Source organism: Diabrotica undecimpunctata, chromosome 8, assembly GCF_040954645.1.
Source record: "Diabrotica undecimpunctata isolate CICGRU chromosome 8, icDiaUnde3, whole genome shotgun sequence".
In the NCBI taxonomy this organism is placed as follows: Eukaryota; Metazoa; Arthropoda; class Insecta; order Coleoptera; family Chrysomelidae; genus Diabrotica; species Diabrotica undecimpunctata.
The window spans coordinates 114,369,350-114,502,128 of NC_092810.1; the positions used below are offsets into that span (position 1 = coordinate 114,369,350).

At 33.1% G+C, this 132,779-nt stretch overlaps 1 protein-coding gene across 1 annotated transcript; it reads right to left on the bottom strand.

The window, feature by feature from the left end:
• Positions 1–14,013: 14,013 nt before the first annotated feature.
• LOC140447880 (cuticle protein-like) lies at positions 14,014–116,684 on the bottom strand. The gene is made up of 4 exons (XM_072540790.1): positions 116,625–116,684; positions 91,802–91,900; positions 83,992–84,325; positions 14,014–14,196 (listed from the first exon to the last, which is right to left on the bottom strand). The coding sequence occupies exons 1-4, from the start codon at positions 116,637–116,639 to the stop codon at positions 14,105–14,107; spliced, it is 540 nt and encodes a 179-aa protein (XP_072396891.1). The 5' UTR covers positions 116,640–116,684; the 3' UTR covers positions 14,014–14,104.
• Between the last annotated feature and the right edge of the window lie 16,095 nt (positions 116,685–132,779).

Consider the following 132,779-nt stretch of genomic DNA (forward strand, 5'->3'; position numbering starts at 1 on the left):
TATAACCTGTATTATCATTACCTACCTTTCCGTTGATGTCTCCAATGTCTATTTTTTATCTCTTTTATCTAGATATACTATTCACATTATCATATATTGCTTGGAGTTGCTCATAGAAATCTTTCTTTTCTTTCTCATTACTTATATTTGTGGGGGCATAAACGTTAGTTACTAATATGTTGTAGTATTTTACCTTGAATTTGCCCATATAATTCTTATAGATGTTGCCTTCCATTGTAATAGAACCATTTGAAATAGGAAAGGTAAAACTTCTTATTTTTTTATCACCTATTACAATTACAAAATTACCTAAAAGGTTTATGTGATACATCAAAATGTTTCTGTCATATCATACCATCATCAAACCATTTTCGATTTTTTTTTTTCATTTAAACCATTTCTTATCGTTGACTTAATTTAATTCAATTTGCAGTTTAACGCATTCTTCAGATATCTTGGCTAATTGTTATCTTTAAGTTTATATGATTTAATTCCGTGATTTTCAGTTTGTTCTTCATTTTCCTTTTTTTATTTTCTTCTCTTTTTCTTCACAATCAACAAGCAATGATGACTTCCTTACTCTGGCCTTCTCCTAACTCTCGCGTCTACCATGTTTTATCTATTTCATTTTTATAATATTATACTGGGTGTCCACAAACTCTCCTGACAAACGAAGACCGGCTACCATTCCCTAACGGGCAGAACATATTTTTGGAATCAACAGGCAGTGCACATGGTAAAAAATTCTATGCGCAGAAATAGATTTGATCAAATCATGAAATGTATACATTTTGCCGATAACAGCAGAATTGACATAACTGAGTCTGAATACTACGCCCTATTATAGAAACGGTGCAAATTAAATGTCTTGAGTACTTTCAATCAATTCAGCACATGAATTATGATGAATCAATGATCAAGTATTTTTTGTAAACAATTTATCAAAGGTAAGCCCATGCGCTTTGGCTATAAAGCTTGGTGTTTGAATTCTGAAGACAGCTTTTGGATTTATTTTCAGTTATATCAAGGTAAACAGATTTTCGTTGATAACAGTTATGTAAAAAAATTTGAAAGTTCAGCAGCTCCTTTAATTCAAAATGATTGATGATCTTTCAAATAAGATCCCAAATTATCATATATATATATTGACAATTTATTTACTAGTTTTAATTTACTTACAGAATTAAAACTAATTTACTGGAACAATAAGACACAATAGAGTTCTTAAGTGTTGTCCCTTACCGGACAACAAAATAATGGCTACTAAACCTAGAGGTTCTGTTGATTATATTATAATCTAAAATTGATGGACTTATCTTGGTCAAGTGAATGGATAATGTTGTAGTTACTGCTGCATCAACTTGCTACGACATCAGTTCTCAAAGTTTAGTCAAGAAATACTCTAAGCAACAGAAGAAAATTATTCAAGTACAAAGGCCTTTGCATATGGCAAAAGATAATACATTCATGGGTGGCACGGATAGAATGGATGAAGATGTGGCACGATACAGAATTGGCATCAGAAGTAAAAATTGGTATTGGCCTCTTTTTACTTGGCTTGTAGACGTATGCATTCATAACGCGTAGGTACTTTATAAGAAGTCCTCAAATGAAAGAAAGAAAACAGTAAATATAGTTTTGCAAACACGGATGTACCTATATATGGAAATATGTCTATTTATGACGAACATAGTCGTCCTGGTAAGCCTGCAGTAAGCAGGAATAGTCTGTTCATAAATAGAATGTCCGACAATCTACCATATGACAAAATTAATCATATTGTTGTTACAGTTTCTAATGGTAAAAGACTCGCTGGAGAAGGATGTTCATCCGTGATACGAACTCAGTGTAAAAACTGTGATTTAGGACTTTGCATTGAGTGTTTTGACATTTTTCATACACAGTAGTAAATATATAATGTATATATAGGTAAGCTCCCTGTGTGACCATATGGTTACAGCTTTTTTTCTTATGTTTATAAAAAAATATTAATAAAAACATATTTTTACGTTTATTTAGATTTATTCCATTGTCATCTGTAGTTATATTTATCAAAAAATATATTTATCGACATTCTGGTAGAAAATGGGTTAAACTATGATCAATATAAATAAAACGGAAGGCATGCTTAATGGGTATATAATATTGTAGGAATGGTGTGGGATTGTATTAAATGTCTTTTTAATGTCACTTTCACGATTCGAACTATTTCCCGGTTAATAAATATCTGCCCTTTATCTATTCATTTATATAAAAGCAATAAATAATGTAAAAACATGTTAAGTGGAATATATTAACACCGTTTATTGTGACAAAAGCAACACGCTTATTGAAGAAAAGTTCATATGGTGTTTCGGCAGGCCTAATAGCTTGTTAAAATAACTGATAATTTTTCATGACACCCGTAACGTGATCAGTTAATTTCAATTGTAGATTATGCGAACACGATGCTGAAATTCGCTTATTGAATGTAAATTTCCAGCAACCGTCTGTCAACGTAGTGATATATACCTACTTGACTCCATTCTTCCGCCCAAAAAAATGACCTTTTTTGCATAACTGAATATTTATTTAAATTTGGAAAGGAAACAATTCGGAGATTTCGTAATGGTTATAAGAAATCGATGCAAGAACGCCTCCAAAATTAATTTGTTTGCAACTTGAATTAGTTTAAATGCCTCGTGACATGTAGTTTTTAAAATAATTTTAACGTGGTGTAACACGTGGGACATAATTTTTTTAGTAGTTTGGTTTAAAATTTTTAACAATTTATTGTTTTTTCTATGTATCACATTGTAAAAAACATACATACTGCGACAATCATGGATTTTTGTCGAACGACGGATTTTAATATTAATTTGAAAATTTTATTTTGATTTTAGATTTTACCAAACGTCTATACTTTAGTTGAACGATTACCTGGACATGTACTAGTTCGCTACAGCGGTCAGATTTTAGGTCTCTACAGATAAGTGTAACAGGTAAATTCGCTCCGGCCATACGTCTCTTAGAAGCGGAGCACACTAGTTCGCTCCCAAGGTCAAAAAACCCTCTTAGTTACATACTAGTTCGCTCCGAAAACAATAACCTAGTTCGCTCCCGTGGTCAAGCGGATTAAGTATTTTTCTATTAAGTTCTAGAAAAATTAACACCAGGAAAATAGGTTCTGCGGCTTTTGTATTTTATGTTAGAAATTATATCAAATATTGGTAGTTACATATTTATATAAATACAGTGATAAGCGCGCTAATAACCGACAAAACACCGCAAACGATGGAAAACATATGAACTTGTAATATAAAAGAGATGAAACTAGTAGAGATAAGAAATTTAGCAATAGAAACCTATAAATGTACATTCTATTACGGATTCTACTATCTAGGATGTCAACTAAAACTGTCACTGTCACAGGGGTAGTTTCCAAACTCTTGCGTCTAAAGGTGGGAAACAATAAATGAATTGTAAATTTATAGGTTCTATAGCTAAATTTCCATCTCCACTAGTTTCATTTCTATTTATCTCACAACTTAATATGTTTTCCATCTTTTGCGTTATTTTGCCGGTTATTAGCGCGCCCATTACTGTTATGGATTTCGAAATATGTTTCTAAGAACTTCGTATTTTCATATAAGTGTCAATTTGAGTAGATTGATATAAGGTTAAATGCTCGAATAAATGAACTTTGATCAAATAAAAGACAGATATCGAGCACAGTTTTATTAATTTAATCTTGCCCAAGTACTTTCGCTCCCTAGAACATCTTCAGGGGCATTTCGTAAATTGCGGCCTATCCAACAAGAATAAAATGTTATAAACATAAAATTAAACATCACACTACACTACACAAGGACAAACACTTTAAATTTTTTTAAATAGGCGAAGCTACATTATGTATGGAAACCGAAGACAGAATGTCAAACCGAAGTAAAAGAAAACACTGTGCAGCTTGTTACAAAGAAACGAAGAAACAATGCAAGACTCAATATTCTTGTGAAAGGTGTAGCAAATTTTTATGTTTGAGTATCCAAACTAAAAAAATGTGCGAGGAATGTTTTAATAAATATTAATGAGATATATATTAAATCTGTAAATAAATATAATACACATATATATGTTGTTTTTTTCACTTATTCAATATATTTTTATTAATTCCATAAATAGTTTTGTTTTTTTTTTGTTTTTCTCCATATATGGACAATATTTCGCATTCAAAATCTGTTTAATTATTTACTTCCTTATAAAATACATTTATTTATGTTGTAACATTAAAATAATAAGAAAATATTTTATAAAATCCGCTAGTAATTAAATAGTTACTCATAGGTCCATTGGACCTACCCCGACTAACGGCGTTCGGGCAGGTCGCGCGCCTAATGAACGGTTAAACTCCGTGGACGTGAAAACCAATCAAAAACAACAATACTTATTAAAAAATAGTGCGGTACAAAAATTTATTGCTTTTTCTTGTGTATCCAAATAAACATTTAAGTAAATTAGAAGCAATTTATATGTTGATTAAATTTTTAAATACTGCATAAAATTTTTTACTAATCCCTTAACAGTTCACGGACCCGAAAATGGACACTATGTGCCGTTGGTATTCTTTTAACTTTCAAATAAGTTATTAATTGTTTAAAGACGGAGTGTCAAAAGTTGAACCTAAATTTTAGTCCAAGATTTTATATGCCGATTTCGAAGAATTAATCCATACAGCGGTAAGTGAAATATTTTCATCTCCGAAAATAAAAGGATGTAGATTTCATCTCAGACAATCATGGTGGAGAAAAAGTGAAAAAGTTGGACATGCTCAAAGGACAATGTCGTCGGGCCATACTTTAGATATATGTTTGGTGTACATTACCTAGATCCATTTTACGTCGATGAGTGTTTTGCTGTAGACTTTAGGTTAATGGTAACGCACAACATCAAGCCGTACACCAATTTGCTGACCACTTGGTACAAAACTATATTTATGAAGAGACAGACTTCCCTCCTGAGTTGTGGACGGGAAACAACCTGAGCATACAACCAATGCCTGTGAAAGTGTCCATTTTTAATTTAATTCGGTATTTTACAATCCGCGCCCAAAGACATTTCAATTTTTAGAAGTTTTAAAAGATATTCAAATTGACACTTATATAAAAATACCAAATTCTGTGAAACCAAAAAAAGTGTACCGAAAAGTACTTCTAGAGCGTCAAACATTTGTTCATCACAAAATTTGATTTTGTGAAATATATTTTATTTATATTTATAGCAAAATAAATTTCTTGTTTTATTTTATATTTAAGTTTTAATTATTTAATTTTGTTAAGGTAAAAGATATCCCGCATGGTTTTGCACTTATTGCTTTGCCCCGTATATTTTCAAATTAGCACAAATTATTTTATCAATTTTTAAAACAGAATTAATTAAAATAGCTAAGAACATTCCTAAACTAGATCAAAATTTCTAACATAATTTCTAAATCACTAACATTTTTTAAAATACGAACAAAAATGAAGCGAACATTATCTAAATAATCTAATTCCACTGTCTCATATACAAATATGTATCAACCAATATTTTTAATAATTTCTATATAAAAATACAAAAGTCATAGTACCAATTTTGCCAATAATAATTTTCCTAGAACTTAATAGACAAATATTTAATCCAATTATCCATGGGAGCGAACTCGTATAGGGTCTTCGGTCTAACATTTTAATATATGTATATTATATATTTAATAACGATTTCCGAAGTAGAAATTGAAACATTAATAATGTTATTTTAAACTTCAATTATGATTATTTCTATTAAAATAGAACTATAATTTAATTAGGGTAAACTACCCAGTTATTGTCACTTTAGGGAAAAAAGTTGTTTAAACATTAGATTTGCTAATATAGGTAACATCATATGGGATATTTTGAATTATTTTATAATTTACTATTATTACTGAACACAAATTAAATGTCATTTTATTATGAATATTGAGGAATATAATGCAAAAGTAGGGTATTTTAGACACTATACACATTTCCTAATTATTGGCAGTTATATTCTAGTTATTGGCATGTAGTAATTGGCAGCGTACTCAATCATTGGCACCCGGTAATTGGCATAATTTTTACATCAAAATATTGATTGAGCATTGAAAACAAAACTAACACATAAGTACTTACATACAAACAAAGTGTCATTTATTTATATATTCGTTAAAAACAAATTTTACAAAAACAATATTTTTTATACAAGTTGTTTAAGACAAGTTTTACAAACAAAAGATTCTTTATATAAATCAGATTTTTCAAGACATCTCTGTGAAATATTCTGAAACACTTCTGGCATTTAACTCCAAACCTAACCAGGGAAAAATTTCCAGTACGTGTAAAGCATAAAATATACCCTAATTCATAAAAATATTATTTTTAGGTGGTGAGCAGACTTCTGGAACTTCTGGATCAAATCCTAATACTGACAGATTTCTAATGTGCTTTTGAAATTGACCTATTTCCATATTTTTTTTATATATTTATATATTTTAAACATTTATATTTTTTTTCATGGGGCTGTCGATCATTTTCTTTATTTAAAAGCTTGTTTACTTTTAAGTCCTCTAAAATACTAGGTTTTAGCTGAAATAAAGATGTTTCTTTAAGTACCTTATTTTTTTAAAAGTTTAAATTCGTTTAAAAGTTTTTCCTTTCAAGGAATTTTCTTTACTTTTCCGAAATCGTTTTGCTTTATTTTCTAACTTTATTCGCTCCTTTTCACTTTTTTCGTGTTCCTTTTCCTGTGGTTCTCTTTTATAAACTGAAGAAGAAATTACAAAACTAGATCTTTGAGTATTACGTATTCCCTTACGTTCAGAGTCTTGACCCAAGGTAAACAATCTTCCATGTTACTGCTCTTATTTATAGAGTTTTGACTAGTGAAAGAAACTAAGTCAAAAGTTGAAATGGCAGCGGATCCTGTGATTGTTTCAGGCAGCTTCAAGTGGATTGTGAGTATTTTCTGAATAAAGTACTAAACTTTGTGCCACTTTTGTATTTTGTTCAGAAACTTCTTCCAAAAGAACAACAGGTACAGATTCTATATTGTAAGTTAAAGTCATCGCTGATTTCTCTTCTACTACAGACGTATCTTCTAAAAGCATTTCATCTATTACAATTTGTGAATTATCGCCTGTCTAAGGACAGAGACCACAAACTCTAAAACCACTTAAGATAGCCGATGGTTTAAAAGTATCTACCGCTTCTTTTAAAATTGGAGTAAAGTCACTCTTACTTAGTTGTTCAAATGGATTTTGTCTCTTCCAATTGAATAAAGCTCTTTTCCACGCATTTTTAAGTGCTTTATCCCTTTGGGGCCTAGTGGTTCGATGAAGATACCACAAATAAAATAATTTTTGTTAACGGCCTAGAAGTGATTGCTTGGAACCACACTGTCGGAGTGCATTTCTGTGTATATCCTCACTTCATACAAATCTTGCCGCCGTAATATTTTATTGTTCAGATACACTAATCAACAGTTGTTTTGTATAAGTCACGAGTGTTGTGAAGTGAAGAACGACAAACAACATATTTTATTTGAAATCAGCAATTTATTCGGTAAGTTTTTTCTTATTTCTGTTTGTTATGCGGTTCTTTTGTGATATTTGATAATTTGGTGTTTGTAAAACTTAGCATAAATTTACTATTTGCAAATAAAATGTGTGGTTCTCCTATGAAACCACCAGGTCAGTGGCATATGCCTACATCTCTGTTTTTGTTTTACTTTAGGTGTTGGTCATGGACATAAGGAAGTTGGCCTCAGACGAGGCATATGCTTTGATTGACGAAATACCATCAGATTTAGAGTCTGTCACTTCAGGGGCTCCATCTGAGGATGGTTTAGATGAGTTTGAGGATGACGAGTTTCATGTCATATAAAATAATAGCGACAGTGAGAATGACGAGAATGCTGACATTGAGGCAGCTCCAAATCAAAAATTCAAATGGACGAGTAATGCAAACTTTTTTACTACAACTGCACCCTTTTCCGAAAGTTTTGGACCCAGCATACCTGAGCAAATTGAAAATCCTACAGATACGTTTTTATGTCTATTTCTGAATGAATTAATTCAAACCATGGTTTTCCAAAAAAATCTGTATGCAACGCAGCAATTTGGTGAACGTATTATTCCCATGAATGTTGCCGAAATGAAGTATTTCCTTGGAATAAATTTGATGATCGGACTTACGAAGAAGCCTAGTTATAAAGACTATTGGTCATCTAAATTTCAAGTAAGGGATCACTTTATATCATCGGTCATGTCCAGGGATCGATTTTCATGGATGTTGAGAAATTTGCATATGAACGAAAATACAGTACAACCCCAGAAAGGTGACGAGGGCTATGGAGGATTGACAGGCTAACACATACTTTTGCAAACTGCTATAAATTTGGTGAAAATCAAAGTATCGATGAATCGATGGTCAAATATAAAGGGAGAATAGGTTTTCGTCAATATATGCCTCTCAAGCCAATAAAAAGGGGGTATAAAATTTGGATACGAGCAGATAGTTCTGGGTTTGTATCGCAGTTCCAGATTTATATTGAAAAAGTTGGCTCTGGCGAAGAAGGTTTAGGTTCCAGAGTAGTAAAATATTTAACCCGTCTACTTGTAGGCAAGCATCATAAAATATATTTTGATAATTTTTTAAATTCTATCCAGTTAGCCAGTGACCTTTTGAAAGATGGCATTTACTCATGTGGAACTATGGCAGAGAGGAACTACAAAAATGGCGAGAAGAACTTCAGAATGGAGGATCACTGAAGAAGGTCTAGTATATCTAAAGTGGATGGACAGCAAGCCAGTTCTATTTCTCAGTAACTTCCATAACCCAAATGATATCCAAACTGTTTCCAGAAAAAATAAAGATGGTACCTCTCAAGACATTGCTTGTCTTCAAATAGTCAAAGACTATAACAAGCATATGGGGTATGTCGACCAGTCAGATATGTATATTTCTTTATACAAAATAAATCGCAAGTCTAAGAAATGGTGGCATAGGTTGTTTTGGCATTTTCTGGATCTATCTGTAGTAAGTAGTTATATTTTATATGGAGACCGGGCAGAAAACGTAACAAGTTTTTCTCTGAAAGACTTTAGATTGGCTGTAGCGTTGGGATTAATTGGAGCACAACCAGATCCAGATAAAAAGGGCAGAAGGAGTTCTCAAGGTGTACCAAATAAATTTAAGACTATAGTTCCCCCTGAAATAAAATATGATAAATGTGCCCATCTTCCAATCCACGGAAATAAGGTTCGTTGTGCCCATTGCAGTACGCGTGCACAACCACATCGTTCTAGGTGGCATTGTTCTACATGTCGTGTTGGACTCTGTTTAAGTGAAAAAAGCAATTGTTTTTATAAATTTTATCAAAAGAATTGATTCTGATTTTGGTCTAGTTTCCTAGTGGTCACTTTATGGAACCACATGTTTTTGAAAAAACCAAATAAAAATAAATTTTTTTCTATAAAAATATCTCTTATTATGTGTACCGGTTCATAAATCAACCACAAAAATCAGTATTAAAAAGAAAAAATTAACTCCGGCCACAAAGGGTTAAAACTTGAGACGGCGGCGGGTTGAAGAATTCCAGTGGCATTTGGATAAAATGCCACAAAGATTATTTCGAATTCTGTACATAGTTGACTTAGTTGGTATATTAAATGTGTTTTATGCCCTTCTTCGAACATTATAATTGGTAATGTAACATTGTGTTCTACTAAATAAGGATATATTATCGTAGATATATAATCATGAAAAATATCTGCTTGCATCCAAACTTTTTCACTAGTAGCAATACCCCACCCATCTGGAACACCTTCCTCGAATCTTTTATAAGTATAAACGATCATCAGTGGCATTCTAACTCCAGCAGCATAAAATGTAAGCGTGACGGTAATATGTATTTGTTTTCGATGGACCTTGTTCTATCTGATAAACATTTTTGGCACCTTTTGATATAAACTTACAAAGAAATATAATGAGTGAAGCCGATCCCGCATAGCAATAAAGGCAACGAGAATAATGAATGTAATATTTGATATTCATTTATATATTCCAATATACAGTCCATTTCATTCATAGTATGAAAAAGATGAATTTAATTTTTTATTATAAAGTATGTTTATTTATAATATTTTAAAATAGTTAAATATTTATTGTTAAAATAACAATAACTGCAAATTATTAGATTAATGATTATAATTATTACAAACAAGAATGTAGGTTTATTATTGCTGTAAAACGTCTCAGCAGAACTGAATCTATAGTTTCGAATACTCTAAAAAGGTACCGCGAAACAGGAAATTTTGTACGAAGGCCTGGTCAAGGACGCCCGAGGTGCACAACCGCAATTAATGACCGTTTTGTGGTTCTTGATTCTACACGAAATCATTCATTGACATCGATGCACCTTAGAAATGAACTAATAAATGTTAGATAAGTTAATGTGAGTTAACAAATAGATAGATAGACGAAGATCAAAAGAAGCAAACTTAAAGGACAGAAGCCCCTCCAAAGTTCCACGTCTTCTCCAAAATCATAAAGCTCGTCGTTTGGAATTTGTAAGAACACATATTTAGTGAAATATCGACAAATGCAAAAACCCTTTTTTTACTGATGAGACCAGAATCCTATTATGGAAGCCAGATGGTCAAAACTACGTCTACAGAGGAGTTAGAGAACGATTCACTAGCTGCAGTCTCGCCCAGACCGTTAGTTTTGGAGTTGATGGCATAATTCTTTCGGAAGGTATTAGTTGTGAGGTACATACCGCATTTGTGGAAGTGATTAGACGGATGACTGGTGATTCTTACGTTTAAAACATCCTGCAAGATCATGTTTTGTCATATGTTGGTTACATTGGATATGAAATATTCACGTTAATGCACGATAATGCTCGACCACATGCTGCTGCTATAGTGAGTAATTATCTCGATGAGGTCCAAACTCGAAGATTGGATTGGCCACCGTTTAGCCCGGATTTAAATCCAATAGAGCACATGTTAGATTACCTAAAACGCAGTATACCACAAAGAAATCCCGTTCCAAATACGATAGAGCAGTTTTCGCTTGCTGCACGGGATGAATGAAATGCAATTTCCCAAGGATATGTCCAAAATTTACTTGCAAGCATGCTGAGAAAGATGCTAGCATAATAAGAGCTAGAGGGGGGAATATTCCTTACTGATCATGCACTTCTTTCAGTTAAAACGACTTGTTTAAGCACTTTAAATTATCATTTAAGTTTTGAGTAAAATAACCTTATTTACCTAATATAAATGATTTATTTTTTTCGCAATTTTCTCCGCATAAAAACTTAAAATTGTTCATTAAATATTGTCAAAATAAAATCTTTTTTACAATAAACGACTTGATTGACCAGAATTTATTTTGGAAAAACAAAAATTAGAAAATTCCAAAATATTCGATATTTTTGTCCATGAGTGTATATTACTATTAACGCCATATTTGATTTCCTTTAATTATTTTTTATCATAAAGTATGTTTATTTATAATATTTTAAAATAGTTAAATATTTATTGTTAAAATAACAATAACTGCAAATTATTAGATTAATAATTATAATTATTACAAACAAGAATGTAGGTTTATTATTGCTGTAAAATTTCCCAATATATCTGTCAGAGAATTGTACCACGTAGTAAGTACTGATTTTCTACGAATACCATTTCGATGTCTGGTGAACATTAATAAATTTTTTGTTAGTCATTATCCCATTTAGTCCTGAAACTTTTTTTTGTTTAAACCTGAATGTATACATTGAGTAGTTATTAAAAAGGCTTCAAAAGTCAGGGGAAAATAAACAAAAAAATATCCGACCTCCAGATTGGCCACAATTTGGTGTTCTTTTAAAAGGACAGTAGGACTATAAGTTACTTTAAATGAAAAATTTTTTTTTCCAAAAATATTTATTTAAAGATGTGAAGTAGTTATCAAAAAACAAATGAAATGGCGCAAATGGCATCTTCTGTAAAACATCGGCGTATTTGAGAACAACACTTGACCCTAAACCTAAACGACTATATTTTGGTGGTAGAGTTGAATATGCTCCCTGATATGGATTAAAATAAATTAAATATCCAAGTCTTTTTGCTCCAACCCAAAACTTGTAGCCTCAGCGAATGGGCTTTCCACGGATGAATTGTTTGCAACTATGGCGTCCAAAATAGGGCACCATAGCTTCATCTATACTGTGGTTTTCTTCTATTGGAGCATATTCGAAGAATTTTTTGTTCAGAGATTCGAAGATTGGCCTCATTTTAGAGAACTTATCTTGCTTATCCAGTTGGGTGTTATCATTGCAGTGAATGTTTGTCCTAATATATTGAAATCAATCTCTGGATATAGCTGAACAAACTACTTTATTATTTGTATCATCAGAATTTTGCAAATACATTTTTCTTCTAGCAACAGAGCAATAACCACTAAGCAGTAATATACCAATGAAGCAGAACATGTCATCCGTAGATATATCACCTACAGCATTTTTTTGTTGGGCATATGTATTCCTATATTCCGTAATTTGCTTAACTATATCAGCTATAAACAATTTAAATATCGTTGCTGGTGAACTCTGATTGTTTACGGATTGAATTGGAATCCATGTGGAGAAATTCGATTGTAAATCTCGTTTTGAGTACTTGAATTTTTTAAATTTCTTAGGTTTGTGTTCAACAAAGTCTGCTAATGACTTATCATCATCTGAATCAGATTGATTTAATAGATTGACTTGACACTCTGCCCTAAGTTGACATCCAGGTAAATTCTCAATATCAACATTATCTTCTTCTCCCGAATCCTCATCGGTAACGTCATCGTTAGTATTTTCAGGAGGTAAAATTGCAATGCTATCTGGAACGTCAATATCTTCTTTTTCTATTTCTTCAAGTAACTCCGCTAGCGTAAGGGGCTTTTTCCAGTACGAACGACTGAGAAAAATAAAAAAACATTTATTATTAATACAGAACACTATAGACGCTGATTGTCCTACTGGCCTTTTAAAAGAACATGATACTTTGAGCACGTGTTATGATATTATTACCGACAAAAATTCTTTTGTATATGCGTTAAATAACTATTTCATCTCTAAACTTTATATTCGACCGACATCACTAATTATAAACAAAACAGAAATAGCTTACCTAGCTTTATTTATTTCAAGTAGCTGAAATCACTCCTACATAAAAACTTCCTGACACACTGAAAATTATTTACTAAATGATTCATAATAAGATTCGATAGGTAATATGATAATTTAGGATTGTAAAATTATACGGCATCTACATTTGAAAAGTTTAAATTTGTAATGTACTAGAAGAAACCCTTTGGCCTTTATAAAGGACAGTAGGTTCAAATGGGTTAAATCGATTAACTTCACCCGTCAGAAAAGAAAATCGAACACAAGTTCCGTCAGACAATATACAAAAATATGTTTATGTTGCTGTTAATGAAAGTATCCTAAAAAAAATTAGCCGGTTATCTATGAATTTCGTCATAGTCGTTTTTACGATATGGTCGAGTCGTCAGACACGTTGAATGAACTTTATTTATTATTAGACAAATTTATTTTCGGGTTTTTTCTTATAATTTTTAGGCTAATTAATTAAAGAAAATTCGGTATGTCGTAAAATCGACATGTTGCGGGAAAATTATAGAAAAATGCCTCGGAACAAAAAAAGTCACGGAGGGAAAGTGTGTTAGACTCGATCTAATGAAGCGATACTCATTAGAGATAGTATCACAAACTTTTTTGCCGACGGACACTATAAGGTTTGTTTTTTCCATTTAAAATGATAATACTTCAGAACGGGTAATAACGTAACATACTTTACAGCTATTAGGGCTGAAATACTAAAAATAATTATTTTTGGCACTCTTTCGTTTCGATCCAAGCTGCTTTCGTTACTTTATTGTTTAATAATAAGTTGATTTCATTTTTATTACTAATTTATATTAATATACTAAATAAACTTAACAATATTTTGTAACTTAATAAACTTTAGAATAATTTAAGAATACTGGTTCAATAACACATTTCTTGGCTAATATAAATGCTCATCATGAACATCCTGAAGATATGGATTTATGTCATAACCATCTGCGTAGCCATAACCATCGTAGATATCATTCAATCCTAAAAAAAAAGAAATTAGTATTGTGTATTATTCGAGATTAAACAATTATTAAAAGACAATTATTATCTGAAAGATGTACGTAGCTTTACTTAGTTCAAACAAAGCAAATCAACTGCAGAATTATCTGTGTTAATCCAGCCGTCATAGATTTGACCTCTAAAAATCAAACGAACAACCTAAATTTTGCCAAGAATGTCAATTTTTGACCCCAAAAGTTGAAAAAAAAAAATAGTTACTCCTACTCCTGGCTACCCATAAAACTCCCCTCGTAGGGTAGGGGGCAATGGACTACATCGATTTAACAAGCATTTGTACGCCGGAGAAAAAAATGTTTAAAACAGAAAATGTAGCTGGGATAATTTTAAACAAAAATGATACTTGGCCCTTTTTGTGTAGAACAAACCGTTCTCTCATAAACAACGCTTGAAATGACCGATGATTTTAAATGTCAGTTGCGTGTACCAAATTAATTTTTTACTAAAATTGGTATCAACTTGGCAAAAAAAAATTTATTTAAAAATTCTTTATAAAAGGTATATAATTAAAACACCCTATTGGGCTACATTACAGAACGTTTTCGGAACTAATATTCCATCATCAGTGTATCCTAAAAGTATTTGACCACTTCAATTTAAGAAAACATGAAATTTAAAATTTTGACCAAGGTTAATACAAAATGTGGTTAATGCTTACTGACTAATTGATTACCCTTTAGACATTTTGTTTTAGGACTACCAACCTCCAGTGGAGTCTTAAGTTGCCATGTTATCAATTCCAATTGTAACTTAAACATCATAGCATATAAGATCAAATAATGTAAGTTAAATTCAAATTAAAAACATTTAACGAGTTTTTACCCAACTATTTAGTGGCTCAAAACATGTACACTTAGTAAGTATTAATATATTATTATTATATAACCTTTTATGTATTTTTAAAATTTATATATTTTTAAAATAAAGTAATTTTATTATTATTTTTAAACTAGTTGATCAAGAGTAGTAAATCGATGTAAAGAACCGCTATTTTGTGACGCTACCCGTGACGAACCTCTCTTGTGGCGCTAGTTCCGTTACGCTCTCCTCAGAATTTAACTGTAGAGAAAAAAGTAATGCCACGCCAGTATAGAAGCTGCGCTTCATAAGTGGTATTTTTAAATTTACTTAATAACCGTTGGGCTTAAGTATAAGTAACACTTATATGGAATGAAAGATAATTTAAATGTCTTCCAGTGTAAGGTATAGGGTATAAGATATAGGCTGTGCCATTTAAAATAAAAATAATATTCAATGTCACATGTAGCCGAAATTCAACTAAAATAATAAAACACCTGGTATATTGAAATGATAAAAATTTAAATTTTATTGATGGTTTAGTATCTTCACCTGGTATATCGCTGATGTTTATTGATATGTTGTATATAACCACGACATACTTAATTATAATTAATTGTTAAATCATAAAAATCAGAAAATATTTAAATATTTCAAAAATGAAAAGAGATAGGTATAGAATACCCAATATAGTTTAAAAGTTAAGTAAAGTTGACTTAAGTTGACCACCATAGATACGGTCACAGAAGTAACCTCTTTTGTTACGCAGGATACAAGAGATGGATGGAGGAGAGAATTAGGCGTTAGTGAGTACCTGGTCAACGTAATTGACAGATACTTTACTGACAGGTCTATAAGAGAAAAATATACCAGCATCAGTTTGTCGCAGGGTGTTCCGCAGGATTCAGTACTAGGTCCCATCCTGTGGAATGTCCTGTACGACGGGGTGTTGCTGCTACAGATGCACTCTTGTAGCTTATGCCGATGATCTCGCACTGGTTGCGAAGGCGACTCAGTCAGAAAAGGACATGGCTAATGCGGCTAACACAGCCCAGCGTCGCATTAGTAGGTGGATCAGAGAGAACGATCTACAGCTAGCACTTCAGAAACTCTTAGTTCTCAAAGGGACCCGGAAAAAATCCTATCTTCGATTTATAGTGAAAGGTGTGGAGGTTGCACCGGTTAAATCAATTAAGTATCTAAGAGTCTGTTTTTTGGAAGGACTAAAGTTCGAAGTACACATCCAAAAGACAGTAAAGAAGGCGAACCGAAATCTGGAGACATTGATATGGCTGATGCCATACATTGGAGGCCCAGGTAGCACCAAAAGAAAGGTGCTAAATGGAGTTTTCCAGTCGGTGGTAACCTACGCTGCCCCCGTGTGGTATAGCGTACTAAACACTGCGACATACGCTAAGCTAATGAAACATTCGCAAAGGCGAATGCTGCTTAGGGTATCTAGCGCATATAGGACAGTTTCAAATGAGGCTCTATCTGTCATTGGAGAGGTGATACCGATCGTTTTGTTGTATTAAGAGCATGCGAGGATGTATACGAGGAGGATGGAGGTAAATATAGATGAGAATGAGAGAGAAAAAACGATCGTAGAGTGGCAGAGAGAATGGGCCAATGATAGTGGAAAGTCAAGGTGGACGAAGGAGCTTATTCCCGATTTGAGACCGTGGTGAGAATGTAAGTTCAGGAAACTAGACTACTTCCTGACGCAGTTTCTGACCGGGCATGGTAGTTTTGGTACCTTCACAAATAAAATAGGTAAATTTTCCTCGGCAGACTGTACTGTTTGTGGGGTACCGGACGCTCCCGCCCACATTTTTAACTGCCAGAGATGGACAAATGAGAGGGTAAATTTCGAGAGGCGAATGGGTTTCGGGCTGGATGAAAGAAACATTGAAACATAATGTTGAGAGGAGAGAAAAGATGGAGAGAAAAAATGGAGAGAAGTACACTGTCTGATTTTTGTGGAGATAAAGAAAAAGGAGCAGGAGGACAGAGGAGGAAATTGAGACAGGGATATCAAATTTATGGTTAATATTATTTATTAGTTTATGGCCTAACATCTGAAACATTTTCTGATTTGCGGTAATAGGTATGGTTATTTATAAATTTTCAGTTTTTTATTTTAGTTGTTTATTGAGTGAAAAGACCACCTCTCTGGAACGGTGGTTAAGGTTTTAGCCATAACACGGTTAATCCGGCACTATCCTGGGGTCTTCTGGCCTAGTATCCTACTCGGCCGAAAGATGCCATGGTGTTTTGTTCCGTGGCGTAGATGTCCAAAAAAGATTTTCCCCACCGTTGCCTGTCAGAATTCAGTGGATACCTTCTTAGGATCTTACTGGAATCTGGCAATACGGTAATTTAAAAAAAAAGTAAAGTTGTCGTACTACAGCTTATCAGCTTAATAAAAACAGGATATTTCATTTGAAATAAGTACATTATAGTCGGGCAGATAGCCAAGCGGGCTAGGAGGCCGATTCTCATTCGCTTCACTGTCGAATGGTTCAGTGGATGTGGGTTCGAGTCCCAGCTCGGTGTACAGAAAAATAAAAAAGGCTAACGCAGCAGTTTAAAATTCAAGATGAATCTGCGGCTTAGACTAGGACTAGAATATGCTGGTGTCTGATCGGCCTATGGTGGAGCAGTACGGCAAGAGATAAGGGCTTGCGCCTTGGTGATACTCCTCCATAGATTCCTACCGGAAGGGCATGACGCCTAAATACCGGTGTATATATATATATATATATATATATATATATATATATATATATATATATATACATACATTATAGCTTGAATTTGCTAATAGAACAGTTTATTATTTTGCCTACCCTGTAAAAAATTTAAACGATTTCGGAGTGGACATCCAAACGTCAAATGTTATTTAAAAATGTAATTTTTATTGAAATAAGTTGTGACTTTACCCCATTTAAACATAATATTTGACATAATCTTCTTAAAAAACATAAACAATAATTATCCGCTTATTTTTCAATAACCACGAAATCGGAATCAGTATTAAAAGCTTTTCTATGCAACTGCCTACTTAGTATTTCACATCCAATAAAACTAACATTAAATCATACTTCAAAGTTAAGGTTAATTGAAAATATTGGAGAGGTATAATATCCTTTTCGCTGCCTGACATTTAAAGCTACTTAATAATCCAACCGGATTTATTTCAACGTAATCCATTGGAGAAAAAGTTATCTTTCGAACAGGATTTACAATATACCGTGCTTTTAAAAATACTAATATAATATTTCATTATTAATATGTTTTTAATTACTTAGAAAAAAAAAGAAAAAATAATATTAATAATAGTTTTAGATATTTAGTTTTAATTACCACCTATGAGGAGTGTCTGATATGATTGTCTTCATATTTTATAAATCAAGTTTATTCAAATGGAAATCTTTTACCATATTTCTTTTTTTTTTAATTGAAAAATTTACCCTATCTACCATGAAATGATTATCGAAAATAAAGAGTACGTTATTTGAATATATTAAATTTTATAATACGATTCTATATATTCTAGATAATTTGCAATATCAGCATAATTAAAGTCTTTAAACTAAAAGTTTTTTGATATTGTTCAGGATATTGAACCTGTTGCGCTCATTTACAAAAAGTGAACAGTCAATAAAAAAAATGTTTTACACTATTTTTTTCGTCATAAATTTTACATTTAGGAAAATTATTCTTACAGAGTAAGCCTCAAAGATATAATCCATCTTCTGTATAATAGAGAAGTTCTTCTTAATAATATATAAACTATCGAATACATCTACCGAAACAACAAAATGGAAGTCAGAAGAGATGGACAATTTACAGAACATATAGAAATAGGCAACGGAATAAGACAAGGGGATTCATTGAGCCCCATGCTCTTCAATTTGATCATGGATGAAATCATTAAAAGCGTTCACACACAAAGAGAATACAGAATGGGAAACAAATAAATAAAAATACTCTGTTACGCAGATGACGCAATATTGATAGCCCAAGGTGAAGATAGTCTGAAAAGATTTAACACAGATTTAAAATAAGAGCAAAAGAATTTAATATGACAATCTCATCTCAGAAAACTAAAACAATAGTAGTCAGCAAAGAACCAACCAGATGTAAAATAGAAATTTATGGCATCAGTATTGAACAAGTAATGGAAATAAAATACCTGAGAATTACACTGTTCGATTCGAACTCTCACCACTTAGGCTGGGGCAGCAGAGATAACAACGCTCGAGGTAAGTCTCTTTATGACTTAGAAAAGATTTGTATATGTTAAATAGAGGCGCCGAACCTACCTTTATTAGTGTTCGTAGCCAAACAGTCATAGATATTACGGTGGCAACAGCTGAAATATCGAATAAAATTCAGAAGTGGCAGGTATCGGAGGATACCTCTATGTCTGACCACCGCTGGCTAACCTATAATATTAGTCTGGAAAAAAGCCTTATCAAATCGCACGACCCTAGGAGGACGGATGTAGAACTCTACAACGGACTCTTAAAAGATCCTCTGCGGAATGAAATGGCTTTAACTTCAGGAACTAATACACAATTGGAAAGGTATACGGTATCTATCCAAAACAAAAATAAGCTATGCTTATACAAAGACATCTCCAATAAGGATGGTCCAGGAAAGTCGCAAAACCAACTCTTGGTGGTGCACTGAATTGGAATACCAGAAAGATAGCAAGAACAGCTTTTATTAGAGCAAAACGCACCAAACTTAAGGAGGATTAGGATTCTTATCAATCAAATCTCAGAGAGTTTAAAAAAGTCTGCAGACAACGACAAAGAGCTGCTTGGAGAACCTTCTGTGAGGAAATCGAAGATCTCCCGCAGGCTTCCAGGCTACAAATAGCGCTCTCAAAGGAGCCACATCGACATGTCGGCATATTAACGAAGGAAGATGAAAACCAAACTTGCAACCTTTGCGAAAGTGCTGAGGTCCTGATGAAAACCCAATTTTTTGGTTCTAGTGTCTCAACAGCACCAAACTGGATGGAAGAAGCAATCATACCCTCAATAAACCACTGGCATCTCGCCAGAACAATGATTAATGAGAAAAAGGTAAAATGGGTCATATTGTGCTTCACCCGTTTCAAATCACCAGGGCCTGACGGCATATATCCAGCCCTACGACGGTGTGGACTGAAGAAGAAGAAAAATATAGATTGATTAGATAATCATAATCAATCACAATCCATGTTCGATAATGTTCTTAATATATTTAGTCTTTTATTGCAGGATGCAACGAGTTGATCTAGGTGTTTTTTGTGTTTTTTCCAAGACAGCTTTTGCTCCAACCGCGTCCCCATAAATTTTACGTGCATTTTAAAAATGAGCTCTGAATTATTAAATTTTAATATTGGTTAACTGAAAGCATGTTTATTGGTCAAAACCATGTAGAATGTTTTAGATACCGAAAATTTAAATCCTGTTAGTATTCTAGTTGTTTTAGAAAATTTTATAAGGATTTCAATAGTAAAGACTAGTTTTATCGCTTGATATAAATAAATTATCTGCGTAAAGACAAGCTTTCAAAGGTATTTGTAAATTTTTATTTAAGTATATCATTTGTAGCAATTAACGAATAACATCGGCGAATCATGGAACCTTTAGGAGTCCGTTTTCGTCAATATGTTCTTTAGAGTGTAAACTTTAAATTCTTACTCGAAATGCTCTATGTATGCCATGAGAAGTTTTTAACCCTCCATCACTCGCACCGTTAAAAAAATCTAACATTTTTAAAATTTCGCCATTATTTTCTAAATATTGCTTCTTTTGGGTTCTGCAACCAGGAATACTCCTATGAAGACTCGTATAAGACTATGTTAAATAATGGTGGGAATACCTATTATAGCTAACAGCAGTTGTTGTTAGTTCAAATCCAGTGATCCTGAAGATGCCATGGAAGAAAACGGACAAGATGATGGTTATCCAAAATTTTATGGCAAAGATAAAACACCATGGTTGAAACATAAGAAACACATTCCCAAAGGTAAGACTAAAGCTTGTAATATTGTTACGAACTTACCTGTGGCAAAAGCAAAAGCAAAGGGCGCCAAAACCATACAAAAATGCTGTAAATTGTTTTTCTCGGATGCTATTATCATTAATACTGTAAAATATACAAATCAAAACCTTGATATGATGAGAGTGTTTTGTACTCGCCCTAGGGATTGTCCTGCTGTTGACTACGAGTAAATGCAAGCATTTATCGGACTTTTGTTTCTTGTTGGGGTAAAGAGAGCGCAACATTTAAATACTGACGAACTCTGGAAATTAGATGGCACAGCGCCAGATATGTTTGCAGCTACTATGTCCAAGAAAAGATTTCACCAAAGAATTAAGCTGTAAGATTTGACGACGCCACTATCTTGCACCTATTCAAAAAATATATGAAATGTTTGTCACTAACTGTTTATCTGCATACACTCTTGAATTCTATATGACCATAGATGACATGTTGGAAGCGTTCCGTGGTCGATGCAAATTTAGGCAGTATATTGCCAATAAGCCAGCGAAATACGGAATCAAGATCTATGCCTTGGTGAACGCTAGAACATTTTGCACACAAAATCTTCAAATTTACCCCGGAAAACAACCTGAAGGACCATATCAACTACCCAACGATGCATCTAATGGAGTAAAATGACTTATACGACCCATAAGTGGAACCGGTTGAAATGTAACTACGGATAATTACTTTTCCTCAGTACCCTTAGCCAACTCTTTATTAAACGATCATTGCTTGATAACGATAGGTACTTTGCGTAAAAACAAACAACAAATTCCCCCTGAGTTGACAAACGTAAAAGGAAGACCTTTATGTAGTAGCATGTTTGCATATGGTGACGATGGAAACAAGTGTGTACTTGTATCATATGTGACAAAAAAAAATAAGAATGTACTACTACTTTCAACACTACACAGCGATGGTTTAATTGATGAAAACACCAAAGAGTATACCATAAAGCCAGAGATTATTACTGATTACAACCTCACAAAAGGCGGAATAGATGTTGTTGATAAAATGAAGGCAGAATACTATGTGACTCGATTTAGCAATCGCTGGCCGTTGACTGTTTTTTGCAGCCTACTAAATATTTCAACTATAAACAGCCATATAATTTACAACAATAATACTAATATTGTAACATTTTGAAGAAACTACATTGCGGAGCTTGGCAAGCAACTTTTAATGTTCCATCTTCAAAGACGTTCCAATATCCCAAATCTGCCTTTTGCCTGAGTTGAGACTCGGGATCCGAAATATAACCGGAGAAAAGCCATCAGTTTCTCAAGGAGCAACTCCAACTATAAAACCAAGCTGTCCTTTTTGCAATGTAAATAAGAACAGGTTTACCCAACATTATTGTACTAACTGTAAGTTGCCAATATGTAAAGAGCACACTGGTTTAACAAATTTTACTTGCCACCACTGCCTAGAAGCGGAAGAAATCTAATTTTATGCGTAATGCGTATATTTTTTTTTGGAATAAATCCCCTTATTTGTTTTGTACCAGGGTAATGTGTATATTTTTTTAGTTTACCTAGTAGTTTTTTTTGCAGTTTTGTTTTAAAAAAATATAAGTTTATCGTTTTTTGTGAGTTAATAGCCAATAAACTTAAACAATAAGTACTAATGACTCATTTATTTGACCTATACCCATATGTTAGATAAAATCTAACACGCGACTGATAACGTAATTTTTTGAGGTGCGAGTGATGGAGTGTTAATAAATTCTAGACAGTTTTAAATGCTTTAAATGCTTTAAAAAATATTTACTGAATAACAGTCGGATTTGTGTATCGGAAACTTTTACATATAATGATATATAATTTAAATGTTTTACTTTTTAAGGTATATAATACCGGGTGTGCTATATAAAATATGGGTATTATTCAATGTCACCTGTAGGCCAAAATCAGGTACTCCAAAATGGAAACAACAATTCCTCTTTCTACCGTAGAAAGAGACTAAAACAAACCGTTAACGTGGAAAATAAAACCAACACTTTATCCATTTATAGATCATAGATCATTATCCTACTTAAGACCAATTTCAGAAACTATATCAAGACAACTTTGTAATAAGGTCAGTAACTTAAACATCTCTTTTAAAAGCAAATACAACATCAAGGCCCTCGTTAGCAAAACCAAAGTCAACATTGACAAATTAAATAAAAATAATAATTACATACTGTCTTGTGGGTATTGTAACATGACTTGTGTTTAGATCAGTGAGAAACCTTTCTCAAAAAATCAAAGAATATCTTCGTAACACAGATAAATCAAACTGTTTTTGAATTTCTGTTTTTGCAAAAAAAAAAGAAAAAAACTTTAAAAATAATAATAGTAACATCTACCATAAAAACGAGAACAGATACAGTGGTTAAAGGTGAAAAATGAGAGCCTTTTGATCAACTGCTGTGAAATATTAAGACTTAATGTCAAACGAGATATCTCGGTAAAATATAAAGACCAGACAAAAATGAAACGCCGGTTACACAAATCGTTAGTAAAAGTTTAATTTAACCCTTTATGTACTGGTGGGCTAAACGGTAAGACACATTTTAAACAATTTTTATGCTATAGCTTGGTGTTCCTTGCGCTTAGACACAGTCAATACGTGGCGTGGATTGTCGAGATCCCCTCCAACGACTCGCACATCAAATTTTATTTCGCTGACCGTTAGTAATATTTTTATAGTGATATGTTTATAGTGGTTTGCATGTGGTAGCAGAAGGTCAACTCTACGTCAACCAATCCCCTGTAGAAATAGTGACGCACTACAACTACCTCGGCACCATAATAAATGAAGAATGGACAACCAGGAGATTAGAGCACGTATCGGAAAAGCTAGATCCACCTTCAATAGGGGCCTTCTTCAAGAGTCACAACCTCTCTCTTGATACAAAACTAAGAATGCTGCGATACTACGTGTTCTCTGTCCTGTTTTATGGTGTTAAATCGTTGACCTTGAACGAAGATATGTGCAGAAAACTAGAAGCATTTGAGATGTGGCTATATCGGAGAATGCTTAAGATCCCGTGGACTGACCGAGTCACAAATGAGGAGGTCCTCAGAAGAATAAATAAGAACCGAGAGGTACTGACCACCATCAAATCTCGAAAGTTACAGTTCTTCGGATATATTATGCGAAATGAATCCGGATATGCTCTCCTTTAAGCCATCCTGCAAGGAAAAATATTTGAAAAACGAGGTCCACGAAGAAGAAGAACATCTTGGTTAAAGAACCTCAGAATCTGGTTCAGTACAACATATGTGCAGCTTTTCCGCGCTGTTGCAGATAAAATAAAGATTGTAATGATGATCGCCAACATTCGTAACGGATAGGCACATCAAGAAGAAGAAGAAGCATGTGGTTGATGGTGCTGCAATATTTATGAGTTTTTCAAGATTTTTATTAAAATGACCGGTAAGTTTTTCTAAAAATATATTGTATAGGTAACCTGTATTTATTTGTATTTGTGTGGTAATGCTCATTGATGAATTTAGTACATTTTACACCTTGTAATTATGGTGGTGGCAGTGCTGGGACACAAGGCAAATGCATGTTTTTTTGTTCCAGGCAAAAATAAACATTCCTATGCCGATTTGGAACGTACCTCTCAAGAGGAAATCTTTACTCTTTTTGACGACATTTCATCTGATGTGGATTCAAATATTGATGACAGCTCCAATGACGATGAGGAATCAGATGTAACAACAAATATGAATAAAAGTATTTTTGATATAGAGTCTTTGCCGATTATCTTTGAAGACGCCGTTTCAGTAGAAAATCAACTTGAGGTCGTCTTTGAGACAAATCAAATTGAAGCAGATGAGAGTGACGATGATGATACTCCGCTGGATATACGTAGAAGGAAATATTTTATTTTAAATACAATTTGGACTAGAGACTCCCAAAATTGCATTCCCTAAAAAAAAATTTAATGAACCAGTCGGCCCCAATATACCAGACAATATTGATTCTCCTAATGTATTTCTTTAACTTTTTACAAAGGACGTTACTGATAATATTTTCTTTCAAACCAATCTATATGAGGTTCAAAATAGCTACTGTGACGAGAATAGATTTACACAAACCAATGGAGAACAAATGCGGGTATTCTTAGCAATGAATTTACTAATGGGAATAAAGGGACTTCCTAGTCTGAGAGACTACTGGTCTTCCAGAGCGGATCTTCGATGTGTATATTTGTTTTTGTATGCCAAGAAATCGGTTTGTGTGTTTGCTCAAAAACTTGCATTTAAACGACAATTCTCTTCAACCTAAAAGACATGAGACCAACTATGATAAACTATATAAACTTAGGACCTTACTAAATTTTCTATCAGAGTCGATTTTTGCTTGTTATAATCGCTCAGAAAATCGAGCAACAGACGAGTTAATGATAAAATTTAAAGGACGTAGTTCCTTACGTCAATATTTACGAATAAAACCCGTAAAAACAGGCTACAAGGTCTGGATCAGGGTCGAGGAATCCGGATTTGTATGCCAATTCGATGTTTAACCCTTTCCGACACGGCGTACACTGTAGTGTACATATACTTCAAATGCTAGTAATGGGCTATTTCCGAATCAACTCTCTGTAAATTATGCGGCACACTGTAGTGTCGTATGACAAATTGCATATAAAATCGACGCATCACATCAAAACGTTTACCTTCTACTGTTTTGTGTAAAGTGACCATTCTTAGTACAGTGAATATCACGTTGGCGTATAACCTCAAATTAGTTATAAGTTTTTCTGGTGTTTTTTGCGTGTTTATCAAACTGTTATATTTTTCTCGAGTCTATTGTAATTTCAGGTAAGTTATGAATTATTGGTTTCTTAGAAAACTTTTAATGTTTTGCTAGCATGAAGGTTTACAAATATGTACTTTACAGTGTACATGATGACTGACAGACGGTACTGGAAAAAACCGTTAACTGAGAAGGAACTTTATGAAATCATCAATGGAGATAATTCCGATTTAGAGGAACTAGATATGGAAGAGGATAATTACTTTGAAGATCGTGATATGCAGTATAGGGGTAAGTGGGACTCTTCTTAGTTTTTTATTCCTTTTTCTTTAGCAAAATTGTGTGATATTAGAGTACTGTTGTTTGTAGATGAGAATGAATTGGTGGAAGGCGATATATGTGAGGAATGAGAAGAAGCTGCGCTGATTGAAATTGTGTCCGAATCACATGATATTCAAAACACGCCAATGCAAGAAATACACACATGTCAGACAGCACACGAATTTACAAGCGAATACCTGAAGTCACAAAATTTAATTGAAAAAGAACAGATCAGTTGGACAAAGGGGATCTATGAAATGTCAAAAAATATTCAGTTTTATAAAAGTAAGAAACAAGCAGTGATAAGTTTACCCAGTCCAGTAGAAACTTTTTACCAGTATTTCACGGATGAGCTCCTCAATATCTGCGTAGAAAAAACTAACTTATATGCTGTTGTTAGCTCTGTGCCAAACTTTCCCGCTACAAACATTGCAGAAGTCAAGACATTTTTTGGAATTCTGTTAATAATGGGTAATTTGAATTATCCGAGAGTCCAAATGTACTGGGAACAAAAGTTTGCAGTTCCTCTAATATCTGAAAATATGCAAGTAAACAGATTTTTCAAACTACGAAATACGATGCATTTCACTTCCAACGAAGATCAACAGCCGGAAGACCGACTGTGGAAAGTACGCCCCCTTTTCAATACCATAAGAAAAAGATGCAGGCAGTTGGAACCGAAGGAGGTATATAGTATCGATGAACAAATGGTTCCTTTTAAGGGTGCTGTGAATATTAAACAATACATTAAAAATAAGCCGACGAGATGGGGTATAAAATTATTCCTATTATGTGGGATAAATGGAACAATATATGATTTCATCGTCTACCAAGGTGCAAATACAGAACTGAAGGCAGAGTATATGTTGTTTGGCCAGTCTCCGGCTGTAGTAATGCACCTATCCGAGCAAATACCTCCAGGAGCACAACTTTATTTTGACAATCATTTCAGTTCTTATTGGTTATTTCAATGGTTGTCAAAGAAACCAATATATGCCGCTGGTACAATTCGGTTGGACCTCTTTTCTAAACCACCTTTTACTATGTGCCAAGAGAATAAAAAGAAACTTACCAGGGGTTTCGTCGAGAACGTTATCTGCAGAAAATCTGGTGTTGTACTAACCAAGTGGATTGATAGCGGAGTTGTTACTTTGGGTTCCAATTTCGTTGGAGTAAGTTCTTCTGATGTATGTCGAAGATGGGATAAGAAGGTAAAAGAGTATATTGAAGTGACACGCCCCAAAGTAGTTTCTCTTTATAACAATGGGATGGGAGGTGTTGACAAGTGCGATTTTCTTATTTCTTTGTACAGATCGTTTATCAGAACAAAGAAATGGACTGTTCGATTAATGTCACATGCTGTTGACATGGCTGTCACCAACAGCTGGTTGGAATATAGAAAGCAATCGGAGGAGCTGAAAATACCGCAAAAAAATGTCATGGACCTTATACATTTTCGACAACACGTTGCTGAGGCACTTATTTTGGCAGGAAAAATACCCAGCAAAAAACGGGGGAGACCAGTTTCAAATAATCCTCTACATCCTCAAGGTAGTTCTCCTGTAGGTAACGCACCAGGTCCTTCTGGTAAACAAGTGCGTCCGATTGAAGATATTCGCTATGATAACTTTGGCCATTTACCCACTTTCTGTGTCAAAATCGCTCGTTGTAAAGGAAGCAACTGTGGATCAAGAACGTATATTCGTTGCACAAAATGTCAAGTATCATTATGTATTGCTCGAAATCAAAACTGTTTTACAGATTTTCATACCAAATAAATAGTTTTTGCCAATTACAGTCTTATAAATAAAAATCATTTCATATTGATATGTGTCTGTTAATCATTGTGTACACTGCAGTATACATGACGTATCTTCAGAATGTCAAATTTGACAAATTTCCTGAGGAGCTTAAAAATTGTAGAAAAATATTTCTAATAATCGCTAAAACTTAAAAAAAATTATATATCGTTTTAAAAAATTCGTGTCGGAAAGGGTCAAACAGGAAAAGTTGCTGATACGACAAAAAAAAATTAGGAGCTAGAGTCGTAAAATATCTTACTCGTAAATTGGTTGGAAAGGGCCATAAAGTTTATTTCGACAATTTCTTCAATTATGTGGAACTAATGAAAAACTTACGCGAAGACATAATTTACGCGTATGGAACAGCAAGAAAGGGAAGACAGAACACACCATCGGATATAATAGCGGACAATCAATTAGCGAGAGAGGAGTCGGATTGGCGAGTTAGCAAAGATGGTACAGTTTTATGAAATGGAAAGACCGAAAGGATGTTTTGTTTATAAGTAATTATCATAATCCTGAACATATTGGAACAGTGTCTAGGAAGAGAAAAGATGGTACTATGGAGGACATTGTTTTTCCAATACTAGTCAAGGACTATAATGCCAACGGAGGTTTTATTGACAAAATGGATATGCTAAAGTCAATTTATAAAGTTGACAGAAAATCAAAGAAATGGTGGCAGCGTATCTTTTGGTATTTTTTGGACGTAGATCCGATTTTCAAAAGTAGATCCAATGGACAATCGCTTACGTTGAAGATGTTTAGGTTCAGTCATAAACGGACTTATTGGCGCCCAACCAAACGTACCAAGAAGAGGAAGCAAAAGAGCAAGTGACACTGAAGTAAACCACTTCAAGCGCACGGTACCCTTAGAAGTCCGATTTGATAAATGTGCACATATGCCAATTCACATGAAACCCAGGAGATGTGCCCTTTGCAGCACTCGAAAAGAACCACACAAGTCTTCCTGGAGCTGTTCAACATGTAATGTAGGACTGTGCCTTAACGACAAAAAAAATTGTTCCTCTTTATACCATTCAAAATAAAGTTCTACTTTTGAAAATATTTTATTAACCGACGCCTATAATATAGTGTCCTAATACTTATGACACGGTATATAGCCTTTGTTAACAGATAAAAAAATAAAAAATACAATACATTGTTATTAAAAATAATGATTTTATATAAAAAAAACAAAAAACTTGTTAAAAGTAAAAACAAATAATTCCGGCGTCAAAGGGTTAAATAGCAAGAGATTCAAAACCAAAAGGCACCAGATAAACAGCAAGACCCTTTAAAAGGTGAGAGATATCCAGCACTCAACGTGACAAATATGATTATAGCCTTAAAATTGGTCAAGAACAACATAAAACCTAATATAACATGAAATAAAGAATCTTCATATCATAATAACCTTTATAGCTTAGGAATCTCACATACCTGTGAAACATAATGATGTTTGATAATGATAATAGTGATCCCATACATCTGTAAATTATGTCACATATATCTGTGAAAGATCTTAGACCTTGTAAATAAAAGTAGGAAATGAAACAAAAATTGCTCTTACTGTCTTTAAAAGCCTTTCATCACAGTATATGAAAAAAATTTACATCACATACAATTATTTGTGAAAGTTCCAGATAATCGTTGTAGTCCAGTATTCCGTTTTATATAATATAAATCATTTTTGATAATTTTATCACGCTTTAATTATTTTAAAATCGTTGAAATATAAAATGTGAGACTCTCTCCGCTTCTTCTAATTTCAAATTAGTTTTATTTAATGCCAATTACATGCCACTTTATTACGATAATTATGAAGAATCATCACAAGAGCTCATCTGGCTAAGTGATATTATTATAAATAATTAGCATTATGCAAAACAAGATTCTATACAAGCATTATTAAATGTACTCGATTCCGAGGATAGTTTTATAGTACTATTAATATATGAAAGGATATTAAATATTAATAATTATAGTTCTAATTTGTGTCGAAAGACATATTATTGTACCTACTTTCATAAATATGTTTACAAAGATGGTTGTTATATCATAGTTTATAATATGAGATACTTTTAATCTCTTTAAAATAAGATGGGTGCTCAGCTACATTGGTTAAGTAATATCTGAAGGCCACTTTACAATATTTAAAATTGTTTTTTGGTTGCATTTCACCATATATACCAAATATATCGCTGCGTATAAGCTTTAAATTATTCCGCGATCGAATCGGTACCGCTTATGAATCTCCCGTCGTAGGTACCGTGTTAGATTGTATCTAACATAATAATGTTGTTACCTTTTTTAAGGTATTTGGTACTTGGTAGTATTTTTCATAGCTTATATTGTTATTTTATTTATGTATTTAATATATTTATTGGAAAATTGAACGACTGGTATGATAAAATATAATTTAGTACAACTGTTGCAAATGACAACTTTATGCCATTTTTTAACGGTTTTATTAAAGAACTGTTTACAACCAAAAAAATTAACAACAAAAATAAACAAGTTATTAATTTAGGAATTGTCTCCTTTGTTAATACAGTCTAGAGATGTGTAGTTCACCATCGAAATAGTTCAAATGAACGATTCTTTCAACTGAACTAATTGAACTAGTTCATTAATTTTCATAGAACTGGTTCACTGCGAACGATTTGCATTATAAATTGTGTCTCAACTTTTAAAGAAGAAAAGAATGAATGAATGAGATCATATATTTATTATTTTGAAAATGGGATGGACTGACTAGTTTAAAAAAAAAGTGTCGATTAGCCTCAGATAACAGATCATAATTCTTATGAACGTGACAATAACATAAACAGTCTTATCTTAATATCATAATGGTTCGGATCTTATGCCCATGCATTGGCTTGAACGTTGACATGCTGTGTTGTTTCTCGTATTGTAATTTTGAAATAACAATTTTAAGTTGTGGTTAAAATGATTGATGCATCTACATAAAATATAATTTTATGTAAAAGTGAGAATGAATATGTGTTATTTAATGTTCCTAGAAAATTCACTGATTTTTTTTGTAAGGTTCTTTTAGAAATAACCTAATATAGATACCTATGAGTTTAAATATAAGTAAATATAAAAATAAATCATACGTGAACCATATTTATATTTAAAACGGTTAATAAAAAACAAATCTTAATAATTTTTTGCAAATAAAAAAAATGTTATTTGCAAAACATTTAAGAAATAAATTTAAAACATTTAAACCTAAACATACGATCGAAAGAAATGGTTCCGAACCCGAACTACTTGTACGGTAGTAAAAGAGTGAAAGACTGACTGAAAACCGAAAAAAACGCGCGGCCGGCGCCGAGCTTGTGTGATGATAAGACGAGACATCTGGCAACCAGTTATGTTAGGGTTGGATTTCGATTTCGGTTCTACAAATAGTTCTTTCGCGAACTAGTTCACTGAACTAGTTCATTTTTGTGAAATAGTTCTCTTGAACTAGTTCGTCTAAAAGAACTAATAAGCACACCTCTAAACAGTCAGCGCAAGTCAAAACTGTTTCTGCAATATGCTCTTTATATACGGATGTCAAACATTTATGACATCGATACTGAGTAAATCTGTTTTTTCTCTTCAAGCAAAAGAAACAACGAAGTTTCGCATTCGCATCATTTAGTTCGGCAGCATCAACTGGAATGGCTTTATTTCCCAGAATATTTCTAATTTTTTGCCTTAGTGGAATTGACAGTGATGTAATACTTGATCGACGAACAATATGGGGCTTCATAAGTTGCTTAGCAAGATCTGTCAGATATAGTAAACAATTTGTGAATTTATGCCAGCAATATTGAGTAAAGAACAAAAAACAGTTAAAGGCCAACGGTTGCTCACTTTTGTAGTCGAATATTCTACCTTCATCCTGTCCACATCAACAGCTTCTTTTGTTAGTTTATAGAATGTTATAATTGAAGGTTTCATTACATCGCCACTTTCTGGATCAATTCGATCATCTTTGTGAAATTTCGACAGCATCAGCATATTTCTATTAGGTTTTGGTACATATGAGGTAGAACGCATTTATTGGGATCGACTCCACAAGCAAACATGCTGCTTTTTCTTTTTCGTAATTTAGTATCTAAAAAAATTGAGGAACCTCTCGCTTGTTCTTACGTAATGTGCCAACTAACGTTATACGGTGGTTGTGTACCAAGTCATTAGCCAAAGATACAGATGTAAAGTAATTGTCCATAGTTACATTTCGTCCAGTACCTCTACAATATCTTAAAAGTTTTGTTACAACACTATGGCCATCGTTCCTTAGTTCATATGGGCCAGTTGGTTGTTTACCTGCATATATTTTAATGTTCTGAAGCTATTTTCTTGTGGCATTTTAAATTAATTACTATTCAAATGGGAATAAGCCACAATTAAAGGTTCATCATCATCAGTGGCGTTACAGCTCTTTATGAGCCAAAGCCTTCTTCAGAACAATCCTCCATTCGCCCCTGTCTCTGGCAACTCTTCTCCATGCTCTAATTCCGATAGACTTCAAATCATTTTCTAGGTTGTCTTGGTACCTAAATCTCGGTCTTCCTCTTCTTCGTTGTCCGATCGGCCCTTTTCGGTCAAAAACTTTTCTGACTATGGCATCTTCCTCTCGTCTGATTACATGACCTATCCATCTGAGGCGTGCTACCTTATTGAATTTTACAACGTCAGGTTCTCCAAATCTTCTATACAACTCAAAATTGTAACACCTGCGCCACAAACCTTGTTCTTTTATGCCTCCATATATTCGTCTTAGTATTTTTCGCTCAAAACGTTTCAGCAATTCTTGGTCATTCTGTGTTAGTGTCCAAGTTTCTAAACCATATGTTAGCACTGGTCTTATTAGTATTTTGTATACAGTCAGTTTAATTTTTCTAGGCATTTTTGAGGCCATCTGTCTTCTTAAGCCATAGTAACACTTATTGGCGAGCACTATTCTTCTTTTTATTTCTTCACTGACGTTGTTATTTTTGGTTAGCAGCGACCCTAAGTATATGAAGGTGTCAACACCTTCCAGTTCTAGGTCATCAATTATTATTCGTGTAGGTGTCGGGATGCTTGACCTAGTGCAACACATATATTTGGTCTTTTGAACATTTATATTTAGTCCCATTCTGTGTGCAGATGCTCTTAACGACCGAAATGCTTCAGTCAGAGATTCTGTGGAATTAAAGGTTAAAACACGTTTATTGACGTTTCAATTTCCACTTCGGAAATGTGGAAATTGAAACGTCAATTTAATTTATTGATTGAAATTTAATGTTATATGCATGCATATATTAAATATGCGCCGGTCCCGCGAGACCGGTCTCGTACCCGAGTAACAAACTGTTATGTCTGTGCATTGCCGGCCCTCAAAGCCCGGTACATTTTTTTCTTTTAGAAATGTTTCAAATCTTAAGACACGTATAATGTTTTTAGCATTTTAAAACAAACTAATATTAACAAAAATATTTATGCCTTTCTCAATTTTTAAAAAAATTCAAATTTCACATACCGCACTTCAATAATAATGAACACCGGTCTCAGTTTACCTGTTAAAACAGTAAAGAAATCTAGATTTATTATCACTGTATAATTAAATACTTCCAAATTGCTTGATTTTTCAATTATATGTTTTTTTCCCAATAGAAGTCGTTTTCACCCCTAAAAATAAAAAGCGGCCAACGACACTAGTCCAATTAAAGTGTACGGTAAATATAACCTAAATCCTAAATTTCGTGCAAATTAGTGAAGAAAAGGTATTCAATGACATTGTTTTAATTAAAAGTCAAACTTGTTAAACTTTGATAAAAGCTTAAATTATGTTGTTTAATGTTAATTCGACATTCCTTCACTTCATAAAAAGATTACTTGAATCAACTACTCGCTTTAACTTACAATTATACGGTTTTTTTCTAGTGGTATTGTTAGGGGTACTTTTTACCCCTAAAAATAAAAAGCAACAAACAGCTTAAATCCAACAGTGAAGTGAAGGGTAAGTGGAACCTAAATCCAAATTTTCGTATTTCGCGTTCATGTACTGGCCTAAAAATAAAATAATCTTAACTTTATTGGCAACACAGTGAAGCCCAACTTGTTGAAGGAATCAGAGAATACCATATAGTACTGCGGTCTCCCCATCATATTTTATCAAAAATATAAATTGTTGGCTAACACATATGGACGCTGCTTTCTTTATAGACGAGAAATAGAACTTCTTGGAGAATATAAAATGGTAAGAAATAGTTGCTAAAAAACACTGTTTCGGCAAAATCTCACAAACTTTTTTATTTTGTAGAAATTAAATAGTTTGTAAATCTCCAATCTTATTTTACTAAATATTTCAATACTTGTAAATTTTGTTAATCGCCAAAAACTTATAATCACTTCACAATAAATTACTCCTTTAATATTTTTTATATAGATAAGATTTGGCTTGTTATATTGATGAATAGCGAAATTAATCTTTTGATATCTTACGCAAAAAGAAAGTAAATCGATGTTTGTTTATGCGTTAATGATATGCTTTTTAATATTTCACGTGCGTGTGATTAACGTGAAAGAGTGTTCGTTGGGAGAAAATCAAGAATAGGAAGCATTTATCCAATATTCGTGATAGCTTTTATTGATTTCGTAAGTTTAGAGTTAGATCCGGATTTGAAAGAATATGTATAGGTGCTGTACAAATATTAGAAAAATCTATCAAATATAATAGATTAGCATTTTGTGTTTAGTAGACTTGCGAAAAATATTTGATAAAATTATTTAGTTCAAAGATGTTTCGCATTATTGTGTAACAAGAAAACTCGGCAAAAATTAACTAAATAGAAAACTCATAGACGGTTATATAGAAAACACAACGCTTTGTTGCAAAAATGCTCATTTGGGTACCGTGTATACATTATTCTGTGTGTATGCAAGCATGCATTCTGATATACTCTCATTTGTATGCTGCAGCGGAAGACTTAAAAGCGAGTAATCGGTATATTTGTAACATCTATCGTATCAGTTTATAACAAGTATAGAGTGGTGTTAGACAAAATGATTCACTAAGGCCATTACTATTTAATATCAATATAAATGGGGCAATAATGGAAGTAGAAAAAGAAAAGGTGTGATAGGAGAAATTGAGAAGGGAAAATATTAGATTATGTTGACGATTCTGTCTTGGTAGCAAAAATGTAGCAGATCTTCGAATACTCTTATTCTTTACACAAGGAGGAAACTTGGAATTATCTAACAGAAACTGAAAAAATATATGACCAATTCTAAAGAACCACAATAATCTAAATTAAAAGTTAACTATGAAGTAATGGAACGAACCATGAGTTTTAACCATCTGGGGTATAGCGCTAGTTCCGTCCGTAATAGAATACTACACGTGCACCATGGGTAACGCTAAATGAACTAGCAAATACTGGCGGTCAGACAATCTTATTATCTCCTGACCACGACACACAGAAGTATGACTCAAAACTTACCAACAAGCTCTTTTCAGAGCTATTCTACTAGACAAATCGGGCCTTTAGTTCGAATTTGTCACATTAATATAGAAAACATAAGCTACGCCAAAAGCCAGTATCTATCAAGGATACTAAAAGATAACGATAACGACGTATGTGCCATACAGGAAATTCACTGTGTAACTTAACATAATCTTCGAAAAAGGGAAAAAATACTAGGCTATGAACTGCTGGGTGCTACCTATCATCAAACATACGGCACAGGCATAGCCACATACATAAAAACAAATATAGAAAACGCATCCTTTGTTACCACCTCCTCTGAGGACAACATACAAACCGTTGTTATAAAAGTCGGCAGCATCACGATCACCAACTTCAATAAACCTCCAGGCAAGCAATGGCCAATGCACGTACTAGAAACTTATGCCCATCAAGCGGTGTATGTAGGAGAATTCAATAGTCATAACGAGTAGTGGATATACAGTGGGGATGGCATAAATGGGGATGCCTTAGTAAAATGGACTGAAGATGAGCATTTATATCTCATTTTTGATGCTAAAGACAAAGGCACATTAACATTTGCCGCATGGAACAGAGAGTACAACCCTGACTTATGTTTCGTATCTAGCGACGGTAACAACGCCCCTCTGGAAGCCACAAGAAGTGTTCTTCCAGATTTTCCACATAGCCAGCATCGCTCAGTCATTGTAGAGCTGAACATACAAATTCGCCTTATAAAGTCAATTCCAAGGCCAAGATAAAACTTTTCACGAGCAGGCTGGGGGAAGTTCGCTTCTGACCTTGATAAGTGCCTGGGCTGGACACCTCCTATCAGTAAGAGCGAGGGTCGTTTCGTCGGGGGTGTGAGAAGCACAGCCAATAAGAGCATGCCTAGAGATAATCGAAAAGAAAATATCCCGGGATGGTGTCAAAATAGTGATATGTTATACCATAACTTTCTTGAAACAGGAGGCCAAGAGATCGCAGATGAACTTATTTATAGTCTGAATGCAACACGACAGTAAAATGGTCTGAGACAGTAGAAAACCTCAACTTTTAAAAATTAAGTCGGAAACCTATGCCCTAATAAGGAAACTTGGAGATGGTAAAAGCTTTCAACAACGGAAAGCAGGTATAAACCCAAACTTAGTGGCATCTCATATTGTTTCGATATCAAGAGCTACCAGAGATAAAGCTCACACACGAGAGATAAAGAAACATTTAAAAACCTTAAAATCGCAATCAATCGAGACCGAACACTCTCACCCTTTTACAATTAAAGAAAAAGATATCGCCCTTAAAGACGTTTCCATGGGGTAAAGCTCCAGGTCTCGACGGCATCCACCCCGAATTCATACTTAATTGCGGGAAATACACAAAAATCTCGCTATCAAATTTCTTTACAAATATAATTCAGACCGGGCAGAGTCACACGGGAGTTTCAACACTCAAAAGTCATAGCAATACTAAAACCGGGTAAACCATCTGACCATCAAAAAAGATATCGACCAATTGCTCTACTGTCTATAATGTATAAACTACTCTAAAGACTAATTTTAAACAGAATAAGCCCAACAATCCTCAAAGCTATACCAATTGAGCAAGCAGGTTTTAGACAAAATAGAGGTTGCACAGACCAGGTGCTATCTCTCTGTACTCGGAAACCGGCTTTCCGGCTTTCAAAGTAAACTAAAGAGTTCTGCACTCTTATGCACTCTTCCTTGCAAATTCACCGCTAGATTAATAGAAAATATGCTCACCGACAGAGTATTTTAAGTTACTATAGGATTCGAAGTAAGCACCAACAGAAAACTCAAAAATGGTCTTCCATACCAGATCAGAAAAGTTTGGCTATGCTGATGACTGGGCTTTATTAACTCAAACATAGTCCCTAGAAGAAGCCGAAGAGATTCTTAGGAAAGACCTAGAGATTACGGAAAATTACTTTCAAAAATTGAGACTTTTTTCAAATGCCTCCAAGACTGAAGTAACCTGCTTCCACCTAAACAACAATCTGGCGACAACAACCCTTAACGTTTACTTTGATAACACACGACTCAACCACAATAAACATCCAAAATATCTAGACGTGGCCTTGGACAGAACATTAAGCTTTAGAGAACATTTAAGTACAGTTGCCGAGAAGCTAAAAACCAGAAATAACATCAATCAAATTATTTTTGGATAATTTCGCATTTTAATTTAAACTTTTAAATTTATACTTTTAAAGGGATTTCTAAATTAGCACATATTAAATACTGGCTTTTTACGAAATAGTTGTCACAGTAAACAATTAGAAAAGTCCATTTCCATAACAAGTAATGACTGTTATACAACATGTAAAATTTTTCAGTTTTATTAAAATCTATAAAAATATTAAATGAATAATAAAATTACTTTATTCAATTTTAAACATATATTTAAATTTTAAAAATACTGAAAACATAGCAATAAATATAGCTTCGGGCTAGTCTACAGTACCACCTACTGTACCACTTTTTTAGCATCTGTATTATTTATATACTTTTTTTATGTACCTCTTTATAGAACCACAAAACACGGCGCAAGAGAAAAAATGTTACTTGTGCATTAAACATGGCGGAATGTAGACACTTATCGTTAACAGCACGTGTCTTAAATCGTCTAAATAAAGGTATAAAACGACAAATAACTGTTGAAAAATGGTTGAAAGAAAAGGAGAAACGCTTACAAAAATTATAAAAATGTTTCTGTTCCAGAAAAGTTGCCTCCTAATGTGGTAAGTGGAAAAACTTGTAAAAATGTGTTAAAAATCTGTAAACTCATATTTTCGTTTTAGACTATATCTTTTGCATATCCATTCAACGCATGTCAGTTAATTACCCTTGAAATGAGACACACCTTATTTCACGATTTCTATAAGAAAACATACAATGAACAGTCACAATATTTGAGGTTATGTATGGAAGTAAAGGAGCCAAAGAGAATACGGGTAGATGAAGCCATATCAAAATGTCAGTGTACTGTAAAATATTTTTTGTAGATTACTGGAAAAAGACAACAGGTATGCCAAACAATATTTTATGAAAATTATTGTATAACAAAACGCAGAGTTCAAATTTTATTTGAAAAAATTAATTCAAATCAAAAGTTGCTTGACTGTCGTGGAAAACTCGTAAATCGTCCAACAAAAACCAATGAGTATGTAAAAAACCTAATCAATAAACATATTTCGTCTTTTCCATCTCAAAAAAGCCACTATTCACGAAACGCCAACAAAAAACAGTGCCTTAACCCTGACCTAAACATTAACAAAATATGTGAGCTGTTCAAAATATTGTATCCAGAAATTAAAATAAAATTCCATACTTACAGAGAAATATTCAAAAAAAATTTTAATTTGTATTTTGGAGTTCCTTGCTCCCATACTTGCAAAAAATGTTATGAAATTTTTATAAAATTAAGTGCTGTAGAGAACGAAAGAAGATTCAATCTCATTCGAAAGAAGATTCATATTCATCTTTAAAAGCTGATGAAGAAGTAGCTAAGTTAAATTATAATATGATAGTTTTATGTATGGATTTACAACAAGTCATTTTTATACCTAACATATCACAGTCCGATGTTTATTACCAGCGTCAGTACGCAAATTAAAATTTTGCTATCCGCAATATAGAAACCTCTGAAGCTACTATGTGTTGTTGGCGGGAAACTGTATTCCAGAGGGCAGTGCTGAAATCTTCTTGTATTTTAAGGTATGTTCTTGAGAATCTTAAGAAACTAGAGGTTGGAGCAGAACGTAAATTTCGCGCTTATCGAAAAGGTAAAAAAACGCAGTCAGCTATATTCTACTCAAGATATGCTTGAGCTAATCAAATTAGCAAGATCAAGGAAACATTTTCACGTAGTTGAAATAAAACAGAAGAATTTTGTTGACTTGACCTTAGTTGAGAGTCAAATTAGGAAAGACGACATTAAAATAACAGAAGCACGTTGGATACAAGTCACAGCCAACGAACCAACTGTTCTGCGTATAATACAAACGCATAATATCCTGCAACCATGGCAAATATCACCTTTATTAAAGAGACCAAGATAACGTAACGAGCTGCAGTCCGAAACACAGTTTACAATCTTATTGAACCAGAAGCCTTGCCTCTAATGTATAGAGAACCTTTCACTATTTCTGATAAGAAAAAAGCAGACTTGCTGAAAATGACTAAATGTTTAGAAGAACAATATAGATCATTATTTTATTGTAAATTACCTGCACATACAACTTTACCTGAGTTTGTTTATCTACTATGTAAGTTTTAATGAGAATTTGCTTTTTAGTTTTCAGTTTTTCGTATTTTCAATTAACTGTACTTTTAGGACATTTTAATATTGTTCATATTTTTTTAGGTTAAAAATGTATCAAGGAATATCGTTTATAAGTACAACCCATTAGCGGAAAAACGTTGCATATTCGTTAACACTAGGTACACATGCAACGTTTTTCTTCCACAAAAAATTGCTTTTTGGTTTTCGGTGCCCATTAGTTTTTGTTTTGTGTTATTTATATTCAACGTTATTACCTTATTAGTAATACACATAAGCAACACTTAAATTCATAAAATTTGGTAAATAATATTATCAAAATACTTTTTTGTTATTGTCTGACAAATTTCATTTTGTCGTTTGCAACGTTTTTCCTGGCAGGTCTTCAATTATGTAACTCACACAATTTTTAATTTTACAACGTTTATTGGATGCAAGAAATATTATTCATCGCTTTCTTATTGTTCATCGACTGCAAAATCTGTTTTAAAATAATTCTAACAATCTCAAAATTTTAACTTCACCTTTTACTTCTCTCTAGTAACTGACCTTGCCTACCAGTCTAAGTGAGAGCATAAAGATTTTAGAAACGATAATAACCTTCCAAAAAGATCGCTTTGATAAAACAGGTATAAAGCGGCAATTTTGATAATACTGTAAGCATTATTTAGTGCTTGATATAATTAACTGATGGTTAAGACAAGTAAAAGTTTGATTTTAATTTTTGATATAGTTGCTAATAAAATTCGATAACAGAAGTGACTTTCTTGGCTGTTACACAAGAGTAATTGCATATTAGATATTTAAAAATAATTATAAACTATGTGTTAAATATCTTATAACTACTATGCATATCTCGTAAGATTTTATTTTAATAACTTTTAATAGTTAAGTGTATTTGTAACCGTTTATCATATAATATATATAATTGGGGATATGATATAATTTATATAAGGGATGTTTAATTATTATTCCTTAAAAATAAAAATTAAATTTAAAAAATTAATATAATTATTAATTAACAAGAGATCAAAATGTATTAAATCAATGTACTGTTTACATGAAATGTAATCTACAGCGAGGGACAAATTCATGAAATAATTTCAGGTTTTAGAGAATAGGCAACTATAGAGATAAATAAAATGCGTTACGCTTTCACGACCATAGTCTAACTTGTTAAACTGTCTGTTCGGGCTGTTAGGCCGTTGTCTTCCGAGATTAGTTCTCGACGTTTCGCCAACGCTAGGGGTTGGCATCTTCTGGAGATGTTACTGCTTCGTTGGTTAGCTGAAACTGACGCCGCGTTGTATAATAAAAATAAAAATAATAGTATATTACTTTATGAGGCGGAGAAGCATGACTATTCTTGACGCACCCGATATTGACGCGCGAGGGCAAGTCAAGAAAAGTCGCTTCTTTTCCGAATAAAGTATACTATTTTTTCTTCAAACGTAGCAATTTTCAACCATAAATAGTACAATTCATACGCTATTTTTACTCGAAATTAACTGTGACAACTATCAAAGTCGTCTAGATGTTAGAAATTAAAATAATTAAATCATCGGTGGGATTTGCGTCTCCCTGGTTACAGTTGTTTGACAGTTGTTTGCAATTATTAAAGACAGCTTATTGTTGTTGCAACCGCAAGCGCAAATTTAGTGCGAAAATGGAAAACCTAAACGAAATTGAGTCCGCGGCTAATGATGCAGTAGCACGTTTGGGGCCCTCCAAGTCCGGCATAAAGTATCGGTTAGCGTACAAGCACTTCCAAGAGTGGTGCGATACAAGAGGAGTACGGCAAGTTACCGAAGACGTTTTACTGGCATATTTTAATATAATGGAAAATGAAAATAAATGGAAATCTTCTACAATGTGGTCACGATACTCTATGATAAAATCCGAGTTAGTTATTAGAAAAAATGTGAATATAAGCAAATTTTTAAAGTTACGTGCCTTTCTGAACAAAAACAAGCAAAGGATATACTGCAAAGAAGTCTAAAGTTTTCACTAAAGACGAGTTTGATAAATTTTTGTTTGAAGCGCCAGATAAGTTGTATTTAGGATTAAAGGTAAAAAAAATTATATTGCAAAGCATGTAGGTAGTATACTCTACTAAATTATAAAAATATTTCAGATTGTTTTGTTAATTGGGGTTACCGCTGCCTGTCGATGCGACGAAATGGTAAAAATGAAGACTGTGGACATTGAGGATAAAGAAAATGTAATAATTATCAAAATCTCAGACAGTAAAACACGACAAATTAGATCTTTTATGATAATTGGTCAAAACTACATTAAACTGTATAAAAAGTATGCATCACTGCGGCCTGAAAATTTCACAGAAAACCGATTTTTTATCAAGTACCAAAATGGAAAGTGTTACCGAAGCGTCATGGGAATACATTTGATTAGCGCAGTAGCCCAAAAAGTAGCTAGTTATTTAAATTTAAACGATGCAAGCGCATACACGGGTCACTCTTTACGATGAACTTCAGCAACACTTTTAATTGATGGAGGCGGAAATCTAGAATGCCTCAAACGACATGGGGGCTGGAAATCAAGCACGGTTGCCGAAGGATATATAGAGGATTCGATAAGAAATAAGAACGATAATGCTCAAAAAATTTTAAACCCTCATGATTCGCCAACATCGGGAATGATTGCTGAAAGTTGTTCTCGACCATCAGTATCATCAACAATTACCAATGCGTATCAAGAGTCGGGAACATTTTTGCACGGTTTCAATTTTGAAAATGCCTCATTAACTAATTGTGCTTTTAATATTACTATAAATAAAAATGATGTTTAATTGTTGTTAATGACATTTGTATTGTTGCTTTGTGACATGTTTCATATTGTTGCCATGACAACATTTTTCCCTCCGCCTTAAAGAAATGGGAAAAAAATCTGCTGCCGACGGAGACATCAAACTTTGACAGGATCCAGTTAGATATAATGTCATCATTATTTGACGTTTGAAGAAAAAAACGTTTATTGCCATTATAAGTCTACATTTCAAATTGTTTAATAGTTCATGCTCTTCTTCACGACTTCCCGCTCTTGCACCGCCTGATGTTGGTAATTTTTCTTCTCGGATTCCTGGACTTCTGCTGGTGGCTGGTGGTGGTGCTTCTTCTGTAGGTACTTTTGCCGCGTTGTAATGCGGAGTCGTCGTTTGTAGTAGCTTTTCTTTCTTCGTGTTTTGCGGGAAGGTTTTTTGTGGATTTTAATATTGGTATCCATGTTTTGTTGATATTTCGTCCTTCTTCTATCCGATTAAAATTATTTGGGTGCTTATATATCTCCACCGCTTCCCGATACAACCGTGGTTAGTACTGTGATGTTTTATCCAGCATCTGCGTTTTTTTAAACAGTATCCGATGTTCTCCGCTTTCCAAAGCGTGTTCGGCAATGGCAGATTGGTCGATGTGTCCTAAACAACAATGGCTTTTATGTTCGTTTATCCTTGTGTTTGTGTGTCTTTTCGTGGTTTCCACATATATCATTCCATATGTGCAAGGTATTCGGTATACTCCTGCGGTTGCTAATGGGTCGCGTTTGTCCTTCACCGATCTTAAACAGTCCTTGATTTTCTTTGTAGGCTTGAAAATGGTCTTTACATTGGCTTTTTTAAGTATTTGCCCAATTCTGTCCGTTACCACTGATATATAAAGCAAGAACGCTTTGCCTATACATTCTGTTTCCTCGTCCTTTCTTTTAGAGACGTTGTTTATCACTTTGTGTATTTCTCTTCTGGTATAACCATTACAGGTGAGCGCTGTTTTAATACGAAGAAGTTCACTTTGCAGATGCTGTGGTTCACACATTCTCTTCACCCTCTTTGCCAGAGTTTTGATGATACCTTGTTTTTGGCCTGGATGATGATTTGAGTTCCTGTTTAAGTATCTGTTTATGTGTGTAGGTTTTTAATACACTTTGTGTATTAACTAACTACACTAAGTAACCTTCCTTTCGATTTACTAATACATCTAGGAAATCTAGTTGTTGGTCTTTCTCTATTTCCATCGTAAATTGGATATTTGGATGTAGTGTGTTTATATAAGACAGGAAATCGTTAAGTTTTTCCACTCCGTGACCCCAAATCGCAAAAGTTTAATCGACGTATCTAAACCATACCTTTGGCTTGTATGCTGAGTCCATTACCCTCTTCTCTATATGCTCCATGAAAAGGTTGGCTACGACCGGGCTTAGTGGGCTTCCCATTGCTACTCCATCTATCTGTTCATAAATCTGTTCTTCCCAAGAAAAGTAAGTGGTAATGAGGCATATACGGTATAATTCCACCATATCCTTGGAAACTAGTCCCTTAATTAAATTCAGAACGTCTTCTAGGGGAACTCTTGTAAATACGGAAACAAAATCAAAGCTAATAAGGATATCAGATTCCTGTAAAGTTATTCCTTTAATTTTCTCAATGAAATCGGCGGAGTCTTTTACAAAAGCAGCGTTCTTTCCTATATGTGGTTGTAAAATATCGACCAGATGTTTAGCCAGGCTGTCAGATGGAGATCCTATGGAGCTCACAATAGGCCGCAGGGGTACATCGTCTTTGTGTATTTTCGGTAAGCCATACAAGCGTGGTGGCACTGCTTCGCTGTTGCATATTCTTGGCTTTATATCCTCTGGTATGGACGAAGATTTTATAAGTCTATTGATTTTCCGTAGGGTGACTGCTGTGGGATCTTTTTTAAGTTTTCTATATACCACAGGATCTAGAAGATTTTGTATTTTCGATTTGTAGTCGGTTGTCTTCATTACGAGGGTGGCGTTTCCCTTGTCTGCTGGTAAAATTACGACATCTTTGTCTGCGTTTAACGATTTTATGGCACGGATTTCTTGGTAGCTCAGGATATTTTTCTAACACCGTTAAAGCTAAGACACCGAAACACTACAAATCGAAAATACAAAATTTTTACAGGAATACCTTTACAGGAATCTGATATTCTTGTTAGCTTTGATGTTTTTTCCCTATTTACAAGAGTTTCCCTAGAAGACGTTCTGAATTTAATTGAGGGACTAGTTTTCAAGGATATGGTGGAAATATATCGTATTTGCCTCACTACCACCTACTTTTCATGGAAAGACCAAATTTATGAACAGATATATGGAGTAGCAATGGAAAACCCACTAAGCCCGGTCGTAGCCAACCTTTTCACGAAGCATCTAGAGAAGAGGGTAATGGACTCAGCATACAAGCCAAGGGTATGGTTAAGATACGTCGATGACACTTTTGTGATTTGGGGTCACGGGGTAGAAAAACTTAACGATTTCCTGTCTTATATAAACACACTACATCCAAATATTCAATTTACGATCGAAGCAGAGAAAGACCAACAACTAGGCCTAGATGTATTAGTAAATCAAAAGGATGATTACTTAGGACACAAAGTGTATTGAAAACCTACACACATGAACAGATACCTAATTCATACCTAATTCAATTATATATACCTAATCAATTCGTTCTGTACAGCTGACGGGAGCGGATATACGTCACGTTTAAAGCACTCATATTGGTCACATTTATCATCATTATAAGGTCCGCTTGCTATAATGCTAATTTAAGTACTAAAAATATTAGTTACAACTCGATTTATTTAGTATGAAAAATGTGAGTCTATGTTTGCAACTATCTCAATTTTAGTTAGCATCTAGGCATACGCTCTACCAATTTTGCATTGATAACCTAGCAATGAAGTTTGTTTTATGGTTAGAGTAGACAAAAAACACAACTCAATAATGATGGTGAAAAAGAAGTTACAATTATCTGCAGTAGCTTTAATTGTAATAATGATGCTTAAGAAAAAAAATCACACACTTTTAAAAAAGCGTTTATACAAAGGAATATTAAATTATGGTAAATGAAGAGTTATTAGTAGAATACCCTGTGGCATATAAACACTTTTTACGAATAAATAATAATTTGTTTAAAAAATTGTTACCACCAGTCAAGAATAACCTCACTTATAAGTAATATTTATATAAAGTGGGATTCTAAAAAGTTTGATTTAAAAAGATTAGGACAGGTGGCCTCCCGCCTTCCGTTTAGGAAGGACTTTTAAGCCAGTTTGGCCCAACTTCAAATCCACGTGGATTTCAAAGCCGCATACGACTCAGTCAACAGACAAAAACTTCTACAGGCTATGGGGGAATTTCAAATGCCACTTCATCTTGTTCAACTAACGGAACTTACACTCACAGGCGTAGAGAGTGTAGTCAGAATCCAAAACGACTTTTCCAGACCCTTCCATTGTAACTGTCGTGTCTCTTATTTAACCTTGCATTAGAAAAAGTAATTCAAGAGTGCCATATTAATACGAATGGCACCATCTTTAATAAATCTGTAAAAGTGGTCGGATTTGCAGATGACATAGACATTATTGCTAGGTCCACAGAATCTCTGATCGAAACATTTCGATTACTAAGGACGTCCGCACTTAGAATGGGATTAAAAATAAATACACAGAAAAACAAGTATATGTATTGTACTAGATCAGGCAACCAGATACCTAGACTATTAATTAATGATCTGGAACTGGAAGGTGTGGACACCTTCGTCTACCTGGATTCGCTGCTGACCAAAGACAACAATGACAGCGAAGAAATTAAAAGAAGAATAGTGCTTGTCAATAAGTGCTATTATGGTTTGAGGAAACATATGGCACCAAAACTACCCAGAAACATTAAAGTTACCATATATAAAACACTAATAAGGCCAGTGTTAACATACGGGTCTGAAACGTGGTTACTTACACAGAACGACCAAGAATTTCTTAAACGTTTCGAGAGAAAGATTCTAAGGAAAATATATGGAGGATTCCAAGAACAGGGTTTGTGGCGTAGGCGCTACAACTTTGAGTTATATAGAAGTTTTGGGGAACCTGACGTTGTTAAATGTATTAAATTAGCAGGCCTTCGATGGATAGGACATTTAATTAGGCGAGATAAAGATGCAACGATCAGAAAAATTTTCGACCTAAGAGGACCAGTGGGAAGACGAGCCACAGGAAGACCAAAACTTAGGTATCAAGATAACATAGAGGATCATCTAAAATCCATCGGAGTTAAAGCATAGAGAAGAGTTGCCAGAGACAGGGGCGAATGGAAGATTGTTCTGAAGAAGGCTTTTGCTCATAACGAGCTGTAATGCCAATGATGATGATACATTTTTGTCAAATTAATAAAATAATAATTTTTTTTATTAATTACATGCATACTTATTGTGTAAATTAATTTTAGGCGAACGATAGCTACATTATCTTTGGGTGCATCTTTTTATGGATAGATGCTAACAAAGGCACACCAGCCGGGCCTGTCCCCCTACCTCTTGGCAGTAATTAAACCGACGACAACAATCTTCTTGAAAAAAGTGGATCATTTCTGCAGTTATATTACGAATTTTCAATCTTATTCTATTTTTTAAATCTAGTAAACTTTATGGTCGATCGGCATCTAGCTTATCTTCATTGATTTCTTAAAACGTATTAAATTAAATAAGAAGAAGTTGGTCCCTAATTTTGTGTACTTAAAGACCCAAAGAAGTTTATAAATAAATGTTCTGTACTGATAAATGTACTGATGTTCTTTCTACTAGTATAAAAAACAAAAATAAATTTCTATATTAGGCACTTAAATAGTGAGAACTCCAAAAAGTATAGTTTTTAAAAATAGAGTTGGTTTGAGTTAAACTTACGTCGGTTCTTTGCATTATATTATATCGGCTAGTTTATTGCATGAAATAAATAAATCATGACTTTGTTAACGGAGGCTCAAAAAATGTAATGAAAAGTATTAATTATGAATGGATGTGGAGAAAACCAGAACACAACAAGAAGTATGTAATTTATTTAATATAAAATATCCTAATAATACGCCTATTACATAAACCACTGTTAGGAAAATTGAGAAAAAATTTATAGAATCCGGTCACGTGAAACATATTGCAAACAGGTTACTGGTCATCTACCAATAAATAATAATGTAAACCATGATGTATTATTAATTGTGGCAGAGAATCCTCAGAATAATTTATGACAAATTGCAGTTAATGCAAACATTTCTAACAGGTCTTTTTTACTTATACTAAAAAATTGACAGCTTAGAGTTTTTTCTAATTAACCAATTGATTTCTTTTTGTCTTAGTTGTATGTCGTATTTATTTTCTTTTTTGCTGATATGTTCCATGGGTGGTGGTGTTTCTCGTCGTAAAGTAAAAGTTATGTACGTTGAATTTCTTTTATTTATTTTTATTTTCCGTTGTTTCAGCCAGTTTTCAAGCTCATACAAGTGGTCTTGGAGTTTTTGTGTAGCTATGTTGATGTGTTTATGACTTTTGAGTGCCACTGTGTCATCTGCAAATGTGCCGATTGATGAGTTGTTCGAAGTAGATCATACGTATATAATAAATATAATAGAGGACTCAGAACGCCGCCTTAATGGGATGCCTTTTGGATATTTCTCCATTTACTTTTGTTCTGAACTGTCAGTTTTCTAAGTATGAAGTAATTATTCGAAATAGTGGTGATAATATTTATTTAAATTTATCAAGGAACCTTATCAAAAGCTTGACTGGCATCTAGTAATATTATTGGGTAATATTTCTTCTCTTTCAATGTGTAGTTGATTTTATGGGTGATTCAGTGGCATTGCTGGAGCGTTCTCGTCGAAATCCAAACTGATAATTTGGTATCGTCGACACCGGTAAAGCCTGGATATATCCTTTTTATTAAGTTTTTCTAGTAATTTAAAGATTGCTGATAATAATAGGTCGATAAGATGAGACTTCACTGAGATCCTTTTCTGGTTTTAAAAATAAAAGTATTTTTGGAATGTTTAGATTGTTAGGCCAATAATTATTACACCTTAGTATTGCGTTAAATATATATACAGTCCATCTAATTTACAAACCGTTGCACGTCATTATCTACGTCAGAGATCGAAGTTGACATAGTTGCCAAAGTATAAAAAATTCCTGAATCCATTTTAAATCAAATAGGTCACATAATTATTGCAAAAGTGTACAACAACAGTATACAACAAAATAAATTATTATTTAATGTAAATAAATAGAAACAAAACAAGAGTTAAAAAATAATCTTGTTAAAAAGCATTTGAGCCGCTTGTTTAAAAAACAACATAGTTTAATTAATAGTAAATAATATAAACAAAACTAAAGTGTCAACACCGCAACTGTCAAATAAGTGTTACCAATTTATGCCAAAATTTCACCTTCGTTCGATTACAGTTACAGTGTGTTCCGAACAAATGTTCTTCATAAAAACGCTTTATAATGCATTTATACAAATTAAATGAAACATATTATTGTGTATTTCTTTAAGTAAACATTAATAGAAATCCTTAAATATTATTTCTACGCGTATATAATAAAATATGTCTAGTGGCTGTAATGCCAGTGTACTCGGCAAAGTGATTCTAAAAAAGAACACACCTACCGCCTAAATATTTCGTGTTGGTATCATGTGACGTCACGGGCTATGACGCCGATGACGTGCAACGGTATGTAAATTAGATGGACTGTATGTAAGAATTACTATACCCTTTTCGGACAATTATTTTAGCATTTTTGGAGATATTAGGTAAATGCCTAGTGACTTTTTGATATTTTGTCTCAAGATTTTTTCTTTAAGTTCTTTTGCGTTGTTAGTCTTATTGGCTTTACTGATCGTTATTCTGAATTTAAATAATTAATAATTTGCTGATCTTCTTCAGTGTGTATTGTTGGAATACTGTTTCTAAATGTTAAGCAAATAATTCTGATTTTTCTTTATCGCTTCTTGCCTATCGGTTCTGTGTGTCTGTCGTTTTTCGTACTAGTGGCAAGATTGTTTTAGGTTTTAAGGATAATTTGGTGGGTGTGCATATTGAATGGTCATATCTATTAAACTGTTTTATAAATTTTTTGACTGATTTTATTTTGCAATTTTTAAGTGTCTTTTTAATTTATTAGTCATTGAAAAAATAAATTCATAATTTTCATCTTTTAACATCTATAATGCATTTTAAATAAATTTCACCATTTAATGCTATACAGGTAAACCATCCACTTATGTGCACTACATATGAAAAAATCTTTACTATTGCTAACTCTACTGATAGATTGGCATTGATATTGCAATACATTCAGTCGAACAAATGGTCGAAACTAACCATTTCTTATGTAATTTCGTTAGAAAACTTAAAACAGCTGGTGTATGTAAGTGCAATTATTGACATAATTTTCATTTATATCTGTATATATAGCTATGTATGTAAATCTAAATTAGTATACCATGGATAATTAATTTAATCGATGCAACTGATAAAATAGAACTTTTTTTCAAAAGGTTTAAAATTAAATCGAACTACAAAATATATTTACAAACATTTTCTAAAAATCGATATTATAACCATTAAAGTTTTTATATATTTTTTTGTTTCTTTGAGGGTGGTATTTGAATTACGTTTTAGATAAAATTGTCCTTATCACACTTAAAATAATGCATTAGATTTTTAGACATTAAATATTGTACTTATATGGGAATAAACTACAATTAATTGTAATAAAAATTACATTTTACTTTTGTTTTCAAAAAATATTATTATGAAACAAGGAATTGTTTTAACCTTTAGTTGTTTATTAACTAGCGGTTAATCTCTTAATTTGACAGGTGATTTACTTGGTCTTAATCTTGTATGCAAATAGCTTTGTTTTGAGTTAAAATTCCGAGAATGATGTTATACCCACAGACTGATATCAAGTTGTGATTTTTGTATGGGTGTAGTTATTTATAGGTGTTGTTGTCTCTGATCCATTAATCCATTTGTTGGTATATTCTTGTCGCTGACTTCTTTTTTAGTATTGCTCACCAGAGTCTGCCTTATTCTGTTGATGGATTTACTACACTTTTTTTACGTTAAATAAGATGACTTTTCTTTGATTTTCTCTTTTTGCAGTCTGTTTCTTTCATGACTATTAACGAATTTTTTCATTGTACTCTGTCCTAATTGTCTGTTGTCTATGGTTTCTGTTTTTTATGTCTGATTTATGTTCGTTTATCCTAACACTTAATGGTTTTAAGGTTTCTCCAACATAAGACTTGTAACATTTACATTGTATTTTGTAGATGCAGTTTTTTGATCTCTCTTGTGTGTTGTTGGGTTTGGTTTTTGACAGAACATATCTTGGTGTATTGGTGGTTTTGAATGTTGTTGTAATGTTGTATTTATTTCTCATCCTTCTTAGTTTTTCTGATAAGCCCTTTACATATGGTATTGTTGTCAACGACAAATTCTTTATATATATATATATATATATATATATATATATATATATATATATATATATATATATATATATATATATTTAGGGATTCTACAGTATTCACTGCCTGCCCTCGCTCAACCGTTTCCATCTCTCTCTGTTGTTTCATTCTCCATCGTTTAGTCCTCTCTTACTCATGGCGTCGTCTACTTCGTTCCTCCAGGATTTTCGGGGTCGTCCCCTTTTCCTTCTTCCTATGGGGCTCCATTCGGTTATTCTCTTTATCCATCTGCTGTCGCTAGTTCTTCTTACATGTCCATACCACTTTAGTCTTTTTTGTTCTATATATGTTAGTATGTCTGTTTCTATTGATGTTCTTTGCTTTATTTCGTCATTGCTTCTCCTATCCATTCTTGTTACTCTGCAGCATCTTCGCAGGCATTCCATCTCTGTTGCTACTATTTTACTGCTATTTTTCTTCGTTGCTCTATTAATACTTCGCACTAATGTTTTATAAATCTGCGTTTTTGTCTTCATATTTAGGTGTCTATCGCACCATACTGAGTTAAGTTCTTTCTTGTGAATATTTCTGAACAGCTTTTGGCCTTTAAACATACTCTTTATGCATTTTTTCTGTTCCCTTTCTAATGTACTGTGATGAACTCATATTAGTAGTACACAGTACATTCAGTCCTAATGTACTGAATGTACTGTGATGAACTGAAAAATTTGAACATAGTGGTTTAATATTACAGTGATTTTTAAGTATGGACTGCCTCAATTATCTCGGAAAAGGTTTGCGTAAAGTATAAAAATTTTGTTTTGTAAAAATTATGTATAGTATTTGCATTGCTATGAGATTTTTCATTTTTTTTTTGTAATAAATTTGATTGTTTACTATGAATCGTAAAAAAATGGTAAAAATCTCGCTCAACTTTTATTTCTCTACACATTTACATAAATTCCATACAAAAGCTGTCCTGTTCATATTTAAAACGCATGATTTTTATCGATAGGACACTCCTATCAAAAGATATCGGATTTTTACCGTCGAGTTAATACAAATCTTGTTTGAAAAATTAATTTTGTGTGCGTAACTGTCATTCAAAATTTTCGGTCGCTTTGAGCGTTGTTTTTAATGTGTTAATAAATATTTTTTCCAATTTCAGCTACACTTCTTGTTTGAAAACTTCTTTCTATAGTGTAAAAGTTCTTGGTAAATCGATGTTTTCCGTTTTTCTTCATTATTAGGTAGGGCTGTAGGGAGAAGCCTGGGTTAGGAGTGTCAATTTTTTTTGCATCTTTCTTGGGGTCCCATATTTAACATTATCAGTCAAATATAGCTTACTCGTCTAGATTTTAGGTATCAAATCTCTGACGACTAGACTACTGTCTATATAAAGAATACACCAATCATAAAACAGCTATTTGATTTTATAAAATAAGTGCGAAATAACGTAATATCATAAAAACATCCCAACACTAGAATTGACTCTTTATTTGTCTTGCAACAAATGTACTAAGTAAAACAGGTATGTTGTTAATAAAAAAGTGCAGTTAATCATAATGTAAACCATTACTTAGTAAAAATATTACAGGACATTCTTGACCAATACTTATAAAACATTCGCAGATGGCAGATAATTACACTAGTTAGCACTATAATTTATCTAAACACATAGTAAATACATTAATAAATGTCAACTATGTGTAACGAACTAAAGCAGAAAAGTTGTGTGAACATTACCAAGAATAAAGGTCTTTTACTATTAATTTGTTTAATTTATTTCAGCTAATTAGTTAGGATCTAATAATTACTAGCAATGTTTTGATATAATTATTATTTGTTCATTTCTGATGTTGGGTAATGCTATCTATATATTGTCTCATAAATTTTTAAAGCACTAATATATTTTGACATATTTCAAGGATCTGAAAATAAATAAATTAAGAAATAGAATTAATTAATTCTATGCAACTCTATGTCAATACATTTTTTATTATTATTTCGATTTCTAATATAAATATGTTCAACTTTAAAAGATGAAAAAAGTTCACTCGGTACAAAATATAGGTATTATTAAATAGATTATAATTTTTAACAAAAAAGTAGTCCTACTATTGAAACATGTCCAAAATTGCCTTAAATTATTCCCCTTGGAGAATTACTTGCACGCTACCTATGGTATATACTTAGCTAGAAACCTTAAAAATAACCCATAAGCAAAGAGCGATTTGTCATACCTTTTTTCAACAACGAAATAGTTCGCCATATGTTCCCTGTTTTTTTTTATCTTTTATTTGTTAAATAGAAACCCTTCCTCCTAACAAAGAAGTTAGTTTCTATTGTCGAGCCACCCAGCCTACTTTCAAAGAAAAACGGAGATGTTGATTTTCTATGAAATACTCGTTCCTGTCCAGAGAAAGTAGTAAGGTTAGAAATACGACCACACTAGCCTTGTCAATTAAGTATCATTTTCGCGTGGCCCTCTTCGGCCAATACTCCCACTCTTTTTTTATCCCTAGCTTTTCCAAGTATCAGAAATCGAGTTCATTTTCGAGTTGGTTCCCGTGGCAAGTGGTTTGTCTTCATAAAAGGGCGGTAAGTGTATTTTTAGTTCACCATGATCCATATATCTTCATACAGTGCTTCCTATATTAACTATTTTCTCTTTTGTCAAACAGACGTCTTCCAAATCGAAGACACGGAGTCAATTCTGTTTGCCATTCTTCTTCCCTCTCCTTTCTTCCTGCATCCATTCAGTTCAGTCTAGTCTAGTGTGAGAATTGACTGATATTTTGCCTGTGCCTACATTAATTTGAGAGATTGCTGATTAAAGCCACCGTAATTCGTTACCTTACCTAAATCATCTACGCTGCTTGAGAAGTCCCAATGTACCTGTTGCGAGGGCAACGTATCAAGTGCCTTTATTATCGAGACCGTTCTATGAAAGAACGTCATTACCTGTGCCTACCTGCTGCCGACTAAGTACAATACAGATCATTCAATTGTGAGTACCGATATTTTTACCTAAATCGTTAGGAATTGATTTATGACTCCAGTTCAGTGCCCTTTGTGGATTGTTTATTTTGAATCCAACCGAACGAACTATTATTAGTATAAAACTACGGTATAATATATACATACGAGTATGAACAGATTTCTTTTATATGTAGGTTATATTTATGATAGATTTTATACACATATTTAAGGTGATCACGATTAAACATTTTAGTAACTTCATGTTTACGTATTCTCAAGGCGTAAAAATCACTTATTTGTTTTATTTTAAGATAGCAAATATTGACGTAGATACAATTATAATATTCCTTGCTTTTTCTTATTCTTGAGGATACTAAATTATTCATAATTATTTTACAAAAAGAAATTTTTTGTTTTATTTAATAATAAATTGTGCAATAACTTATCTTGCCATTTAACTGTTCAGTAAAAATTATTATAGTGCATTTACTTTAACTATACCTCAATATAACTTTGTTGATAAATTATTTGCCTTTTATTTTTTATTATGTGTATAAATTTATTTCATGTGCCTGGTGTATCTCTTTCAGATATTGTTATTGATTTATATTACTATTTGATTTATCATATAAACAGTGTATATGTGTCGAAATATTAAGTGTACCACACAATCATAATAACTCTTCTCTCACGGTTTATTTTATTCTCGCGTGATTATCTTAACCGTACCTTACCTTTCTCGTTATCTTTTTTTATATGTCGTAGGTTTCCCTGTTCCTCTAAAAATAGGATGGTGCCCAATAATTTCCCTTCTCTTTATCTTCTAACTTTTCTTCTCTTTATCAAGATAAACGTGACAGTAAGAAATTTCTTTTGGTAAAAAATTTCGGTAAGCTTGTAGCATTTCTATTTCTTTTCGTATATGCTTAAACACCAAAAAATATTTTCCCAACCATTTTTCGTGGCTGAGATTGATAATATAAGCAATTTTAGTTTTGTTTATATTAACACAGATTGGTATTTCTTTGATGTTGATGCCGCTTAATATTGCGCGTCAAATAAATATCCACTTTGATGGTTTGTTTCCACTTTGGTTGATGGGAAAAGTATGCGGGGAGGATAACGATTTTTGAATATTATGAGATCACTCTGCAATAGACCACACGAGTCAGGTCATTGTCTAGTCCGGATTTTTCTTTTTTAAATTTGTTATTGTTGTTTGTTATTTGTTTTATTTGTCATCGGGAACTCAGTAATGCAGAGTTTAAGTGAAAGTCGAGATTTGGGTTTGGAAGAGATAGCTTTCGGCGTGGTAGTTTTCAAAGCTGGCAAATTTTTTTTTTGTGGAGATGTGAATTTGAGCTTAAATGTGGCAGTTTTTGTTGAGTTATTCACCGAATGGTTGTTGTGCCTTATCTGAGAGATCTGTAAGACAGTGTTTCGAACCATTTGAGAGGTCCACATGAAATTGAGTGGCCGAGTTTTAAATATTGCAGTTTGTTGTCATCCAGGATAATCCGAAGCCCGAAACTTCCCAAGATTTGTATATCTTTATGTTCTATGGTCACCCCAGACCAATTTGCAGCTTGAATGGGACATAGTTGTGTATTGTTTGCAGTGTTTTGGTTTAATTTCGATCCTAAAAACATTTTTAAAGGAAATACATCAGCCAGAGTGATATAAGGTACTTTTTGTTAAAATTTGTTAATTTGGTAATATTTTTGTTAATTTTTGTAAAAAGTAAAAATAGACATTTTTCATTATGAAAAATTATTTTGCTTTCATGACGAACTAACAAAAATTATAAATAAATAAAATTATAAGTTTTATGGATTAGCTAATTGTCCTATTAGTTTCTTTTAAATGCAATTTATTTTAAAATTTAATTAATAATTCAAAAAGTTTTAGTATTTCATTTCGACATATGACAGTGAGTATTATCTTTTTTTCGGAGATTTGGTACATAACCATAAATTTGAATTGTTTTGTTTAAAGATTAACCTCAATGTAAGCTCCGTTGAAAAATTTAGATAATTTTCATTTTAAAAATAATTTAAATTCCTGTGAGTGTCCCCAACGTCTGGAGCTTGTTGTAAATCGTTACAAATAGCGCCATTAAACGGCGTCTAAATTTAAATAGTTTAGGAACCTTCTTGTGTTTTGTTGCCCAGAAAATCTATGTAAGTATTTTTTGATTTCTTTCTTTGTATAACTCCATCCAGTCCCTCTTTTATTCACTTACTTACGACCCAGCTCTCCCACCAAACCAAGAGTGGCCATTCGCAAACGTTTGAGTTTGTTTTTTTACCCTATCTCCAGCCCAGTAATTGGTCAGTCTCCACTTTCAACCCCGTGTACGTGATACACAATGTGGTAGGCAAATTATACCGTCTCAAGCTCGGAATGTAGGTATTAAAAAACGAAAAACTCAAGTATATGCTTTATCTGGAAGCAACCGAACTATTTGTTTATTGCTTTGTTCAACAAATCCATCCATATAAAACACACTTAGTGCAGAAACTTAATCAGGATCCCGTGCGCACAAAAAAATTGTGATGTAAAGGCCTAGAATTCTAAATTCGTTGCTAATACACAGTAAGCAACGCTGTGCGTATGCGTACTTGTAACAATGTGTGGTACAAGTCATGAATATTAAATATGTATTTATTTGGAGGACCAGGATAAGGTACCAGACGATTTGAAGGATATCATTTGTGTTAAATTATATAAATATTACCTAACCACCAGAAAAACAGTCAGTTGGTTAGTAATTATCTTTCATAACCTCGTTAATGATACATGGCGGAAGGGAGGGACTCTTTGATAAATCCTTGCATTTTGTAGGACAAATATTTTTTAGATAATTATCTTGGGAATATATCCAGTTAGTAATAATTTTTTGAGAATTATCCAATCAACATATTATCCTGCTACCCCTGTTAGCTACTACAATCAAGAATTTTTGTACAGTAAATATTTGGGCATCTTACGAAACGAAGCTATTTACGAAGATTCATATTAATAGTAATTATTTTTACTACAACTTTTGAATGTAGGACCAGGATAACCTACCACGCAATTTGTAGGACAAATATTTTTTTAAACCCTTCTTTCGATTTGAATTGCCGACTATAGGCCTCTTCCCATTCTCGCCATTCATCTCAGTTGTACGTAAGAGGTTTCGAAATTGGTCCTTCAGTTCTTTTAATATCGTCGCTACAGCGCATTTGCGGTCTTCCTCGTGGTCTTTTAGCTTCATATGGCCGCCAATGCCCGATTTCTTTATTCCATCAGCCATCCTTAAGACGTTTGTTATATCCAGCCCATTTCCATTTCAGTTTAGCTGCCTGTTCGACAGCATCTTTTACTTATGTTCTATTACGAATGTCTTCATTGGTTTTATGGTCTTTGAGTGAGATACCCAGCATCTGTCGTTCCATAGCTCTCTGAGTTTTTCTGATCTTCTTCATGTTTAGTTTAGTGAATGTCCAGGTTTGAGCTCCATATGTAAGTACAGGTAGGATACGGGAATTAAATACTTTGGTTCGCAGTCTTTGAGGTATATTTTTATTTTTAAGTACGTAGTATGAGAGTCTTCCCAATGCTGCCCATCCCATTTTTACACGTCTGCTTATTTCGGTAGTCTGATTTTCTTTGCTTACCTTGAGATTTTGACCCAGATAGATATATTCATCTACATGTTCTATATCTGTCCCTTGGATGTTTATCACAGGTTTGTCATCTTTGTTTGACATTAGTTTAGTTTTGCTGAAATTCATTTTTAGTCCTTTTTTTGGTGATTCTGTGTGTAGCTCCTCAATCATCGTATTCAGTGCATTCCACGTGTCGGCTATTAGTACTACATCATCTGCATATCTAAGATAGTTCAAGTATCTTCCGTTAATAGGGATTCCCTTATTTTTCTAGTCTATTGACTTAAAGATATCTTCTAGGATAGCTGTAAATAATTTTGGAGATATTGTGTCTCCTTGTCTTGCGTCTCAGTTGATTTTTACTGGTCTTGTTTTGATTCCTTTACCCAACATCACTATCATTTCAGCGTGTTCGTAAATATTAGGTATTAATATTCTGTACCTGGAGTCGATCCGGTTGTTAACTAATGCTTCTTCTATTGCCCACAGTTCTGCGCTACCAAAACCCTTTTCATAATCTATAAAGGCTAGATATAATGGGATATTGTATTCGTTAGTCTTTTCTATTAGGATTTTCAAAGTATATAGATGATCACAGGTGCTGTACTCTTTTCTAAATCCGGCTTGTTCTACTGGGTAATATTCGTCAAATTTAATTGTTAACCTGTTTGTAATAATCTTTGTAAAGGTTTTGTAAAGTTGTGAATGTAGTGAAATTGGTCGATAATTTTTTGGTCTGTGGTGTCTCCCTTTTGTGTATTAGTAATGTTTTAGCAGTATTCTATCGTTCGGGTATGTTGCCTTCGAATAGACATTTATTAAATAGTATTTGTAGGACAATGTGGGTGTTAAAATATAAATATCAAAAAAACAACAGAAATTTTTGAGAGCCATCAAATCAACATATTTTATCCCTGCTGCTACTGATAGTTACCATAAATGCAAACTGTTGTAAAGGCAAAAGATGAGCGTATTGTCAAAATAAAGCTACTCACGGTTAGAAATAAAGCGTGAAAATGGGCCCGGGATCACGGAATAAATCTAGTGCTTTAAAAATTAATCTAAATACACAATTCTGAATTTTTAATTTCTGTAAACATTTTAAACATCTCAAATATATTTATTAAAAATATTACTATTCTCACATCTAACAAAAACTTTGACCTTTATTATGCAACTTTCTTTTTTAGTTCCCTATACGAAAAACAGTCGTGAGGAAGTAAAATTATGTGAACTAAAAATACTGCTCATTAATATTTTGATGTTCACGTTATATGATTATGCATTAAGTAAAATATTATATAATAAATTTATAATAAGATGCAGAATCTGGTATGTCACATAAATTGCGCAATTTGACTCTGCACAATGTCGACATTAGACGTGAGAAATGAATTACAGTATGATAAAAACGAAATTATGTTTATTTAAAGCTATTTAAAAATGTTTGATAAAGATGTTAAATATACTTTTTGAAATAATCCTAACAAAGAACTTATTCTGTCTTCAGATTTACTAAAGTTGCCCCTAAACTAGCAATATTTTCACTGCAATATGTGGCTACAACACAGTAGCTGGCAATATTGCTAACAATCACGGTCAGACTGTGCCATATATAGGGGTATGTTTTTAGTATGTATGTCTCGGCCATATAGTATTTTTTTTATTTACACAAATATACCCACATCAACCACTTAGGGTTATTAGCAGGAGATACATGCACAAATAGTAAGGTAAATATTATTAGATAAAAAAACTTTACAAATTGGTATATATTTTGGTTGTTTTAAGAAAATTTAATGAACAGGTTAATTTTTTTTATTTCGAAATAACGTGTCTCGGCACCTTTGGTCATTGGCACGCGAGCAAAGGTTTACAATAGTACCTACAGGGTTATGATATAGAGTTTTATAAGTTTTTTTTAACGGTGGGTTATATTGTTGGCAATTCGAATGGCATGATAGTGTTAAAATTCTATGAGGATGTGCTTGACGGTAATAGGAATGTCGTTGCAGTGGTAGCATAATTGTTTGTCTGTAGACGACATAAAATGACCGTGTGTCAAACGTGGCTGTTCTATTCTCAATCTTCGTATTGCTGTCTCCTCTTTTTTGTTTAGAGATGTTAAGGATAAATAGCTGTTAACATTAGGTTGTATATATCTGAGCTTTGTATCTTTGGTGATCCAAAAATCCTGCCACTTGCCTGGGATTATTCCTTTTGAATTTTGATTTTATATCTTCTTGGAGCTGTATCTGGTAAATGGGTAAGTTGGATATAGAAGGTTCTTTTGCATCGCTTTCAGCCATCTCATTTACTTGGATGTCGATATGAGAAGGCTCCCATCTTATTGTTATTAAAGTCCCTCGGGAAGTGTGAAGATGGATCGATTGTAGTATTTTTTGCACTAGGTGACGTTGATTGTAAATATTTTCTAACGAATGAATTACGGATAATGAATCGGTGCACAGAGCTACACTTTGATGATTGTCAAAAGGGATCTCGAGAGCTTTTAAAATGCTGAAAGTTCTCCTGAAAATACGCTACATTTGTCGGTATTGTCCTAATACTGCATCAACTGTAGAGATAGAACAGCTACCGCCATCTGCGTATTAAGATGCATCGTTCTAAAGCACCTTATTATAGTAGGATGTCTTTACATTATTGTTAAAAGCTTGTCGAAAAATGATATTTGTTTGTTGCTTATAAAATTTACAGAGAGAAGTATTTAGAAAAGGAGGTGTTATAAAATATGGCGGGAATTCCGATTTTATAGATGCAAGTGTTTGAGATAATTGTATGTCTTGGCACAAGGGTTGTAGGATCTGTGGGATTGAAAGTATACATCTGGGCGAGTTTACGGGTTCAGGTCTTTGCAAAGTTAGAAGATTAAACGCAAAGTTCGGCCGGATTTTATGAAATTCTGCTAGCATAACATAGGAGTAGTTGCTGACCCCGAAGGTAAAGGAAAAGTTCACGAGATTCACAATAGCGATTTTCAGCGTTACTGGATCGAAATGCTTCTAAGCACATAAACAGAGTTTAAAAGAGTGTAACAGAGTTTATTACATGCGGACAAGTAAACTATACAACCATAGTCTAATTTGGATCGGATTATAGCTCAGTATAAGTCATATAGCTCATCTGGTCAATACTATCAAAATTAGAAAGACATCATATCTAGGACACATACTGAGCTATACGGAATTTAACCCTTAACTAGTCGCTACATGGTCAAAAAGACCGCACGTATTAAAAATTGCTAATATTTCGGAAAAAAATTACATTTAGCAACCACGGCCTTCAGTAGCTTACTCATTCGATACAAGGAGCCTCAGTACTAAATAATCAGAGTAGCGGGAGGTTTGTTGATTAGGAGTTACAGCAGCAAATTACTATTACGATATTTCATAATTTTCTTTGTTCTATTATTGAGAATCAAATATTAATTTTTTTAAATTTTAAGCTACAGCAAACTTTTATATATAACTTGTTTGGCTTTATTTTTAGAATGGACTTTGAGAAGGAACAAAGGAGACTTCAAGCCCTCATGGAAGAAGAACCGCTTGATATAAAATATGACGACGACGATGACGAGAATGAAGTAAATCCGGAAGTTATTGATGAGAGGTCAAAAGATTCGGAAAGCGAACAAGAACAGGATTTAGAGGAAATAGGAGAAGTTTTACTGAATAATGTACAAGAAGAAAGTGTTTTTAGGGGAAAAGATGGTATAGTGTGGAGAAAGCATCAAAGAAAAAACAAAAGGGTGCGTATGAGCAAGCTTAATTTAGTAAAACAATCACCTGGGCCTAATAGATTTACGAAAAAGTTGAAAGACATTTATGAAATATGGAGTTATTTCATTGATGAGGACATGATTTACATAATTGTAGAATCCACTAATAAATACATTGAAAGTATAGCAAGAAATTTCTCTAGGGAGAGGGATGCAAAGCTTACAAACCCATCTGAAATTCGCGCTCTTATGGGCCTTTTATATTTGGCAGGGACATATAAAGTCCATCACCTGAATACAGAAGATATCTGGCAAATTAATGGCGAAGGTATCGAAATATTTAGACTAGTTACGTCCTTATCCCGATTTCGGTTTCTTCTAAGATGCATTAGATTTGATGATAAGGTCGATCGTGAAGAACGTAGGAGACTGGATAAGATGGCCGCCATCCGAGTATTTTTTTAAAAATTCGTAGAAAAGTGTAAATCGGGATATAACTCTTCGTAAAATTTAACATGCGATGAAATGCTTCCTGGATTTTTAGGGAATTGCCCTTGGATACAATATATTCCAAGCAAACCCTCAAAGTATGGGCTTAAAACTTTTAGTTTATGTGATGTTGAAATGTATTATACCATAAATATGGAGGTTTATGTGGGTCGTCAACCAGATGGCTCAGATTTGTGATGGCCCGCTAGTGATTCATGCAAGTAACAACCTTGCTGATAATAAAATGCTTAGAAGAAAATTTTTGAAGCATTTAGCATTTTCTCTTATGGATGAACATCTATGGGTTCGAGCAACAGTAGACAATTTAAATAGAGATCTGAAGTTACGTATTAAAGCCATATGTAATATTCCTAACACAGACGGCACTCCAACGAATGAAGGAGTACATGGTAATTATCCTTTCATGGAGCAAAAAATAATAGTAATAATGATGATAATGTCGCTGCTGGAATGGCTAGTAGTTCAGAATTTAAAAAATCAACTCACAAAAAGCCCTCCAATACAAAAATGCTATCAAAAATGGATTTTGCCAAGAATTATCTACATGGCTTGCCAAAACTGGAATCTCATTATGGAAGAAAGTCTTCCAGCAAATTGTATTTAGAGCCTGTTATAAGAAGCATGTGTCAGTTGTATAATCTATACTGTGAGTTCAGTAAAAGTAAACGAATAGATGATGTTGTTTCACGGTGAAAAATAAGCAATTTGTTTGATGAAATGAACTTGTCCATACATCCAATAAAAAAGGACAAAGATGGCCCAGATTTACTGTAGACAATTCCCCGAAAGAAGTTGTAAAAAAGAATGTGTGCTTCAATAAAGAATTCTGGGCGCAATAGATGTTTTAAAAAAAGAATTTGGATTGACTGTTGTGGGGACCATTAGAAAGAACAAAAGGGAACTGTCCCCTGAATTACTTCAAGGATCTCGTCCTCTAAAATCAAGTATGTTCGCCTTTAGCGATACATGTACCTTAGTGTCGTATATTCCCAAAAAGAAGAAAGTTGTATTGCTTGTTTTAAGTCTACATGATGACGACGCTATAGATACAGAAACATTTGAACGTTATAAACCAGAAAATCTGACGTTTTATAACAAAACAAAAGGCGGGGTTGACACCGTTGATCAGTTATGCTCCTCTTATCATGTTTCGCGAAAAACAAGACGTTGGCCCATGGTAATTTTTAACACCATACTAAATATCGCAGGCATTAATTCGCTAGTGATTCATGCAAGTAACAACCTTGCTGATAATAAAATGCTTAGAAGAAAATTTTTGAAGCATTTAGCATTTTCTCTTATGGATGAACATCTATGGGTTCGAGCAACAGTAGACAATTTAAATAGAGATCTGAAGTTACGTATTAAAGCCATATGTAATATTCCTAACACAGACGGCACTCCAACGAATGAAGGAGTACATGGTAGATGCTACTTTTGCGACCGTAAAAAGAACCGGAAAATGACTGTTTCCTGCTGTAAATGTAAAAAGTTTTTATGCAGAGAACATACACGTACAGTATGCGAAGAGTGCCAAACTGAACTTATTCGGATTAACTAAAAGTTTCCTTTTTTTTTATCGGAGTAGAAAATAGTTTTTTTAATGTTCTGTCCAGTGTTTTTAACATTAGTTTACTTTTTATATTATTTTGTAATATGTTACTCTACTTATTAAACCTTAATAAAATCGTGTTTTACTTAAACTGGTTCCAAATACTTTTATTAACACAAACTAAGAAGTAAAAGACCAAACGGTCGTTTCGACTGCGCGCGACTACTAATTTTCAAAAATTCCTAGCGACTACTGAAGGGTTAAGCAGCTCCAGGTAATATTAGAAAGCAAGATTGAAGGTAAAAGGGGCATAGGACAAAAGAAAAAATCTTGGCTACGAAACATCAGAGATTGGACCCACACAAAAGGAAATGAATTAATTCATCAAGCCCAGAACAGAGAGATATTTGCCATATTGATCGCCAACCTCAACAGAGAAGGCAATTAGGAGGAGGAGGATAGCTCAGTATATTTTTAGTAGTACACTTTCATCGGCACCCTATTGATGGTGAGACAATTTAATAAATAATTCATTCCTAAACAGCTGCCTTTTATTTTATCGATATGATGATGCCAGATGAGTTTGTTATCTACAGTTAGTCCTAAAAATTTGTAACGATTAATTAACTCTAAATTTACTCCGTTTAGTGTTATTTTGAGTATTTCTGCGGTGTTGTATCTCCTTGTGAATTTAATTATTTTGGATTTATTTGAGGAGAACTTGAAGCTAGTTTTCTCGGACCATATAGTAAGAGACTCGACAGAATTTTGTAACAAAGATGAGGTTACAGCTGTGAATTTTTCTTGGTAGTATACAATGAGGTCGTCTGCGTACAGAGCAAATTTAACAGGAGATTTTATATGAAAGCAAATGTCATTAAGGGCTTATACAAAGAGGGTAGAAACAAAGTAGAACCTTGGGTACATTATTATCAGTGACATGTCACTGTTAATTGAGTGTTGCACCTGGTACACATCGGAACAGACTTCTCGAAGAAAATATGTTTGTGCGTAAGTAGAGTATGTCACATTCGAAGTCAGTTGATAATGACTTGGTCTTTTCTATTACTTGGTAAAATGAGTGTGGTGCCTACTTGACCCAGGCATTATTTTAGTTTTGACATCAGTGTAATCCCCAGTAGTATGCCATGCTCTGTAGATGTGGCCCTTGATCTTTACTTTGTGATTAGATTAAGGTATTTATGACAGCAATATTTCAGTCTATTATTGCATTACTTGCCAGGGAGTCCACTTTCTCATTGCCACCTATTCCCATATGAAAATGTACCCAGATGAAGGAAGTATCTTTTTGTTGAACCTGTGGGTAAGATGATTCCTTTTTGATCTTGAGAAGTATCTAGTATGTGAGTTTTATGTTATTGTTTTATTTTAAGTAATAAGCTCGTTAAATCGGTGATAATAACAAATTTGCTTTTATTGATAAAACTACATTTTTTCATGGCCTGGTGAATTGTTATAAGTTCTCGAGTATATTATACAACAAATTAATACGTGAGTAAAATTAGGCAAAATACACTGTACTGTTTTTAATGTATGTATATTAGTACTTTTTCTTAATTGCCTTAATAGAATCAAGGTGGTGCTTAATTTATTTCTGAAAATAATTATATGAGACCTCCAGGTCAAGGTACTATCTCCTTAAATCACATCGTTCGATCATAGGGAGTAATATAGTGCAGTAAATGACCGCTGCTATGTAAACACAATATATCTCCTGGAAGTATAATTTCCACCAGCGTCTGGAACCAGCAATTGCATTAGCTGCATTTTATAATCCATTCACCCAGAGTTAGAAGTCACAAACAAGTTATCCGGTTAGCGGCATGAAGCCAATAGTGCCATAAGTACCAATTTAAAATTTTTGTAGAAAGTAAAAACATAAACAATAAATAATTACAGTTTTAACTCACTGGAACCTAATTAAAAAAAAATATCAGTCAATTGGTCTAATAGAAGCTGAGATAATTTAAATATTTAAGCGCACCACGATTTTAAACGCATTATTTCATTTTTGAAATGGCTCAAACTAATATCTCCACCACTCCGTCGGCGATGTTTATGTATTTTTAAAGTTTTATATCAACATTTGCAGGTTGCACAAATGAAAAAAAAGGTGAAAAATATATATCTGTTAAGTACTTGTCACAACAAAGCAATTTTTTTTAAAAAACTTTGATTTTTGCAACAAATAGCTTTGTTGTACGATAGCAAAAAAGAAAACTGTTGAGATATAGCAACGAAAAAGAGAAAGAGAACGAATCTTTTTTTTCACAAATTGTTTAAAAAAAATTAGCCCACGTTTTGATCTATCCGCATAGTGAAATTAACATTTATTATATTATAATAATATTTTGAACAACAAAACAGATACTGTCTGGCCTATTGTACAATATCAACCTTTGGATTGGGTTTACTAATAAAAAAATGAAAAAAGTATTTTTGTACGTGGGAGAGAAAATTTTAAATCAAACTTTTACTTAATAATCGTCTATTAACTTCTTAGTTTAGAAGCATTTATCACGAATTGCAATTAAATACAATCATCTTGTCAAAATTGTCTTTATTACATAAAGTTGTTAAATATATTAATATCTCTAACAAGTTTTTATAAGCATGCAATTAAAATTTGATAAAACCTATGATGACTACCTTGTATTTTCTGCAAATAAACCTTAATTAAAAACGAAAATGTCAAGAAACTACTAAAACAAATTAACCTAGTTAAATAAATGTTTCTTCCTATTGAAACTGGTCTGACAAATAAATCAATATTTCTATAAACAACAGAATTAGTTTTGGAAACGGACCTTGATATTTAAAACGCATAAATTTTGTATAATTGACCGCAAAATGTGAGATATGAGTTTTTTCCTTGTATACAGGATGATTTGAATACGCTTCTTCTTCTTCAGTGCCTTATCCGGTCCGGATGTTGGCGATCATGAAGGCTATCATGGTTTTGTTGACTGCTCTGCGGATTATACATAGTATAATAATAAAATATATTATTGACAAAAAAACAAACGAAAAAAAGTGTCGCAAGAAAACAAAATCATTTTCCTACTGCGTATACATATTTGTCAATCACATTTTTATAAGACAAAAATATCCGATTTTTCAACATAGGTATCACCATTTGTTTATATTTAAAACTAAGAGTTCGGACACATTTTATTTTTGTGAAAATATGCGTAATATCGGTGGTGTAATTGTAATACCTCGTAACTCAAGTTTTATGGAATTTTAGGTTATGAGCTATTCCCATAGTAAACAGTGGCTAAATCGATTGAAAAATACCTCGTAAACCATCGACGAACAGATTTGTTGTTATCACCTTTTAAAAAATACCACGTATCCAAATGTTATAAAGTTTGGATTTGTTTTTGGGTTACGAGTTATTAAATAAGAAATATCTAGTAACCCACCACAATGAATGACAAACTTCAAAGTCGTTGCATTTGGTATACGAAATATTTCATCGAAAATATCTCGTATCCCAACAGTTTTTATGGAAATACTCACGTGACTCAAAAGATAAGGTTTCAATATTTTTTAGGTTATGTTATCTTTCTTCTTTGTTTATAATAAGTTCTTCTAAAAGTTCTAAAAGTTCTTCTTTGTTTATAATAACAGCAGACGAGAGAACAGATTGATCTACTACTTGACTATCGAGAGCGAAAAAATGGAAGTATGCAAAAAACTGTTTCTCAGTACAACAGGTCTAGGGAAGTTTACTGTCCTTTCATGGAGCAAAAAAAATAAAAGTAATAATGATGATAATGTCGCTGCTGGAATGGCTAGTAGTTCAGAATTTAAAAAATCAACTCGCAAAAAGCCCTCCAACACAAAAATGCTATCAAAGATGGATTTTGTCAGGAATTATCTACATGGCTTGCCAAAACTGGAATCTCATTATGATAGAAAGTCTTCCAGCAAATTGTATTTAGAGCGTGTTATAAGAATCATGTATCAGTTGTATAATCTATACTGTGAGTTCAGTAAAAGTAAAGGGATAGATGATGTCGTTTCACGGTGAACAATAAGCAATTTGTTTGATGAAATGAACTTGTCCATACATCCAATAAAAAAGGACAAATGTGACACGTGTGTTAAACATGAGGTGGGCCAGTTAGATGATAAAGATTGACAGAAACACAGGGCACAGAAAGATCGTGCTCGAGATGAAAACGAGCAGGATAAGATAAATGCATTGAAAAATGAATGTAAAGTTGTTACAATGGACTTGCAAGCTGAAAAGGTCAGTACTTGATTTCAAGCGAACGCAATATTTTATAAAAAAAAAATATGTAGTCATAATTTTACCGTTTTCGATTATTCCTCAAAAAAGGTTATCTCTTATGGGTTTGACGAGACACAAGCACACATGACAGCGTCCATTTTTACAACTTGTATCCTCAGCTATATAGAAGAGTACTGTAAGGATGTTACAAGACCTGTAATATTATACAGTGACGGATACACGTATCAAAACAGGAACTCAATATTGTCGAATGCGCTGCTGGCATTTGCCGTTGAGAACAACAAAGAAATAATACAAAAATTTCTAGTTTCCAGTCACACTCAAATGGAGTGGATAGCGTACATTCCAGAATTGAGAAAGAACTGAAAGAGCAGGATGTTTACACACCACATGATTACATTCGGGCTACAACCGCAGCGCGAACAAATCCATTTTCATACTTAGCTCGGAAAATGGTTTACTCTGACTTTAAAAACTTTACAATTAAAAAGTATCACCGCTATGCATCCATTAGACCAGACAAGGTACGTTGGAGTTAAGCTTGGTTTATACATTTTAATTTTACTATTTTTTTTAAGTTTGTTTCAGTTTTGTTATGCTTCTTTTTTTATAATAATATTATGTTTTTTAGGTGCTTCATGATCCCGTGGTAACGGACTTAAGAGCACTGCGATACCTGCCAACGGGCACCATGGAATACAAAATAGACTTTGATGCTGAGTCGGCACCGTTGCCTCAAAGAGTAAAGCAAGTTAACGAACCAGCTCAGTGGCCACCAATGTACAAAGAGGCGAGAAGCATAAAAAAAGAAAAGTGGGAACACTTGCAGCAACTTAAAAAAGTTGTACTTATTGAGTATCACCAATTTTGCGACAACTTGAAATTTGAATAACTTTTATCCCGACTTTCATTATTATAATTTTTTTAAATCATGATCTATTTTTAAACAGAAACTACTGAATGGTAAACTTTTATTTTTAAAGTTCGTTTTCTTGAATAATAAATACTTTTGTACTATTTTTATACAAATATTAATAACTTTTTGTTTGAAGGTAATGTGAAATATTCCCTGACTACAGAACATAAATAACTCGTAAGCCACAGTTTTGTTTTATTCTTTTTTTTTATTTAATAACTCGTAACCCAACTTCTAGTTAATTAATCACATTAATTTACAAAAAAATCAAAAATAAATACGTAAAATAGTTTTGAAACACAATTCAGATAACTGCCTTAATCTGAGCCTTCTAAAAATTGCAAGGCATAGCCAGACGTTGATAAAGATGTTAATAGAGACATGGGGAATCTAAAATTTGCATTCCACGACATGTCTCCTCAACTAAGCAGAAATCGTTAGCGAATTGGTTTCTTGTACTCATACAGAGTAGATCCGAATAAAACGAAAAAGACATTCAAGATTTCATTACACATACAAATCGTCTATGTATCTGTTTATACGTATTTCGCTTTAATAAAGCTCATCAGAACAGTTATTCATAGGATTTCTGCTTAGTTGAGGATACATGTCGTGGAATGCAAATTTTAGATTCCCCATGTCTCTATTAACATCTTTATCAACGTCTGGCTATGCCTTGCAATTTTTAGAAGGCTCAGATTAAGGCAGTTATCTGAATTGTGTTTCGAAACTTTTTTACGGATTTAATATCAGATGTCGCTATTGCGTCCGTTTCCAAACCATTTTATTGTTGCTTCTTAAAAACAGGAAAGATCTATTTTTCACGTTGAGAACGCCTATGAATAACTGTTCTGATGAGCTTTATTAAAGCGAAATACGTATAAACAAATACATAGACGATTTGTACGTGAAATGAAATCTTGACTGTCTTTTTCACAAAAATAAATAATTGATTGAACTCAATAATTCAAATGAGCAAAAGTACGAAGCAATCAATCAGTATTTTTAGCATTAGGAACGTTTTTTACCTCCCCCACTGAAAAGTTAGGTTTCCTGGGATACAAGGTATTAGAATTACATATATATATACTTATTTTTTAATTTTTTATAGATTTTAATAAGATTGAAAAAGTTTAAATGTTGTATAACAGGCTCTCTTTGTCGCGTAATGGTCTCTTCCAACTGTTTACTGTGTTTGCGAACCGCGAACCACTATTTCGTGGAGCTACATCCGGGACACCCTGTCGTGACGCTCCTTATGATTCTTGCCTCGGCATTTTACTACAGCGAAAAAGTAATACAACGCGAGTATAGAAGCTTCGCTTCACTGAAATTTATTTAAAATTATAAAATCCCAATTTTTGCTTTTTTCTCTTTTATTTACATGTTCAGTAACTCCAATTAAAAAAATTTATTTGCAAAAGTTAAAAGAATTGTATTATGAACATTTCAGTACAAAATTTGCCCAGTTGTCAAAAAGTTATAGGACATGGTCATCTTTTTGGGAGTTCAACTCTCGCTTATAACTATTGCCATTTATAAGTAAAAACCGGGTAAAGTTTTGAAATGTCGACATATAGAAGAATTTTAGAAATTTTAGAAAAAAACAAATATGTATGATTAATTATGTAATGACTAAATTAATAAACGAACTGAAGTTAATACCATTAAAAACAAATTTAATATAATTACGTTCTTGAATAAAGAATTTAAGTTGGAGGTATAAGCTATCGATTACGTACTTTAGATAGGAACTAGAACGTTAATGGGTTTTTATTGTTTCATATGGTCAATGGATATGTCCATATCGTTTCATATGGTCAAATATGATAAAACCGTGAAGTACTGCCATTTAAAGGATTGCGTTTTTGAGAAAGAAGTTAATTAGCGCAATTAGGTGTATTTTGGTCAATTCTCTGCAATTTTCATACATATACATAAAGAAAAATTGTTCAAAATAAATTTACTATCGAAATGTTACTTTTTTAAATTAAAAATATTTTTTTTTTGATATAAATATATTCGAAAAACTAAGCAAAAAAAATTTTTTGTCCCAAAACTTTTTTCCACGGGGGTATAGGTATAAACATTTTTTACGGAAAAAAACTTTTATCCCCTAGTCCTCAGGATTCAGAATATCGGAGATACAATTTTTCAAAGTTCGCGACTCACAACATTTTTTGGCCACTTTTTTGGTTTTAGGTATATGTAATATAATTATCGTAAAATGGTCTACTGTAGAAGATTGTAGGATTAATTTTAACAACGAGATTTTTAACAACTTCAATTTTTTTTTATTTTTAATGATTTTTGCCATTTACGGCAAAATTCAAAAACTGCGTACAAAAGGTTTATTCCTCATCTTTAAAACCCATTTTAATTTTCATCAATAGGACACTCTTATTAAAAGCTATCGAATTTTTACCTTGCGTCGTGTCAAGTTGATACTAATTCTATTTAAAAAATTGATTTTGCTTGCGTAACACCTTTAAAATCGCCGGTTACTTCGGTAGTTGTTTCTGAGAAAACTATTCATTTTACAGAAAAACTGCTAATGTAAATTTTTGTTCAACGTTATATTAGCTACATTTCTTATTTGAAACAATATTTAACGTTGTTAGCAAAATTGAGCTTGTTTGTATGATTTTTAGAGATTCAGTGGCATTTTTGTCTCTGGCTGGACTATTATTTGCTTATACATTTAGATATATATATAAATCGTTGCAAGTATCACAATTTGACGAACCATAATATCTTGATTACTATTAGTTCTAGAATATTTTACAATAGACTATTAGTCCGGTAAAATAAGGATGCAACCTCGGAATGAAAGATAATAAGCTGAAAATTTGCATACGTCGTTATTTTGATGGTATAAAACTTACCTCAAAAGTCTCATATAATCACGTGTCCGCGACTTAATATATTTAAGGTCAAAAGTCACGAAAATGAGTTTTCTGCAAATATCTCGTTTCCCTTACACTTTATGACATTTAAGGTGGTAAGAAAAATTGTAGAATGGAAAATTCTCTTCAATTTTTGTCTCAAGTACTTTTATGTACCTTCAACCCTTCTTAAGATATAGCGCGAAGAGTGGGGGACCGCTTACCTGTGTATACGGTAACGCGAAGTCAGCCAGTAGGATTCAATAAATAATAAGTTATATGATTAATTATTTACTTAAAATACTATTATTATCATTAAATTTTTATTATTTATTATTTAGTAAACTATATTTATAGATATTAATTATAAAATATATATTTTTTATATAATATTTATTTTATTTTTAACAAACATATAATATTAAATAAAATATTTCAAATGAACTTTAATGATATTTTTAACAGCTGTATATACGATAAATTAAGATCAAGTGCAAAATTCAACAATAATCATTTTTATATTTAATTAAATACTGAAAAAATCATATTTATTATTTTTTTAAATTATATATTTATTTATTAATCCAATAATCGATTTATTAAAGTTACAAATATAATATATATTATTCTTTTATTATGTATGGTTAATATTTTCGTATTAATTTTCTTCTTCATCGTCTTCTTCTTCTTCTTCTTCTTCTTCCTCTGACTGCTCAATATCGGATTCATCATCATCATTCTCGTTTATTAAAGTATCAAAATAAAAATATTCAAGAATATTAGGTGCATATTCACTTTCTTCGTTGAAATCATCTGAAGTTGATGAAGCGTTTAGACATGATTATCCATTACACTGCCCACAAATTAAAGTACATTGCCATCCTGATTTCCTGCATCCGCAATTAGAACCACAAACTTTCTTGCAATTGCAAAATATTGTATTCAACAGTTCGGTAAAGAAATACTAACGCAGAGAAATACCTCTACCCTACCATTCCCATCATCAAGTGAAATATCCCTCCACCGCTATTGTGCGTGTATACATAGAAGTCCCAAACTCATTCGCCACGGTGTGTAGAAAGTCATATTAAAAAAAAAAACCGGTTAGGTCATATATAACAAAGGAGCATCTGCTACAGCTTCACAGAAACAGCAACCGCCGTACAAGAGATTTGTATTTCGAGATATAATATTCGTAGTAATATGGACGAAAAGTATTTTATTTAATATTGTATGTTTGTTAAAAATAAAATAAATATTATATAAAAAATATATATTTTATAATTAATATCTATAAATATAGTTTATTAAATAATAAATAATAAAAATTTAATGATAATAATAGTATTTTAATTGAATAATTAACTATATAACTTATTATTTACTGAATCCTACTGGCTGACTTCGCGTTATCGTATACACAGGTAAGCGGTCCCCCACTCTTTGCGCTCTATCTTAAGAAGGACTAAAGGTACATAAAAGTACTTCAGACAAAAATTGAAGAGAATTTTCCATTCTACATTTTTTCTTACCACCTTAAATGTCATAAAGTGTAAGGGAAACGAGATATTTGCAGAAAACTCATTTTCGTGACCTTTGACCTTTAATATCTTAAGTCGCGGACACGTGATTATATGAGACTTTTGAGGTAAGTTTTATACCATCAAAATAAAGACTTATGCAAATTTTCAGCTTATTATCTTTTATTCCGAGGTTTGCCCCCTTTTTTGCCTTATTTTACTGGATTATATTTTAAAGTAAAGCAAATGAACTTTTTTTTTCATTTGGTAGTGCATACCGGGTGGTGAATACTCAAAAGGGCCGTAGGAATCTCAATGGGAAATTCTAAATTATTTAACTATATTGCTGCTTCCCTAATTATTTTACATCAAAATTCATAAAAAATTATTTGTAGAGGACTAAAATCTGTATTAAACACAAATGTTAAAATCGTTCTACGAATTAAACTTACTCTAAAATTTTGGAAAAATATGATACATTTTTCAGGCCACCCCTAAAAATCAGGCCACACGTAGTGCAAGAATGTGTATGACGTGGTGCGTTTGATTATATTGATGCAAGATGTTTAACAATTTTTAAATTGTCAATATTTTTATTTTATGATTAAATTATAAACCATAAATTTTACTAAATACTACTACTACTGAACAATAAATATTACTTTGTAAACAATAAATTATATTGTTTAATAAATGTACTCAGTTAATTGTTAATACAAGTGTTTAATAAATTGAAGTTAAGGAAATGTACTCAATTGACGAAAAATTGTAATATTGTTGTATTTAGGTACCTAATAGTCCAAGCACTGCCAGATCTTTATTTAACGTAAGATATTCTAATATATTCCAATTTAATTCCAGGTTATATCACAATTTAAAGAATTTTAGTACAAAGTTTTTTATTTTAGTATAAAGAATTTTAGTTTTATTTTAGTATTTAAAGAGTACAAAGTAGAGTAAATAAAGAACTGACACTCCGCGTACTATTACCTGAATAAAACATTTTTAATATTGCTACTTTTCCCTCAACTGAGTATATTTTTTAATCAACTTTATTGTTTTTAAACAATAAATCACAAAATAAAAATTTTGGCAATTCAAATATTGTCAAATAACAGGCACATCAATATATCCAAACGTAACACGTCATACACATTCTTGTACTGCGTGCGGCCTAACTTTTAGTGGTGGCCTGAAAAATATAATATATTGTTGCACAATTTTAAAATACGTTTAATTCGTAGAACAATTTTAACATTTGTTTTCGATACAGATTTCAGTGCTCTACAAATAGTTTCTCATGACTTTTAATGTAAAATGGATAGGGAAGCAGGAATTCAATAATTTAGAATTTACCGTTGAGTTTCCTATGGCCCGTTTTACGATTCACCACCCTGTATACCTAAATGTACAAGAAAAAAGTTATATTGAGAAATTAAAAAAATAGTAGTAAAACTAAATCATTAAGTAGAAAATTTTGAAGAACTGTATCATGCTTAAAATTAGATCTAGAACTTTTTACTGCATACCATTTTAAGTACAATTTATTATTCTTTTAACTAATTTACCACTACATTTATCTAAAACTGCGTAGAAAAAAGCTGTAGAACAATGTTTACGAAAAAATAGGAAAAATGGGCAAAAAATGGTGTAAGTGACAAACTTTAAAAAATGGTATCTGACATACTGTAAGTCCTAAATACTTTTACCAAACGCCATTTTAAAGTGGAAAGACAATTTTTTTTTGTGTTTAAAGCAATGCTACATTAACCCCGTGGAAAAAGTTATGGGGCAACAAAGAAAAATCATGTGGGTTTCTATTTTTTTGCTTTGTTTTTTAATATATATTACTTTATTTAAAAAAATATATATTTTTGACTTATTATTTATTATTTATTTTTTAGTTATTTTTTAAAAGGTATTATTTCAATGGATAATTTAATTTTGAACAATTTTTCTGTAGATTAATATACAGTGTGGCGCACCGAAAACGAAACAGAGGCATTTACTGGCAGATGATTCCTTTTTTGAAAAAACGCTCGGACCCGTCGATTTTGTTTTCGAGGGGGACACAAAATTGGCATAAAATCACTTTAACATTTGCAGCCCCTTAAGCGGGGGTGGCATCATCCCTAAAATCTTAAATGAAAAGGGGGGTCGAATGATCCATTATTTGAAAGGACTTTCAACTCCCTTTATAATGATGTAAAATTCATGTATTCAATTCAGTAGTTTTGGAGATTTATTGATTTAAAGTTTAAAGTAGACTTTAATAGGTACATCAAATTAGTTTGTACTTCTTTCAGAAGAAATTTGAGTAAAAGCATTTTCTTGATAAGTAAATGCTTTTATTTACTACCCCTATTGTTTATTAATAATAAAAATAGCAATTGAAGTATCCTTTGTGACAAAAAAAGTTATTTCTTGAAGAAAGATAAGTAGAGAATGCCACGTACTTATTTTAAATAGGAAATAGTACATTAGTTTGCGATTGATTTGTCCAATCTTTGTTGTTAAAATATCATTTATTGCTTTATACATAAATTAACCATGGTATATTCCACGGCAGAAAGGGTTGAAATTATTGAAATATTTTTCGGAAATAATCAGTGCGCTAATAGAACAGCACAAATTTTTAATGAGCGACATGAGAACAATAATGTGCACCGAAAATATGTTCTAGAACTTGTAGCTAAATTTCGGGAAACTGGATCAGTCGCCAATAAAAAACGTAATATTGAAAATCCTATAAGGAACGTAGCAACAGAAGTGGGGGTTTTAGGGCAAGTTATTGTAGATCCTACATTAAGTACCCGCAAATTGCAAACTTCGTGTGGTGTTAGTCGACGTACTATCCAACGGATTCTAAAGGCCCACAATTTTCATCCGTATAAAATTCACCTTGTACAAGAACTTAATGAAGACGATTTTGATAAGCGATTAGAATTTTGTAAAGTTATGAGTGAACGAATTACAAACGATGAACAATTTTTATTTAACATTTGCTTTTCCGACGAATGTTCCTTTTTTTTTAAATGGCGAAGTAAATCGTCATAATTGTCGATATTGGTCGGACTCTAATCCTAGAATTTACCATGAGGTACACACACAGCAGCCACAAAAATTAAATGTTTGGGCTGGCATTTTTGGCGATCATTTGGTTGGTCCTTTTTTCTTACCTGGAAATTTGACTGGTGAAATGTATTTGGAATTACTGCAAAATGCCATAGATCCTGCGCTAACAGATATAATTGAAAATCAGAATGGTGGTCGATACGTTGAGAATATGTTGATGTTCCAAACAGGATGGTGCCCCACCACATTACGCATTAAGAGTTCGGCATTATTTAGATCAGACCTTTCCAGGTCAATGGATTGGTAGAAGAGGTGCCGTTGAATGGCCCCCAAGATCGCCAGATTTATCACCTTTTTGTGGGGTTACTTAAAAAGCAAAATCTATGCTACTCAGCCAACATCCTTAGAAGATTTACGACAAAGAATTGTGAATGAGTGCCATCAATATTGCAAAATGTCCGGCAACGTTTTCAGCAAAATCTTTATTATTGCATGGAAAGTAATGGTGGTCATTTTCAACATTTACTCGGCTGACAGGTCAGTTCATTCTTTATTTTTTAACAACTTTGCTGCTATGTATTGATCTCTCTCTTACGATGATGTATTTAAACTTTAAATCAATAAATCTCCAAAACTACTGAATTGAAGTACATGAATTTTACATCATTGTAAAGGGAGTTAAAAGACCTTTTAAATGATGGATCATTCGACCCTCCTTTCCATTTAAGAATTTAGGGATGGTGCCACCCCCGCTTAGGGGGCTGCAAATGTTAATGTGATTTTATGCCAATTTCGTTTCCCCCTCAATAACAAAATCGACGGGTCCAAGCGTTTTTTTTTTTAAGGAATCATCTGCCAGTAAATGCATCTGTTTCGTTTTCGGTGCGCCACCCTGTATACGAAAACTGCATAGAATTCACCCAAATGTACCCTAGTGCGCAGAAACAAATTCAGATTTTCTCAAAAACTTACCCCTTTAAATGGTAGCAATCCTATGCAGTTTTTTCATATTTGGGGTCTATTGACCATATGAAACAATAAAACCTAACGTTGTTGTTCCTTTTAACTCCATTTTTTAACGTAATCAGTAGCCTAGTATGGAGCTAACACCAAAGGAATCTGAGCAGGACTATTATAAAGTAAAGATTGTTCGATAAGTTATCAATGTTTCCAAGGCACATACTACTTACAAAAGTAAGTATATAAAATAAATTTTAGTTAAACGTATTTATAATAACAAAAATAGTTTGTAAACTTTTTGGGTCGTTTACGTATTGCTTGCAAACCAGGTCAAAATTCAAGACAGAACTGGAATGATTCGTTCACTGACCCCAATATTGGTCTATTGAGAAATATTGTACCCGTCGATCAAAACTTAAAATCATCGAGAGCGACCTTTTCACACTTCATACCTTCTAACGTAAATTACTAAACCATCGAATTATTTCTCAATATTTTACACATGATTAGGCAAAAATAATTGCTACATGTAGCAAGACTTTTGTTATTCTGGACCTTCGGAAGTTTTTATTCTTATATGATTATGTTTTGTACGTTGTTTTATTGATCCTAATGTATAAGGCAAATAATGTAATTATTTGCCTTATACATTAGGTATTATACATTAACCTAAGTATTGTGTTCTCTTTACATATATTTGAATTTTCCTTAATAAAAGATTCTACATTAATCTAATTTACTGTAAGACACTGAATATCGTGCAAAACTACCTATTACATTATTAGTAATTGCAATATTATGTCCAGTCATCTTAAAAAGTTGTAATTAGAGAAAGTGTGGAAATTTACTTTTAAACGACTTTTTGGTACTTCAGCTATTTGCAAAATAGAAATGAAAGTAAATGGCATTTTCAATATGTCATTGTCAATATAAAAGTTATTTGTTAACACATTGTTCCCCATTTGTACTCTATGCAGGTCTATACATGATACCAATACTTCTTTATGAGTTGATAGATTTGTCACATTAGTTAAACTTCTGTAACAGTTATCCTTGGTGCTGTTATAACCTGCATTAAAATCACAAAATTAAACTTTAAACAAGCGAATTCATGATATTAGGTAACCATGATGTTAATTGTATTTCACTGGCAAGATACGAAGAAAATTATTGTTCTTAGCAACTGTCATAATCACAAAATCAACCTTATAAAAAATATATATACAAAATAGAGAAAAGAAAACCTTTACATGCCCAGAACTATTTTTTATAGTGAGTTTATGGGTGGAGCAGGACATGCTTAACGCAATTGTCACGTTATAAACGTCACATTTTTATTAATTTATGTTTAAATAAATATTTTATTCTCATTTCTTTATTAATTTATTAATTCCTTTACATCCAGCTTCGTTTTTACTATTTTTTCTTCAAAACATAGTTGGCGCCCTCTGCCTTTCTTTTCTCTCTTTTTCTGTCCCGTAGAATAAATATTCGCCCTCTGTTTTTCTATACGGTAGACTAAATATTTTGTTCTATGTTGACAGAAGTGCTTATTCAATCATAGGCTATGTTATCTGTGCAAACTTTATTTTAGTCTCCCTACTTTCTGTCAATTAATTTTTCTAACGTAGTGAGAATATAATTTTTTGCCTGTTTTTGAAATTTGTAAAAGAAGGCAAAAATTATTATAAGCTTCATTTTTTAGCTTGCAGAATTCTCTTGGGGTAAGTACTTTCATTGTAATCTATATTCTATAATTCTGACAGCATTTTCAACATTCATAACCTTACTGCTTTCGAAAGCACGTTTTCAGTTATATTCATGTAGGAATCTAACAAAGAATTTAACTTAATTTAATAATAATTATATTTCGTTTTATCATTGCCATCTGCTATTTGTTTAATTATAATTGTATAAAATGGCAAAGAAGTTAAAACCCTTTTGATGTGTCTCTAATACAAGCTGTTTCTTATATTTTAGTTTATTGGCCGTATTCAAAAATGTATTGGCTGTATTACCAGTTTATTAGTTTTATTATTAGGAATATTATTGAAAAATTTGTTGACTTTATTGGAGGACCTAAGCACCTAATTGGGAGGCCACACAAATATGGAACAACGACCTAACCATCTAATTGGGAGGCCACACAATCACCCATCGATGCCATAAGTATCGCCAAATTTATTTATTGTAAAGCCTTGGCAGGGTTGATTGTTTTTTTATCTTTAATAAATATAATTAGTTAAATAATTGTTTTATTTGCTATCAGCTAAGGGTTCATGGTTTAATTCCTAGTTTAAGACAAGACGAACTCGCACTTGAGATACTGAGCTAGGCAAAGCAGAGACGCTAAGCTCCCATGGTTGATTGAGGTATTATTTTTATAAAAGTATTTCAATTCTCTTTGGTAGTCTTGTTGTTACACATTGGCGCCCAACGTGGGATGCCAATGTGTAACGATAAGAAATAAAAAGAATGAACATCCACATAATGGGTACTAGCGAAACAAGATGGCTTAATAACGAAATATGCCAGAAAAATGGATTCAATTTCTGCTATTCTGGAACTGACACACAAGATCCTCCTTCTCAAATAGAATAGGTAAATCTGCCTCGGCAGACTGTACTGTTTGTGGGATACTGGACGCTCCCGCCCAGATTTTTAACTGCCAGAGATGGGCAAATGAGATGGAAGATTTCGATAGGCGAATGTGTTTCGGGCTGAATGAAAGAAATATTGTAAACATAATGTTGAGAGGAGAAAACATATGGGGAGAAGTACACTGTCTGATTTCTGGAGTGATAAAGAAAAAGGAGCAGGACAGAGGAGGAAATTGAGCCAGGGATTTAAAAATTTATAGTTAATATTATTTATTAGTTTATGGCCTAACATCTAAACATTTTCTGATTTACGGTAATAGGTGTGGTTATTTATCAATTTTTAGTTTTTTATTTTAGTTGTTTATTGAGTCGCAAGACCACCACTCTGGAACGGTGGTTGAGGTTTTAGCCGGAACGCGATTAATCCGGCATTACCCTAGGGTCTTCTGGCTTAGTATCCTACTCGGCCGAAAGATGCTAGGGTGTCTTGTTCCGTGACGTAGATGTCCAAAGAAGATTTCCCCTACCGTTGCCTGTCAGAATTCAATGGATACCTTCTTAGGCTCTTACTGGAATCTGGCAATACGGCAATTAAAAAGAAAAAAAAGGTATCTTACCAAAAATTAACAACATAATTTCGGAAAGAAAAAAAATTGGGTGATAATATATTTTTGAATGCTCGAATAAATGAATTTTAATCAAATAAAAAACAAATATCGAGCACAGTTTTTTTAATAAATCTTGCCCAAGTACTTTCGCTCCTAGAGCATCTTCTGGGGCATTTCGTCAAAATTATAGGCTATTCAACAAATTTTAAATACATTATGTATTTAAACATTTAATTACATAGTAAGTGACAGCAGGAGAGAGAATAAAATCATTCTAGATTCTGCTGTGACCCATTCTCTCTTCTCTCTCCTGCTGTCACCAATTATGTAGCTTCTTCAAATTAAAAAAAACTTTATTTTATTAAAAAATTTTAAAATTTAAAAATGTTTTATACAAAACTGTTTATCCTTTCTCTAGTGTTGTGTAAATGTATTATTTAATTTTTATGACATTCACAAAATTGTTGGATAACCTATAATTTTGACGAAATGCCCCTAAAGATGCTCTAGGAGCGAAAGTACTTGGGCAAGATTTAATAAAAAAACTGTGCTCGATATCTTCCTTTTATTTCATTATTTCTTTTATAAAATTAAGATGGTAAAGTTACCGTTGGATTGGTAAGATGGAGTAACATAACATGTTACCAATCCAACGGTAACTTTACCATCTTAATTTTATAAAAGAAATAATGTAAACTAAATTTCAATTAGTAATTTTTAAAGGGTTTTTACCCCCTATTTAGTGGCTACATTCATGTATTAACCTGACACTGATGATGGTGACCTTTTTATAAAGGATCTTATTATAAATTTTTTAATATATGGTATACAGCCAACTACAGGAACTTAGTTTCCTTGTGGATTTTAAGAAAATAGAGTGTCGTAGAGGACGACATATACTCGAATATTTGGGTCACGTGATGAGAGGACATAAATACGCATTACTTCAAAATATAATGCAAGGAAAAATAGAAGGAAAACGGAATCCAGGCCGTAGAAGAAAGTCATGGCTGCGTAATTTAAAAGAGTGGTTTGGCTGTACTACTAATGAACTCTTTAGGTCAGCTATAAACAAGGTCAGGATAGCTTTGATAATTTCCAATCTCCGATAGGAGTGGCATAAGGAGAAGAAGAAGAAGAAGAAGAGGACAACAACGGCGAACTCATAATGGGAAAAAGCCAAAGAAGAAGAGAAAGAATTGGTCTGTAATAGCTATTTTAATTATTGAAGAACATTTTTTCCGTATTTAACGTGTAATAATATTCCTATACTGTTTTTAGATTTAGCATAATATCATAAGTGGGTTTCTTATATAATTCGTCAAAATTAAACCGTGAGATACTCAATTGAAATTAAATTATTTTGTGCATAAAAGTAAAAATTAATTGTGAGAAATATATTTATATAATTGTGATGAACCAAAATATGTGAATTCTAATTAGTAATTATATAATTGTGTCTCAGTGTTTTAAATATAGGACTATAATTTATTATCACGCTATACGGCAATTTCCAATAATTATCATGTTTAAAAAATTATACACGTAGACGGAACTAACAAATAAGCAAACGATCAGAAGATAAACAGTTTAAAAGCAGCGTAAGTGTAATTGTTAGTTTTATCTATTTTATGTTAAATGTTATGTTAAAATGATATAATTATCTTTTTATGCTGTTAAAATGTAACGAAACAAACAGTACTTTTCGACTTTCAGTGTTCAGACTGTAAATCTTTACTTTTACATCAACACTAGAGAGTAGAGACGGGACTTAATGACAATTGCTTATTTGTTCCAGATTTTGCATTTAATTGCTTTTTTAACTGTTTCTGCATAATTTGCAATATTTAACAAATTATGGCATCTCTTCTATATACCCGCATAATTTCGTCATCTCATCTTCCTCGTATACCTTGTCCTTTAAAGAACAATATCGATCAATGACTCATTTTTCTTTGGCTGTAGCAGCTCTAAAGAGTTCTATTGTTGTTTTTCTACTCAAATTCGTCGTGCGTCATGTCTCCGGTTCTCTTTTCCTTCCACTTTTAGACAAGGCGAGAAGCTCGTTCGTAAAAATATTCCCATGAGATTTTTTTGCATAATCACTCCATAATAAGGTTCAAGAGGTCGCCCAGGCAAAAAGTTGTTCAAATTTGTTGTTCAAGTAACAATCGACTTTTTCGGACCTTACAATTTTTTTCATTGTTTGGATTATTCTTATCCACAGGTATTCAGTGCTTTACCGCACAAATATCACAATTAAGAATTATTATGCAGTTGATTTATAAAATGCGATTTTCTCGAAAACGGTTAAATTTTAAAGTTATTAACAAGTATACCTTTTCTTTGTAAAAATATTGTATCTTTATTATTTTTTACAAATTGAGCTAATTTATGTGCCCGTATGTGGCATATCTGGCGCCCTCTATAAGCTGCATTAAAGTATGTATAAAATTATAATTTCTGTATAAAAATTTCTACTTTAACACCCTGTGTCTTTCTTAATATAATATATAAAAATCATTATATAAAAGCAAGTTGGCTTAAATCGTATTATTTTAAAGTGCCTAATCTACGGTTTCTTTTTGTACAATTACTTAAGGACCACCCTGTATATATTTTATCATTGTAATATGTTATTTATCCAAAACGGTTAAGAATGAATTTATTATATTTTACTAAATATGCTAGGTATGATAACGATAATTTTAAATCACACAATACAAATTAATTTTTATTGTAGAATATCTATTCAGCTACTTAATTAATTTTTTAAAAATATATGAGGCTTATTTAGGACTAGAATCAAATCATGGAACAGATTGCCAAGCTGACCAGACTTCACTGTAAATGATCGAGCGAATTGATGGTTCAAATCCTGGCCAGAAAACAAAACGGATTACGTAACGGTATAAAGTGATACGTAACGTGTAAAATTTTTACGCTTAAAAAACAAGAATATTAATAGTTATACATAAAAACGTTTTTACTAACAATAACCATACTTGTTATTTGACAATTAATGATCTACACAAATTATTAAAAAAAAAACGTAGTCTACCTATTTTCATTTTATAAAATATATGTCTCAAATAAATTTAAATTCAATACAAGACAATACTTGTTAGATGCCTTTATGAAACGCCACTGGTTGATAGTAAACAATTACGAATTTATTATGCGTCTGTTGTTCCAGCAAGACCGCATATTACCCTTTTAAAATCTACGCGGAGAGCCATCAAAATGGTGTAAACCGATATTACTTTGATTTTCTTATTAGTAAACGGCGGCGTATTTGATTTACACCTCGTGCAATTCGTGTATCGTATTATATTTATTAGTCACCATGCTTAATTTCTTGTCAGATTTTAGTAATCTGTTTAACAGACAGTATGGACCAAGAACAGTTAATACTTGAACAATATTAAGGGTACCAAAAATTTTAAAGTAAGATTTTTTTATTTTTAAATTTACCTTACCATGTATTTATACGGAATACGCCAGTAATGAACATTAGTAAAAACAAAAGTAGCCAAATTTATGTCCTAGCTTTTCTTATAATAAAAAACTATGTAATATAATTACTAATCACTTTTGAATTCACTGTGAACATGATAATTACTTATCTAAAGATTTTTCTACTTCTTTATGCCTACGACACTCAATGACATCTAACAACTAATCTGAAACTTACCTAACGTCGACGTATATTTATATACAGGTTGCGCTACTATTTTCTGGTATATCGGCCTGACGACTGGTACTACTTGATTTACATAAGTCGGTACTACTTTTTTAATGGCAATTGGTTCGTGTGCAACATGAACAGATGGCCCAGTCTTCGATACAACTGCGTTAAATCCGTTTACAGGATCCGCTACGTAGTCGACGGTACGAATCGAACCATCGGGTTCTACTAGTGAATACTGTCCTTTCACAACGTCACCATCTCGTACTTCTTTTTGACTCTTCACGTCACCGGTAGATGGATCATGTACACCGTATTTAAAAGCGTATTTTGGATGTGCCTAAAAAATATACAGAGTATTTACACTTTATATTATATAAAAAAATATATTTTAACATTTTAACAAAAAAAGTGGTACAGTAGGCAATACTGTAGATTTAAATTTTAAATATTATTTTTAAAATTAAATAAAGTAATTTTATTATTGGTTTAATATTTTAATTACACGTGTAATTTTAATAAACACGTGGTGAATCTATACAGTGTGGATATTAAGTCTTACCCCCCCTAGTGAACTCCGTTATTTAAGACAAAGATGAAAAACGCTCGGACCCGTCAATTTTTATCTTAATAGAGGTATTTTATAACATAAAAAAAATTGTCACCCCTTTCATCCCCTTCACTTGACAGCTACCCCCTCAGATTTTTTAAATGACAATGAGGGTCGTGCGATAGTTCGTTGGAAAGGGTTTGAAAAGAAGAATTCTAAAATCTATCACACTTTACTTTATCTTTAAGGATCTGTTTGTTAATAACGATTTATTGTTTGGAGATACTCTTTGCGATACAACAGTACAAAAGTAGGTACACTGGTTTTGCTTTAATATGGGACATTCGGTATAACAAAATTTATTTAATTTTTATTCTTGAACGTTTATACCGAATTATTTTTTTGCAGAATAAATACTTTTGTGTCTTTAAAACATATCATGGTTAGAACAATTTTTTAAATAATCTAGTTGGCGTGTATAGTTTTTGACAACTGTCATAAAAACCAAGCAATTAGCACTGTTGATTGTAAAGAATATTGACAAGAACTTAAGATTTGGTGAGCTTTAGTGGTAAACTGTAAATTTTTAGTATTAAAAATTCAAAACAATCAAAATGGCACCACCTCGTAAATTATGATTATGAAGCTGTGAGAATATTTAATGAACGTTTTCCGAATCGTCCAATTGATCGACATTACTATAGACTACTTGTCACTAAATTTTGTAAAACTGGTTCTCTCGAAAACAAGAAACGGGATGGTAGAAAAAAACTTTCTGAGCAAAAGCAAGTAGATATTTTGTCTCAATTTGCAGTAAATCCATCCAGTTTAACTAGAAATGCTGCTCGCGAATGCGAAGTAAGTCACAGGACTGTCTTAAACATTTTAAAAAAGCAAAAATTTCATCCCTATAAGATGAAAATGGTGCACGAATTGACAGAGGATGATCCAGATCGACGACTGCAATATTGTGAAACTATGGATAATAATATTTCACAAGATCCAAGTTATTTAAGACATATTTGTTTTTCCGATGAAGCTACATTTTATTTAAATGGTCATGTACATCGACAAAATGTAAGATATTGGTCTGACAAAAACCCTCGATTGTTTCGAGAGTGTCATACTCAATTTCCCACTAAATTAAATGTTTAAGCAGGTATACTAGGGGATCACATTATAGACCCTTTTTTTTTATCGAAGTCAATTTAACGGGGGAAAGCTATCTTAATCTATTGGAAACATAAATAATTCCTGCAATTCATGATGTGCTTAGAAACAATCCAGGCGAATTCACCCAAGATATTATTTTACAGCAAGATGGAGCTCCGCCTCATTACGATGCTGGCGTTCGAAATTTTTTAAATAATTTGTATCCGAGAAGATGGATTGGACGTCGTGGATTCATTGAATGGCCACCAAGATCACCAGTCTAGATTTTTTCCTATGGGGTTACCTTAAATCCAAACTGTATGGGAGCCAGTTGACGACAGTTGATGAACTCCGTCAAAGAATAATCGAAGAATATGATAGGATTGATATGCAGACCCTACAAAGGGTTAGGAAGGCAACGAAACAAAGAATCTACTTCTGCCAGGAAGTTAATGGAGAACATTTCGAGTATTTCCTGCAGTAATTTAAGTTTTCTTTAGGGTAATTTGCCAGTTCCTTTAATTTTAAAGGTGTAATTTAATACATTATTTTTTGTATATTCTATTTTAAATAAAACCATTATGCCATACCAAATATCAAACTTATACATTTTTGAATTCTTCTTTTCAAACCCTTTCCAACAAACTATCGCACGACCCCCATTGCTATTTAAAAAATCTGATGGGGTAGCTATCAAGTGAAGGGGATGAAAGGGGTGACAATTGTTTATGTTATAAAATACCTCTATTAAAATAAAAATTGACGGGTCCGAGCGTTTTTCATCTTTGTCTTAAATAACGGAGTTCACTAGGGGGGTAAGACTTAATATCCACACTTTATAGGATGACTCTCCTCTTCGTGTAAATAATGGATTCTTCCAACTGTTGACTACGGCCTGCGCCTTAGTAAGGTGTTTGGATATTAGCGCAACCATTACTCCTTTTAAAGCCAAAATTATTTTTTTTTTACAAATATATATTTAAAAATGAAACTTTCTCACGGGGTATGTGTATAGACATTGCTTGACAAAAAAATTCTTCCTCTACAAAATGATGTATAATAAAAGTCTTTATGATTCACAGTATCCAAGATAATTACAAGTTTTTGTTTGCCACTGACACCAATTTTGGCCCATTTTCCTTATTTTTTCGCAGACTGTTTTATAGTATTCATTAAACCTTGTATCATAAAGGTTGTGTGTTTCCGTGTCTGCTAAGTATCATTTGATAATTAAGTCGAAAATAGATAAGTGACAAAAACTGGTACGATAAATCCAAATTACTTTTAAATTGTTTACAGTTCGGGCGCTTGGTTAGAAATAATAAAGGGGACTTAGAGACTGCTATGATTATTGGTTCTCGCTAAAATGATCCAACAAAATGCAGGTCCGCAAACACCTAACGAGGTACTGTTAATACAACAAAAAAGTACCCTCTTTCAGGAAAATTATGCAAGATGCCAGAATGAACAGATGCTGTACACAACATGGAAACAAACGGAAATGGAAAAGATGTATCCCAAGGATAAAGTAAATCAGCTCCAACTCCAGTTAGATAACTTACAAAAATTAAATGAAAGCTTGCAATTAAAATTTGCACATCTAGAGAAAAACTTGTCCAAAGAGAAAGAACCTAAGAATGAGGAATTTCATACTGACGAGGAGGAATTAGCTGAGGAGACAGAATGAATACGTGTCAAAAAGGTAAAATGGATACATCATTGACCCCACCACAAAAAGAGTCATATGTTGAAAAAAGAGAAGAAAAAACTAGAAAAACACAAATCCCACCTCCAATAATTGTGAAGAGTATTGCCGAATTTAGCCAATTTCATGAATTAGTCAGACTACATACTGCTAAATTCCAGATAAAAGTACTTGGAGACAAAAGCGCTAAAATTAATGTCGATAGTGAAAAAGACTTCAGAAAATTAACGAAAAGGTTGAGTGAAGTAAATTATCCATGGCATACATATGAAAATAAGCAAAGCCGACCCATTAAAGTTATAGTCAATAAGTTACATCATTCAGCCAGTAAAGATTCGATCATGAACGATTTAAGTAAGGATTCAAGATAATAGATGTCAGAAATTAAAATACAAAACAAAGCAACCACTAAATATGTTTATGTTGGTATTCAGAAATAACGAAAATATCAAGAGAATCTATGAGATCTCAGATATCATGAGCGTAAAAGTACAAATACTTCCGCTGAGAAAATCAAAATTTGTACCTCAATGTAAGATATGTCAGGCATATGGACACACACAAGGTTACTGTGCGAAAGAATCAAGATTTGTCCACTGCGCAGGAAAACACCTAACAGCCAAATGTGAGAAACCCAAGGACGCAAAACTTAAAACCACTGTGAAGAAGGGCATCCGGCTAACTATAAAGAATGGATCGTGGCAAAGAAAATACAAAAAATAAAAGATAAATATAAAAAAAACAGACCTTACCCAGAGAACCACAAAGAATGCATCCAAAACCTGTAGAAAATTCAAAACAAGAAGAAAACAAAACAAGAACTTATAGCATGGTAGCAGCTGGTAAAGGTAACAAAGAAAACTATAGTAGTCAAAAAGATCTGAAAATAGAACAGACAATACAGAAAATATTAGAGAGATTAACTAACCTGGAGCGTATAACCAGAATAGAATGTAGCACCAAAGGAGCTATACCTAAAAGACTTGGTAATGGCGGGTAGTTTACGAATAGTAGAATGGAATACAAATGGCATCTTGAAACATCAGTGAAAACTTCAAGCGATACTAGATATAGAAAAATAGACATATGCCTCATTTGTGAAACCCATTTTACGAATGAGTCATATATTAGATTTAGGGATTATAAAACTTATCATACTACTCATTCTAATAATGCAGCCGAAGGAGGTAGTGCAGTAAAAACCAAATAAAAAATTATGTACTATCAGGAAATGGGATACAGAACTAAAGCATTTTAGGCCACATCAGTAAAAATTAAATGTAAAAACTATGAGGTAATCGTCACAGCGATTTACATTCCGCCAGGACATGCCATCAAGAAAAATCAATATGTAGATTTCCTGACCAGTCAAGGACATAGATTTATCCTTGGAGGATACTTCAATACAAAACATACGCATTGGGGGTCACGACTGACTACCACCAAAGGGAAAGAATTTTTAGAAGCAATGAAATATATAAAATGCGACGCAATATTAACGGGAAAGCCAACATACTGGCCTACTGACACAAATAAAATACCAGACCTTATCGACTTCTTTGTAGTCAGAAATATTTCAACAAATTACACACAGATAGAAGAGGCATTGGACATGAACTCGGACCATTCTCCAATTATTCTTACACTCAGTGACACTGTTATCAAAAAAGAAAGCCGTCCTAGACTTGTTAACAAAAATACTGACTGGAAGAGTTATCATGTAGACCTTGAAGAGAAGATTAGCCTCTAAGTTCCATTAAAAACAGTTTATCAACTAGAGGCAGAAGTAGAATTACTCAATAAAAATGTACAACATACTGCTTGGAACAACAGCACGAACAGTGTCGAAAGAAAAAAGGAAATAGCTACAAGAAAGAAATCAGAGAAATACTAACCGAAAAAAGAAAACTAAGACGCAACTGGCATCAGTCTAGAGCATTAGTTGATAAAACTAGATTAAATAATGCCACACAAAAATAAAAAGGGAAAGAAAGCTCCTGGATTTGATCTAATTACTGGGGAAGTGTTAGAGCAACCAAGGAAAGCTATAATAAAATTAACACATCTTATAAACGCTTTCTTTACTCTGAGGTACATACCAAAGATATGGATGGTGGCAGAAATTATAATGACACTAAAACAGGGAAAACCTCCACAAGACGCTTCGTCATATATGCCTATTTCACTTTTACCTATCATGTCCAAATTATACGAAAAATTACTCTTGAAGAGACTAAAACCGATTATAGAGGAAAAAAATCTAATTCCTAATCATCAGTTTGGGTTTAGAGCAAGCCACTTAACGATAGATTAACAGATATAGTAGAAAAAGCTCTAGAAGAGGAAAAAATCTGTTCTGCAACTTTCCTCGATGTAGCGCAGGCTTTTGACAAAGTGTGATATGACGGATTAAATCATAAAATGAGACTCTACTTACCAGAACAATATTCTGAACTACTGGTATCATATATATCCGACAGATAATTTCGAGTTATCAGGAAGCACATTCAGAATTAAGGGAATTTAAAGCTGGAGTTCCACAAGGAAGTGTCCTGGGGTCAGTGATATCCCTCCTCTATACCAGCGATGTTCCATTATTAGAACCTAACACAATTATTGCGACATTTGCAAACGACACATGCATTCTAGCAGTCGGACAAAACCACGAGGATGCAACAACCATGCTACAGAACTCTGTTGAACAAATTAACATCTGGATCAGGCGATGGCGTATTAAATTAAATTAAACAAAATGTGTTAATGTCAATTTTACTAACAAAAGCCAACAACATATCCCAGTTAGTAAAAATAGAAACCAAATACCTTATGCAAATACGGCAAAATATTTGGGTATGACATTAGATTCCAAGCTACGTTGGAAAGCAGATATTAAAAAAAAAGAGAAATTAGAATTTAATTTCAAAAAGATGTACTGGTTGATGAAAAAAAAATTCACTCTATCTACTTACAACAAAATTTTTATTGTATAAGCAAGTCTCTAAACCGATATGGACATATGGGATACAGCTATGGGGCTGTACAAAAGAAAGTAACATCCAAATTATACAACGATATCAGAATAAATTATTAAGGAACATCGTTAACGCTCCATGGTACTTCAGAAACTGTGATCTTTAACGAGACCTCTAGATGGATACGGTTATCCAGACAATAAGTAAGTTTGCCGAAAGTCATGAACAAAGGCTCTCCAGCCACGTGAATATCGAGGCCATCAAACTACTAGACAACGCCAACCAGATAAGAAGACTTAAGAGAACGAAGCCGTTTGAGTTAGTGCTATAAGTGAATGAAAGTGAAAAAGCAGAGCAAAGTGCGGCTAAAGTGTACACGTTAGCTAGTAGTACTATAATGTATTAAAGCCTAAGGAATATTGCTGAATGTAACCGTAGATAATTTTTTTGTAATATTTTGTATATAGAACTAACTTGCTTATTGATCATAGTGAATGATCAGATAGCATTTTATTAAATAAAAAAAATTGTTTTTAAATTTTTTTATATAATATTTATAAATAGCTACAAAATTTAACAATAGGATAATACAACATTAAGGTTTAAAAACTTTACATACTAAGGATCCCAAGTTACGTCAAATAACAACATTGCAGAGAAAGTAAGGAAAAAGAGACGAATATTCAAGAGAAATAAAATGTCAAATATGCAAAACCCATAATAAGAGCGGTCTTAACATGTAGTTAGGAAACCTAAACACTCTCTAAAAGTAAGGAAAGATTATTAGCTACATTTGGAAGAAAAATCTTGAGACATATATCATATACAAACGCACAATAGAAAATGGAATTAGGTAAAGAGGATAAAACTTTGAACTATACAGGATATACAGTAATGTACAATATATTTCGTAATATTTATTAAAATAAGACTTCTGCATTGGATAAGACACGTCGAAAGACTGAAAGAAGGCAAAATACCAAATAAAATAAGTAAAAAATGGCAATAGGAAAAACAACAAGAGGAAGACCGAAGCTGAGATACATAAAACAAATCGAAAATGGTGATAAAAATAAAACATTGGAGAAAAAAAGCACGAAACAGTTCAGAATCGAGAAAAATTCCGGAACAGACCAAGGCCAAAAATAGTTGTCGAGCTAAAAGCGATAATGATAATCTTTTGTACTTAAATTTGGTGGATGACATTTTGGATAGACTGGACAAGTCAGGAAGTACTTTCCGACGTCGTAAAATTGGGAAATATAATTTGCCAGAATTTTGTGGAGTTGATGAAAAGTTAGAATTTTTGGGGAACGGTAACCGACAAAGGAAAAACTAAACGCAAGAAGAAACGTCGATAGTTATATAGTTCTGATCTATAAATACAAATCCATCTATCCTATTATATATATAACAGTAATAACATAGTTTACTTACATAATAGTCGTCTTTTCCTGTGTATCCCTCATTGGGATATTCTGTGATTGCTCCTCCCAATACATCTGATGCAACGATGCAAAGTGTTGATATAATTACCTAAAAATAAATTATTGATCAAATCCTTGCAGTTTGAGATTTAAATTTAACATTTTTCTATATCTGATATGTTATTTAAAATATTTTAATGATTGCATAAATTAACGTTAATTAAACAGGAATAATATAATTAAATTTTAATATAATACCAATAGCTATTTATGGATATTTTATTATAAAATAAATATATTAACTATTGCTGAAATATCAGTGATTTCTATGCAATAATCGTGCAGTTACTTGAATGGAATTTCTTCTATTGATGCGTTTAGTTTAAGATTATAAAGAAATCGGTTTTAACTATAGGTATTTATATACAAATCTATTACAGGTTGCATGAGAAAAGAAATTTCAGATAGATCAACATGTCAGAACTGCCTTACATTTAGCCAAAAAGACAAAACTAAATCTGGAGAAAAATTTCAAGCTTTGATTTCTAGCTCTTTTCGGTTAAGTTCGCGAGAAGAAAACACACAAGATACTTTCAATGAATACTAAAGTATAATTTCACTATTTGAGAGAGTGAGTCATCGTTTAAAGGCCCAGAAATGCGGAAAGCCGTTTGGAAATCCAGTGACGTACACTTTTTATTTTAACGTTAATTATATTTTATTTATATTAATGTTCGAAATAGGCCACAATATATTTATTTACAAGTTTTTACTGACTTTTCGATCTCTATATCCAAAGACCGCTTTCAAAGATATAAATGATAGTTATATTTATTTTATTTGCTTATTATTATATATTTTTATAATCTTATACTGTTTATTTTCTTTTTTTTTCTATCTTTAAAAACGGAATAGAGATCGAAACGTCAATGTATTAAATATGTAAATAGATATATTGTGGCTTATGTCCAACCTTCTCCCTAAAAATACAGAATGCCACAAACCAGCAGCTATAGAAAAATAAATATATCTGTCATTTGTATGTTTGAAAACGGTCTCTTTATAGAGATCGAAACGACCGTAAATTAAACATTTGAATAAATATATTGTGGCTTATTCCAAACATTATTTCTAAAAATACAGAACGACAAGCGAAAAGCCATAGAAAATAAATAGTACTATCATTTGTATAATTGAAAACGGTCTCTGGATATAGAGATCGAAACGTCAATAAATAAACATATGAATAAATATTTTGTGGCTCATTCCCTACATTCCCCTAAAAATACAGAATTCCATAAACAAAAAGCTATAAAAAAGAAGTAATTTTGCAGAAAGTTTACTGATACCAACCGGCTGTCGCGGAAGTTATGCTAAAACGTCTTTTGACGTGACCCGTCCTTAAAGAGTTACAATGAAATTTTTTTAAAACAAATTTTAAGACAGTTTCCACACCACCCCAGAGGTATGTCTTGTGGCGCGATACTTTTTTTGAATGGGTGTTCGCCAAGAGCCATATTGTTTTATTAAATAAAATGAACAAAACACTTAAACAGTAAAAAAAAAACAAAATAAAATGCTATAAAACAAAATAAAATTCTATAAAAACAAAATAAAAATAATGTTTGATGTGTTTAAACACAAACACTATACACACTTACTATGTTCTTCTCGTTTTTTTTTGTTTTTGGTTTTTTTATGCTGATGTTCTTATTAAACTATTAGAAAATATTATTCGCTGTCTAAACCTGAAGATGCAGTGCTGCTATCGCTGTCATTATCTTCACCACCTGGTGTAATTATAATTGGCTCTAGTAAAACTTTGATATGAGTGTCAAGTTCCCACATACGATGTTCTTCTTTAATTATGTGGCCTATACATTTAGCCCATTTCTCTGGAGTTACATAGAGGATTGCTTGAATCAAAAGTTTCTTAATTTCGTTTAATTTGAACGTTTTGTTATTGCGTGCTACTTCTCCTTTCACTTGCTCCCAGATAAGTTCAATGGGATTAAGTTTGCAATGATAAGGTGGTAGACGCAGAACTTTGACACCATAATCTTTTGCAGTTTTATCTACAGCATATTTAAGATATTCAATTTTCCTTAACCGTGCAATGTCAAGTAGCTAAATTTTGAGCATTGATTCTTCGTATGCAATCCCCTTTTCTGTAAGCCATTCTTGAATCCTCCCTTTCAATTTCTTTAATAATCACCTGTTTTTTTCGACTTAAATTGAAGAAAACCATCATCAAGAATCCCTGTGTCACTTCCTATATGGGTGACGATTAAACGCGGTCCCTTTCCTGATGGAGCTTTTAATCCTATATATCAGCCTTCTATAAATGCTTCGCGTTTACTTTTGACATTTAAATCTTGCCAAACTTTTCCAACTGTATGACCTTTTCCAACCATGGTTAATCCAGGTTTCATCCAAATAACATATTTTGCGTCCAGTGCTGCGAATTTTGCGTATTTCTTCTAAATATTTGCTTCTCCGCACAATAATTTTATTTTTTTCTAATAGCATACTTTTTCTGTTGAGTTTTACACATCGAAAGTTCATTTCACGCATGGTCCTGGTTAAGACTCTACGAGATATCCTGGGTTAGGAGTCATCGTTTTCGAGCTCTTGAGAAATATTTTTTAGTCTTGGAATTTCACTCCGAAAATAAAATGAATGAATTTTTCGACGTATAATATTCCTTGTCTCGTCATCCAAAACAATGCTTTTCCTACCTCTAGTTTTACCTTTTTCTTGTTTTTTATTTTGCGATGTATTTTTAAGTACACGATAAATACAGCTAACGGATACTTTTGTTAAACTGCTACAAATGTCGACCGCTTGGCTAACATTTAATTTCCGTCTCTTTTGCGGCATTTCATTTTTGGAATTACCATCAGAATTTTGCAGTCTTCTCTTGGAACAACTCGGTTTTTCGTCCAACTCCAATAAAACTCAAACCAAATAATCACAGAATATAACTAAAAATTTACTATAAAACGACAAACTATAACACTCGTATTATCAATAACACGTTTTATCAATAACACAAACTGATCGCATAAAATACCCTACCTTCAGAAACGCCAATGTAATGAACTATTGTTGATGAGCACTCAACTAGTGCCCATCTAAAACTAGTTTTACGGCTTTCTGTGGATCTGAATTGAAACGGAGTTCCGTCGCTAATTCCAAAGTTGCCAAACGATTGAAAAATATTGTTTTAAAATATCGATTTTTATTTTATAAATTTAAATATGTAACGAAACGGAACATATAAATAAAATTTATTTCATTACAATTTTGTGCTTAATTTTTACTATTGAAAAAATCAGGTTTTTTTGTATTTTTATGACAGTAATAATCGCTGCGTGGAAGAATACAGGTTTTGTATGACCATAATAACTACTTGTGAACAAGAATTGGCTACACTGTACGACAACTTCTGGTCAAGTCTACTATAGAGAAGCACAAATAAATATACTACTTTATATATACTGTAATTTCTTATGAGGAAACGCAAATTGCAATCGAGAAAACAGGCAGTTTTCGAGGGCCGCTGTGTACATTTAAATTTGAGGATATTCGGCGTTTAAACTATGATATCACTCTTCTAAATTGAGGGTTTCTACTACAGTGCCGTGCATAAATCTCTTCAAATATACCGCTTTCAAAATATTTCAATGAAAACTTGTACTCGTCAGTAATAGATAATATAAAAACTAATATTAGTGACAATTACTTCTATGTATATGTTGACGAACCCACTAATTCATCACGAAGGTATATCGCTTATTTATTGATTGTATTGATTGGTGTTCTAAGCGATCAGATCTTACCAATATTCTATTTAATTTCATGCAAGCAATTAGAAAAAACCATCTCTGCAACAATATCACATTTTGTATATAAAAACATATACATTTTTTTATACAGCTATTCTTAAACAACAATTATTGCTGTTTTAAACAGAGTTGCAGAAGAAATTTGAAAAAAGTTTTCTTTTGTAGACTTCCTAATATCAAGCATAAAAAAGTATTCCTCAAATTTCCTATAAGAATCCAACTTTATAAAAAAATATTTCCAAATATTTCATTTTTACCAGAACATGGTTGGAAGCCGCATTTTTACTATCGTAGCTCGAGAGCCGGCCATTGCGGCTCCAGATGTGTTAAATGCGGCGAAAACCACGTCAGTAGGACTGCGAAAAAGGCAAGGAGACGGAGCCAAAATGCGCAAACTGCGGAGAAGTGCATACAGCAAATTACCGTGGTTGCTCCAGGGCTCCAAAAAAGAAAATCCACTACCCCAAACAACCAGAGTACAGACCATTAAATAGCGCCCCAATTAACAACGGAGTTGGCTACGCACAAGCAGCCAAAAAATCAAATTCAGACGCCACTTCAGACGCCACTTCAGACACCCCTGCCCCTACCCAATCAATTCAAGACGCGGTGGCACTAATCGCTAATTTCCACACAGAATACAATATTAAAATGTTGGAATTCTGTGCAATGATAGAAAAAGCGACGAAGATGATGGCAGCATTCGAAGAAGTCCCCGTAAATGTTAGAACATCAATCTGAAGATCTACGTATAGGGTCATGGAACTCCGGTGGAATATTTAAAAAGATCAATCTTCTAGATGAATTATCAAACAGATTAGAGCTAGATATCATAGCACTTTAAGATATTAGCACTAACTAAATTGGTAAAAAGGAAGAAGACAAAATTCCCAGGCTACGATATCTACAGAACAGATCACAGAGCCAACTCAGGAGGAACTGCCATCATGGTAAAAAAAGGAATACAACACCAACGTATTCCAACATTAGATGGCTTGGTCACAATGGAAGCTACGATCATGCAGCTCATTGCTAAAAACAAAACGCTAAAAATAGGATCTGCATATGTCAGACCTAATGATCCAATATTTACTGAAGACCTGGGCCTAATGGTGAACGTAGAAGAACCCACAATAAATATAGGCGACCTGAATACGAGATCTCCCAATTGGTACGACAGAAGAAAGATCTAATACATACGTATAATTGGACAAACAGATCCGACATGTTTACACGGAATCATTCCCACACATATCGATATTGCAATTCTACACAACGTGGGTCAACAATACGAAATATATTCTATAAACGAAGACGATTCGACGCACAATCTAATTGTCCTGACCTGATCCTGGGTGCAATAGAAACAAACTATTTGCAGCCCCATAATACAAAGAAAACAAGTTAGTCAAACTTTAAAAGAATTGTAAACGACAACATCGGCACTATAACAACAGTCAACAATATTACAGAGCTCAAAGAAAGTGTGATAAAACTAGAGCAAATAATAACAAATGCCATTGATGCCAACTCCAAAATATAAACCGTCACCACTTAGAGAGGAAGGTTTAGGGATATTATCGAAGAGCTCAAAGTCTTAATCGAAGAAAAAAAAAGGAAAGAGCTTACTAAGCAAAAACAAGGAAAGACAAAAGGATTGCAAACGAAGTAGACAGGGAAGTGAAAAATAACTTCAAAATTATAGAAACGAATGTTGGGACTCCTATACCCAAGAGCTAAATCCAAATAAGTCCGCGTTCTGGAAACTATTTAAGATTCTCCGTAAAGACAGAAAGCCAATTCCGCACGGTGAAAATGGCATCATACACATGAAAGAAGAAAAAGCGGAAGTCATGAAGGGCGAACTAGAAAGGGCTTGTAGAAACATCGAACATCCCTACGAAGACCTAGACTTCACCGAGAAAGTAGAAAAAACGGCTAGAAACATAAAAATAAGAAAGGGTAGACTAGGTATAACGCATACCGCCTCTGAAGATCTGACGAACTACAACGAAAATATTAGGACGGTACACAGAAGGCCTAAACAACAGATAACAGGATATAGGGAACACCAAAATAAATAATGAAGAATAAGATAGTCGTGAAGTAGTCCTAAGAACAAATGTAAAGCACCCAAAGTAGACAGAAAGCCACCAAAAAAATTATTCTGGCGAGAGGGTACGCAATAGGCCAGATTAGATTTAAGTACAATATACACGGGGTGTGTGATGGACGTATATACCTGGAAATGCACACTTCAACACACGCACACTTTTAAGTAAGGTTAGCTCTAGTTAGGTTTAGGCAAAGAAAAAACTAAAAAATACAAAAAACAAAGAAAAAACGCTTTCTGTCTTTGCAAAAAAAAGTCATCGCGAAATCGCTCGAATATAGACTAAATAGATCAATTATTAAACTAAGTATATACATATATAAAAGACTCGCCAGGTCTTTTATAACAACCGCAATAGCGGACTAGGCTCCGTAGGCAGATCATATGTAGATCTTTTCGTGAATTCCGAGCACCGAGGTCGTGTGCGGCATATATGGGCTTGGTGGCCGGACCTCACTCGAATGCTTAGTCGACGAGGAGAACAAAATTTATTTTTCGGACAGAGCCACTCATGTAGGTGTTTCTTTGATCGAAACACACACGTTTTTTTTTCTTTTCAGGGACTCAAGTCCCAATGTCAAGTTATGGTAACTTCCATTGAGTCAGTAAAGTAAATAGCGAGAAAAGCCGATATGTGTGCTACCCCTACAGTTAGGTGGCTTAACCACAGTCAAGAAAAACACAGGGTGTTTTATTACCCAGGGCACCCAAAGTAACTTTCGGATCATAAGCCTCCTCACGTAAGTCACACGCTGAGGGGTGGAACATGTAGAATCCCACTTTAAAATGGTATACACATGTTCCTAGGGGAAGGGTTGATCACTGGTGTGTGTGTGTATGTATTTTTTAAAAAATTTGAAACTATAATTAAAAAAAATAGTTTTACAGTAACTTACTGAGGTAGGTGACGTTCTTATTGGTAATTTTTGCGAAGAAATAGATTTAGAACCAAATATTGTTGTGAATTTAAAATATGCTCCCATTACATCTGTTGATGTAAAAAAGTTTCTCAATTAACAAATATATGTACACAGATAAAATTCATAAGTTTATATATTGGTAAATTTTAAAAAACATTTTTGTTGGTTTTATAATTCTAAGAAATATAATAGTATTTTACTTTTTTACTACTTTCATTACAATCTATATATATAAAAGAAAGTCGTGTTAGTTACACCACTTATAACTCAAGAATGGCAAAACAGATTTGGCTGAAAATTGGTAGGGAGGTAGCTTAGAGCCAGGAGACGGACATAGGATACTTTTTATCCCGTTCGACAGCGTTCCCGTGTGACTTGACATGAAACGTCAGTCACTATAAAACGTGGTATAACAAAAAAGAATCAGACTTGGAATAACAAAACGCAAATGACAACTATGTAATTGACGTAAAATGACAGCTATGTAATGACGTATGGATGACAATTTGATATTTGTAAGAAATCAATATTAAAACTATATATAAAAGAAAGTCGTGTTAGTTACGCCACTTATAACTCAAGAACGGCAGAACAGATTTGGCTGAAAATTGGTAGGGAGGTAGCTTAGAGCCAGGAGACGGACATAGGATACTTTATATCCTGTTCGACAGCGTTCCCGTGTGACTTGACATGAAACGTCAGTCACTATAAAACGTGGTATAACAAAAAAGAATCAGACTTGGAATAACAAAACGCAAATGACAGCTATGTAATTGACGTAAAATGACAGCTATGTAATGACGTATGGATGACAATTTGATATTTGTAAGAAATCAATATTACAACTATTTCTATTAAATTAATAATTAACAAGTGGATTGAAGTGAAGTGAAGTTTAATTAATAATGCCGCGACCAAGACGATCGAATCTTTCCCGACAAAGCCGTAATTGAAGTGAAGTGAAGTTTAATTAATAATGCCGCGACCAAGACGATCGAATCTTTCCCGAAAAAGCCGTAATGCAAGAAGAATACAAAATACTGCAAATGAAAGGACTGAAGAAGAACAAGAAATTGCACGTGAAGAGCGCCGCGATAGTATGGCTCGACTTCGTGCTTCTCAATCACGAGAGCAAAGTGAAGCAGACCGTGAAACAGCTCGGTTGGCAATGCAGAATCGTCGAGTGAACAACAGAAGGCAACAAATAGATAATTTGCGACGCAGAACAAGATATTTAGCTGATTTGAATCGAGCAGCGTTTCGATACGATTGCAGCCATGATTACAGCTTGCATCCTAGCGTTTGCATTGGGCAAATGGACGTTGTTTGCGAGTATTGTGGTGCATTAAAGTTTTCCGGAGAAACGCCTGGATTATGCTGCCTTAACGGTAAAGTGAAATTGCCAGTGTTGACTCCGCCACATGAGCCATTGTATTCATTGCTTTGTGGCGAAACACAAGAATTACGCCACTTTCTTGCAAATACTCAAAAATACAATAGTTGTTTCCAAATGACGTCATTTAGGGCAGACATTATCGAAGAAGGAGGATTTAATCCGACATTTAAGGTATTCATTTTTGTACTTACATAGAATGTAGTTAAAGAATAACTTACTTTATCTATTGGTATGTATTATATTTGCTAATACTGAACTCTACTCTCCCACAGAAAAAGTGTTTATAACCCAGTTAATACTGTCTGGTTTTTATTTTGTAGATACAAGGACAGATTCACCATCGAATTGGATCATTACTACCTTTCGAAGATACACAGAATAAATTTTTACAAATATATTTCATGGGCAACATGGAAGAACAACTTGATCGACGCCTAGGGATCAATGCAGGAATGAAGCGAGCAATTATTCAAGAATTGCAGTGTCTGCTTCATGAACATCATGCGTTGGTCAGGTTGTTTAAGAGTGCTTTAGAGCGCATGCCAAATGATGACTATAAAGTTGTCATCAAAGCAGATAAACGACCATCTGGAACACACGAACGCACATTTAATACTTCAACAGTAGACGAAGTTGCCATCCTGATTGTTAGTGAACAATTGGAAAAACGCGATATTGTGCTTACACGTCGCGATACTGGGCAACTGCAACAAATATCTGAAAATCATCGATCATATGACGCATTGCAATACCCACTGATGTTTTGGCAAGGAGAAGATGGATATTATTTTAATAGTAAAATGATAAATCCATTGAATGGTAAAGTATCAGTATCTTAATAATGGTTAATGTCTGTATTATTTGTCTTTGAAATGGTTTATTATCAAATTTGTAATTTCAGGTGAAGAAACTACAAAGAAAGTAAGCTCAATAAATTATTATGCATATCGTTTGATGATTCGTCAAAATGCTGACAACTATTTGCTGCGGTTTCGTCGATTGTTTCAGCAGTATTGCGTTGTTGCTGCGGTTTCGTCGATTGTTTCAGCAGTATTGCGTTGACATGTATGTAAAAATAGAAACGGAACGTTTATCATTTATTAGGTTAAACCAAGCCAAACTGCGTTCTGGGTAGTACATCCATTTACGTGATGCAGTTAGTACTGAAGGAAATGCAGCTAATATTGGTCGATTAACTATTCTGCCGGCGACGTACATTGGTAGCCCACGTCATATGCATGAATATGCACAAGATGCAATGACATATGTTCGTCATTACGGCCGGCCAGATCTCTTTATTACTTTTACCTGTAATCCAAAATGGATAGAAATTACTCAATTGCTGCTTCCCGGACAAACATCAAATGATAGACACGACATCACAGCACGTATATTCAGGCGAAAAATTCGGTCCCTGATGAACTTTATTGTTAAACAACGCGTCTTTGGAGATACTCGATGCTGGATGTATTCAATCGAATGGCAAAAGCGAGGCCTGCCGCACGCACACATTCTTATTTGGTTAGTGGAAAGAATTCAGCCTGACCAAATAGATGATATCATATGTGCCGAGATTCCTGATCATGAAGTCGATCCAGACCTACATGATGTTGTTACTACTAATATGATTCATGGACCGTGTGGTGCCATCAATCCCCAATCACCTTGCATGGTCGATGGAAAGTGCTCTAAACGATATCCACGGAAATTAACGGCGGAGACTGTCACTGGCAACGATGGGTATCCGCTGTATCGGCGTCGATCACCAGATTACAACGGTCGGACAGTCACAACGAAAGTGAAAAGAATGTATTTCGTTGTCGACAACAGTTGGATTGTTCCATATTCGCCACTTATTTCTAAAACGTTCAAGACACATTGCAACGTTGAATACTGCAATTCAGTTAAGTCCATAAAATATATTTGCAAATATGTCACGAAAGGCAGTGATATGGCGGTTTTTGGATTGCAATCCTCAAATACCAACGATGAAATTTCACGCTATCAAGTTGGTCGTTATGTGAACTGTAATGAAGCGATTTGGCGTATATTCGCATTTCCAATTTACGAACGTCATCCTACTGTTATACATTTGGCGGTGCATCTGGAGAATGGTGAACGAGTATATTTCACGGCTTCGAATGCTACGCAACGTGCTGAAACACCTTCAGCAACTACATTGACCAGTTTTTTTTGCAATCTGCCAAAGCGATCAGTTTGCACGAACTTTGCTTTACTCGGAGATGCCACGTTATTATACTTGGAATGCTTCATCCAAGAATTTTCAAAGACGGAAGCAAGGTGATGCGGTTCCTGGGTATCCAGATGTGCGTTCTACTGATGCTCTTGGTCGTATGTATACAGTTCATCCAAAGAATGATGAATGTTTCTATTTGCGGTTGTTGCTAGTAAATGTGCGTGGGCCAACTTCATTTGAGACACTACGAACTGTTAATGGTGTAATATTCCCAACATATCGTGCTGCATGTGAAGAATTGAACTTATTAGAAAACGATACCCATTGAAATACGACAATCGCTGAAGCCATTGTCTCTGCATCTCCAAGTCAGATACGCACATTATTCGCTATCATAATTTCGACATGTTTTCCATCAAACCCATGTAACCTGTGGCACAAATACAAGGATAGTATGTCAGAAGATATTTTACATCAAAGTCGTGTCAGTTCCAGAAATCACGATATTGAGATGAATGAGGAGATACATAATCGTGCTTTACTCTTGATCGAAGATATGTGTTACCTCATGTGCGGTAATTTATTAATCAGGTTAGGAATGCCAGCGCCAAATCGTGAAATGAATGACGCATTAAATCGAGAATTGGAACGGGAACGTGAATATGATCACCAGGAATTAGATTTAGTAGTTCAAAGGAATATACCCCTGTTGAATTACCAACAAAAGAAAGTTTATGATACTTTAATGAAGGCAATCGCTGATGAAAATGGTAATTTATATTTCCTAGATGCCCCTGGTGGAACTGGCAAGACATTCCTTATGTCATTAGTTTTAGCAACTGTTCGGGCGAGATCCAACATAGCGGTTGCAGTTGCTTCTTCTGGAATAGCAGCCACATTGTTAGAAGAATGCCGTACGGCTCATTCAGCATTCAAATTACCGTTAAATCTTCATACTATTGAAGAACCAACGTGTCATATTGCAAAACACTCAGCAATGGCCAAAGTTTTAGCGGCATCGAAAATCATCATCTGGGACGAATGCACAATGGCGCATAAACGTGCATTAGAAGCACTTAACCGAACATTAAAAGATTTACGCAATGACTCGAGATGTTTTGGAGGAGCAATGATTTTACTATCTGGCGATTTCCGCCAAATACTGCCAGTAATTCCAAGATCTACGGCTGCCGATGAAATAAACGCTTGCCTCAAATCGTCAAATCTATGGCGCTATGTGAAGAAACTGCAGCTGACAACAAACATGAGAGTTACATTGCTTAATGATACATCTGCTGAAGATTTCTCGGAGCAATTGCTGACTATCGGTAATGGTCAAGTACCTGTCGATGAATCGAGCGGATTAATATCATTTCCAAATAATTTCTGTAATTTTGTCTCATCAAAAGACGAACTTATCAACAATGTATTTCCAAATATTATTTCTAACTACAAAAATAATGAATGGTTGAGTGAGCGAGCAATTTTAGCGACTAAGAATAAAGATGTAGATGACCTGAACTACATAATTCAAAATAAGATCATTGGAACAATGCATTTATTCAAATCTATTGACTGCGTCACAAATGAAGATGAAGCCACCAACTATCCAATTGAATTTTTAAACTCTTCTAATCATGCTTCGAAACATAAACCAACCAAAACTGTGCAACGGTACGCGTTTGGTGGTTAGTAAATTGATGAACAATGTAATTTACGCTACGATAATGATAGGAAAATTCAAAGGTGAGGAAGTTCTCATTCCGAGGATCCCGATGATCCCAACCGATATGCCGTATGAATTTAAAAGACTTCAATTTGCGATACGTCTTGCATTTGCCATGACCAACAACAAATCACAAGGCCAATCCTTAAAAGTTTGTGGTTTAAATCTAGAATATTCATGTTTTCCCCATGGTCAATTATACGTGGCATGTTCACGGGTCGGAAGACCATCTGCGTTGTTTGTTTTTGCGCCTGATAATAAAACAAAAAATGTCGTGTATCACAAGGTACTTAAGTGAAGAACAACCTATGCACTAAAATACAGAAATAATAATGAATGATTAATGTAGTTATTTAATTTTTTTTTGTATTTTTTCCAATAAAAAAAAACAATCTGTTTATTTATTGCCATTAAGGCGGAACAAAGTTCGCCGGGTCAGCTTTTATTTATATTGTTTTCTTGTTATTAAAATAAACAATAAATAATATACCATTATTAAATATATGTTTCCACTGATAGTATGCATATTTTCTAAAATAAATGCATATTTAATGAATATTTTTGCACATATTTTTCACCTTATTTGCATACTTGCCTAGTCTAAGTCTAATGATTAGGGTTCCAATTCTAAAGGGATGATCATTTTTGATAAAGATGTTACATTAAAAATGCATACTTGACTTATCAGCATTAAAACAAAAATGGGATTTGTTGAAGTTGTCTATCACAGATTACCACCATCGAGTAAACTAAATTACTTAAGTTGCCTTATGAGAGAATGAATGTCATTTTTCGTTTAAGTAATCTATTATTGATTGCTATTATTGCAATTTTTATTAGTTAATAAACAAAAGAGACTCTTTAATATATTAACAATATGTTAAAATAACAACTAGTGAAATTGTTGTTTTTGAACAATTCAAACAACTGTGTCCTCCAGCATTTCTTATACCAACGAGTAAGAAAGTACAAGCATTGTACTTTCTTAAGTCGCGTAGCTCAGTCATATTTATTTACATATCCATGAGATGAAACCAAGAAACGAAAGTATTTGTTTAAGCACACATATTTAAATCTATTGCAATTACTTTTATTTTCTCACGCCGTTTAGATAATAGATAACAATATACTTGTATGACCACTAACAAGAACGGGCTATCTCTGTGTAATTATTTTTTCATGGTCTCGCCCATCTACCAAAGCAGCAAGATTGTGTTAGATTGTATAAATTTTCTTTGTTTTTATGCCAAGTACTGTTTTTATTACTGTTAATTGATTAAATTGTTTTTGAGAAATGAACTTGATAAAGAGTTTTATTAAAAATTTATTATTTTTACAATATCACCTTTGGTATAATTTTGCTTCTTGATTATAGGTTTGAAAATACTTTTGGGAGAAAAAATTCTAAATGGTGAAATTGATATGTCGCAAAAACGAAAAGGAACTCGACAAAATATGAGACCCACCATAAATTAAGAGCCACTACACACGAACGAAAACCCCGGATAAACTCTTCTTGTCTCCGGATTTAAACGTGAATAGGAAGTACCATGCATTTTTAGAAAAGTATTGTGTCAACTGAGACCAAAAATGCATGTACAAGTAATTGCTATGTTTTTTCCTTCGACATGCAGCAGCAAATGGACGTTCACCAATTAACCACTCCGAAATATACTATTCACAACAGCTTGCAGTGTGTAACTTAAGAATTCACGATTTCATCAGAGGAAAGGGATTCATGTGTTTATGGACTGAGTACTTTGGGGGAAGGAGTGCCTTGGAAATTAGCTCCTGTTTATATACTTACCTTACTAAGGAAATTGGTCATCACAGAAACAAAAAGCTTATTGTGTGGTCGGATAATTATGAGGGTTAAAATAAAAATCAGTTCATGATCGCTATTTATTTGACCATACCAGCAAATAATGTTTTCGAAGAAATTATTCATAAATTTTCAAAGGACACACTTTCCTTAGTTGCGACAAAGATTTCGTAATTATAGAAAAACGTAAAAAAGTGTTATGCTTATAGATTAATGAATGTTATTAACATCATTACTAGTGAGGCCCAGAAAAATCCGTTCTCGTGCATGGTGGTTGAGGACTTCTTGATTTCAAAACCGTTGCCCGTGAGAAACTGAACACAAAGAAGTTAGGAATTTCAACAGCTACGTAGCTTCGTCTTTCAAGAGATAAATTTGGTACGGTAATGGTGGCTAAAAAACATAGTAAGCTCGCTGGATGGAGTGAGACCAATGTACTTAAATCTGCAGTTACATTAGAAGAACAGATATTGAACAAATACTCCCCTATCTTTACGATGATACCAAGAAGTATTTTCAAGAAAAATTAGGTCACCCAGGTCAAGTTTCTGCTGCAGGAAACAACCGTTGAAAATCTGGCACTTACAACGTTTTGACCTTGGACAGATTTTTGAATTTTTTTTAAGTAAGCTTTGTTTATTCTGCCTTTGCAGTATGTTTGTATTATACGATACCGTTAAACTCATCCTTTTTGAGTATGTTACATTATAAGAAATAAACATGTTCCACAAAAATCTGTTTTTTCTCCTCCTGAAAAATTTATAATTTGGCACTTATCACGTTTTGGAAATTCACGCTTCATATACACACGTTTTCATGGTTCCTGTGAGGTAGTGTATTTGACACGTCTTTTTCAACATGCATTCCCCGGTAGGCCTATTCCACGATTTACTTTAATTCTATTTAATTCTATACTATTCAATAATAAAAAACGGTACTATTGGAAAGCGGTGTGTATTCTAAAAATTTGGAAAATTCGAAAATTATTCGTCTGATTCGTACTAATATAATACGTTTGCTACTTCTTCTTGGTGCTTTTCTTGTTTTGCCTGCTAGGTGCAAGTCAACTGTCCTAGTAGAAATTCGTCAGATGTCTTCTCACTGATATCGTTCGAACCCTCGTATGATGGCGATTAAACCCTGGAACATGAGTGACCTTTACAACCTATACATGTCAATTAGCACGACAAGCCAACATTTTGCAGCGGCATTTTACATTACATCCCTTGTTACAATTGCAAAAAATTGCCTGGATAAAATCTGGATTGGTTCTAATGTGTTGTCGATTAACTCATTTAAGGCCACCGTCCTTTTAAACGACCTTGTTATAAATATGCCTGTAATTTAATTATATTGCTAGTTATTAAGAGATAACGCGTGCTGTTTCTTGTAACAAAAAGCCATTTTATTAAAACAAACTTAAAATCGTTGCATAAATCTGGTGTTTTCGGCACAATTTTTGAGGTTACCTGAAAGGCTGTTTATAGTTTCCAAACATGAATGATAAAAGGTGAGTAAAATATATTATTTAAATCCTTTAATTTAAAGGATATTTTATGTACCTATGTATTTAAAATGCCTTTAGTATTATATGTAAAAAGTTATATAATAGAAAAACGATTATTATTTTTATATATTGGTTATCAAACTTTGGTGTTCTTTATAAAAAACAATGACGTATGAATATTTTTTTTAGGTACTAGAGAAAACCTTTCACTTTAAGTGAGTTAATGGACGAGATAGAAAATCTGTCAGATAATGAACTTCCTGAAGACAATTATTTTTCCACCCAAAGATGGGGAAGGGACTGACGAGAATAGCGGTGATGAAGAGGCTGTGGAAAAAAGTAACTTGCCAGGAAATCAACTACGAGTAGAGGCAGAGAAAATCATAAATGATCTAAAAACACATACCAAATCCGATATCGATAAAGATGAAGACGACATGCCTTTGCCGCACTCTAAAAAGAATACGTTAAAGTCTAAAAAGATGTGAAACAACAGAAGACCAAACGCCGCAAAAACTATCGATGGACCCAGAGAGATATACATAGCAAGATTTTAAGTTGGAGTATAATAGAAGGTTCAAAAAACATCATTTTCCTGATAGATACTTTTTTCCTAATTTTTGATGATACAATTATTCAGATGCTTGTTGAATTTTCTTCAAATATGTACGCCTATTTACATATATAGTGAATATATGAGTGTCTCTAGGTAATATATGTACTGGAAAAAGTCCCCTAATTCTACTTACGACCTTGTAGCTAATGCAATGTCTAGAAACCGTTTCAGATTTATCATACAGAATATTCATTGCTGTGAGAATGCAAAATAGGATACACTGGACAAATTTTTAAATGTTCCACCCCTGACTGATGTAATGAATCAAAGTTTTCTCGATTTAGCAACACAAGAACACCACAGCTGGGATAAGTCAACGATTCCGTATTATGGAAAACAGCGATCCAAGCAGTTATCCGTGGTAAACCAATTAGATGGGGATATAAGTTTTGGATGGGGACTACTAGGTTAGGTTATGTGTAGTGGTTTGATTCATATCAGAGATCTTCAACCACTATTCAAGATAAATATAAACTTCTTGGTTTGGGACTTAGTGTTGTCTTACAATATATTGACGCCCTAAAAGACAAGGCGTCCAAATTACCCTATGATACATATTTTGACAACCATTTTACCACGCTGCTGCTTTTGGAAGAACTTAAATCAAGGGGATATAAAGGAACAGATACAGTAAGAGAAAATCGCCTAGGTAAAGATTGTGATATTGATGGTTCAGACACACTGAAAAAGTAAGAAAGAGGTTCGTTTGACTACTGTACGGTAAATGTAAGTTAAATAGTAGATTGCAAATTTAATGACAGTAATGTTGTTTCCATAATATTCAATCACAATCAGATATATTCAACAAAGCAAGTACAACGGTATTCTCAAAAAGAAAAAAAGAAGGTGCTCGTTGATCAACCAAATATTGTAAAACAGTATAACGAAAACATAGGGGGCGTCGATCGGGCAGATGAAAATATCAGCTAATACAGGGTAGCCATCCGTTACAAGAATTGGTATTCTCTTCGCACAATTACAGTAGGCATTCTTGAATCTTTTAAAAAGACAACAAAAAGAGGACCCGGCAAACCTTCAGCAACTTTGCATAGTCACTCAAGATACGATCGGAAGGACCACCTTATTCTATCTATAAGGTCACTCAAACTCTTTGTGCTGCTTGTCATAAAAAATGTAATTTTTGCTGCAATAAATGTAATGATGCACTATATCCGAAACAATGTTTTTATAAATATTATACAAACTAGATATCTAAGATTTTTTTATTTTAATTTGTTGGAATAATTAGACTAAAAATCTATAAGTTTTTAAATTTTAGTAATTTTAATTATTTGTTATTCACAATTATTGATTATGCCACCGGGCTTTTAAAGGGACACTTATTTTTAAAAAATATACCGTATATTTTTATTAATAAGCCTAAAAATTAAATATACCATCAATATAAGAAAGACAAAAGTTTCAGCCTTAAATGGGTTAACTTCCAACTTCAGTCTTTTGAGTCTAGTTGATAACCAAGCCACACTTAAACTTGATAATATATCCGAAATAGGTATTGATGAGAAAAATCAAATACGTATCTGTTGTGGAAAACAACAATGTGGCCCTACTCCGTAGGCAATCACAGTAACTTCTATCAAATTAAAAACAACTACGTAGTCAGCTCACAATACGCCTCTAAAAAGCATTGTTTCTGTCATTATTATCAAAACATATAATAATTTTTCACGGTTTTTTCTCTTAGAAAAAGCTCACTTTTTGTTATCTGTAAATGAGTAGTCATCTGCGTGAAACATCAGCATTGAATCCGGTGTAATTATCGTAAAATCTGTCTTTAATTAGCAGTGGATCTAAATTCAATTCTTCTAATTTTTTTTTTCATTTATGTAACTTAGTGTGTAATCGTCAATATTCTGGAAATAATGGATCACATAATTAAATAATTAATAATCCATGGTAATCTTTATCATCGAAAGGTTAACGCATCATCCACCAAGAGATAAACTAGCAGGGTTTATTTCTGCATTAAAAACTGTCAGAATCAACCAGTTATTTATATTGTAAAGCCGTGAGAAGCAATGCTGAGCCAAGGGGAGATAAATCACAGCTAACAACTACTATCATGTTAGTCACACGTTCCTGGTAAACAGGTACAGACAAGATACAGACAGCAGATATTTATACAACTATTCAAAAAAACTCATTTCGAGAATAAACATCTTTCATTTCTAACAAATAATTCCAAGACAAGTCCGTAACCTCAAACTTTGTAAATTCGAGGCCAAGAGCAGACAAACCTTCACCCACTAGATTGTAATGAAAATTAAATTTTTAACTATGACGTTTAGATTTCAACTTCGGAAACCGTTTTCCGAAAAGATTATTTAAAAAAATGTAAGAACATGTATAACCAACAAGTTCTTAGTACGTTATGTATTTTAAAACTGACAGTAGACTTTCTTGGCCTCGATCTTGTGGATCCATGCTTTTAGTTAAAAAAATCTGGGAGTGATCGAGAAAGCAAATTCTGACTATTTTGTGTATTTCTGTATTAATTGTTTGTGTATTGTGTGTTGCATATGTATAGTGTCACCTAATAAAGTATCCTTCCTTATTCTTTGTGAAGGAGAACTCTTAATATCCTTCGAGTCGGTATAGGTATCCAATTGTAAAACCAAATGGACGAAATGGAGAATATTATCTACTGACTTAGATAGTAAGTAAGGATGTTAAGCACTTAATATACAAAACATCTACTTTTACCCGCAGATATCTCCGTGTAGAGATTTTCGGTAAAAGAAACTACACGGAGGTAGATCTTTCGCATGTACATGTTAAGGTTATTCGGATCACTCTTTTCTATATAACAGATTTTATTTGACAAAACTGGACGGGTAAATATGTGCACTAGACTGTGCAAAATACAGATAGCCATGATAGTCGCCAAAATCCGACACGCATAGGCGCTATGAGTAGAAGAAGAACGGTTAAAGTAAATGTTGATGTACAGCAGCGAAAAAATATTCTTAAATATTAGGTGTAATGATATTATACCAACGAGGATATCATGAAAATCGGAAGAAAGTATTAGATAATAAGAAAATAAGGGCAGGAGATCACATTTTATCTACACACTTATATGAAAGTCATTGTACGTGAAGGCAGTCATCGAAGAAATAATTTATTAATCGTAAAATAAACGACAATATATTTCACAGTCTGAACATAAGTACATAAAAACTGCTGTCCTGGCAAAATAAAAACAGTTTAATAACAGCAGGTTGTCTAATTGCTTTACAATGTTCTGCAAATTTAAAAATTATTAACCAAAATTTTTTAATACCAGGCCATACACATGTGGAGTACGATACGGATCATAGTTACATAGAAAAGAAAAAGAAAAAAATTAAGTAGTCAAATAAAACATTCACATGATTGGACTCAACTAATTCGGAAAGTTGGGAGATAACATTAATTTTTAGCTACAGAAATGCAGTGTTTTGGGTTTCTTAATTTTGGCGGTTTATATAATTCCGTACTAGTTAACCAAAAAACTGATACTATGAATAACAACATAAACTAAAGACAGCTTCATTGGTTTTAATACAAGTTGTTGTCCTTTGACAAATAAAAACCTTTCAAACCAGTAGATTTAGGAAAGAGGGGAACAAGGGCTACAAATTTATTGCCCAAGAAGGCATATAACGCAGTATATAACAAGCCTGTACATATATTGATAGAAAAGAAAACGCACCTGATGGCTTACTGCCCTACATATTACAATCTCTGTGGGACTTACAAAAATCTACCCTAGATAAAAACTTAGCTGATGTGCTCCCGGATTCATCAACTTCTAACAATGATTAAAAGTTTGAAGTATCTTTTAGATACATTTTTGTGCATAAGTATTTAATGTTTATTAATTTTTTACTTAAATATACGTTACACTTAAGAAAGCTTGTATTAACGTAATAAATATCATTATTATGTTCAATTACAAAAAAGGTAAGTCATGTGCTTATTTGTTAAAAACAAGGTAAGCCATTAAACATATTTTGTTCCAAATACTCAGCAAAAAATGTTAATTTATTTAGGAAAAGTACATGTAAAAACAAATTTTCAGTAGATTATTATTCTCAACATCTGTTTAAAAAAATCATTTCTTTGTAAAATTTTAAATAGTGTTTTTCTAGTTTTTACTTTTTATGACTTGTCCCCTTTTTCCCGCATAACAGCGATATATAAAACTTACGAGATTTTTATCAAAACGATCAATATCGTGCGTGGTAACCTGAGAAATATAAATTTCTGTGGAAAATTTCTCAAGCTTGTCTTTGTAATTGTGCGGAAATTACTTCATAATCGTATTGTCTTCCAAACGAAACATTTCCTTTAACTACTAATTTAATATGATTAATTTTGGATCGCAAAAAAATAATATAACAAAAGATTCAATATGAAGAATAAAATATTTTCGAAAAAACCAAAAAACCTTTGATTGAGCCTTTCTGATTATATTAAATATTATAAAAAGTTCGTGACTTTTTACCTTTTTCGAGTGTTATTCGGTTTTTTAAGCATTAGATTCATTATTCAAAAAATTTTAATGTCAAGTTAGATGGTATTTAGCAACGCAATTTTATCTGCGAAAATTTCAAAGGCAATTTTATTGGACGTATCTAGTAATATGTACCAGGTAAGCGCAGTATATCAGAAACTACCAATTCCAAATGAATTTTCAATAATCATCATCATCATTCTTGCTTTACAACCCTATGTGGGTCCTAGCCCCTTTAGGAATTTCTTTCCAGTCGTCCCTGTCCATTGCTGTCCTCTATCAAGCACGTATTCCCATGTTTCTCATGTCTTTATTGATGTTATCAGGGAACCTTGTTCTGGGTCTTTCTTTTCTTCTCTTACCAATGGGTTTATCAAGAAGCGTTTTTATACCTTGTTCCTTTTGTTCTATCTGCATTAAATGGCCTACACACCTCAGACCTCCTATCCTAATGTATTTTACAATATTTGGTTCCTGGTATATTTTATGTAGTTTGAAGGTGTATCGTCTTTTCGACATTCCATTCTTATTCATGGCTCCATAGGTTCGCCTTAGTACTTTTCCTTCCAAACATTAAAACCTGTTTAATTTACTTTTTTTTAGAGTCCAGGTGTATGAACTATCCTGCAGTTTGTAAAGGTATACTTTGTACTTTTCTTTATAGTTCTCGATATCATTGAACATGGACTGCCCAAAAACTTACATCGGTCAAACTGGTAAAAAGTTTAATAAACGAATAACAGAACATAAAAGGGCTTTCAATTTAGACAAACAGATTCTAGATAAGCACTTCACCTTCTAGATCATAATCATTCTTTTAATGACGAGTTTCAAATTCTTCACATTTAAAATAAAGGCTTTAAGCTATCTTTGTTAGAATCTATGGAAATTAACAAATTAAAAAACACATAATTCTGAATGACCAACATAAGACACATAGTTCTCCCCTCCTCAGCGTATTTCGTTAAAGACTATAAAGTGTAAACGCATACCAAAAATAGAGCACTTGAGAAAATCACTCTGCCGAAACAGCTGTATGTGATAATATTTTATAATAAATTTTGTGGAAGTTTTGAAAACAAAGTTTTCAGTGTTTTATTGTTACATAAAATGAATTTCCATCAAGTAACGTTCGAATCCATCAATTATTTATTCTGATTGTTAAAACCGGATTTATAACTAATTTCGTGAAAAACAATTGCAAAATAGGCATTCAATAGGGTTTTTCCAAGTTTTCATCAGCTTTTATATGTGCTACTAACTTTCAAAACCCCCTCATTTCAAAGGTAATTAATACCTTTACAAAATTTAGAATTAAACACTAAAAATTTCACTAAAAAGTTGCGAATTAATTTATTTATAAAAGATTTAAATAAAATTATGCTATAAGCTTTTAAAAATCTGGCTAATGGAAGTTAAAAATAATTGAAAAAGAAGATTTTAAGCGTATTAAAAGAACATGTTTTATCAAAGTATCAAAGTTTATCAAAAAAATATTTTTTAAATCTCCTGAACATTTTAAGGTGACTTAAATGGTTGATGTACTGAACCCCTTAATTTAAAATCATATGCTTATATATGGGTAGCGGGAAGACACTCTTTACGATCCTGGTAAAGACAGGTCTGCTTCAGGGATGCGCCCCTGCCCACGCGAGCTCGGCTTTTTCTCCCAATCCTCTTCCGGGAGAGAAACGGATCCTAAGCCCTAAATCCTACCCACCAACCCAGACCTACCCAAATCCTTCCCTTTCCTCCTCAACCCGCACTGGACCAGCGTGAGGAGATAACGGTCCAAACCTTCAAGTCAATGTACAGGACAAAAAAGAAAAGGCCCCCAGTGCCCAGCACTTCCCAAAAACTTGATCACGGCAGCGATCAAACAACTAACGGAAGGGGGGTGCTAAGAATCCCTGGGTAAGACCCGGCTGCCACAAGATGACAATTTGTCTATGCTCCTACAATATTCGAACACTGACGGACGACAATAGATTCCCAGAAATAGAAAGTGAACTAAAGGATATAAAATGGGATATCCTTGGTATATGCGAGACCAGAAGAAAAAGTGATGAGTATATAATACTAAAAAATGGCACACATTTTATGCATAAAGGTGGCGAATACACGGGAGTGGGATTCTTGGTAAAACAAAGCCTCACACAGTGTATCGAAGAATTCAAGCCCATATCAGGCAGAGTAGCATATCTCACCATCAGGATTAATAAAAGAACCACTCTGAAAGTGATCCAAGTGTACGCTCCGACCAAAAGCCACGACGATGAATAAGTAGAAATATTTTATGATGAAATAAGAACAGCTATAGATACAAATAAAGCAAATTACGAAATATTATTAGGAGATTTTAATGCTAAATTGGGCAAAAAAGAGGAAGATTACGAACATTTAATTGGTAACTATGGCTACGGGAAAAGAAACGATAGAGGAGAAATGCTTCTCAATTTCATGAATAAAACTAACATGTACTCAATGAACTACTTTTTTAATAAAAAACCAAGCAGAAAATAGACATGGATGAGCGCCGATAATAAGACAAAGAATGAAATAGATTATATCTTAACGAAAAATAGAAACCTAGTAGAAGATGTATCAGTATTAAATCAGTTTGACCTAGGAAGCGATCATAGACTAATAAGAACAAAACTAATAATTAACAAAAAACTAGAAAGAAATAGAATACATGAAAAAAGATACAAATGGACATCTGAAGAAATCAAAAATAGTGAATTTAATAAAAAGATAGCGCATGCATTAAATCAAGTTAGCATGCAGCAGATAAACTCCAATGATATTGATGATTTGAATAACCTTATTAATGAAACAGTGAATAAAAGCCTTCTGCAACTGAAAAAACCAAAAACAACATACAATGAATTAGACAAAGAAATATTACAACAAATAAAAAGAAGGAAGATTTTAAATAAATCTAACAAAAGGGGAACCGACGAATATAGAGAACTTAATAGGCAGATTAGAAAAGGAATCAGACAATAAAAAAGAAAAGAAAACGAATAATTAATAACAACAACTATTGAAAAAAATAAGAGTATGAAATGCCTTAGACCGACACTAGGACGACGTCAGATGATATCATTAATGGGAAAAGACGAAAATGAAATCACAACTAGAGAAAACATACTGACACGAATAGAAGAATTTTACACAGAACTTTACAGAACACATCAACAAGATGATGAGATGAGACCAGCACGGAAATTAATAAAAAAATGTTGGATCAGAAATAATGCCAAAAGTACCAATTTCAGAGGTAACTACAGCATTGGAAAACATGAAGAGAAATAAAGCTGCAGGAGAAGATAGTATTACCACAGATATGATATTAGAAGGAGGTAAGGAACTAATTGCAATTGTAACTAAGCTTGTGGACAGTTGTTTACATCAGGGCAAAGTCCCTAAGAGCTGGAACAACTCTAAAGTAATCTTATTACACAAGAAAGGTGATAGACAGACAGATGATCTGAAAAGGACTGCCGGGAAAAATTGGCTACAAGTAGCGTACAATAAAAAACAATGGAAAGGAAGACTTGAAGAGGCTTATGTTCAGATGTGGACGTGAATGGCTAGACGAAGAAGAAGAAAAATATGCTTATATAATAAAAGAGGTAGAATTAAATTAGGTAGACTAAATGCTAGACCAATAAAATCAATTATATTGGAATGGTATCATGAATTTTTTCCATGCGCTTTACAACAGATTTACCACGATTTAACAAAATAATATACTATCAGCAATAAACCCACGTACTATCTATTTGTCTGCCAAATAGTCGTAAGACAAAGTTCATTTTATGTAATCAAATAACCTATTATTAAATAAAATAGCTTCAGCACCTTAAAAAACTTAAGACAATAAAGTATTTTAAAAAGAACTGTCCCTATGATAGATAACATAAGCTCTCGGACCAAAAATAAAATATTTCGTTCATTTAAAATTTATATTATTTATTCATATTTATTAAAAACTTTTATTTTGAAAAAAATTGTCGAGTTCTAAGTCCAAACATTCATAAAGTAGTTGAAATTTTATATTCTGTATAATTTACAAAAGAAAATTTCACAAAAACATAGCTCCTAATAGTTATTTAATCTAAGTACTAAAATACTCCAATTAAAACTAATTTTTAAAATCCTACCTTAATGTACAACATTTTTATCCAGTACAATAAATAAATAAAAATAACACACTTACACTTTACTAGAACAATTTCCCCACGCATTTTTCTTATATACTTCTCCCAGTTTCTGCGGATAATCTGGTGCCCCCCTCCAGCTATTATGCAAACTGTCACTGAAACCCTTGTCGTCCCACCTTAATGGCAGCCGAAATTTTCCCAAGAGTGTCTAGGTTAAACGATAACAAATTTTGATTTTTAAGATAAAATTGTTAGAGTTAAGTTGTTAAAAACATAATCCATTGTAGGAATGTAATTAGTAGCTAGCGGTATGTTTTTTCGTTTAATTAGTTTCTTTGTTTGGTAATTATTCTTAAAAATGGATAGCGTAATATAGTTGTTCTTTTAGATATAGTGTTTTGTTTTAGTATGTTAATAGGAAAAGATATTCAGCTTGATGGTATACATCTTCTAAGTAATATACAAGTAAAGATAAGAAATTAATTTACGGCTTTAGCTATGGATAACTATATAAGTTCATTATATTCTTCTTCGTTTTGAGAAATTTAATCCATTTAATAACAATAATATATTGGTATCAAAGGGGACAATTGGAATAAGTGGGCAAATATGAATCAATATAAGCAATATCTTTTATGGAGGCCTGTGTTATTTAATTTGTATTTAAAATTTCTTTATAAAACAAGCCTAGAAACAAACTAACGGCATAAAAGTAACTCGCTGTCAGATATCCTCAATTAACAGTGCTGTATACTAACTTTATAATATTTTTATTTATTGTACAACGTATGGCGTTTTGACACATTAACAATTATTGCAATAGAGAAGTTAAATTAAAATTGAGTCTATAAAAAAACCTCAACAACTTTAATTTATAGGAAACCAGCGGGATTATTTATGTATTTACGAACAGCAAATCTTGTTGACTGCCCTCATAGGCCCATTGGTGGCACCCTTCTCTTATGTGCTTAATGATTTGGACATCGCTGCAGGTGCATTATGAGGAAGATAACTTACCCCATTTGTGCAACATATATTCACATCGACCATGTTAAGTTCTGATCAGGTTAAGTGTGCACCAGGTCTTATGCAATAGGTCATATCCAGGAGGCCTCTCTATGATGCAGGATATAATAATTGTATTTGGTTGAGTTTCCGACCATTTACGGGTCCATTTGGTGATCACGATAAACCCGATAGATGCGGCTAATTCTGCGGTTGTTAATGGGAGATTCTCTGAAACGCAGTCAACCTTTAGTTGCATCTTCGATGTAGTTATATGTCAGCAGCGCTGTATTGGTAAGGATTTTTTTATAATCTTTGGCCAATAGGTTAAGTTGGCGCATGTGTAGTGGTGCCATGTCGCTCAGCACTGATAGTCAATGGGTTGGTGTTAATTTAATTACTCCGGCGATCACTTCCATGATAATATTTAGCTTGATATAAATCTAGTGAATGTGAGCATTGTTGATCCATATTGGTGAGCAATATTCAACTATAGATAAAAAAGAGCTAAACCTAAAGACCTGAGTGTTGAGGTCAATGCTCTTAATGTTGTGTGGCAGTGTTGACTGATGTTATTTATGTTTTTTTCAGCAAATATTCTCAATTGTTTTTTAAAGCTTAACGTTCTGTCGAAAATCCCGCCTAGGTGTTTTGGGTGTTTACTGTGGTTGAGTTATGTATTATTAAATTAAACAGTAAGTGTTCTTGAATAAGTACCTAGAACATGAAATTCAGTTGGGCAGAGATAACCAGACATGTAAGCTCACACGTCGCATGGAATTAGGCTGGGCAGCGTTTGATAAAGCTATGTATTTAAATCGGATCTACCCATGTGCCTTAAAATGAAAATCTTTGACCAATGTGTGTTAGCTGTACTCACTTATGAAGCGAAAACATTAACACTCACAAAAAAGGTAGTTAATAAGATTCACTCAGATGGCTATGGAGCGTCAAATGCTAGGTGTCTCTCTGAGAGACCGAATCCCAAACGAGGAAATACGTCGTATAATAAAAACAACAGACGCTATCGAAAAAGTCGCGTCCTTTAAAATGGAATTTGGCAGGACACGTTGCCAGATTATGAGGCAACCGATGGATAAAACGTATTTTAATAATGGATGGACGCATATAGGTTGATCTTGAATGGCACAGTCTATAGACTCTGGCTATAGATACAAAATAAACTTTAAATGTGGGACTTAAAATTAGTCCTCTGAAGTCCCAAAGAATGTAATTTGCCAAAACTAGGACTCAAGAAGGGATTAAGTCCCCTTAGCCTAAATGGTACACGTTTAAATCTGGTGAATAAAGTTAAGTATCTTGGGGCAATATTAGACTTAAATCTTACTTGAAATCCGCAGAAAGACCGAATAACCAAGGGAGCGGTAACTACGTTAATAGGGTAACCACACGGGCTACGAAGGGCACACCAACGGCAGCTATAAAGGGCCCTACTGGATCTTTCTCCTTTACATGTAAGTATAAAAGGCGAGGTGAGAATGAGGTATTATATACTTCGAGAAAACCTGAGCAACGCACTGCATAGATCAGGGCATAGCAACATAATAAATGAAACTAAAGAAGTCAAATCGAGGATGATTTCTGACCATATGTCACCCAGATACAAACCTAAAGTACCTTTTCAAGTGGACCTTTACCTACGACAGAAATTGGACAGATAAAACTCTTGACTTACAAAAATATTCGCTAGTGTGGGAATTTCAACATTTCTATTCCTCTAGAAGAATATACCTTTTCAAGTGGACCTTTACCTACGACAGAAATTGGACAGATAAAACTCTTGACTTACAAAAATATTCGCTAGTGTGGGAATTTCAACATTTCTATTCCTCTAGAAGAATATACCTCTGTATTTCAGGCCAAAGTAATTATTTTGCAATATTGCAATGTGCAAGAGAAATTAACTTGATATATATGCACATATAGCCAAGCAGTCATTGAAGCTCTCATACGCCCTAAGGTGAACTCGAGGCTAGTGTGGGTATGTCGACACGAACTTGAAAGATTGGCAAAATATAACAGTGTTACAATGGTATGGGTTTCAGGTCATCGAGATGAAATGCTCGAGAATGAAAGAGCTGATGCACTTGCCAAAAGAGCATCTGCTACAAAATACTTCCAAATCTGGCAGTGAGAGTATTAAAAAGCATCGCCTGTGACCGGAAAAAGCCAGGATCCGAAGTTCAAAACATCTCACACTGGGAAAATATACACGGTCGAACACTTGACAAGATGAACATTGGACGGGCAAACAGGGCTTAAGTACTGTGAACAACAAGCAAAAGTCTGCTTAAAGTAACAACAGGCTTCCTTACTGGATATGCTTCAGTTAGGAAACACCTGCACACAATGCTTTATGGTGACTTGACCTGCAGACTCTGCAGCAAAGAACCTGATACATCTAGCCCTATCATGCATGACCGTAAGGCATTAGATCGTTGGCGGCAAACAGTTTTTGGAGACAAATATATCATCCAAATGTATATGGTACCCATTGACTAGACCTGTATAAGCTAGTACAGGGTTCAAAAATTCTGGAATGGGTATCACAAAGGAATTGAAGATGTACAATAAACTAATTTGCTGCAATACGACCAGTAGATAACAGACGGCTTCCAAATAAAAAGTGTTTTTGAGCCCAAATTGTTGTCCAGATTTAAATAAGTTACTTGGGTTTTCTAGGTTTGAATCTCATCAATCTTGCGATGGGTCGAAATCTTCATTTTTAAAAGTACCTTCACAGAACTTCTAGATATTTAACTTATAACATAACATAACATAACATAACATAACATAACAATATCTTTATTTTTAGAAAATAATATACATTCCGTGAACATAAAATTATTTAAAAAAAAACAGTGTCACAAACGAAAATATTATTTACTTATTCCTAACCGTTACATATACAAATAGTCCTCCACAGAATATGGCTCAAGAGCTACCAGTAATTTAAATATTTGATGTTTATACAAACTTAATCTTTCCTCCCTTTTAATAGGTTCAGGCAGTTTATTAAACAATTTGTTATACTTAACCTGTGTATTGGAATTTTATAATTATATAACCTGGTATTTACTATACTATTGGGCTCAAAGTTCCTAAAGAGTATTTTATTCTTATATAGAAACAGTAAGCATTCTTGAATAAATACAGCGTAAACTGTTAAAATATTATTACTCCTAAAATGCCTTCTACATGATTCCCTACTTTTTAAGTCAAACATAACTCTGATTATTTTGTTCTGAACCAGAAATACATTATTTATGTCCCTACTGTGGCCAAAATTTATTAGACCATATCTAAATTTTGCTTCAAAATTAGCATGATACACTGTTTTTAATGAGTTACTATTCATGTATTTTTTTAGAACTCTAAAGCTGTAAATCACTTTACTCAAAGACATACATAACTGGTCAACATGTTTATCCCAACATAAAAAACTGTCAATATATAATCCTAAAAATTTGGTACTGCTGCTAATATTTAAAGTGTCATTATTTACAATAATACTGTTTGGCATATCTGAATGTGCATAATTTGTCTTAAACAAAAGAAGATCTGTTTTATTTTGATTTAAAACCAACCTATTCATAGAAAACCAGTCTTTAGCTTTCTGGAACTCTAAACTAGCATTAACGCTTAGAACAGACATGTCTTTACCACTGACTAAAATGTTTGTATCATCTGCATAATTTGTTATGCTGGAAGTAGTATTAGCCACTAGACCATGAAGATCATTGATATAGATCACAAACAGTAAAGGACCAATCACACTTCCTTGTGGTACTCCAATATTGATAGTGCTTTCAGATGAGATGCCTATTTCAGTGTTTTTATGTATTTTTACTAAATGTCTCCTATTTGCCAAGTAGGACTTAAACCAGTTCAATGCTGGTCCACGTATACCATATTTCTCCAATTTATCAAATAATAGGTCATGCACTAAACAGTCATATGCCTTTGATAGGTCCAAAAAGAGACCCAAAGCCATATGACCAATCTCAGTACATTTCAAAATATCCCAGACAAATTGAAAAATCGCAGTCTGAGTTGATTTTTCCTGTTGATAACCATGCTGATTTGCACTAATAATATGACATTTTGTTAAAAATTCTGTTATCCGCCTATACATAGTCATTTCTAAGATTTTTGAAAAGGAACATAGAAGGCTAATTGGTCTATAGTTATTAATTAATTTAGGATCACCCTTTTTGTAAAGAGGTGTTACTATGGCAGTTTTCAGGCATTCAGGAAATACACCAGATTTTAGTGAATTATTTATGATTGTAGTGAGAGGATTCGCTATCTCCTTTATACACAGTTTAAGGATTTTAGTGGTTATTTCATAAATTCCACAACTCATTTTGTTTTTTAAATTTTTAGTTATATCCATAATTTCAGTTTCTGTCACAGGTGCGACAAACACTGAATTTATGTTAGTTGCAATGTTGTCTTTATATTCAGTGTATTGTAATTGAGATAAAGTGTTATTTAAAGCAGTATTTAAGTGGATCATGTATTTATCAGCAATCTCTTGAGGACTACCATCTACTTTTATTGAATTTACACTTTTTAATTGACCATTAATTTCACTAACAATTTGCCACATGCATTTATTTTTGTTGGCAGCTTCAGACATCCTGTTTTCATATAGCTTTGATCGTTTTGTTATTAGTTTCTTATTATATTCTTTTTTTACCTGTCTATAGGAATCATAGAATTTATGGTTAACTCTGCTCATTGTCAACAAGATGTCTAAACGAGTATTACATTCTATTATCTCTGGATCATCTCTTTTATTAAGGCCTTTTTTACGTTGCCTAGAATCTAACTTCTTAAAAGGAAAGCACTGATTGAATATATACAGAAACTGATTTAAGAAAGTATTCCATTGAATATGTATTCCATATTCCATATAAAAATGTATATTAAAAGAACATGTAAAGGTTCTGTAGGTTTTTTGAATTTTCTTTAAAATGGTAGGGATTTTGTTTGTGTCAATAAACCCCAATCATCGGAATGGCCAAACTTTAATGATTTTGCTATCGGCATGTTTGCGATGTAAAATCTTAAAAGCAGTGAAGTAAGTACTAAGCCTTGTGGCAGACCAACTTTGAGTTTTCTGGAGGTGCTAATATCTGATATCATACTTACTTAAAATATTTGCGTTGAGCATTTTTTTAATAATCTTACCGGCGAATTTGCAAAGAATAGTACATAAGAATGTGGGAGTTAATAAATTATTAATTTTTACTAGATGGTGTCAAAAGCTGCTGACAGCTTTAGTTTACTTTGAAAGCCGACTTTGTAAGCACAGTTTGGGGATAATTTAGCTTATTCTGTTAAAAATTAGTATTTCATGTAGTTTATAGACAACAGGGCAATTGGTCAATAGATTTTGGGTTGTCAGCTAGCTTCCCCGGTATTAGATTACTATAACTTTTGAGCGTTTTAGAGATTCTGGGTTGTCCTCTAGCTTCCCCGGTATTAGATTGCTATAACTTTTGAGCGTTTTAATTCTCAAAACGTCTTTAAGAGCATTCCCTATTCCTTCTACTGTAAAAGAGTGAGAATGTTTGGTCACCATTGATTCAGTTTTTAAATATGTCTTTGCGTATCGTATGTGAGCTTTATCTTTGAACGCTCGTAATGTCATAATAACATAAGATGACTCTGAGTTTAGGTTTATAAATGCTTTCCGTTGTTAAAAGCTTTTAATATCTCCAAGTTTTCTTATTTGGACCTAAGCTTTCCGACATGATTTTTTAAAGTTTAAGTTTTCTACTGCCTCCGTCTACTTTTGTTGTCGCATTCAGACTAATAATAAGTTGATCTGCGATATCTTGTTCTGAAGTTTCAAGAAAATTTTGGTATAATATATCACATATTCTGATATAATCCCATCACATACTCTGATATAATATATCATATACCTTGCGGTCCATATGTATGGAATAAATTCATTTTTAGCGTTATTATGTACCTACTATGTGAAAAAACCTGAATCAGGTCGATTTTTATTCTTAAATTGACAATTTACGGTATAAAAATATTCTCCGCCTTCAGCACCCCCTTTGAATTGTAAGCAACCCCTCGAAAATTTTAAATAACAAAGAGGGTCGTGTGGCACCTTGTTAGAAAGGGATTTTAGTCCTCTGTTCATCAATATAAAGCTTTTTGAGTTTGTGCAATTATAACTGAGAAAATTGAATTTTACAATTAAATTAAATGTTCAACTTGACCACCATTATTCACTTCTTGACAATAACCGAGGTGATTTTGGAATTCTCGTACAACATTTTGTATTACCTCGGGGATTATTTTGTTAATTTTTTCCGTTATTATAACTTTTAAATCAGCAATATTGCCTGGTCTATTAAAATATACTTTAGAAATAATCAGGTATTTTCGTAGCTGTTCTGCTAAACATTAGGGAAAAAACTTTGAAGATAATAAAATATTAGTTAAAAAGCCAAATAAACAATTGATATGAATCTAGTAGGCTGCTGTCATTTAGTTCTTTAAAGTTGCTAAAGGACGTCGGTATAATATTTGTGCGCGTAATAAATTTAACTATAGCTCATTTGTCTGAAACTCAAAGAATAGACATTTTAATTATGATTGGTTGTGATAATAAAACAAGAACTCAAATGGAGGTTTGTGAAATGTTTATTAAATACCACCCTTGCAAAGTTAGGTTGGTTCAGAAGTTAATTGAAGATGATCCTGATAGAAGGCAAGAATTCTTTGAAATGATTATGGACAGAATGAACGCATGTTTGCAGTTCATAAACAAAATAGTTTTTTCTGACGAAGAGACGTTTCATTTAAACGGAGCGGTTAACTAACAGAACTGTATATATTGCAGCAGAGAAAATCCTCACTTGGCGTGTGAGACTAACATGCAATATCTCCTAAAAACATTAACGTTTGGACTGTTATCATTAACATTCAAATTATTGGTCTTTATTTTTTTGAGGACACAGCTGATGTGAGGTTTATCTGGATTTTTTGATTAACTTTTTAGTGCCTACATTAAGAAGATTTTTTCCTAATTTTAATTATCCAAATGAGATAGATCGATTTTTTCCAATAGGTGGATTGGATGCGTGGAACGATCGAATGGCCGGCTAGATACCCCGATTTTACTCCTCTAGATTACTTCTTATGGGGTTATATAAAATCTAAAGTATATTTTAATAGACCAAACAGTATTGCTGATTTAAAAGTTCGGATAACGAAAGAAATTAACAAAATAACCCCCGAGGTCGTACAAAATGTTGTACAAGAATTCTAAAATTGCATCGGTTATTGTCATGAAGTGAATGGTGGTCATTTTGAACATTTAATTTAATTATAAAGTACATTGAAAAATAGATTATAAATAATATGTGACATTATTATCTTCATTCAACCTTAAGTTTTGTGATAGACATTATCAAAATTTTACATCTTAAAAATCAATTTTCTCATTTATTAGTGTACCAAACTTCAAAAACTTTTTATTGCTAAAGAGAGGAGTAAAATCCATTTCTAACAAGATGCCATACGACCCCCTTTGTTATTTAAAATTTTCAAGGAGGTGCTTATAATTCAAAGCGGGTGCTGGAGGGGTATATTATTTTCATACTGTAAATTGTCAATTTAAGAATAAAAATTAAACTGTTTCAGGTGTTTTTCACATAGTACATAATAACGCTAGAAATGAATTTATTCCATACATATGGACCGCATTGTATAATGGATTTGCTAAAAAAAACAAAAAATCGGAAATCAAAACCTGGACTATTTTGTAATGCTATCACAAAACTTTTAGGACCATAACTTATCAATTCTCTTCAATTTTCTTCCATTCTCTTCGTTCCTTGGTTTTTACTCTTAAGTTTTGAATATATTTTTTTTGGGTCCTTGTCCACCTCATTGAGCCATCGTTGTTTGTGTCGTTTTACTAGTTTTTTTATTTGTCAACTGTGTTTCTCTCAATTTCTTTCCAAAGTTTCAGTGTCCTACAAGTGAGCTGCAGTAAGCTTTTTCATTCTATAATAATTGTGTATAATCTTCTAATGATAATTAATTTCTACTCGAAAAAGGTAACTACGATAACAAACTAAGAAAATATTAATACAAATATATTGGAATAGCTTACATGAGAAGTTTTATTATATATTTTACCAGTTGATGTATATTTGTTATTGCTGCAGAATTTGCAAATATCTCATATATTATTATACATATTTTTAAATATATTATAATTAATTACTATTCGCAATAAACATCTATAGTAATTTTTATGAAATAAGGTGAAAGCAATTTGATTTCTTGTGTTACAAGCGCAAAATTAAAAATAATTCAGCTCTTATTAAAAATTGCCCACTTTTAATATTGTTATGTAAATCCTGTAAAACAATTGAGGTAAATATATTTTAGTTCTCATGAAAATGCAAGTTATAATTAATATAACAGTGCAATTATTTATAAATTCATCACTTCGTTTTTTGTATTGTTTTAGATAAAATTGTCTCAGCCTGATTGAGTTGAAATTGAAAAGAGAATTATAAGATATTGTAAATGACACATAGTGCCTATGTGGTTGAATTATAAAATTAAATAAAAAAACTATTTATAGGATATCATTTTAATTACTTTTAATTATTTATAGCTACTTAATTGAGCTGTTCTTTATGTTACTAGACTTCTATTAAATTATTAATTGATTTATATTAACTTTTTTAACTATTTTCACCCATTCTCCATGTTCTACTCGAATAAGAGGTGCTTTTACTGTTTATCTTTTGAGCTTTCTTAAAAGCAAGTGAAGAGGCGGGATCTCTTAAGACACAATCTGGAAGAACAAACGTCTAAGACAAGACACAAAAACAAGAATCTATAAACTAGCAATTAGACCTATATTAACATACACGGCGAAGATAAGACCTGACACATCTAAAACGAGACAACTACTAGAAACAACAGAAATGAAAATACTTCGACGAATATCAGGAAAAACTCTGTTGGATAGGGAGAGAAGCGAAAACATAAGAAGAGCATGCAATATAGAAGACATAAATGGATGGGTATAAAATGAAAACAGGAGTGAAACGAACACATTAGTAGAATGGCAGAGAATAGAATAGTACGAATAGCACAAGATAAGTAACCAAATGGACCAAGAAGTATTGACAGACCAAGAAAAATATGGTGCGATAATTTAAACAATTTAGGAGGCTAATATCAAAGAAGAAACAGGCTTTAAAGCCTATATACGAGAAGGTAAAAGAAGAAGAAGTGCTTTCTAGCAGCTTTTCATTATGACTACTGTCGTACGGCCGTAGTGTCCTCCTGGTTTTTAGGGGTTTCTGGACGATCTACGACCGCCGCTCTCGAAGAGGATCTCAAGTTTCGAGAGTCCATCTTCGTCTATCCGTATCTCAGTCCCATAGACGAGAGTCCTCATCTACGTATGAGAAGCTCGCCGAGAGTCTGTGGTAGGTGAGGGGACACCGGCAATCAGAATTCTCTAACAGTTCGAGCTCTTTTACAGACAATATTCTTACAATGACTTAATATTTGTGTTAGAATTCTGATGCGTGGTGTATATCTCAAATTCCACAGAGATGCCGGCCTTCTCACTTCGTGTTGCTACCTTTTGCTAACAGTAATTCCTATAGTTACCATTTGCATAAGGTTTCTGGAGACGAAGTGATATTGCAGCTCGACCTGATCGGAAAAGCAATTACAAGTCCCCGTCAGGGCTTTCATTCGCTCTTTACCGTGACACGCCCAAATAACGCTGTGGTCAGTTCGACACAATTTGAAATAGTTCTAAGACCAATGTCTTTTCTATCTCACAAAGTCGTGTTCTACTGCCAGGAAGCGTTTTGTAGTCGACACGCCGGTTCTCGTACTCTTGATAATTTAACTTCTAAATTGGATAATTATTTTTGGATTCGACGTCTTCGATGATAGCAGGATATTGGTTAAATAATAAAACTCAAAGTAGCGTGGTAGCACACCGAGCCAACAAGGTCTAACGGGGCTAGTAGTGTATGACGACTGGATCCCGATCGGAAGATGTGCTGCTCTTTTATACACATCGTGTTTGGGAATTTGCAGCAATCTTCCGCCGAGAGGCCAATGACAGCGTAGTTAATAATGAGAGTTGTGATTGGCCGGCTAAAGTAACAATCTTTGTCGTGATTGGTTACCTTGGCGACACTACTCAGTACTTTTGTCACCATTTAACCTAATAAAGTAGCTACTAAGCGGTTGTTATGTTTTTTTTACAGTAAATCTAGTTTGATGCCATTTCGTTGTTATCCCATTTTTTATACTTAAATCTCTAATTTTCTTTCTCTTTTTATGTTTTGTCATATCATTAGTGTGTACTTTTTTAGGCAGCTTACTAAATAGAATTTATAAATATCTCTACTTATTATTTTAACCCTTCTTCATTGGACAATGGAAAAGAGAGAGTCATTTTTGCTTCTAGGTTTAGTTTCATTCCCTTCCTTGGTTGTGAAAGGACCTCGACATGGTGAAAGGGCGGAATAATTGGTCTTGGTTTCTAATAAGGTGAGGGGAGCACGACAGATGAAACCAAAAACAGTTCAACAAGCGTACGGCGTCGGTGCACCGGGTGGGCGTCAGACTTTTTCACCGGACGCTAAAAGAAGCAGCAATCATTCCCAATCTGATTGTTCCAACCCTCGACAAAAACTTAAATTTTCATAGCTACCTCAAGTCTACGGCATAACTTACAGTCACCAAATGATTAATGACCAACATATCCACAGATACATCAGACCTGAACTCCGAGTACAATCAGAAACTATTCCTTACCATAACTAATCCTTTATCCTTTATATCTCTACCTGTAGCGTAAGCAGCTACACTGATGGATACTAAGCGGTATACGAGCGTTACTGCCACTCTTACCGGAGAAAACGGTGACAAATCAAGAAAAGTAAAGCTCGACAAAAAATCCGCAATCCCGGTTCGGGAGCCACCATGACGAGGGGATGAATGTCTATGCGGCAGTATTTATAAACGGTGCCCTCATGAACGCTGATTATCTATTCATTTACTGCCATAGTAAGATAGATCTATCAAACTAGGATTATTATTTTTTCCGAGCAAAACCAAATAAATAAATTTCCAGAAGGACTTCCACCTCCTTGTCCCAAATTTTAATAAACAATTTTCCACTATATATTGTTAATTAATGTAAAATTATGACATTTAACTCCAGATTTAATTGGAAAAATTGCATCTATGAACTTATAACCAATTGTTTTAAAATGCTGAACTTCTTAAAACGCTTAGTCATTTTCAATGGGGTGCCAATGACACTTCTTTATTAAGAGTCTTCAGAGCTCTCATCCGATCTAATCTCGACTACGCTAGCTTTATCAATTCCTCTGTTCACAATAACGCACTCCGTCTATGTCTAAGTGCCTTTCGCTCTAGTCGTATCAAGAGCGTATTACGTGGAACCAATGAACATTATCTTACCTTAAGATGATAAACTCTTCTACTTTCATATGCTGCATGAACATCTGCAAATACCTTCAATCCCGTTCATTCCCTTATTTTCACAGTACCCTCTTTTTCCAATAATAGTGTCCAACATCTGATTATAAAAACTATACCTACTACAATTAATTACTCAACTACTTATAAATATTGATCTCCGTCTTGACTAGTTTATTTCCTCTACCTTTATTTAACCCCTTGGCTAAACATCTTACTTCAATATATACCTTACTCACCATCGTTAACAAATACGAATCTCCTAACAGTATTATAAAGAAAGCAAACTACCACTGGTGTTGGCTGGGTAGTCACCACTAAACATGAACGGTTACCCATTTTGGTTACCCTTAAAATACAGCATTAACTTCTTCTTCTTCAAGTGCCATCTCCGCGGCGGAGGTCGGCAATCATCATAGCTATTCGGACTTTTGAGACGGCTGCTCTGAAAAGTTCATTGATGTTCATCCGTACCACTCTATCAGGTTGCGCAGCCATGACATTCTACGCCTCCCTATGCTTCTCTTTCCTTGGATCTTTCCCTGCATAATCAGTTGGAGCAAGGTGTATTTCTCTCAACGTGTAATATGTCCGAGATATTCTAATTTTCTTGTTTTTATTGAATTTAAAATTTCCATTTCTTTGTTCATCCTTCCCAGAACCTCTTTGTTTGTGACGTATTCTGTCCATGATATTTTCAGAATTCTTCTGTACACCCACAGCTCAAATGATTCCAGTTTTTTTATTGATGTCGCATTCAAGGTCCAAGATTCCATTCCATAAAATAAGGTCGAAAAAAACATAGCACCTCGCCAACCTAACTCTTAGTTGAAGTTTTAAATCCCTGGTACATAGAACTCTTTTCATTTTGTTGAAATTTGCTCTAGCCTTTTCTATTCTTATTTTTATCTCCTGATTGTAATCATTTGTGGAGTTAATCATTGTTCCCAGGTATGCATATTTGTCCACTTGTTCGACGTTGGTTTCGTTTATTAGAAGATTCTCGTTATTTCTTTGAGTTTTCGATATTCTCATAAATTTCGTCTTTTTGACATTCATTGTTTGACCATACTCTTTTTTATACTCTGCTATTCTGGTCACCAGTCTCTTAAGATCTTCAATGTTTTCGGCTAAGATCACAGTGTCGTCCGCATATCTAATGTTGTTAATGGGAACTCCATTTACCTTTATTCCAGCTGTTTCACCCTCAAGAGCTTTTTTCAGGACCTCTTCGGAGTAGGCATTGAAAAGAATTGGCGACAATACGCATCCCTGTCTTACTCCACATCTAATTTCAATTTCTTCTGACAGCTGTTCGTTAACACGTACTTTTGCTCGCTGTCTATAGTATATATTTGATATGATCCTGAGGTTGTTGTAGTCAATCTTCTTTGATTTCAGGACATTCATTAAATGTTTATGTCGTACTTTATCGAATGCTTTATTATAGTCAATAAAACAGCGTTAATACAGGTTTTTAAATGCATCTCCCATCAAAACAGATATATTTCCATTTATACAGATACCCTTTAATCTACATATTAAATCAATACCATTTGCACTGACCACTGATTGGTTCAAAACATTAATGACGTCTCTACCAAAATTTCTCTGATCACGATGTAACTGTCTCTCTCATATGGCTTGTTGCTCATACAGCAAAAGAGCAAAACAACTCCAACCGTTTATTGGTCATCCCTCTCTTGACTTCTTATGACTCATTGACTAGAATAGAAGCATCGACTATTAGAGGATTTCGAATTAACCACACCAAACTTACCCATGTTTTCTTTATGTACTCAGGAAGGCCATAATTGTCAATATTTTATATTCCGTAGAATAATTTATCGTTATCCTACAATAATTACGAAAGGTTATAATGACGCTTACATTAAATTATGGAAATTATAAAAAGAAAAATTTTATTAAAAAAAATTATATAAAAAATATTATATTAAGGAAAATAATAAAAGGAATGTTTCTGGTACTTTAGTATTTAGTTAAAATAAACAAAATTTAAAACGTGAAAAATATCATACGTTTTTATTATAATGTTTAATTTCAACAAAATGTTTAAAGGCAACTATCTCAATTAAATAATAAATACTGACATTGGCACTTCTTGCACTAAGCCACAGAATTATATCCACAATTCAATATTCATATATTTTAGTTTTTCATCTTTATTAAAAAGAACAATGCAACTCCGTATGTTGAGTATATCATTTCATCTTCATTTATGCAATCCATCATCATTATTGCCAACAATTATACGCTTCAGAGAACTTCCTTTATTTGAATAGCGACTTAAAATACCGCAATAATTGAATAATTATTAATTCTATAGACAAGTCACAGTTCGATATTTTAGAAAAGTTGTGGTTCGTTTTCTTTAATGGACGGTAACTAAGAGAAGATGAATTTTTGAATGAGAACTGACTTGTACTCGATACATGCTAGTTAGGTAAGACTCTGTTTCTCTGTTTTGCATTTGCGTTTTATCTTTTTTTAACGTTTCTACCATGTATCTCTTTAAAAAAATATATGGTGGCACATTTTTATGTTTTTACTATGGGTTAATACAGTGATTCTCAACCTGTGGGGCGCGCCCCCCTAGGTCCCTAGGGGGCGCGGTATTATTAATGGGGGGGCGTGAGCCTATTCGAAAAAAACATCAACAACATTGGCTAATTTACTAAAATCAAAGCAAAACAAAATTCTTACAAAATAAAAAATAAAATACACATGAACACTGATATAACAGGTATAATTATAAAGAGCACTGAACACTAAATTATGAACAAGTTTAATAAAAAATCAGTTGACTTCGTTGAGCTTGTTTTGTAGAGGAAAGTTTATCGAAACGGGGTGTAATATTAGAAATAGACGTTCTCAGTTCTTTTTCTACATTTAGCTATGATCTATATTTGGTCTTCAAAGCAGCCACCACAGAAAATCCTGTTTCGCAAAAGTAGGATGTTGAGAACGGCAATAGTATACGGAACGCTCTGGTTTTCAGTGCAGAAAACTCATCATTTACTCCTGCCCAAAATTCAAGGAGTAATTTATTATTAAACTGTTTCTTGATTTCATCATTTGCCGTGAAGTCAATGAAGGTTTCTTCTTCGGCAGTAGAGAGCCCTTCCGGTGTAATTTGGAATGGATTTTTAACCCACTCGTAACTACGTATTAATTTTTGGTCGGCAAAAAAATATCTTTTAAAATTTTTAGTCAGCATCGCTAAATGATTTTCAATGGTTACAAAAACAACTTTCACGTGTTGTTTTTCAACCTTGTAAGTTTTAATATATTCATCCTAATTTGCAAACATTTCTAGGTTGTTTTGCTTTAAATTTCTGCTCCACGATTCCAATTTTTTACAAAAACCATTAACTTTATCACTCGTATCCAATATATGTTGAAGCTGAATGTTCAAAATAGGTATTTAGTTTCTCGAATATGTCAACCAAGTAGCTCAATTTCATCAAAAATAAACTATCTCGAAACATCTCGGCTTCCGGTTTATTTTCTTCTTCTAGAAAAATAGCGATTTCATGTCTTAATTCAAAAACATGTTGTAAAAATTTCCCTTCGTGA

What these genes read in the sequence shown, in the direction of transcription:
- LOC140447880 (XM_072540790.1), bottom strand. An exon ending in CAGGAAAAGACGACTATTAT is followed by an intron (nt 84,326 to 91,801) that starts GTAAGTAAACTA and finishes TATATTTTTTAG; the next exon opens with GCACATCCAAAATACGCTTT. An exon ending in TAAATATACGTCGACGTTAG is followed by an intron (nt 14,197 to 83,991) that starts GTAAGTTTCAGA and finishes CTTTTTTTTTAG; the next exon opens with GATTGAATGATATCTACGAT.